Here is a 117,368-nt window from a genome sequence, read left to right on the forward strand (position 1 = left end):
TGCTCAATGCCTGGCTTACACAATTCACAGGCCCAGAGGGGAATCCAGTTACACCCCAAAATGTTATTATAGCTGCAAATAAGCTGGTTGGAATGCTAAATACCTTTCAAAGGGTGGGTGTGCTCCCCACACATCTCTAGGCAAAGCAGAGCCCTCTCCCCACCTGATTAAAGCAGGTCCCTCCCAGTTGAAATAGTCTATTTTATCTCTTTCTTATGCTGGGAAGAAAGCAACCATACACTGAGCAAATTACACATCCAACACCTCCCAGTGCTCGCTGCTGTTCCCTAGGAAAATACAGAAGCCTTGCGGCAAATACAACCATCAACACCTTTACAGAAAAAGTACAAATCCTCCCTCTTGAGTGCCTGAGATCCTGAGCCCTTGGGCAGCCACCCACTGCAGGATATTCTGAAAAAAAGGGGAGAATTTACTTCAGAGAGGAACAAACAGCTAATTGATTAGCCCAAAAGCTTTATCATTTAAGAGACCAGACTGACAAAAGTAGTAGCAAAAATCAGCTTCACATTTGTTCCTTTCTCACAGTCAAGCTGAATTTTTGTTCCCATTCCTGCTGGCACATTCAGGTCATTAGGCCTCAGTAATAAATGCTTATTTCTTGCCAAGTATCTCCTATTGCCAGGACTTAGGACATCTCTTGGACAGCGATGCTGCTGGCTGTCACCTCTCCCTTTGCAGTTGAATCTGCTGCTTCAATTTTTGCTACTATGGCTGCACCATGAAAAGTCTTCCACTGTTGCTCAAGTGTTTCAAAAACCAGCATGAAAACTCATTATTTCTTCATATGTCTGCATCTGCCCTCATCCTGGGATAAGAGTCCTAACCACATAAGATATTAATTAAATATGTGGAAATAAGAGAAACCAGCTACAACCAGGATAGCTTCCCACGGAAGCCTCACTCTGCAGCCAAATCCAAAATTACAAACAAAAGTACAGAGATTCAGGTGCTCACCAGCCTCATGTAAACAATCTTTTTTGTTTCCATCTGAACTGGAGAAGGATTAAGGCTTAACAGCAGGAAGTAAAGAAGGTGAGCATGGCAAGATATAACTACTGCTGGTCTATACTGCCTCACTCAAAAAACCTTGCTGTCTCCTGCTCAGAATGACAAATGGAATTTGCATTTTTCTTCTGAGGAGAGCTTGGTTAAGACTGTCTGTATTATTTGGTTCAACTGATAACAAAATGGGGGCAGGGCAAAGAGAAAAACTCACATTTATTAGTAATGCCAAGTACGATCACTAATATATGATGAATAACAGCCAAAAAAAGACTCAGTTTTTTTGGAGTACTCTGCCAGCAGGCTTAGAAGCCATTCAGATAACAAACACAAGCAGAGTGGAAATATACAACTAGAAAAAGGAATATTGCAAGGTTACAACATGCTATCACAGCACCAAATGAAAATACATAGGTCCCTTGACCAGTCTGCACTTAGCTAAGTGCAAGTTTATATTCCAGATACAGGAAATTAAAATATAGAAACTATTAATTTTTCCATCAATTCACTTATAGGTGATGAAAACACACTGGCTCTGACTTTGGAAAGCATCTGATTCACAGTGTTTGAATTGGCAGATGTGTGGGCAGCCGTGTTTGGTAACAGAGCAAGGGGGTCATGTTCTGTGGAAAAGCAGGCTGTGTTTTGCCTCAATTGGAAACTTTTTAGCAAATATGCAAACAGGGGGAGAAAGCACATTTCTACACCCTAAAAGCAGCATGACAAAGGTACTGATCATGTGAACATCTCCAAACACTGAAGTGAGGAGCCCCAGGGACTGAAAAACAGCAAGACATTGGGCAATGGCCTCATGTATGTGAGTCAGCTTAAGGATTTCTGTTGGCTTGGTAGCTTGTCTCAACAAAGTTTTGTTCTGTGCTTGCTTCATTGCAATGTGTAGGAAGCAAAAAGAGAAAAAAAAAATACCAAGAGGTCTGCATGGATGAACAAGGAGGTCATGGCAAAACTCAGGCACAAAGGAAAGCATGCAGAGGGTGGAGCAGGGCTGGGTAACATGAAAGGAACAGAGGCACTGTCTGAGCACACAGAAACACAGTTAGTAAAGCCCAAATCCACCTGGAATTTGATCCATCCAAGTTTTTGATGGGATGCACCAATCAGTGCTGGCAGATATCATTGCAAACCCACTCTTGATAATCCTTGGTGGATGATGGCAATTGTGAGCAGTGCCAGAGAAGCAGAGGAGGACAAACATCACCCCTGTCTTCAAGAAGAGAAAGAAAAAGGATCCATGTTGAACACAAGTCAGCATTGTACCCTTGTGGCAAGGAAGGTTAAAGGTATCCTGAGCTGCACAAGGCAGAATATTGGCTGCAGGTTGAGGGAGGTGATCCCTTCCCTCTCCTCAGCACTAATGAGGCCACTTCTGGAGTTCTGGGCTCCCCCTTACAATAAATAGATTAATCTAAAGGAGGGAGAGTGAAGGGCCACAAAGATAATGAAGAGACAAGTATATCTTCTGTGAGGAAAGGCTGAGAGAGCTGGGGCTGTCCTGCCAGGGGCAGAGAAGGCTCAGGTGGGATTTCAGCTGGGTATGGAAATACCTGCAGGGAAGGTGCAAAGAGGACAGAGCCAGGCTCTCTTCAGGAGTGCCCAGTGGCAGGACCAGATGAAATGGGCACACACTCTTCCTGAAGATCAAGTAGGTGGCCTGGCTTGAGCAGGGCAGCAGAACCAGATCACTTCCAGAGGTCCCTTCCAAGATCAAGCACTCTGGGACTGTGGAAAAGTTATGACTGGATTTTGAAAGCACATAGCCATAACAGCACTCTCCTTCAGGTCACTCAACCCAAGCTAAATTTAATAGGACGATGTTGAAAGAACAGGAAGGATGGGACAAAAAAAAATTTCTTTCAGTCTTTTCTTTCTGTCAAGATAAACAATTAAAAACCAGTATTGCACTGCTGCCAGTTCTTAATTTTCTTTCAGGTTTGACTACACTCAGGGTAGCACAGTGGAACACTGAGCAATCACAGCACCTCACTTGTGCCACACTGAGCCATTGATGAGCCTGGGAAAAAAAATCATCACCAACAAAAACCAACTCCAAACCAAAGCTCAACCACACACAGGAAAGGTTTATCCTGGTGAGCAGTCACCACAGATCAGTATGACTCCTTTGCATTTACCACTGAAAATCAAATTGAGTAAAAACTGTATGGCCATGCCCACCAGACCCACAGCCTTCACTCCAGACCATTAAATGACCACAGGTGTCTGTGGCTCCTGTATTTTTGTACCCTGAGAGGTTTTGGAAGAATTCTTTAGTAATCCATATCTGCCACCTCCTCCTGCAAGATGGGAGGACAGCAACAACATGAGAAAAGAATGGAAGACACAGAGGGTATCCAAGCACAAAGCTGGAGCAGCCTTTCCATCCTCATGATTTTTTTTTGCTAGGTGGTACTTAATCACCAAGCCACAGCACTTGGAAGACAAAACACAAGAAAAACTTGTATTTAAAAACATAGAACCTCAAAGGGATGTAGTGGGAAAGGCTGTTGAAATCACTGGACACATAGGGGAATTGCTTCAGTTGATAGTTTAAATTTAGGCTTGTTCAAAGAAGGAATTATCCTATGCAGCATTAAGGAAATATTGTCACATCCTTAAGTTTTGTAATGGTGTGATTTCCTTTTATCTGGAGCAGGACATGGCACCTCTGAGTCAGATTCCAGCAGCTGAGTTAACTTGGACAGTTCTTGTGCTGTTGTGACAGGAGCTCTCAGAGTAGCATTAGGATCTTCCAGAAGAGTAGCTCTCAGAAGAGGGGGAAAAACCACCAACACAACTTTCCCTTGATATTAGTGCAGCCATAGATGGTTTTGGTACTTCATCAGGAATTCTAGTCTTGGATACCTTCCACTTCTGTGTTTCAGTGCTAGAGAGAAAATAACTTCTACAAACTCAGAAGTTTATTCCTCTGCTCTGTTTTCCACCCGTTTAAATGAGTTGCATCAGGCATTCAAAGCTTTCCAAAAGTGAAGTGCCTCTGGAAATACTCTGGATTATCACTGCCACGGGAGAGAATGAGCAACTCCTTTATGGCCCTATTTGAATGAGAAATTACATATTGCTGAAATACCACCATGAAGCTGACTGATTTATCAAGTCTTACTTTTAAAACAATTAAGTAGAGTCTGGGTGGCTTTGTTTGTTTTCTAGTATAATGAAAGATGACTTTCTAGACTTTTTTCAATTATTTCACTTCTAGCTTAATTTTAAAAAACCCCAAGAAAAACCCAGACCTATTCTAAAGTTTAGGTATTTTTTTTTTGTATGAGTGTTACACATTAATATGTAAATTCATCCAGCATGACTAAATAGCAAGCTCTCTACTTAGTCCAAGTAGAGGAGAAGGTAAGATAAATGAGAACAGTGGTTGTATTACAATTATTTAATACTCTTTAATAATAATTCAAATCAATGGGTATGCCTTTTATGGCATGTTCATATAATGTAAGTTCAACACTAACAGTGCATTAAGAAGTTTGTGTATACATCTGTAAAGTAAACAAAGGGAGATGTCAGGAGGATTCAATGCAAGAGAGACGACCCAGAAACTGGCAGTTTGAATAAGTGTTGAGCAGAATCCACCAAATATATTTTTCCACAATTACTGAATTGTGAAATTATGAAACTATTTCCAAAATACCCACTCTAGTGAAGAAATGCCCTTGGCAGCAAATGCCCATTGAAAGAAAAACGAATTTCTTTATGAAATGCCAGAGCAGATGATGCCAGACCCACAGCTGAGCCCACAGTTCAGTGAGATGCAGGAACTCTCAAGGAGAAAAGGAAAAGCTTCTGCCATGGCTGGCTGAAAACATAAGGGGTGAATATTGCTCAGTACCTGCACATCAAAAGCAGAGAGCCAGGGAAAAAAAAAACAGTGCTTGATTGCAGAGCAAATAAAAGGGGTGGTTTTTTTTGACGCTGTATGGTTTGGAAAAGCATCCTTAGAAACTGCCAGGGGTAGCCTCTGTGCTCGGCTGTACAGGAAACCAAATACAGGAACATCAGTCCAAACTAAAATAAGAGTTTCTTAATTATTTTCTTTTCTCAATAGAAAGAACAAAGCAAAGTCTCAAGTGCCTGCTTAAACTGAGAGACAGGAGAAACACTGGCAAAATCCTTGTTCTGAACATTTTCAAGTTGCACATTCGTGCAAAGAAATAACTTTTAACTATAGGACAAAAGATAGGCAATCGTCCTAGAAAGAACTGCAATACCTGAAGGTAGCATAATCATAAATAGCTATGATTTCCTGGAATAGCTAATTCTGGGAAAAGATTAAAGGTGGATGTTCCTGAGCTTTTTCCTGTTGGTAAAGAGGTAGCCTGCATGCCCTTACATCAGGGAAACATGTTACACTGAGCTGACAGTAATTCCATTTATTCCTCAGCTTGGCTGGAGAGCCGGCCCCCAAATTCTGAGTCACTGCTCACATCCTCTGCTCCAGCACTTCCTCGTTCACAGCAGAAGCTCCTTGCAGCAGCTCGTTTGGGTCCCAGCACGTGCAGAGGGAACACAGAGATTCCACAGAGGTAAGCAAGAGATCAAATTTTCTGTCTTGGACGAGAAAGTGCCAAAATTGCAGTATATGGGCTATGGGTTTTGACTAAGGTCTTTTACACTTGTTTCAGATGATGTAGCCGTAGAAAAAATGAAAAAGAAACTGTGTGGATTTAGCTTGGGGTTTGTTTTTTTTTCTTTGTCATAAGCGACAGTTTGCCAGAGAGAAAAAGCCACAGATTGAGGGGGTTCCCAGTTGTGTAACTGCTCTCCCCTGTGCTGGCTCCCAGCTGGGGCGTGCAAAATGGAAAGTGAGGCCACCACGAAAACAAAAGGCATTCCCAACTAAGTTTCTCGCTGAGTACCCCTTTGCCTTTATTTCTGATCTCATCTTTCTGCTCTTCCTTAGTCATTAAAGTGACAGAGTCACAGAAGTGGCCGAACAGGGAGCCTTAGTTTAGCCAAATTCAGAGGACCAACACTAGGCTGAAAACAATCAAATCACACTTGCTGCCTCAAAATGTCACCTGAGCGAAAGCAAAGGCTCAAGGCACTCAGCATCCTGGCAAAAAGGGAGCTCTAGGTAATCTCTCAGGTTCTGAATGGTGGCTGTTCACAAACTGGCAGAGAAAAGGAAGGCAAGAGGTGCCAGGGTGCTGAGCAGCTCACACAGAGCCCAAGGTCCAGGCTGCAGGTGGTGAAGAAGTCAAGTGTAAGTGTGGCAAGACAAGAAAGGGTAAACACCTTCATGGAGGGATTTCCCAAACTGAGTCACTGTGGTTGCTATAATAAGCAGTGGTGGACTTCGGGGGAAAAAAAAAAAAACCAAACAAACCAACTTCTGTTGCACAAGTAGGCTTCAAGCAAATTTGGTGCCTTGGTTTTGACAGATTTATATTAGATTAATTAAAGAACAAACCACAAAAACTACACAGCAATAAATGTACCTGCCAGTCCCTATAACAGGGCATTTAAAACAACTGTCTTATCTTAAAATCTAATTTTATTCTTGGTAGCTCGTTGCTGCCTTTAGAGGGGGCTGTACCCACCAAATTAATGCAGGGACAGAGGAAGGCAGGAAAAAGACACCTGGGAAAAGTGCAGAGCAACAGATACCACAAAGTCCAGTTTCTCACACCTCTTACATGTGAGCCTGCAACTCAGACCCCCTCGAGAGCCAGCTCAGATAATTTCACCTTTTTTAAAGCTAAATAGAAGTGTTTCACCATTTGACTAAAAGTGAATCCTGAGGAAGAAGTGAAATGACAGAGCTATAGATTTCAGTTCTCATTAAATAAAAAAACTTGCCATTATTTGGAGTTTATCTATAACACAAGTGTAAGTAGTGCAAAGGTGGAGATCAACACAGATTTTTCATTCCAGAGAAATTATTTATCTATTTCTGTAAAGGGAAAGGAGATTATAGGAAATTTTTAGCTCCAAGCGCTCTTCTGGTAATACAGACCAGGTTATTGAAATATTTGGCAAGATGAGCATTACAAAAAATCTCTGATATATTTTTTCCCATTTGGGAAAGCCCTAAAAAAAGATTGCATGGATGTATACTACATTCAGGAGACTGATCTTTTGGTAGAACAGTCACCAGTTTTGGACATTGTTTTCTCCAGAGAAGCCACTTAGTGGTTGGGGGTGTGTGAGGGATGGATGGGAGAAGAACATTTCACTCCATAAAAGAAAAAGCATATTTATTCCTTTTATAAAAAAAAATTCAATAAACACCACCACCATCCACAGAGGTGCAGCCAACTTTTTAGAGGGGTTCTTGGATTTTCCCACCTTATCATGGTAAATGGCATCTACAGTTTTCTGCTAACATAAAACAGAGACCTGTCAGAGCAGATTCAGAAGAAGTCCACAAAAACAGTCAGTGTTGGAACACCTCTCCTCTGAACAGAGGCTGACAGAGTTGAGGTTGTTCAGCCTGGAAAAGGCTCCACGGAAATCTCAGAGGAGCCTTTCAGGGGCTGGTAAGAAAGAGACTTTTTACCAGGGCCCATAGTGACCAGCCAAAGGACAACGATTTTAAACTGAAAAAGGGTAGATGAAGGTTGCACATTAGGAATTTAGGCACTAAACTGGGTTGCCTAGAGAAGCTGTGGATGTGCCATCCTTGGAAGCATCCAGGCCAGGCTGGATGTGTCTCTCAGCAGCCTGGTCTGGTAGGAGATGTCCTTGCCCGTGGAACAAGATGAGCTTTCAGGGTCACTTCCAACTTGTTCTATGCTTCTGTGATGAGTACTTGAGAATCCTTTGAAAGAGTTTAGCTGGTTTGTCTTTTACACCCTTCTCACTTCCCTTTTCTGAACTGTGTTACAGCCTTCCCTCCCTCTCAGGACAAGGAGCCTATTACAGAACAACTGCCTCCTATGGAAGCTGAGCATTCCTGAACAGCCACCAAAGGGGACATGTCTGTGACTGAGCTCTGGTTCAACAGGTGAGGGGAATAAGGGGAGGAGAGGAAAATGCATATAAACTGTCCTCTGAGCAATGAGATAATTTTCTGCTACAGTCCATTAAATATATTCACACACAGTGAACATGAACATACTTCAGTGAGTGTATCTCAGTGACACTGGCAATTTTCAGGGGCATTTGGGGATATGTATACATTGAAAAATATGACTGCAGGTACATTCACAAAGACTTCCATTCACTGATTTTAGCTCACATCTGCTCATATGTTTTTAAAACAACACTTCAACATCTTGAGGCAAATCCTAACCCCAGAGCAAGATGTGGTGCAGAGGTGCCTGTGCTAAGAGGAGGTGGAGAAGTGCCACTGTCTTAGAGCAGCATTGCATGGGCATGAATTCCATGTGCTGAAGGGGAAGTAATTAATTCATTACCTGCATCACTTAATTAATTGCATCACTCCAACACCCAAAATTTCACTCCAAATTCACTTCTGGTCTAAAAAAAACCACTGGTGAGTGGTGTAATCCAGCCTTTTGCATGGTGTAGTTGAAGAATACAACTTTATTACAGGATGGGAAGTATGGAGAAAACAGGCAAATTATTCATCTAGATAATTGTGATGGGTTATAATCTATAAGGTTCTAATTTTAAAATTTATTTTATCTAGATAACTATGATGGGTTATCATCTATAGGGTTCTAATTTTAGAAATCATTTCTACAATTTAGTTTTGCATGTATTTTCCTCTCACACCACCTCGTGCATATCTTACCATGCCATTTTCCATATTATTTTATTCCACCTACAATTTCCTTGCAAGGCTGCTGAAAAGAGCAGGCTATATGAGATGAAGGAGACTGCTGTTTGCTCGATTTTTTTTTTTTTGCCTCCCATCAGTTTTTGATTATAGTTAATTAATTTTGCAGTCCAAACACATTTCTCAATTAAGTGCATTTAAGTGTAATCTCCTACTCTGGCTTCTCTTCTAATATCTGAGCACCCCACGTTCTACATTAGCATGTGCTTAAGTTCTGAACCAGAATTTTTTTGTAAAAGCAAAATCGCGTCCAGCTCCTTTATCAATAGTTTTGCCAGGCCAATGATTGCTGTCACTACAGAGTGAGATCAGAGCTGGAGCCAAGCAGATCCTTCCCATTGTATTTCCAAAGTGGACAGATTGATTTTGACATCAGGAAAAGGAAGAGCATACAGAACTCCATATACTACCTCCTTGAGGTAGACAAGCTTAAACTTAGTTGTTCCTCTCACTCAAATGCAATTTACTATCCAGAGGATGATATTTTCTTCAAAAAGCAATAGCAATGATGAAGGGAATAAAAAGAGATGCCAGAAGCATTTGAGAAACCCACAAGGTGAGAGAAATGGAGGCAGGAGTGTCACCATTTTTCCATCTCTGCCACAGATCCAGCAAGGGCCATTCCATGGTTAATTCACTCCCATACACTCCTCACTCAGTCACCCGTAGTGATGCTCCTGAAGACTCAGGCTGCAAGCTAAGTTTTCCTGGCAGCTGGCAGGACTATAGATAGCACTGAACTTACACTTCTCAGAGATTTTTGAAAGCAAAGCATGACCCTGTGTGAATCTAAAGACCCACAGTGCTAGGATCTATAGAGCAGAATCCATCAGAGCTTCTACTGCCTCCTATAACAATCAATATTCTTCTACAGAATGATTTGTTTAAGATGAGGAAGGATTTTGTCTTGACAAGAAAGTCTACAACAACGTGTGAGGATGGGAGTAAAAGCTCCCTGGGGTCCCCATGTTGTGTTGCATCTCTTGTACTTCTTAAATCCTCTGCTGGGAAAGAGAGCAGGGGCAGGAAGTCAAAAGCTTTAGGGCTAAAAGGTTTTCATGAAAAGATCCCCTCTACAAGACAGCTGTGTCATGCTCAAGAGTCAGGGGTAAGAATTTAATTTCATTTCATCCCTAAGACCCATATAAGTCCCTGTGCTACAACACATTTTACTACATCCTCCCCCATTTCTTCACTCACCACAGAGGAATGGAGCAGAAAAGAGTGTGTTTATTTCTACTAGAGTGTTGTCATCCATGCAGTAAGTGGACTCTGGGGAAGCCTTGTTCCATAGACATTGCTTGGGCCCACACTTGTGATCTATTAATACCAAGAAAAGCAGCAGTTCCTTGCTCAGCACAAATTCCTTTTATGACACCAGGATAGAGCTGCACAAGTGCCTGGATTAAATCTTCAGAGTCTCAAACCAAAAAGCAAAACACCTAACTGAAGAGCTAGCAAGGTTGTGTGGCAGGTCTGTCTAGGGGATCTTTGAATTTCCTCATGGGAAACTTCTGTCCTCAAAGATTATCCACCACACAGTTAATTTCACCTTTTGAGAACCTTCACCTTTTGAGAACCTCACCGTGGCTACAGTTTTCATGGTGGTCATGGAATGAAGCCATTTTATTGCTGGTGTTTTTCAAACACTGCTTTCACTGAAGCTGAACAACTCATTTCAGATGCAGAGTGACCTGCAGGAGCTGATCTAAGCTCAGCTTTACTGGCCTGGCATGGTTGGCAGTGTCCCTGCCCCAGCCCAACTACAGATGTGCTCCACACCTCAGAAGGGAGAGAAAGATCTAAGTTAGCATATCCTCTGTTAAAATCCAGTTTTATTAGCTTGGTTCTCATTTTCTCTTACTCTTCTGTGTTGAGATGCAAGAACAAGTTCCCACTCAGACATAATCCTCATGCCAAGGTTATCTCCAGCAGGTGTAAATGGAAACTTCAGCTCCAATGTACCTTGCATTTTCAGGCCATAATGCAGGGATTTGGGGATGAAGCAGCTGTAAGAGACAGAACTCAGGGAGGTAACACAAATCAAGACAAGGCCACCACTGACTCCTTCCAGCAAGGTGGGATCAGAGACACCCTATGTCTTGCTCTGGTTAGGCCAGGGCAGGTATTTCATCTTGGGTGGTTCCAGAATGGAGCTGCAGGGCTCAGACATTTTGCCATTCCTGAACAACTGCAAAGAAATAGGATTGCTTCAATTTCTGAAACCTGTGTTCTGTTTCAGAGCTGCTCTGAGGTGTTCACTGTCCCTCAGCTGCCAATTCAACCTCTTAAATTATGGTTTAAAGCTCGAGTGACCATAAAAAAAGCCAACATAAAACACTCCTAGTTCAGCCCTCTAAATAAACAGTCCTAAAAGCACTGAGGTCAGCTTTGGATTCCTCACAATCTGTGGCATTGAAAGATAGAAACTTTACAAGGCTCTTCAAATCCATCTGGTAGCAGGACAGGAATGTAAGGGCTTTAAACTACAAATGTAAGATCAGCATGTTAAGATCTAGAGAAGATTTCCATGAGTGCTCTGAGGAAGTGCTCAAAACCAGGTCATGCAAACTTCACATACCTTGAATCTTCCTACAAATCATTTCTCCCTTGGGTTGAACCCAGAAGCTTCTAGTTTGTTTAACTGCTGCCAGTTAAAGCACAGGACAAATCAAACAAATAACTACAACTTAACTCTCCACAAATGTGTCAGCAAGGGGAAGGAAAAAAAAAAAACAGCTTGTTCATGACATATTCTCACAAATGGACATTTCTATCTGCAGAAAAGGCAGCTGTAATGTTTAGTTTTTAATGCCATTCCATAGTGCTTAAACACCCAAACTCAATGCTTTGTTTGCCTGCGTTATTGCCTCAAGATGTTTGGCAGCCGCCTGTAAATTACGCACAATGCCGTACCTAATCAATTAGCACTTGGTGCTTTCCCATCTGAGGACGTGACATCCCTTTTCCTTTGAGAGTTAGGGTTGCACTAGGTTGCACAGAAGTCCCAGCCAACACTCCTCCCTTGGGTAAGGAGGTGATTGTCACATTCTTATCGAGGCTCAATCAACTCAGGTTCCCATTGGATGCATCAGCTCTTTTTTACCAATAACCAAAGACAATTTGGAGAAGGAGTCCTGCCTTTCCAAATCAAACTTTCTGTGCCGTTTTCACCTCAAGTTTAGTCGTTTCTGAAGCCCCAGGTCTGGCCATCTCTTACCACAAATACTCAGAACTCAGGCTTTGGGCAAATCGAAAAGATGGGTTTTCATGAAGGGCTTGTGGCAAGACAGGATGTGAATTCAGACAGTCCAGCTGTGGGAACAGGACTGGTTCAGAGAAAACATTTCTTCCCACCCACAAGAAGACCCACTCAGTTGCTACATCTGTCTAAAGTAGCACATTGCAATGACAAAAATCCTCCTGATCCAGCTTTGTTGGACATCTCCCTGGAAGTGTCTACTTCCTTAGAATCTGATGGCAAAGCAGAAAAATCATCTGTTTACTTTAGCAGCAACAGCTGTACACCAAATAATACTATGTTTTAGGAGAGTTTGACTGTAGTGGAAACACACTGATAAGTACTTTGAGACATGCAAATAAGGACATCCCTTCCATCCAAACAAAATATCCACAGCATACTATGAGATGCCAAAAGAGCCCAGTCAGATATGATCCTGCCCCTACCCTGCACATGGATAAATAATAAGCTATTTGGCCTATGATTTTAAACATTTTGTGCAAGAACAGAAAAAAGGAAGGTAGGGTTTTCTAAGGAAAGTGCAGTAGGCATTCTTTATTAGAGAAACCCAGAGAAAATAATGATCTTTCACATATATAGGAACACAGTTCCTTCAGCTGATAGTTTACATGTCTTGCTCTCACAGAAAACAGGGCTATCCCACTGGTGTTTACAGTTCTCAGTGTGTGATATGAGAGAAAGCTCAGATCCTCTCTCTGATTTGGGTCTATTTATACCTTAAGAGATCACTAAAACAGAGACTATCAGAGGAGCTTGAGAGTAACCAGTTTTAATAAAAGTTATCACAGCTTGGATGCTCAGTGTTTATGTCATGACTCTAAGAAATGTGAACAGAGAAACATTTGGGAAGGCTGGTCCTGACACTGCATAGCCATACCCATCTCTCAGTTATGGATGGCTTTATAAGTTACATTGGTTCTCTGATATCCCAGGAGAAGATATCCAAGGATTCAGAGTTCTTAGGTGATATTAGGGATTTCCACTCACATATACCCTTGATTTTTCACAAGGCTGGAACAACCAGTGCATCTTTCTGCCCTTTATGTTCCAAGGCACATCATGCACCCAACCAGCAATTAGCTACCATATAATACACATATATAACAGTGTTAACAAAATCACTGTAGTGCCCCAACCCACTTTTTCCTGGATTTCCAAAGAACAGTTGTTATCTAAGAGATGCCTCATCACTTGTGCACAGCTCCAGCCAAGAGCCCAGAGGGTGCCAAAGCAGACACGCCACAGGCACTTGCTACTGTGCAGAGGAGCTTTGTGTCTGTGCCACTGCAGGGACTGAAACAGCTCCTGCAGCTACCCAGAGATACCAGATCACAGCTGTGGAGCTGCAGCCTGTTCCTGCCCTTGCAGAAGCAGGTACTGGATCGCCCTAGGGAAAAAAAAAAAAAAAAAAAAAATCTGTGTGAGATGGCATCCGAAGATATTTCAGCGGGTGTTAATCAATGGAAAGGCAAGAGCACAAGTTCAAGAGAATTAAGGATGAGTGTTGGGAGCAGGGAGATGTCACACAAGTAGTGCTTCAGCCAGAGCACTGCCAAGACCTTTCAACAGCACTGGTGAAGGTAAATGTTGATGTTTTGGAAAGGAAAGGGCTCAGTCATTTGAGGGAAGTCAAGTTCTAAAGACCCAGCTGTAGGTCATTGCAATGCTCTGCTGAATTTTCAAGCCTTATCTAGTCTATGCATTTCACACCCTCAATTTCCACCTCAGGGCTTGTTGAAAATAGGCTGCAAAACTGAAGTTCACCTAAAACTTTCACAGGGGGATTTCCTACATTGAAAGCATAGAACCACAAAGAGGTCAGGCTGATTTTTCATAGCATGAAGCCTTGCGGTTCTGCACAAACTGCTGCTCTTTCTTTTCAAATCATTGCTTGCCAACATGCTCCAAACACCATAAGCATCTAAAAGAGATGCTGTTTGGTATCTCTGACACTGAGAAAGACTTAGTTTGGTGCACTCTAGACTACAAAAAAGACAAGACAGCAGCGACCCATGTGCTGCTCCCCTGCTGTAGATGCAGCTGCCTACAAAGCCGGCAAGTTTCCTTTATGAAAGAATCTCACACACTTGATCCAGTGACTCATTGCTAAGGTACTTTGTTTGGACCCAGGGCCATATCTAAAGGGACCTCCACCACAGCCCACAGGATGACCCTCCTGTCCACTACCAAGTGACCACCAGATGTGATTGCAACACAAGACATCTGGGCAGAATTCATTAGCCTGATACCATCTGGCTGCTTTCAGATATTCATTCTGCAGCCTAGTTTCAGCTGTGTCCTACTTTCAGATGAAAAGCATTGTGCTCTCTGGTATTAAACATACTCACTGGTGAAAAAATTATGTGGCTACAACCAAAATAAGCATCTTCTGAAGTAATGAGACACTTCACTACCAGAGCTCCCTTCTCACTGGACCATTTCACCTTAGAAGAGCAAACTCAAGACTATTATAAAAGTCAGTAACTTTTAGGACTTCTATCCCCCTCCCTAGTTCTTGGAAGCTACAATAAATTTATCTATTAGGTTGTCATCTTTAGTTGATAAGTTCATGGACTGGCTTAACTTTTCACATTATATCACGACTCAGAGATCAGCACCAGCCAATTGCACAAAGATCTATTAACAGTTCACAACCTGGTTTCTTAAGAAAAGCAAGGCTTGTGGTATCAAGTGAAACACCTGCTTAATTCCTCCCTCTTCTCCCCAACATCCCTTATAGCCCTTTGACAAATCTTGCAAAAATAAGAGAATAAAAAAATCTCCAAATGGATTCTCTTCTCAAGGCAAGAGAAAAGACAAAACTGAGACAGTCCTGTAAAGTTAGCTCTTTAATCCAGGGAATTTGTGTTAGAGAGTAAAAGCCTATTTTAATATTAATAAGGAGATACTAATCAGGAGACATTAGGGAGCCCATGTCAGAGTTCATTTGCCCTTTCTATGCACTTCTGTGCACTTTTCTCACAGCAGTTATGGAACAAGTTTGCCTTCCCTTGACACAGCCAGTCTATTAGGGAATGCAACATCCAATGCAAACATTTCCATGTCAGCTGCTGCTATCTCTCAGTTCTAAATTCATCCTTTGTAAAACCATCTGTAATGCTGCTGTAGCTGGATTTTCTATTCTCTGGCCTAGTTATCCCAGATAAGGGCTTGCAAGGCTTCCAGTGCTAATTTGCAACAGGAAAGGGAAATTACAGAAAGAAATTGCAATAAGAAATGCAACAGCATAACAAATTGTGTTTTTCATCTTACTCTGCTCCTTCACTTTCTTCTGGGGGAAGAGACCTTTTAGTGTCCACTGGGGAAAGGAGAGAGAAGGAATGGGAGCTGCTGGGTTTAGATTTTTTTAAACCAGAGCTGTTAGTCTTCTTCCAATTCTAGACAAACAACACTTCAAGTACAGCTTTCTCCAACAGGAAAGCCAAGGCACTGAACTACCATAGAAAAGCAAAATACCCCTTCCCCACCAAGACATATGCACAATGATGAAAGAAGTTGCAGTAGGTCCTCACATAGATCTAAAGGAGAGAGCAGGCAACATGAAAATTAATTTACATGCATACAGCCATGGGAAGTACAGGGTAGGAGGGAAGATGCCACCTCTTTTTTGAGCCATGGTTCTGAGCAGAAACCTGTAAGTAGGAAGGAAACACAAGTGGTCTCTCAGAGAGGTTCAAAAAAAAGGAGGAGTTCCTTGCTTGGCTTCCAAACTTGAAGCCTTTTACTTTGAAAAGGAGGCAGCACCTCCCTATGTGACTGTGATTACAGTCAGGGATAAAAAAATGCTATTAGTGCTATTGCACTAATAACAGAAATTGCTCTCTTGCTGGTGGGACAAGAATGAGACAAGATCTGATCATGCTTGCACAATGCTTGAGAGATGAGTGCTCCAGATAGAAAATCATTTGGCTGAACTAAATCTGAACCAGGCATCAAAAAGATCTGAAAGCTTTAAGAACATTGAGAAGCATTCCAGAGCATGGGGCCTGCAGAAAGTGCTTATGAGCCCCACTCTTCCTTCTCCTGTTTACACAAATTGACTGTTACATTTTCTTCAGACAAAAAAATACATCTGCCTCAACTATGATGCCAAAAAGTCCTTCAGCACTTGGGCAAAACATCTCTATATGACAGTTCTGCACTTGGAACAATTATTTATAGATTAGCAAAAGAAGCATGAAGTACTTAGAGGCATTTTTAAAGTCCTGTGCTTAAGATCCTGTTCCTATCTATCTCTAACAAATAGAAGTTAATTGCACATTCATATTCCCATGGTTGTAACACAGCCACACAACTGGAAGCTTTCTGCTCCAAAACCAGAGCAACTAGGTTTAAAAGACTGTGTAGGCTTCAGCTTCATCAATATTTTCAAAAAGTAGGGGTTGGGAAAGCAATTCCTTGGGGAAGAGAGGGTCAGGTTTAAGCCTGCAATATTTGGCAACTCTCAGTCTTATTTTTGTCACTGGTTCAAGATTCCTTGAACACTAGGACTCCATCTTTTCACTAGTACAAAGTATTCCATGAGTACTTTATGCTTTACAATGGGCATCCATGGAAAAAAGCCAAGTTGGGCCCCTGGAGAACAGCTTTTCCATGTCTTATTTACTCATCTGATTTTTTTTTTTCCCTTGCATAAAAAAGGTGTCATCAGAAACCTGCAGAAATACCAGAGGTAATTCATCAGCACACCAGTGGTACTGGGTGCATGCTATGAATCACTCGGGAAAAGTTATTCTATAAACAGCTCCCCTCTATCCTTAAAAAGCTCTCACAAACTGCACTTGGCGAGTCTGTTTACAGGAATTGTTCTAACACAAACCTCAAATAAAACCCAGACACCTTCACTTTTGCTTTAAGAGAGCAATGCTCCTTTAGACATCACCTCAGGCAGAGAGCAGCTGCTTTTGGTTCAGTAGCTCTGACATCACAGAACTAATTGATACCATTGACAGGATTTGTTCCAAGCCTATGAAAACTTTATGAGGAACAGTTGCTTATAAACATGTCCAAACAACTGAATTTTATAGCTGGGTAGAAGAGCACTGGATGTGACTCAGATGATTTCTCATGCTCAGAGGTGTTGTCAGGGTTTATCTTCCAGGTGTACAAACCCTCAGCAAAGGACTCTGTCAGTTCAGTCCCAAATAAACATTCTCCAGGGAAGAGCCAAGCAAAGTTACCCCAGCCTCGATTAATCTCAGTTTCTTTCTCTCCTCTCACCCTGAACTTCCATTTTCAGACCCACCATTCACAGCATTTCCACAACCAATGGAGCAGCTCCAACAGCATAGGCTGCTAATTAGCCTCATTTACCTGTCAGGCTCATCAGTTTGTTGATTAATACTTAGAACAAATACATTTTCTGAGCTTGGTCCAAGTTTCTTCCTCTTCTAACAGGAAATATAAATAGAATTATTTAGGCATTACAAGTCAGGATGTCCTAAGAGGTCTGATAGAGGAAAATACAAACCAACTTTGAGCCTTGGTGGGGTTGTTTTATATATATATATATATATATATATATATATATATATATATATATATATATATATATATATATATATATATATGTATCACTAACAACTGCATCTTGTAGAAAGAACCTCCTTTTGTGACATTCTGCAAATAAAAATAGCTAAGGGAAGAGAGGAATCACAATAAGGAAAAGAAACTGGTAATCCTGGAGCTTGTTGCTAGCAAAACTAAACATCTGCAAGTCAGGATTTTCCCTGCTCTCACAGTATTGGGCTGGAAAGTAATTTTGGACAAGAGAAATTCTCCGGTATTAGTGTGTTACACTTCCTCCTAGAAAAGGCATCAAACAAAAATAAAGGCATTTTATTGACTATTCTGTCAGGTCAAAGCAGTCTCTTGAGCCTGAAATAGTTTCCCTTCTGCTTCCTGAAAAAATTCCCCTTTCTCCCTCTCCCTTGTGATTAGGCTATATCCACTACCTGAATTCAAAACTTCCAAGGGGAAGGGCAGTATTCTTCTTTCCTTCCTTGGGCTGATAACATTTACCAAAGGGATTTTATAACCCTGGCTCAGTGTGAAAGGTAACTGCATACTGGACACACTTTAAAAATGGATTATTTTGGAGCTTTACAATCTTTACAGCTCAATACTGTTCATGGGATGGTCTGGGTTTTAATGGATCTTGAAGATCATCTCGTTCCAACTCCTCTCCACGGGCAGGAACATCTTCCACTCGACTGGGTTGCTCAGAGCCCCATCCATCTTGACTTCTTTTTTGGTGTTCAGTAACTCAATAATTGCCAAGTTACATCCCCTATAAATTTTATGGTGCTTCAGCTGCACTCTGTCAAGACAATGGACAGTCAGGATATAGAGCAAAGACAAAAGGAATCACATTTATGAGCTTTCAGACACTTAGCAGCTCGAAGCAGTGGAAGAAATTGAGGCTGTTGAGACATGCCAGGTGTGGGGCAGAGAGCTGAGGTCAGACAACAGCCTTCTTCCAGCATTTCCAGGCCCCAGCTGGAAATCTCTTAAATCACAGAGCCTGGCTGGACTTGGGGAGCAAGAGGCAGCTGCTGCTCCTGGGATGCTCATCCCTCCTTAGCAAGAGGGAGATCCTGTGTCACATCTCTGGCAGTCACTAGCTCTGCCATTTCCATCATTTCAGGCAGCAATATCCTCTTTACTCAGTTTTTCCAAGAAGCCTGAACCAGCCTTGTACATGTATAGCTGTGCATGTACCAGGGACTCTTTTACCTCGACCTTCCTTGAGGAAGAGCTCAAATAATCATGATATTTCCAATGCAAGCAGAGCAGCTCAGACCATTGAACAATGGAGCTGCAAACTACTTGCAGAAATTTCAACTAAGTGGAGACATTTCAGTGTAGGGAGGTTTCTGCAAGTAACAGACTGACAACAGGATTAGGCTTCCATCCTCGTCTTCAATAAAAGAATTATTTCACATATTTCTCTAATCCAGGTGACACAGAGTGCCTTAAGGCAAGTAATGACTAAAACTGCATGGAAAGTCCATGAGACAGAGCAAGAAGAAATACCCGCAACCACACCCATACTATGCAAGAACTTCCCACATATTTCAATCCAGTTTGTGCCTTCTTGCCTGTATCTGTCTTATGAGGACCTGTGTTCAGGAATTCCTATCACTTGACATAATTCATGTGTAGAGGGCCAGAGGAAGGGTGGTGAGGTATTTTTATTTCACCCATCTTCTCTCCTACTCCAGTAAGTTTCTCCCCAGTTTGTATCCAGCAAGAAACTCACACATATCCCAGTCAGTAAGAATGCTAAGTAATCATTTCAGAGATTATGGCACACTTGCACACAAGCTGAGTTCTCTGCTCCAAAGAGGTGCTACCAGCCCAAACTGGATCATCACTCTTCAAAACCAGGTCTCATTTTTGCATCTCCAGATTATCCACTTTAGAAGTATTGGTCAGTGTTGTATCAATCCAAACATTTTCACTGATATCAGTTAAATTAATATCGCCTCCAGGACTCTTTGCATAATTTAATCTAAGAATCAGCTCAGTTGCTTGGTTGTTGAGTACTCCAGGCAATACCACTGATTTAAGGGTTAATTTGAGCAGATGCCAGAGGAAAAAAGCCCCCAGTGAAGAAAAAAATTAAATCCTATTAATTTAATAAAAAATTAAATCTTATTTCCATGTTAACACTCTAGACTACAATACCTCTGTAGGTTAAACAGTAAAACAAACCATTATACAGAGAGTACTAGAAGCAGATATTCAGGCAGGAACTGCCTCCAACATAAGAAAAAAAATTCATAGCACAGATTGAACTAAATCAATCCTTGTTTCTTTCTGCATTGTCATTTGGGAGCTACATCTTCAAGGCTGCAGTTTCCTAAAAGGTGAAGCCTCACACACCTATGCCTTTTTCACATAACTAATCTCTTGAAAGAGATCTTTAATCATGAGAAGAATAATTTATTCACCAAAAGAGGAAAAATCATTTTGTTGGAACTGGAAGATAAAGAGCAGTGGAAACTCTCAGAAAAGGAAAAAGGAATTGAGAAAAAGAAGAACTTTACAAAAAGGAACAATGGGTTTTTTGGTCTCATTCCAGAAGTTTCATCAAAGGGCATGGGACCACCACACACCAGTAGTCACAAGGAATAAGTCTCAGCCATGAGCACAAGGTCTGGAGAAGGAGGAGCTGCACCTCAGGCTGCTTAGGTTGTGCTTCCTGAGGTGTCACAGAGTGTCAGAACTCAATCCCAGGAGGGCTTAGGACATGCAAGACAGGGATAGATGGGGCTGGGAACACCTGCTAGGGATTTAGAGGAATGAAATTCCTCCCTATGCCAAGAGTCTTTCCAACAGGAAGAAAGCAAATGAAAGGCACTGCCCTGCCATACAGCAGCAGCATTCTCTCGAAAAGCTAAATGCTCAATGTGGCACAAAAGTTAGCTCACACAGAGAATAAAGCATGTTTTAAGAGAATGGGATGAGGGCCCACTACTGAAAATTACAGATGTCATGCCAAAACTTCCTAATGCTGGCGTCACAGGCAGCAGTGACATGATGTCCCTCTGGAATCTGAGTACAAACATTCTTCTCTTTCTTGGAGTTGCCTTCACACAAGGGGATTGAGCAGAGGCAGACACAGAATTTCTCGGAAATAACAGCTGGAAATGTGGATGCCATGAATCTTGACCGTCTGAGAATTCAATCAGACCAGACTTAACATGAAACCACCAAGTACCCACAAGACTCCAGCACCACTTGCTCAGGGTTGAATTCTGTTCACTTGCATACCAAGAGCGTGCTTCCTTCCCCCTGAAACTTGAAACGAAACGTGCCACTTTTAGCATCAGTCCCCTGGGCCACCAAACCCTTCCCATTTTACAAAGCCACAGACTGCTGCAGTTTCATCAGAGCTATTCAGAATGGCTGTTCTGAAATCAAGAACACAGTCTAGTTTCTTGAGGCTTCCAGTCTGCTAAGTGTGGGAGGTCATACACTGTCCATTTTTGGCCAGACACCTCTGGAGTTTTGCTATTTTCTTTCAAACTCTTGGGAAGATTTGCATTCTGATTTGAAACTGATCCATTAATCAACTGAAATGCCTGTTTTCCCTACAATTTAATTTCCATATACAGAGATGAATTCTTCCTTAACAAAAGCTATTTATTTAAAAGCCAGGGGGGCTCCAAGTTCCTGCTGCAGTATCTGTATGTGGTACAGTAGAGCAAACAAGGGGCAATAAGAGTGGGAAAGGGCCTGGAGTCACAAGTCTGGTGAGGAGCAGCTGAAGATGAAGAAAAGAAGGCTCAGAGAAAACCTTATCACTCCCTACAATTATTTGAAAGAGGCTGTAACCAGGTGGGGGTCTGCCTCTTTTCCCAGACAGCAAGTGACAGGACCAGAAGTGGCCTCAAGCTGCACCAGGGGAGGTTTAGATTGGATATCAGGAAAAGATTTAAGGGTTGTAAAGAACTGGAACAGGCTGCCCAAGGAAATGGTGGAGTAATTATCTGTGGAAGTGTTCAGAAAACATGTAGAGGTGGCACCTGAGGACATGGTTTAGTGGTGAATACAGCAGTGGTGCTGGATTGACATTTGGATTATCTTAAAGGTCTTTTCCAACTTTAATGATTCTTTGAATCTGCAGCTTTCCAGGAGCAAACCATGCACCATCACTCATTCATTGTCCCCCAGAAGGAAAATTTTTTTCAGATCAGAAATGCTTTTGATAATCTTTCAGTCCCTAGAGCCTGTCTGTGGCTCACAACAAGCCTTAAACAGGCGATGGGAAATTCCAGCAGCATGGGGAAACACAGGAAAGCCCAAAGGCAGCACCCACCCACCACCTCCACAGCTGGGCTGGTGTGACTGGAGCACAGGGAGGCAGCATGGACAGAGTACACAGAACCCAGTGCTCAGTAGACAAAGGCAAATTCAGAGAATTACAACCATATAAAGTTGGCTAAAACAAATGTGAAAGCCAGGCCAGCCATCCACAGCAGAGCATCTGAGGAAAAGGATCCCAACCCAAGACTCAGCTGTCACCACAGCAATTTTGCAGCCTGAAGCCCCAGGCAGTCCCCCAAGGAAGCAGAGGACACAAGGGTGGCTGCACAAACACTCACTGCCACCACTCACAACCTTCCAGAAGATTGCTTTCAAATTAGGGTAATTTCAAAACCTAGAACCATTGAAGAGGAAGCCACTGTTGTTTTTGACTGCATATCAGCATGTGTGCCTCTCCAAGATGTCTTAAATCTCTCTCCTTGAACTAATTACAGGGCAAGCCTATAAATGATGCCTCATGTTGTTTATAGGTTGCTTTCAGATAAGACCAGAAGTAATCACCCAGTTTCGGTACAGGCTGTTACATCATAAAACTTTCTCTAAGAAACCAGACTGTAATTTCCACTTGCAAACTCACTCATTAGCTTTCTATTAACTAATGGCTTTTACCTAAAGGTAAAAGGACTGTTGCTGTGGTTACATGAGAGGAGAGCATTCAAAGAAATGACAGAAAATTGCCTTCACATGGGTAAGGACTAGCAAGGTGGCATTTTTCAGTTCAGGGTACACTCAGGATTTCACAGAGTCATGGAGAAAGGTGCCTCCTCCACTCTCCTGCATGCACCAGTATCAACAATCACTTTTGATAAATCTGCTTTCTAAAGCCAAAGGCATGCGAGGCAGAGAGGGAAATAAAAAACATACTTGAAAACATTACCAATGACTAAGATATCAAGCTTTGCCAGGTGCACAATGAGAAGATTCCACCTTGGCAGCAGCCTCTGCCAGACGATACTGACTAATCCTTTCAGAATAACTGCTGCCTTCTCCAGCTGGTGTCTGCTCCTCCTTGTATGACCATTCATTCAGTGCCCAGTGCTGGATGCTGCCAGATGAAGTGGAAAAGCTAAAAAAGCAAACCAGTTCCTCCAGTTTGTCTTGCCCACTTAGTTCACAACAACTTTGATATCATTGTCACACTCTGTGGTCACCAGGGAGAGTTTTAGTGCTCCAAGATCATTAAGCCTTTGACAGCAGCATTTAGACCCTTTCTCACCCTCTCCCTCCTGCACTGGAAAGGGACAATTGGAACCCATTTGCTTTGGGACTCAAAGCCCTGCTGTTCTGCTGGGAACATTTGGTTACTTCACTACTTGATTAATTTAATTTTATTGCAGGCTGAGCTAGTGTGCTCAATAAATGGCCCTGCACATGTGACCCAAGTTGGATGGCAAAGATAGTCAAGATCATGATTTTGAAATTTAATCATATGCTTTACAATTTAATCACACATTTTATAATTTAATAATATATTTTAATTGCACCCAATGCCTTAGTTATTTCAGGTAGATTAGCATGTTAAAGGGTTATTAATTAGCATTTGAATTCTTCAGGAAGTGATTTTTCATTGCAAAGCCTTACTCAGTTAATTATTTTAATGTCTGGGGGAAAAAAATAAAAGTCCTAAGTAATTCCTCCAGTTGATTTAAATGAACAATAAATGGGTTAAAATTCATTTTTTTAAAAAAAATAAAAAGAAAAAACTGTTAGTTTCCAAACTTCTATTTCATTTAAACCAGAAATGGAAAATAAATGAAATATCAAATAGAAACTGTTTTAAGTGCTTATCCACACGGTGCATGAAACATCTTGCACCAGCTCAAGTGCACAGACAAGAACAGATCTCTCCTTTAGGGTACTAGGAGCATCAAGTTAAGTCAGCTCAAACTAGAAAGAAATGTTATTTCAACTAATCAGCACTGAATAAAGCTAAATTAAGGGTCAGGTGCTCCAGCTAGACCCATCTGAAGCATTGCTGTGGTTTGATTCTGCTTCCTTAAAAAAGACCTGCACTGCTCTCTCCTTTTGCACAAATTTAACTTCAGTAGGGAAGCACCACCAGCACGTGGATGGCAAGAGAGCTCAATATTCACACACAATTCAGATGCAATTTGGTTCTCAGCGACACCCCAGTCCAAAACTTCCGAGGAGGCATTTCTGAGAACCAGACACTCCACAGGGACTCCGTGGGAGTGAGCCAGCCAAAGGCAGGGACACAAACAAACCAGCTGTGCTGGAACCACCCTCCTGTTTTCCTGAGTCAGAATCAGATCTGTGGGAATATGACTGATCCTCCAGGACAATGACACAACTTTGAGGAGCTCTGACTGCTGGGTCATTCCAGTCTGCTGCTACTGCACCTGTGAAAAGGCCTGTTAGCTGGCCACACATGCCAAAATTTTTAGCTGTTTCTGAATAAGGAGATTATCATAAGGACCGCCTGTATGTACAGAGGGAGTGGGCACAGCCACAGCATCACAGAGCATCAGCTGCTAGGGCAGACTCCTTCAGCATGGCCAGACCTGCTGCTGCCTAAAGGACAGGGTGCTGTGGAGCCCTGGTCCAGCAGAACAAGTTTGCTCCTGGTATTTTTGCAGCCTTATGTGGGGTGGAACATCTGCACAAAGCTGAGAGGGCAGATAAACTCTTCACAGGCAGCCACGGTGAGAGGACACAGCCTCACACTGCACCTGGGGAGGTTCAGGCTGGACATCAGAAAGAATTTCTGATGTTTCTGAATTTCTGAAATTTCAACAGAAAAGGTTGTTAAGCATTAGAGTGGGCTGCACAGGGAGGTGGCAGAGTCAGCAGCTCTGGAGGTGTTCAAGAAACAGCTGGACACAGCCCTCTGGTCTGGCTGACAAAGTGGTGATCAGACAAAGGCTGGAATAGCTCAGAGGTCTTTTCCAACCTAAATGATTCTGTGATAGGAGTGACCATCAGTGCCTCAGTTTAATTGACAACAGATAGGCAGGAAGGACACAAATATGGAATAAGCTTCCAAAAATGTACACCCTTGCCTGAAACATTGACCTCCTCCAGTGGGGAGGGAGGCAAGCACAGGATTCCAGCAGAGACAGGCAGGACACACTGTTAATGTCAAAGAAACCAGGCAAATGGTTTGCACTGAGCAAAGGGAAGGGGCTGCTGAACAATTCACAAGCAGGGCTTGGCCATGAGGAGAGAGGGAAGAACAGAGAAATCCAGGTCTTGCTCACCCCAGGAAGCCAATTGTGGCAGGAGCAGGAGAGCAGCACCAGCACCTTCCCACACAGAGCCTCCTCAGTGGGAAGAGAGCCTTGGCCAGGCCACTGCTTCCACCACCAGCATCACCTCAGGAGCACACAGAGAGGAACAACCACTCAGATATTTGTACTCTTTATCATCCCACGAGGATGGCAAAAGAAAGCCCAAACTCCACATTTGTTCCCATCACCACTCCTGCTCCATTTTGGATGTTTTTGCCTAAGAAAGTACCTAATTTAAAAGTATCCTCAAAGAAACTCTTTTCAGTTTCCTTACAGGATTATTTCGTTGGTAGATGTGCAGCTTTGGCAGTATTTAGCAGTTTATAAGATGGTGCCTACACCTCCTGATAAATACAACACCCATCAGGTTTCTCCACCTTCTTTGCTCCCAGCTGGCTGCAGAATAAAAATGCCTTCACTGGGCCGAGAGCTGAGGGCTAGTCAGTGCAGGGCTTGTGACTCACATCCGCCCTACCCAGGAAAATACGTTCTTGGTATTGCAAGATTGTATGCAGAATGTAAGCATACAGTGAATTTACATACCCAGAAATTATATAGCAACACACCGTGTTTTACATACACAAAGTAAAAGAAAACAGCAACAAAGCACCAGTAAATAACCTATTCTCTCTTATAAGGAACACTTCTAACAACAAAAATTAAGGGCCTTGCACTCTTTTGCAGAGACACAAGCAGCAGCTGAAGTGTCTGGTGAAGCTCCTGACAGAGACTGATTCCCAAGGGCTGGGAGGCACAAAAATGAAACGGTAAGCTATGCTTTTCCTTGGACTATGGAGGAGCTGAAGGAATTTCATTTAATTACCAACAGAAAATAATCTCAAAATCAAACCAATGGCTATATAGATGCAATTAACATTGTCTATATGTGAAGGCAAGAAGGAAGTACAGGTTTGGTGATGGCAAATGAAGCCTTGTCCCATCATGAACACTGAGAAACCTCAGTTCTACAGGCAGGAGATAAAACCCTCAACCAAGACTAGATGTCAAAACAAGCCAGGGTTTCTAACCCATCCAGCTTCATATCCAAATTACCCTCACAGATGAAGGATCTGGTAAAGATGGCATAAATTACACCAGAGAAAAGGTCTTTGATCTCTGCTCTAGCATTCTAACAAAGCATTTGACCTTTCTCTTTTCTCTCTCCTCTTTAGGGAGACTGCTCTCTGGATGGTTGCCTGCTTACTGCTTTCCTCTCTGCCCACAGGTAAATATTCCATAGTGCACAGCTAGGAATTTGCAGAGGCATCTACAGGCTGCAAGCAGAATCTTGGAGCAAAACAGAACAAATGAATGCATTGCTTTGCATATACTTGCATACATTTCATCACAGTCCAAGGTTTGCAAATACAGGTCGTAACCCTCAGATAAATCTCTGTATCCAAAAGAAGTGGTTTTCAAATTTAAGGTGCTTCAGACCCATAAACCTTTACCTATAATGTTTATCCTGCCACACCCTTAAAAATACCCCACCATTTCCATAATATTAAAGATGACTTGGAATCTCATCCTTTACAAGCCTCAACCATCTTGCATCTGCTTAGTTCTAGCAGAGTTGACTTTCTGACATTATATAAATGAGATACCATTTTCCTTACAAAAAGGATAAACTAGAACATGTTGTTAAGAGAACTTGATACAAGGTGCAGTTTCCTCATTGACATCAAAGTCAGCAGTAGTGAGACCTCTGTGTGTGGTCAGGACTCCTCTGTTTGCCCAGAAATGCCTCACATTTACCAGACACTGTCGTGGTTAAGGATGCTACACCTCACCTGGAAAGCAAGGGGGAACAAAAAAGCCCAATCTCCATGAAGTTTCCCTGCACCACACTTTGACTGCTAAAGCAGGAGTGTTTTCTCATTACAGGAATCTTACAGATTGATTAAATTGTCACATCCAACTTCATCTTAACACGCTTAAACATTTCAGCAATATTTAAAACACATAATTAAAAAAAAAAAATCCACAAAATAAACTCATCCCACTTCCCATTCAAGCCTCCCAACTGCAAGTGAAAGCTGTGTGGCAACACTCATCTTCTCCAAGATGGAGAACTGCCCTTTCCACGTGCAAGCCTTAGTTGGTGGGTAAGATAAGCACTGTTAATCCTGGTTTACACACCTCAGCAGCAGCTGCCAGCACAAGGCAGCTTTGGTTTTCTGGCCAGGGATCCACAGATGCTTCCACACCTGCTGCAGCAACAACCTCAGTGGGAATCTGCCCAGCATCACCAACTGTAAGAGCCAAAAATGAGGGATGTGGGGCTCCAGGCAGCTCTTTAAAATGCTGTTTATTCTGTCCAAATGATACAGCAGTTCACAGGTCGTGGGAGACAAGAGCCCAGCCCACAGCCTGTCAGCCACAGCTCAGGGCTCTTCTGAAGCTTTCTCTAGTTCTGGCTACAATGCAGTATATACTTGTCATTACAGAGCGTCTTAAAACATGACAACCAATCGATACTTTTACTATTACCTATAGCCACTTTACTATGTTCCAATCACCAAAGGTTAGTGTATTACAGTTTAAACTAGAAATTGTTTTTCAGTTTTCTTGCAGTGAAAAATTCTGATCTTTCCTCTACTTGCAACATTGGCTTTCTTGTTTGCCTGTGAAAAGCCTTTTGTTTGGTAAAAACATCTTTTGTTTGAGGTGAATTTAGCCTTTGCTCTAAGTCATAAAAACCCCTTCCAACTCACCTGCTCTTTGCCTTCTAGTTACCCAGTAAGACTGGCTCAGCAGTTCTTTTCTCCTCTATCAAAACTTGCTATCCTTTCTATTCCTTCTTCAGATTCTACATTCAAAGATCCTTCTGTTATACATACGTGTCTGTGAGACCTTCTTATCAAATCCTTATCCTTCCCAATAACCAACCTTCAGCAGGACTTTACTCTTCTCCTCAAGACTGCCTTCTATAAAGACACATACTTGCCCCCAGAAATCTCTTCTCCCCATCCACAAAATATCTCGTGCAGCTGTGGGCTGATTAAACAATTAATGACACAGATTTCAGTCACCTGCTCTTATCCCAGCTTCAGCAGTGCCTCTGCTTTTGTCTCCTCCTGCCCTGGTTTTCCCAGCTGGAAGCCCTGAGGGCAGGGTGGGCTGGACCCTGTGGGTGTTTGTAGGGTCCTCACCAGTGTCACAAAGTTTGTGCACAGTGGCCTGGGAGAGAGGGAATGGGTACCTCAGCTCAGGTATGCTAAATACTGCTGTCCCCCATCTTCAGAAAATGAATCAATAGCAAATAGGTGCACTCCCAATGCCAGTATCAAATGCACAGGTGTCCACAGCCAGGAGATAGGATCCACACCCTTTCTCCCTCTTTTGCTCATTAAGAAAATCCTTATTGTCCATTTTTCTGACTAGAGCTACAAGCTCCGTTTATCATCTTTTCTTCATCCAAGTGCAACATCATGCACCGCAAGCACTCTCTCCTAATAGCACCCTGCAGACAGGACTTTTCCCACCAGAAAAGTTTCACTCCCTCCTCTTCTGGAGGCTCCTTTCCTCCCCTGCCTACCAAACCCCTGCAGCAGCCTCAGGCACACTCATCTCCCACTGTGGTTTCCTGACCACGGTCAGCCAGAACCACAATCTGCTTTCACACATGGCTTTGCCTCTGCTGAGCATAGCCCTTCCCCAGACCCACAGAGCTCAGGGAAGGGGCTCAGGCTGCTCCCTGCCCTCCTTCAGCCCCTGGTGGCCCCTCCAGGTGTGCTGCTGGCCCTGCCTGGGCATGTCACTGAGTGCAGGGTGAGATGCTGGGGCAGTAAGGGCACAGCACAGTGGAGGCTGAGCTTTGCTGTAATTCAAGCGCCCTTTGAGAAGCAAAACCTGGTCAGCAACTGATACATTCCGAAAATTACAGAGCCACAGAATCAATTAGGTTGGAAAAGACCTCTGAGGTCATCAAGTCCAACCTGTGCCCAAACACCACCTTGTCACCCAGATCTCAGCACTAAGTGTCTTGTCCAGTCTTTCCTTAAACACCTCCAGGGGTGGTGATTCCACCTCCCTGGGCAGCCTGTTCCTAGCTCTAAGCACCCTGTGAAGAATTTTTTGTCATGGCCAAAGCATAATGACCAAATAGTTCAGCTCTCCACACAGCAAGGGGATTGTCCTTCCACCACAAACCAGAAAAAACTCTTGACATATGTGCATTTTTTCAGCTAGAAGTTGATATTGTTGGGCAAATTGGGCCAGGATTTTCAGCTGAAAACTGTGAAAACCAAAGAAAAGCAGATGTGCAGTGATAATTATAACCGAAGACATTTACTTGGCTCGGAGATTCATCTGTCTGGATCATGCTTTCCCTTCTGCTTTCATGTGTGGATAAACTCAGTGTGACACCAAAGAAGGCTGATTGACATGGAAACAGAGCCCTGAGCATGTGACAAGCTGATGTCACTGACTTCAAGGGGAAATTGGGACTCTCTGTGGTCTTTAGCCTGACATATGCAGAGAGCTGATGCAAGCCAGGGACACAGGAACGACCCCACTGCAGCCAAGAATATTTATTTCAATACTGAGTCTAATTACTTGCCCCTTATGCTTCACAGAACTTTGGCCATGGAAGCAGATTGAATTGTTTCACAGTGAATTTTAGCTTTTGTTTTTGGTGCAATCACAGACTCATGCTGTTTTTGTTCTGCTCCATGCTGGGAATAACTTTTTGCTTCCAAATTAATTAATCTGCATTTTAATTTATAATATTATTTCATGCAACAGATTTGGTCAGAGTGCTAATTTAAACCCACATTCTGTGATGGAAACACCTAGTTATGAATACTTTATAATACATAAAAACCTTCTTCCATAACCCGATTTTCCCCTAGAAAATGCCCTACAATCTGATAGGAATTGTCCTACATGATAGTGGCAAACTCACCCATTTTTGCAAGTTTTAGTATGCCTTCAGCTAACTTGGAAGGATTTATGGAAATAATTGGCATCAAAGTTATGAAATGGACAGTGTGTGTACGTGGGGTGCAGCTGGCCCTGTTTGCCCACCTGCAGGATCCCTTCATCCTGGCTCTTGCATGTGCTGGATTTGGTTGGGAAGGTTGGGAAGGTTGGTAACACCTCTGCCTCATGTCAGGGACACCCACCAAATCTCCCCAAGGACTTGGAAAAGCCATTTATCAAAAGTGGGAATGACAGACTCTTCTTTCTGGCTTTCTGGGATGGGAGCCCCCAGCACGTTGTTTACAAGTTGGGAATCATGATCTGGTCCCCAAATAATGGGAGTTGTGGGAGACCAGACTCATCCAGGATTTTTCTCTCCTGGTCTAGCACTGTTTTCACACTTCTCCTTTTTTTTTCAGCCAGACTTCCTACAAAACCAGAACTTGTTTAATCATATCAGCCCACCCCCACTTCCCTGCATCCCCTTTTCCACTTGTGAACTGCCCTATTAATTGAAGTCAAATCAGACACTTAATTCCAAAGACTGAGATCCCCAAAAGCTGGAAAAAAAATCACCAGCTAAGGGGACAAGAGGAAATAAGCTCAAGCAAAAGCCACGCTTACAAAGTGGAGGCAGCTTGCACATATCAACATCTGTCCTGCTGCACAGCTGGCTGGGCTCTGAGCACACATGGCCCTCCTGGCTGGGAACAGGAGGATTTGGGAGGGAGAGTGGCAATAATGATGTGGTGAAGTAAAATTATAAGAAACCTGGAGCCCCTGTCTCTGCTGCACGCTGAGGGAACTGTCTGGGTTTTATTCCAGGTCAGCTGCACAGCACATGCCATGCATTTGTTGGAGAAACTGTGGTTTTGCCTTGCTCCACCAGCCCTCCTGGAGAGCTGACCCTTACCAAGTCACTGCTCTACTGGCAGATTGGCACCACGGAGCTGGTGCACTTCTTTCAGAATGGGCAGGATTCACTGAAGGACCAGGACAAAAAATTCCTGGGCAGAACCAGTCTTTTCCTAGACCAGATGAAGTATGGCAACCTTTCCTTAAAGATCTCCAATGTCCAGTTAGGGGATGATGCTGAATATTCCTGCATCTACAGAGAGGCTGAGAGCCACCAAACAAAGAAATCGACAATTAAACTGAAAGTATCAGGTAAGATTTTTTTTTATAATTTTTTTTTTATTTTGTACAGAGGGGTGAGTCCAGGGCACCATTGCTTGTTGATAAGCCATATGAGGCCATTGAGAGGGATTAGTTCAATTTTTAAAGCAATTTTTCACTCAGTTTCATTCTGTTCCTTGTTTTTGTTGGAAGAACGTGTGAGAAAGAAAAGATAAATCCTCTTTGTTAAGCTTTAGCACTTCAGGACTCCTAAAGGCAAGGCACCTGCCTCTTCATCCTCCCTTTGAGGAAACATCAAGGAATAATATCCCCAAATGTAAGCATTTGGTGATTCAAGGGTTTGTACTGTCCTTGATCCACTTTGCCCCAGAGGGACAGGAGAGTTAATTTCTCTGTTTGCAGGTGGGTCTGTGAGGCAGAAGTTTAATCTCTGGCAATCCAAAGTCCAGCTCACAGACCCTTTCAGAGGAACGGCATCCAGTTGTTATTTTCCTTTTCCCTTGCAAATGGACGATGTGGTTCTGGTGACATGGTTGGACAGATGCAACAAGAATTTTTATTTTTCCTCCTTAGCAAAATGAGTGACACCATAAAACATGTTTGAATAATACCAGACAACTGAGATAACATTTTTGAACTAGCTACAAGCATAGCCACCAGAAGGATGAGGCATTGAGTTTGACCAGCCAACCAACTGAAAAAGAAAATAAAAAAATAAGGAATACACATCAAAACAAATTATACATTTTTAAGGTGTCTTGCTTGAACCAGCTGGAAATTTTCATAATGCTCAACCACATAGGTTTACTTCTGCTTAAAATAGAAAAAATAGTTTTAAAATAATATAAACCCTTTAATATCTTTATTTTAATGCACATAATTCTCAAGAGAAAAATGTTTTCAAAATGTAAAGTGAAATAACAATTGTTCAAAAAATTTCAGTTAAATGTTTCGCAATTTTCAAAATGAAAGAAAAAGATGTTCTGAAAATACAGAATTAAAATATTTCCATCATCTAAATTTTGGGAGCAGTAGGGTGTCTTTTATATAATTCTGTGATCATACTTAAACTTCTAGTTTGTTTGACAAATGTAGAAAAAAAATAACATTAACTCTTAGATCAATTATCAGAAAAACAGAAAAAGTTTTAGGCTCAACCAATTAACTTTGATTATTGTGGGGTTTTTTTTCCCAGCTCCACCTATGATTGAGGAGCCACCTTCCCCTTCTGGTAAGGCAACACTGCTGAACTTGCTAAGTGTCTGAGTGATTATCCTGTGCTTTATTTTGTATTTGCAAGATTGGCAAAATGTGCTGAATAGAGAGAGTCCAACAAACTTGGGGTGCTTGTTCTCTGTCACTAAGTCTGGCAAAATGCAGCTGTCCCAGACTGGGAAAAACATCTCCAGCACTGAGACAGACCCAGAGTGCAGAGAGGAGAATGCTGAGGTGCCAGCAGTCTCCAGTCCATAAAGACACTCACTAGTGTGGGCATCATAAAAATCACTAAAAAACAAGTAAGGCAGAAGCCACTCGATTCTGGGAGTTAAGGCCTTTGTAAATTACAAATTAAAAAATAAATCAAATTAATAAATCAAATTAATAAATCAGAGAATTATCGAGGCTGGGAGACACCTACAAGATCATCCAGCCCCACCATCATCAACCCTAAACCACATCCCCAAGTTCCACATCCAGATGATTCTTGAGCACTTCCAGGGATAATGGCTCCCCCAACTCCCTGGGCAACTTATTCCAATGCCTAGAACCACTCTTTCAGTGATTATTTTCTTTTCTAATATCTGATCTGAATGTCCCCTGACATAATTTAAGGTCATTTCCCCTCATCCTTTCATTTGAGATAAGGCAGAAGAGACCAGCCCCCACCTACCTGCAACTTCTTATCAGGTAGCTCTAAAGTTAAACAACCAGATCAAGAGATCTGTGGGGTCCTTTTGCTAATAAATATTTTTTTTAAAATACATGATCGATTACTCCACATAAGCTCTTCTGGGAAATTAAGTTAGATTTCATCCAAAGGCAATATTGCAGATATAGTGCAGATGTTTTTATCTAGGTTTATTAATTCCAGAGAAGTTACTACACTAAGGTCATTTGTAAAGACTTCTGGAGTGACTTCAATGCAGAAGGGGTGTCCAGCTTCTAGATACCATTGTCAGTAAGTTCTTCCCTAAAAATCCTCCTTGCAATCCAAATGATTCTTATTAGTGCTACAAAATCTTAAATTGGCATTAAACATATAACACTTTGTCATATAAAATCAACAGCTGCAATTTTTATTTTACTCAGTGGGGCTGGAAGATATGATCTTTTACATAGCAATTATTATATTACATTTAACAGGGTAAGTTCAGCCACACTAGGATGTTACAGACAGATTAGGCTGCAATAAACTCAAATAGAAACTAAGAAAGAGAAATATTCCAGTGTTTTATCTCATGATCACACAGAAGGAAAAGACAAAACAAAACAAAACAAAACAAAACCAACAGTTCTTGTGCTTGATGAGCAAAAACCATTTGAAAAAATATAGGAAATATCCATTTTTAGACCCAAGATAGGTAGTCTAGCTGGCCTAAAGGTCTTTAAAAAACATGAAGTTAAATTCAAGATGGTATTGTGTGCATTCATATTACTTTATAAGAGCAAATAGAACAGGAATTAGAATATCTCCAGCTGTTACCTTCCACAGGATATCAGAAATTATTGAGGGTCAAACTTTTTAATGCAGAAGCAGTGGAAGATTCTCAAAACCAAATGTGAGTGGGTTGCATTTAAATGAGATAGTTGTATGTATGTTTGACTCAACCAAAACCTTCCTGCAACTACCCCTGAATAAAAACTATTTCTTATAATGAAAAGGCATTTTCATTGAGGAAGAAACAAATCAATTATTGGGACAAAAGGGGGGTGTTTCCCTTTGCTCTAGGAGTACAAACTGAATCACACCTTTGACACCTGATGGTTCTTGTTCTGCAGGATTTTGAGGGACTTGGGGATGAGGAAAGAACAAAATCCTAACTTTTAAAGTGTCATATTTTGCAAAAAGGAAAAATATATTCCCGGTTGTCAACATCTTTTAAAGAAAATCATCAGTCACAGCTCTCCCCATCTCTTTTTTTTTTTTTTCAGCAATTTCTTAAGAAAGAGAGAAAGGGAATCTGTATTATATTAGCTGTTATTTCAGAAGGGACTTAGGAAAATTAAAAAATGGCCTGCTGAGAATGAAGGCATAATATACAGAAACAGTTCTCACATTTCACAGTCAACCAGATCAACAAATACTCTTTTAATGTAAAACAGAAACAATTTTCATCTGTCTCACTATGGCTACATATCTGTTTGTTTGCTGCATGGATTAATTTTCCAAACTACTTTAAAGAGCAGAATTTTACTTTCAATGTGAGTGTTTTGCAAGACTTCTTCTAGGTCAATAAAACTAGTTTAATACTTTTTCTGGGAAAAATGAAAGGGCCTGGGCCTGGAAGAAGACACAAAAGGCCAGGGGATTGTTGTTACAACCCTACATTTATTTCAAAGCATTACTGAGGGATTACCTGATGTTTACTTGCTCTCTACACATTAATATCACAAACTCCTTCCAGGAACAGGGGGGAAGCACCCTGGCTAGAGATAAATTAATTACAGTGAGATACTGGCAGCTGATACCACAGCAATAGGAGCAGCCCTCAGGTATATAAAAATCAATGTACAGCCTGTTCTTCACAGAGAAGGACTTGGAACAATTACAGGAAAAAAAATCTTCTTTTTAAGTCAGGGGTCAAAAATCTCTTTTAACTTGTGTTCTACATCCAGCACAGGTTGAAGGTACCACCTGTGCTAAGGGTGATTTGTGCCCTGTGTCCACACTGTGGGTTTTGTACCAAGAGTGGCACACAGTGCTGCTACCACCTAAAGTATGTGTGACCCAGATATTTTTTATATTTATTACCATTATTTATGGACTCTTAATCAAAACATCTGTCTCAGGCCCTGAGTAGGAAGAATGAAAATGTATTTTTATCCTAACATCCTAGAATGGCTTAGGTTGGAAGGCATCCCAAGATCACCCAGGTCCTACCCCCTGCCATGGGGCAGCTCCCACTAAACAGCTGGCTGGTTGCTGCTTTTCTGTCAGGATTTTAAACAAGGATTCTCAGCCATCCAGAAAAGCTGCAGACATTGTTGCTGAGTTTCTGCACCTTTTCTATGAAAAAGAAAAAAATTATTTGTCCCAGTACCTTGAGACTGTTTTGTCTGGACTCTGTACAGACACACAAAAGGAGAAGTTTGAAAATGAGCCTGAATCCATTGTTTTAAAAAAGCATTCATGTAAAATGTGTCACGCAAACTTGTAATACGCATTTTTGTCAAGCCGTCACGTCGTGCTGACTTTCTCTCTTTTAATTTTTCAGAGCAGAATCAGATTCCCTCTGGAAGCCCCACGAATGTGCCATGTCTGGCTATGCTTCTCCTCTCTTTCCTCCTCCTGGTCCCCCTGGGGCTTTGGCACTTGTAAGAGGGGAAGCCAACCTTGAATTTGGGAAGTTCTCCTGCCCAGAGGACCTTTGTGGGCAGGACAGGTCTGTGGGGTCAGTGTGACACCTGCTCCAGAGCCACAGGAGAGAAGCACCAAGAGCTGAGAACAGAACAAGCATTGGGTGTTTACATCCCACATCCCGGTGTTCCAAAAAACCGAGGGCAGCAAAACTCTGAGGTGGCAAATCTGCTTTTGCATTTGTTTCTTGGAGCCCACTTTTAGTGCTGCCAGGATACACAGTTTATTTTGGATTGTGTGGGTTTGCTCTCATGACAGGATCAAAGGCTCACAAATCTCCAGGATCAGGTTGTAGCTGATCCTGGTGGGATTTTTGCCTCTCATCTGCTCTCCCTCAAGACAACTGAAAGGAGGAGTGGGGGCAGCTACCCTCTGCGTCAGACAAAAACTAGAAGTAGGAAGATACTCCCATTTAGTGAAATGTAAGGATGGAAACTTTGTGAAACTTCATTCTGTGGAACTTCAGCTTCTTTTTTCACTCCTAAGCGTCATGGGCTATCAGTAAGAACCCTTTTTTTCCACAAGAAATGTAGTATTTCTTCAGCAGAAGAGTGAGGCTGGCTGAGAAAGTGGGTAGAAGTTCAAAAAATATCCACATAGAGGAAGGAAGTGATGTATTACTACAGAATCCACTGCTAAATAAGCCAAAAAATTCAGAAGGCTGAATTCAGTGTTATCTTTTTTTGTCATTACATATGGCAAAGCTGGATTCTTAAGCTAGAACTGTGCAATGAGAAATCGTTACTGTGACAATGTTACTCCTTTAAAAACAGTACTCTTGGAGGGGAAAAAAATATTTAAAAACTCACCAGAATCATTGTAACTGATACCTATACAAACTAAATGGGTTTATTTCTGGAAATGTTCGATTCAGTAGCAGAGGTGTCCTGTGCAAAACCTGGGTCGAAAGGATCCTGTGTACAAACAATGTGGAGGAAGTGCAGAAGCTTTTTTCAGGCCAGAATTGCCACTACCTTGTTTCACAACCAAAAAGCATCCAGAGAGCAGAACTGGTCGTCAGCAGTGACTGAACACATCCCTCCTGCTGAAGGAGGGGCAGGAGGAATGATTCACGAGGATGCACACAAAGTCATTCCACCTGGAACAGTTGCACCTTGTTTTTTTTTTTTTTTTGTCCAATGGAGAGACAAGATTGTTTCTGCAAGGAAGGGACAGAATAAATCAGAGCTTAAAGTGGACATAAAGGAGACAGTAACCTTTGAATTTCTTAACTAAAGGCCCTTTCTCCATGGTGGGGAACAGAAACAAAATCCCACACACGGCCTGTGCTGGTGCTGATGGAAGCTCAGCTGATATTTGGCTACCCTGCATACAGAGCAGCTCAGTGGAACAGAGGGGCTCCAACTGCACAGAGAAATTTGACTATAAGAATTGTACACACTGTGGCTGTCTTTTTGTGTCCTCTCCTTCAAATGTCTGTCTCAGATTTTGTGTATTTTTCAAGACACAATTTGATTACAAATAAAAACTTGAAATAAAACCAAAAACCCTGATGGGAGCAATTGCTCGGTCTATAAAATTCTTTATTTGTATTCCAGTTTTTCCTACAGTTAAAGAGGCTCCTCTGCAATCAGAAGGTTTAAAAGGTGACATCTGTGTAGTTTTGTTGGCCCTAAAAGTCCAGACTGCCTGCCCTTATCTCAAGGACTCTATGAGTTCTAAAAATTTAATAGCCACTTAAGCAGCCCAGCATTTCTCAGGAAATGTGGAATCCCAGAATAGTTGAGGCTGGAAAAGTTCATCGAATCCAACACTTAACTCAGCCCTGCCAAGTCCACCATTAACAACCGTGTCCCTCAGAGCCACACCTACATCTTTACATCCCCCCAGGGTGGCAGCTCAGTTAAAGAATCTCAGCATTTTGGAGCCAGCTGTGTATGAGGATACGGGCCCTTGCACGTACCCAGACACGGCTCTGAAGGATCAGCAGGCAGAGAGAGACTGGAGACAAATTCCCTTGCCAGCAGTGCCCCGGTCCAGACAGCTGCCAGGGAAAAAACAATCTGTCAGGAGCAAGAACTTCAAACCATATCCAGTTTGTAAGCTAAAGTCTATGCTTTACGTCACAGCTGAAAACAAAGCAGGAGCCAGTGCGTTTTTGGAGCAAACTTCCCTTTTTGCAAAGGGTGCCACAAAGGCAAAGGGATGTGGAAACAGCACATCCTGAAATAATTTGCTCTAGCTTTGCTAATTGCATTCCCACATAGTGCATGTATGTAGCAAAAATGCAGACTGGAATTATAAAATTCCTTAATCATAGCACTGACAGCCACATCAAAAAAGACAAAGTCGCATCCTTTAGCCAATGGAGATGGATTTCTTTTTGGAGGTGCAGGTGTAACTTGGCTGTCTTCTTCCTTTAACAACATCCTCCCCTCCTTTCTCTTCTCCTTTTCCTTTTGCCTTTTCCTTTTCCTTTTGCCTTTTCCTTTTCCTTAAACTTTTTCCTTTAGCCTTTCTTTTCTAAACTATGGCCAGATTTTGGGTTTTTATTTCATCCCAGGTACCTTCCAGTTACACTGTACATAAAACATCTAAAACTTCTCCCTCTGCCCAAATTTCTCCCTTTTCCCTCCCCACATCAGTCACACAGCTCTTCCTATCATCCCTTCTAGATCAACAGGCACTGTATGAATGCTGATTTAGCCTATACTAATTACATACTAAGAACAGCATTTTTCTCCACTTTTATGGAATTAAAAAGGTGTTTCCATACTTTTTGAGTACGGAAAGAAATTTGACAAGAGTCACAAAAGAAAGTTGAAATAGCAAAAAACAAACAAACAAACAAAAACCCAACCAAAACAAAAATATTCCCACACCTAGTTTATAATTACTTTTTCTCTTCTTTTTTTTTCCTAAATTATTTTTCTGTCTCATCCTTTGAGAAGAAAGGACTATCAGAAATGTATTACTACACACAATACACTTAGCTTATGGCATAAGAACACAGGCCAGGCAGTTCCTGTTTCCTTAAAAGCAAGAATTTTAAGAATGAGGATCTGGAGCAAACAAATGAAGATGGAGGAGGAATTTCATGGCATTTTCCAAATTATTGCACTTAGTGATGCCAATCTCTTTTGCCTGCCAAAAATTGCTGTGCTGGGTTTCTTGGCCAGAGATGGGGAGAAGAGGCTGAGCCAGGGCATGAGTGGTGCAAGGGCAGGAGCAAGAGCTGAGCTGCAAGGACCCAGAGGAGCCCTGGCAGGGCTGTGCTCAGTGCTAAAGGACAGAACCAACCCCAAGAGCCACCTGCAGCAGCCTCCAGTCCTCCTCGAAGTGATTCCCCCAGGACACTGCAGGATGCTGCTTTCCACCTGCCCTGCTCCACTGGCATCCCTGCCCACCAGGTACTGAGAGGTCACTGAAGATGTAACGTAAATAGGTTTGTGATGTAAACTGTTGTGTAAATAGGTTATGTTAATTGCAAAACCAAATATGCAAATAGTCTTAAAATTGCATTTAAGGAATCCAGAGTGGTAGCACAGGGTCCTTCTGCAGAGCCCAGATGCACCTTTATTGCTGGAATAGAGAGAGAATTTCTGCTGCCTTTTTTTTCCCAGTAACCTCCAACAAAGTAGAAGAAAACTAAAACACAAGGAAATCCATTTCAGTAACATCTGCATGGCTAAAGCAACCTTGCAATTTCAGCCCCAAACCAGAGTCTTTTACAGGAATCCCTTTACAGCACAGCTGGAAAAGGGTCATTCCTGCTTTAGGGGGAGAAAGCTGAAGCAGTGCAATTTTTTCCAGCTGGCATTGTTGACAGATCAAAACCTGAGTCAAGATTCCTCACTTTGTTTTGTGCCAACAGCAGGAGAAACTTCCTAGCTACTGCTTGACACAGTCTTGGGCATTTATTCTATCAGCATCATAATTTCTGGGTCCTAAACTGAAAAATATTAGAAGTTCAATCATGTAAATGGACTAATGTATTCATTCTCAGAGTGTATTTTGAAATAAAAACCCTTGCAATAACTGCACAAGAACACAGACAAATCCAGTGTATTGTGTATGGAGCTAAAAGGTTTTTGTAATAGGCCCAGTATAAACATATAGGCTAGACTATATATTATTTAATTTCTACCAACTTTACCCCAAAAAAAAATTGTAGGACTCAGTGTTGTGAAAAGTTACTGAAAAAATTGGTGTTAATAGATTATCACCTGTAAATCAAGCACATTAAAATTGGTTTGTAAAGCCATGATATGAATAAGACTCTGATGCTTTCATGTTTTTTAAAATGCTTCACATGGCATAAAAGTTTTATACTTGAGTCCACATACTGTGCTGTTGTTGGGAAAATAACATTTATTTCCTTGTTGTATCATCCATCTGTTCTTAAATTTAATTATTGCTGTGATTTCTGTGTGCTGCTCTGTGCTGTGTGAGCACCTCCACTGACAAGTGTGAGCTGTGTGGCTACAGAAGGGCCTGGGTGACCTCTAAATGTTGTTTACAACTCTCCTTTTTTATGACTCAGATTTGCAGCAGCACTTGAGATCTTTAAACATCCCTGTTTATTATTTACCCAGAGCTGTACTTCATGCCATTCCCAGTGGTTATCTACAACCACCATTCCAATTCCCTGCAAGAGAAGGTTTCAGTGACCAGCAGACCTTGAGCTGTCCTTCCTTGGCTGGGTGATGACACAGGAAGTGTCTGTCTTGAAAGTTCCCTCACTGTGCAGAACGTGAGGAGCACACAGTCTGGACTGTGCCCAGTTCTTGTGTCTTCCAGAGTTTCCTTGGAAGCGAGAGGGATTGCTTTGAAAACTCAGGAGCACAAAAACTATGCACACATTTAAGGAGTAATCTCCACTTCTCTCACTTGCAGTACCTTGGTGGCCCACACCTACATATTCCATATGGCAGAAGCATATGGCTGATTATATGTTATATTAAAGAAATTTTTAAGAGGTCTTTGGACATCATTATTGCCAAAGAATGGCTGTAAAAATGATTTTTTTTTTCAATATTGGCAGTGACACTAGTAAGAGATAACAAGGAGTTAGTTTGAGCATGTTTTTCTAAGTTTACAGTGAGGCCAGGTTAACTGGTTAATGCTTTCCTCTGTCAGCTCCCTTTAGTTTCATGTGATGCAGGAGAAATGGCCCATAGAGAACATCAGCAGGAAATTAATGTGGACACATTTGATGCAGAATCATAAAATCTTACAATGGTTTGGGTTGGAAAGGGCCTTAAAAATCATCCAGTTCAACCTCCTGCCATGGGCAGGGACACCTTCCACTAGACTGGAATTCTCACCTTTAAATCAGCTTAGCCTGAGGGCAGTCATTCCATAGCCTGACACTCAAAAGTGGAACAAAGTACTGAAAAATACTGAAAACAAGCAAGAAAGGTGATTATTTTTAAATACACAGCAGGAAATCACGTTGCTATTGGTGCTGCAATCTTCACTGCAACTTCTGTTTCACCCTTTGAGATAGTCCCAGTTTAGCCCCTTCTCTTCCCCTCTCTCTCTTTTTCTGCAGAGATGTTGGCCACCACTGGAATCACCCTGGAGAAAATAACCAAAAATCAGCTCCTTAATTCTCCTGAGGGCTAAGGCTCACCCATTCCATAAGCAAACTTCCCCTCGGGCATTTGAAGCCACAGCAAGAAGAAAACCAGGTCAAACAAAAGACTCCAGCCCCGGAATGCAGGCAACTCTTAACTATTTGCAGGTGGAGGATTATCTAAGTTCCCACCCTGAAAATAATTAAAAGTGCATATTCACGTATGAAATACTGCTAGCTTGCAAAGCCACAGACACTTCAATAAACAGTGTGTTTTCTTCCAGGGATATTTCTAGGCCTGATAAAAGTCCTTCCCTATAAACCTTCATTTTCGGTCACATTGGTCATAACACCACTAGTGTTTAAATAAAACCCAAACAAGAAAATAAAACAAAAAAACCCATCTCTATCAAAAAAACCCAAACCTCACTGTTTACCTTTATGACTTTATATGACACTTCATTTTTTCCCAAGATATCTATATCACAGGAAGGAGCTAGAGCTTAAATGGTGTGCATTTGCTACTATATTTTCAGGGGGATAAATAACTGTGCTGAAGAAATGAATCTTAACAACACAGCAGAACAAATGCATTTATAGCAATGGAATTGGATGTCCTATCTATTATTGTGAAGCTGGGAGGAAGAAATATTTGTTTTATTCTCCGTATGGGTCCAAAATATCAAAAAAACCTGCCCTACAGAACTGTCCCACGTTCCAGCTGTCACACATTGTCCCTGGGTAAGTGGAACCGTGCACAGAACGTTGTTCTCCAAGTGCCATCTGCTGGCTTTCTATTCCCCAAAAAAGTGCCTGTTGTAGCCACAAACCAAAGGGTAAAAAACAAAAACGGGCTTCTCAAACCCCGACTCCTGTTTCTCCTTTTAGAAGAGAAAAGCACCACTGCCAAATCTGTGAACAAAGCAACAACCAGCAGAGAAACCTTTCATAAAACGGGGTTTGTGTGTAAACATCAACGAGGCAAAAAGGGACAGGCAGAATCACAGCTGAAAGGCAGCAGCTCCTTCCACCCCTGCAAGCACTAGAAAAGCAACTCGAGCAGGATAAACAATTATTACAATTTCCTTACAGCAGCACAAAGCTCTTAAATGCTTCCCAAAAGATAAGAAACGTCAGGAATCCATAAGCCAGGTATTGCATGACTCCTGGTGGAGGCTTCAAGAAGCCTGTTTCACTTCTTATTTCTGGTAGCATTTAGCAAAACATATTAATCATAAATTCCTGCCCAGTTGGCTCAAAGTAGCAAACCCCTCACCAGTTCCAATCCGCCCCATGGAAGGAAAGGAAAATCCCAGCTTTGCAGATAAATCTCTAATAATAATCTCTAAATGCATGTGGAATTTCCCTCCAAATTTACACTGGCTGAAAGCCAAGATGACAATCCTACATCTTCCATCAGAGTTAAAACAAGTTTCTTCTGATAACCAAAAATGAAAACCAAAACAAAAAAACACTTAACAAAGACAACCAAAAAAACCCGCACCACCAAATGCTTGAAAAATATGTTATCAGAGGTTTCTATTCAACACATTACTGGGAAATTAGAGAGAATTTTATAAATGAAAGGCAATTCTCCCTTAAAAAAACCCCATTCTCTGTCAGAGAAATTAAAAAAGAAGGGTAAAAAGAGTTGAGAACTGTAAAGACGCACCATCTGGATGATCCAACCACCAACTTCCCACAGCTGCTCACTGATGGCAACAGCAATTTCTTCAAATGATCATCTTTTTTCTCAAGGCACCTGAATCTGAAGATTGAGCATCTAAGGAAGCTTTGTGCCACACCACAGCTCCACTGACTAGGAACTGTAGATTTGAGAAACCTTAAATTCCAGCCCTCAGCCCTGCTGTGGTGAGGGAGTTCATGGGAAGGTTTAACCCAGAGGTGAGCTCTTGCAGCAGAGGAAGGCGCTGTTAACACAGGCACAGCTGCCCTTCTACCCTGGGGATTTCAATGCCATTTCTGTTGCGTGATATTCTCTTAGCACATTTCTTTTAAACCTCCTGCAGATGTGGGAAACACATGCACTTTAAAATGTTATTACATTTTATATGAACAATGACCTCCCATCCTCTGCTAAGCCTCTGTGTATAAAATTGATCCTAAAAATAACCACTTTGTACAAGTGAAGGTCATGAAGGGGTGTTTTTGCACTGTATTATAGAGTGGCAGTGTTTTAAATTCTGGTTCTTACCAACTTGATACTGAAAATTTCCTTATGAATTTCATGTATAAGCAAAAAAGTTTTCACAGAAATGTCCAAAATGCACGTTATGAACCATACCAACTTTCACAATGACTTAGTGTCTGTGTGATTCCTTTGTAACCTCACTGGAGTCGGTGATCTGCACAGGGAATCTAAAATCCACCAAGAAAACAGTGCCAGCACTGAAGTACAAATGCAAACCTTCTAAATCCAAATGTGATTTTTTTCTTTTGGTGACCAAAAATTAATCATTAGGAGGCTCCAGAAGCAAAAATGCTTATTCCCTGAACCCTAAGCATGCCCAACACTCACACTCAAGCTTCTCTTTGCTTGCCCCAATGTCACCCCACGCCCCTGGCAAGTATTCAGCCAGAAATGGCATTTGCCATACACCAACTCAATCTAAGGCTTGGAGATTCATTTATGAAGCACACAATTCTCCCTTGAAAATATGGGTCCACTTTAGGAAGTAAGTCATGGAAGAGAAACTTTAATCCAAGGTAAGGGGTGTCATTTTGCTTGTTTGTTTGAGAAATGTTGTGTCTTGCTCGATAGAAAGGTGCAAAAAACTTGGAAGAGGTGAAGAAGATTCTGCTGGATTCTATATAGAAAAAATATAGAAAATTGGTGAACTGAAAAGCAGAAAAACTACTAAAATGTACTAATGTAAGTACTAGTGTAAGTTATCAAAGGCAGCTCCCAAACAAAAATGAAAGGACAAGGTTAAGATAAAGGCAGAAATTTATTTATTTATACATCATTATTCCAGACATTCAATAATGCTTCTCAGAGAAAGCTTTATTGCCCTAAAGCAGAGGAAGTTATGATAATTCGAGATTGTTTATTCCATTCACTACTTGTCATACAAACAGCTTTAACAGGGGTGTTGTCCTTAAGAGTTGTGCGTCATGTCAGCAGATATTATTTTCTTCTTCATTTCAAGACCTTTTAAAACTATAATGGGCCAATGGATGGGTTTTTCAAAGTGCTACTGTTGTGGCAGCTGTGTCCTGCTGCTGACTGGTGTTTCTCTGTGAGAGCAGAATTCAAAATGGAACCAAAATTTTTTCTTTAATACTGAGTTAAATTAAGATGTAGAAGATGTGTTTTCCCTCAACAGATGACCCTGGCTGTTAGTTCCCAGACACAGGCCTGAGCTTAGGCACCTTGAACCATGCATTCAATCCTCTCTGCTCCCATTCTTCATCCACTAGGCATGTTGCCACGTGCCAAATCCCTACAACACATTTACCCTCAGCTTCTGAAAGCGCCTTGAGTCTCTTTTCGCCCTCAGAATTGGTTTGACATTGGTGTGTTGGGAAGACTTTGTTTTTGAACACATCCAGTCAGCTCTCTCCAGATGGAAAAGCTCAAGAAAATGCTCTCTGTCTCAGGCCAGGCTCCTTGTCCTCTGCAATCCTTCTCTCTCAAAAAGGCACAGAAAATCCTGCAGCTGGGAATCAATCAGCTTCATATCAGCATTCACTAGACTGTGAACTGGACAAGCAGGTGCAAATGTCTCCATTGGTCCATGATATGTTTGATACTATGTCCTAAATTTAAACATTTCTGATTTTATTTGCCAGTTAGTTTTAGCACATTCTTTACCATTGCCCCAATGCCATCAAAGATATGGTGTAATGCTGTTTCACACATAAACGCTGGGGTGGTCACCACCTTATTTTTTGTATCCACATGAGCTTCGTAAAAAGGAGTTAAGGAGAACACAGCACTTGCAGTTGCTGCCTGCAAAATGAAGCAGCACTGACAAAACCTCACAGCTCCACTAACCTATAAAAACTTCCTCCAAATATGTAATACTATCCAAGCTATGACAAGGTATTTTTGCCAGAAATACAAATGCTGTGTGAGAAACCTGTGGAAACACCAGAAACAGAAAAAAAACTACAAAATTCACTGATGGTAGTAAAATGTCTCTGAGTACAGTCTGCAGCATTAGACTTCTGGAAAATAAGAAAAATCTCAAAGAGAAATGACCAGCTGTAACTCACACCAGTTTTATGTGCAAATTCATCCAGCACTTAAGAGTATTACTGGGTGTCCAAGGCAGCTGATTGAGTACAACTTCTAACTCCCAGTGTGTAGTTACAGAGCAGTAGTTACACAGCTGTGTACAGGAGATTTTCTAACCCTGCACTGCACCACTGCTATCTGTTACCCACTGCACATTCCCATGAAAATCTATGTGGAAAAGCACAGATCCTACATGTGTTCATTCCTTTAATGACACATTTCTAAACTGTCTCCCAACATGGAAATTACCAGGAAAGGATATGGTTACTTCTTTCACACAGTGCTTTGCTCCCAGCTCTTTGATGGCTCCTGCAGTCCCAGCATAAGGCCACTTGCCCCCTTCCTCTTCTTCGTGGCCCACAGTTACCTCAGCACCAGAAAGCACCTTTGCTGCCAGCACTGGAGAAATGCAGCACAGGCTGCAACAGAAAGAATTGTAAGAGCAATTCTACAATGGCATTATTCCAGAACTTGCTCACAACTGACAAGATTCAAATGGACACAGCCTTGAAAATCTGAGATACACCACAAGGCAACTTCCCCTCAGCATTTCCTCAGCCCCTCCTTTGACAAACATCAACACACACACATCTTGAAAAAAGCATTTTAAAAACAGGCTACAAATGATAAAAACACAAGATACTTTTTCCAGTTCCAACAACAACAGCTGCACATTTCAACAAAACACAGGTTGTCTCCAAGCTCACACTTTCAAACAAATGCCATCCAACTCACATACGTACCCAATAGGTTTGCCTGCTTTGTGGAAGTCTTTCAGGACTCGCTCAACTTCTCTGTTCACCTTGCAATCCTTCCCATCAACAGCAAAGGTAGATCTGTCATAACAAGAAACTTACACAAAGCTCAGCATAAACCTACAAACGGAGATATTTGCCTATCTGCTGTGAAACTGGCTCCACAGGATCAACCCTAACTTAACAGATACGAAAAAATTGGTTAAAAACACTCTGTAGATGACCATCAATGCTTTAGCCAAAATGTCTTTCTTCTAAGGCTTTGGTCTGCCAGAAAGTCCCTTATTTAATAAAAGCATCTCAAAATGAGAATTATCAAATCAGCTTTCTAGGATTACTAAGAAGTTGAACAGCAATCTTTTCAAAGAAGAAAAGTATGAAAGAAGAAAAGGGAAGTAACATTCAGATTTCTCCAAGCCAACAAAAAAGCATCTCAATAGCAAGATAATCAGTATTCCACATGGCTAACACTTTTTGTTTCCTTTTTTTGAGCCAGCTGTTGTTTTATAATTATAAAGCAACAGGGGATTTTTTGATAGGCAGAGAGGAAGAAATAGAATAGTAACACTACAAGCACCTGAAATCATTCAAGTTTCACCTTCACTTCCCTCTGACCCAAAAAGAAACACCGCTAGGGGGAGGTAAAAGGACTTCTTATGCATTATGTAAACTCTTGAAATCTCATCAACATTGCTCAGAGAATTTAAAACAAGACAATGACAAGACTTGGAAAGGAGTTATCCTTATTAATTAGGAGTTACATATGTAGTAAATAAGGCCATTTAGGGATTTCATTGTGTGAATCTTGGTTCACAGAATGACAGAATGGTTTGTGCTGGAAGGGACCTTAAGGATCATCTCATTCCAACCCCTCTGCCATAAGCAGGGACAACTCCCTCTTGACCAGGTTGCTCCGAGCTCCATCCAGCCTGGCTTTGAACACTGCCAGGGATGGGGCATCCACAGCTTCTCTGGACAACCTGTTCCAGTGCCTCACCATCCTTACAGCACGCAGCTGCTTCTTAATATCTCATCTAAACCTACTCTCTTTCAGTTTGAAGCCATTCCCCCTTGTACTGTCACACCAGACCCTTGTAAAAAGTCTCTTTCCATCTTTTCTGCACATTTCCTTCAGGTACTGAACGGCTGCAATTAGATCATCCCAAAGCCTTCTCTCTGCCAGGCTGATTATGCACATTTAATTGTGACTATTTAGTTGCGGAATGTGATGCTTAGGTGGCACTCACAAGTTTTTGGCAGCTCCGAATCCACCGGGGAATATCACAGCGTCATGGTCTGCTGTAGTGAGCTTAGCCAGGCTTGTGATTTTTCCACGAGCAATTCTTGCAGATTCCACTAAAACATTCCTTGAAGAACCAGAAACAAAACAATGTGATTAATTAAACATTTGCACACAGAACAGTGTAAATAAAGTTTTGCAGAGGAAGAGGAGGGTGAGGAAGGGAGGAAGCAAGAACACTGGTATTTAGTAACTGAAGCTATTGATGGTTCTGAAGTGCTACTGCTGGGAAACACAGGCACTGACAGACTGTATATAATCAAGCCCAGAAAACTCATGTAAAATCTTCTCTCCAAGAAAACCACCACAGCAGGCATAAAGCCACTAAAGGCATTCAGCCAAGTGCTACAAGAGCCATTGCAGGCTGCTATATGTGAAGAATGCCTAACACATCACAGACTTACCTTGACTCAGCTTCAGCTGGCTGCCCTTTACTGTGGTCAATGACATGCATCTGAGGCACATCTGGAGCATACATCTGCACCTCAGCTCCCCCACGGCTCAGGTGTACCAGTACACTACAAAAATGGGGATACAACATGAAGAAAACTTTAAGGGAGAGGCTTATCTGACTGCTAAATCTGCTACAAATACTCCACAAACTGACTGAAAGATGAGGAAAAACACATATCCTACCAAAGCAGGCAACCAGGAACAAAAGCTTCCTTTCTCCAAGTCCCCAGGTGTTATGGAAGAATCCCACAATTAACATAGCCATTAACATTTAATCTAGGTCTAGGTGACACATCTCTTATTAATTCACAGCAAGAGTTAATTCCACTTAAGTATTAACAATTCTACTGTTAGATTTAGCCCCAGGAAAACTCAAGTGGTTCTGAAATTAAGTCTGTATTTAACTCTCCTGAGACTGAATCTGGAACTCTGAATTTCTACTTCTGAAGAGAGTCTCTCTCAGACTCATTGTTCTGGTATCACATGCACGGTGCTGCATCTTTGGAAAATCACTGAGTTCTACAAGAATGCAGCCTGAGCTCACAATTATGCTGTGAGAAAACTTCATCATTCATCTCTCAGGGTAATTCTGATGGCCAGAGACAGCAAAAATAAATTAAACAAACTGCTGCAATGTAATGGAGACTTTTTTGGAGCCCACAGTCCCACAAAGCAACTTACGCTGATGCCTCGTGGATTTCTGTGCCATCGTAGACCCCACAGCCAGACAGGACCTGCAGTGAGAAAACAACAGAGTACTGCAGCTGACACAAAACTCCCCACAGGATCTTGCACAAGATTTAAAAAAAATAGTTAACAAACAACAATTTAAAAGCAAGCTCTTACTACGCCAGTGAACACTATACTATTAGAACTGGTGTCACCACTTGACACACTGCAGAACAGGCATTTCCTATTTATAGCAACCCATCACAGGGCTCAGAAATAACCACTATTTATTTCCTGGCTTATACATTTATAGCACAGTTAATAAACTGGCATGTTACCCTTAGGAATGTTTTTATTGTGCACAGTGGATTGTTCTGAGTGTCATTCATCTTTCTTATGAAGTGTCCACATCCATGTGAAACACCTTCTCATCCAGCTGCACATCAATCAGAAGAGGGACAAAAATGCACTTTGAAGTGGCACTTAAAATAAACTGCTTTACCTGCTGCTGTATTTTACCTGAGCATCAGAGATCAACAGCTAAATAACTTTCAATGCTGTAATACAATTCTACTGTATTAGCCATGCTTTTCTTTAACAATGTGGAAATACTACTTTTGTTTATACACACCAGAGAATAAAAGGCACAAAGCAGTCAGCTACCCTTGCATAGGTGGAGAATCTGACAAAATAGGAGGAGAAAAAAATATTTTTAAAGCTATTTTAAGAATGACAAAAAAGCAAAAAAATCCAAAGATTTTCAAGTTCCTGAAAGTATACAGATGAACTCCTTCGGGGCTTTTTGTCTGGCTCTTTGTTCTGAAAGAAAAAATCCAGTAAGGAAGTAAATTTTCTTTTATCTTTTTATTAATTTTTGTTTTACTTTAATCTCTTCCTTCCTGGTTTTCCCTCAGTTTTTTTTTTTTTTTGAAGCTTGAGAGCTTTTAAACGTAGACACATGAACAGAAACTCACAATTGAAAAGAAACTCACAACTGAAAAAAGCTAGTAATGTCAGACTTGAAGGGACTTTCAGATCACAATATCCAGCTGTCTGCTAGCATGGGCATCACTTCACCAAATATCACCATCACTTCACCAAATGAGCAAGATACATGAATGCTCTTCTGTCCATGTTACTCCTGTTCTGATATTTAAGAGCTGTCTTTTACTTCATAACTTTTTATTTTTCATTTAGTTTAGACTGAATAAGCAAACAATAAACTGAGTTTAGACTGAATAAACAAGCAACTGTGCTAAGGTTATGCTCTGTGAGTAACACTTTTAATATTTTTTTGAAACCCAGTGAAACCAAAATACTGTAACATTATTTTTGTAAACTCTTCTATATAAAAACTCCCCTGTTATTTCAGTACCTGCTTGATAACAAAACTATTACCAAAGACAAAAATTTACATCACTAGTATATAAAATTACATTTATTTTCCCAGCTCTATTTAAAAAGCTGACTTGCTAAAATGACAGCATTCCTGTTGGGTTACTTTTTAGCCTTTTGGACCAGCATTCTGCCCCAAACAGATTTCTTCATGCAGGTAATGCCTGCTTATTCCTTTATGTTTAATGCTGTCTAGATTATGAAAAGTTCAAGCTCCAAAAACTGTCCACTGAGTTCCAGAGCTGTGTGTCCATTTGGGACACCATCTACAGCCTGTGTTTTCCTTTGACAATCTGTAGCTCTTCCATCTTCTTGCTTTCTTCTGTATTTGTAACACGTTTTATGCCCTTCCTGCCAAAAAGCATAACTCAGTTTAAATATATTCACAGCCAGTACCTCACCCAGAAACACTATAAACTAAAGTTAAATCCTCCTGGGCTCCTCAGCACAAAGGACACATGGAACTCCTGGAGTGGGTTCAGTGGAGAGCAGTGAGGATGAGTGAGGGACTGAGGAATCTCTCACAGGGAAAGGCTGAGGCAGCCTTTCAGCTTCAAGAAGAGATGACTGAGAGGAGATGAGAGAACTCATTAATGTGTACAAATATCTAAACGGGGGGTTTCAGAGGATGGACCAGGCTCTGCTTGGAGGTGCCCAGCAATGGGACAAGAGGAATGGGCATAAACTAATGCAAAGGAAGTTCCACCTGAACTGTTATAAACACATATTACAGTACTGGCTTTTCACAAATATTAGGGTGGATACTATATATGTGGTGCTGAAATGGTTTTTTAGATATAGTTTTCTTTAGGAGTAACATAAACTGATAAAGTGTCTCTGTAGTAAGTGAACACCTGCTTGGTTAGATAATATCCAATGAAGACACCTGCTACAGATATACCAGCTACCAACACCAACCATCTGCGGAAATTGAAGACCACAGCCCAAATTAAGACTATTAAGAAAAATAAATTAAAATTACAGCCAAGAAACACACATGCTCTAAAACGGCCGACTCAAGGAGTGGCCATGTAAAACAGTTCCTGGAATATGGAAAATAGTTTACAGAAAAGTTTGAAAATGTATGATGGGTCTGTGAATATGCACGGGGCTGATGAATTTAAGGGGTGTCTCCAAAACAGCAGGTGTGCTCTTGGCTGAATGCCAAGCACCCGGCCATTTATAACCTTTTACTTTATTGTTTGTCTCTTATTTTCTTTTATTAAACCTTTTAAAATCTATCAGGGAAGTGAACCTAAGAATTTCATATGAACCTAAGAACTTCTCTCCTGGGCAGTGACCGAGCACTGGGACAGATTGTCTAAGGAGGGTATAGAGTGTCCCTCACTGAAGATATTCCAGAACCCGTGCTCTGGGCTGGCCCTGCTTGAGCAGGGGGTTGGACCTGGTTTAACTGTGCTCCCTTCCAGCCTGACCCATCCTGTGGTTCTTCCCAAATCAACTCCAGGCCAACAATAACTACACAGACACCAATTTTTACATGCTTCCCACTCCTGGTCTGGCTTCCTCCGACTTTCTGAACTGCAAGCAGCCCTCTCTTCTCAAACTCAGCGTCTCTCCAGGGTTTCCAGCTGTCGCAGCCACCAGGCGAGGCTTTCCCAGGCCGCAGCCCCGCCGAGCCCTCCCCTGCACCGGCCCCACCGCCGGAGCGACCCCGGCTGCAGGGCCGAGGGTGGCTGTGGAGAGCCAGACAGTCAAACAAACAAACAAACCAAACAAATAAATGCACGCTTCTCCTCAGCGCTGCCCCGGCCCTGCGCTCCTCCATTACTCACCACAGCGACGCGGGCGGCGCGGCAGCGCCGAGCGGAGGAATGGAAGGAAGCGAGGCCGCCGGGAGCTGCTCGCCGCAGCGCGGTGCACAGGGCCGGGGCTCGGGAGGTCAGCATGGCTGAGGGAGGGGGCAGCGGCGGCGGAGGAGCCGGGAAGGAGAGCGGCTGAGGCCCACGGGAACCGCGATGGCCGCGCCCCGAGGCCGCTGCGCCCTTGGCGGCGCCCCCTGGAGGCGGGGAGGCGCCACCTCAGGCCCTCGTTCCCTTCCCGGCCCTCATCGGTCGGGAACGGCAGGAATGAGGGTAAAAAGATAACGGTGCGGGAATTATAGGGGAAAATAAGCAAGTTGGCAGACGGTGCAAAACTCAGAGGAGTTGTTGGGTCCTTCCAGGGCAAGGAGGGCCTGAAGAGTGAGCTTAATAAATCAGATGGACAATCACCCTCTGTACGAAGTTTAATATTGGGAAGTGCTGGATTCTGCTCCTGGGATGGGAAAATCCCAGATGCAGTGACAGACTGGGGAGTGAAAGGCTGAAAAGAAAGGTATTAAACTATCAGAGTGTCTGACTGGGGAATGAAAGGCTGAAAAGTATTAAACTATCAGAGATTGTCCAGAGGAGGGCAGTGAAGATGGTGAAGGCCTTGAGGAGAAGGCGTGTGGAGAGCACCTGGATTGTTCAGCCTGGAGGGGACTGAGGAGACCTCATCACAGTGAATTTTAATAGTTATACCTCTCCTCTATTCCAACAATAAAAAGTGGCCAGAAGATAAATCCAGAAGAGGAGAATATGCTGAAAACAATCAATTCTGGATCAGTGGTAATATTTGTAGTATCTTCATTAACAAAGCTCTTTCAGCATATGGCTTGAAAGTATTGCAAGGACAGACACAATTCTTTGTATTCAGGTCCCCCCCTCTTGTCAGCCAGTTCTCCCATCAATTCACAAAAACAGAGAACCAAAAGTTTCAGGTTTTAATGTGTTAATAAACAATATTACAAAAAAGACAAGAAAGGGCTTTCATATAAAAAAACCAAGACAACAAAAAAAACCACAACAAGCCATGATATTTGTAACATCTTCTCTTACAAGTTACATTATTGAGTTGGTAATGTCCAAACAAATTTTCATTACAGTATCTCAAGGCTGTCAATCAAACCTCAACACAAGTTGTAAAGCCCCATATATTTTCTCCAATAATTGCTGCTATGGGTCCTCATTTCTCCTCGTTATTGAAATCTCATCAGGTTTGGAGGTTACAGAAATAAGAAAACAGTGTTCCAGAAATATGTACATATTAAATCCAAGTAAAAAAACATTTCAAACAAGTTGAGACCAGTACATTTCCAATTAAGAAATTTTTTTTATCCTTTTTAAAATTCAGAGTCCAGTGCAGGAAAAGCCTGCACTATAAAATTTACAATACTTAATATGCAAGGCATTTTTAATAAAGAACAAACTTCTTCCAGTTGTACTTCTAACTTCACTAAGAACACTTTTATTTTCTTACTTGAAATCAGGAATTATTAAAAAAAAAACGAAATCAGTCAATCAAGAAATCAATGCTGTCAAGTTTACAGCCAAATGATACAGGAAATAGGCAAAGTGCCATCCATGGCATATCCCACATTTCCATCACTGCCTCCCATGGAACTCCACCACACTGTTAGGAACTGATGCCACTATGAGGGCCACTCATTCTCAGTGAATACCACTGCATAAAATAGTGTCTGAGGTTTTCCCCCTCTCACAAAGAGTAATTAGGAACTCAAGGTATCCTTATGAGCTTCTTGCATAAGATAATCACTGTCAGAATCCAATTCTTCTTCATCCTCTGGTGTTTCCTCTGCTGGACGTTTCATGCCCCGCTGCTGTGAAATGGCCAACGCGTATTTGATGTTGTAGATGTTCCACTCACAGCTGTAAAAATGAAAAAGGAAAACGTTGTTTTCCTCCTAAAATAAAAACAACTCTGAAAGAAAACTGTCTCAAAAGTTTTAACACAGCACACTGTCACCCCCCAAATCACTCCACGTTTTTGATTTGAACTCTGAAATGTAACAATACATACAGTTTTGAAACATCTTCAAAGTGACGCTGGATGCTCTTCTGAAGGAACTGAATCACAGGGAGCAGCTTCACTGACCTTGGATGGAGCAAATATGCAATTTACAGTGCAGTTAATATTTACATATGGAAATCTAGGACTTTTCTATACTCTGAACATTTTAACAAGCATACAACTTCAATACCAACTTTTTAAGATAATCCTAAAAAACCAAAAGCTCTGCTTTTGACTCTGCCCACAATGATTACACTCAATACAAGTAATATATTGTGAGAAATATTTTTTCTAATGTCCAACTGCATCTTGAAGAGCTAATTCTGCTTGCTGCAGCAATGACAGCTCCTTTCAGGTACTACAAGACTTCCTAAACAAGGAGGAGTTTGTTTTAAATTGTCCTTTTTTACTCTAGCAGGAACAAAAGGAGAGGTTTTGTTCCAGTCATTTCAGTCACTAAAACATTAATACCCATGTGGAAGAAAGGGAAGAGTTACACAATGCACTGCTTTTTAAATTGAAGGACTCCTTCTCAGATTACCTCTCACTTAGCCCATTTTAAATTTGTAAATTTGCCTGGTTGTGTTCCTAGAAGTCCAAAAATTCCGTATTACGGGTGGACTGAATATAATCCACAGACCAAGCCCATGTAGTCTGAAGTACTCTGTAGGAAGGCAGAGCACTATCAGCTATAATCACAAGCTAAGCCTGTAAAAATATAATCAATACCTGCACATCACCTTTCAGTTACATTTAAGATGCATAACTGTGTAAAAACACAATTGCCAAAATCTTATAATCACTCTTGAAATCGTTATGCAGTTACTGTCCAAGCAACTCAAGCAAAGTTTTTATCTGTTGTATTTGAAAAAAATGTTTCTGCAATATATCTTCACAAATCCAGTAATGTATTTAAATTCTATTATACACACGTTTTAGAATCTCTTTAGACCTTTAAAATTAAGTCCAAACTGTAACTTTTATTATTGGTACTGAAGCTGTAAAACTGAAGTGTTCTAATTGTAGTGCATGCATTATCTAGAATGTCAGTAAAAGTTAAGAAAAGCCTTAAACTAACAGGTTTTTAATTTTAATATCCTTGTCAGCATTTTGACTTTCATGGGATCTCACCTCGTTTTCAGTTTCTGTCCATGCAGCATAAGCAATTTATGAGCCCAAATAAGATAAAACTCCAAGTGACAAGAGGTCTCAAATGCAGAGGCCAGGAACTCCAGTAACTTCTCCACATACAGGTCTGGCAGTGATGAGCAGACAACATCAACTGTGCAAAAAGGAAAAACGCCCATAAACATTGAATAGAGGTGAGTTACTATTTGGAATAACATAAAGAGACCACAGGAAAGCCTAAGGGGAAGGAAAACAAAGTGCCTTTTTGGCAAGTGGTGGGTATATAGTGCTGTATTTCAGGGTAGAATACCACAATCTCTCAGGGGACAAATGTTCCTTCTTTGAACCTTCCAAACACTACTGTATTTAAAAGTGAGAAATTAACTCCTCCCTGTCCAAGTTCTTCCTCCTAGTAAAGTACTCTCCCCAGCAGTTCTCCTTCAGAATTTTTACTGCCACCCTTTCTTCCTCTTAAGTAACAGACTTTATTGTTGCTTCTCCTGACTTCACCCAAATTTCTGTATTCAGTGGAACTAGTTATGCACAACAATCAAAGGCATGAAGTGATACTTGAAAAGACAGCAAAGTCACCTGCCCACACAGGAAGTGTCTGAATGCTGTTAGCAACTGCACAGCACAAAGAAACACAATTTAGAAGCATCCTAAATAATCTCACATACAACTGAATGACCTCATTATAATAAAACACTCACAAAAATAGCTTTTGCTTAAGAAACAGGCACACAATCATCCTGTTAACTGTGGATCACAACAGCCTCTCCTCAGCTGTACTCTGGCCTTCCCATCATTTTGTAAGCTCTCCACCAGATGTTCTGGAGTATCTTTTCTTGTGAAAAACGTCTTTTCTTGTGCTCAGTCCCAGAACTAGGCACAGTACTCCTGATGTGGTGCCACAAGTGCTCAACAGACAATATTCATCACTTTCCTCAAACTGCTGATGACATCCTTGTTACTGGTTAATGGTTTCCATCACACAGGCACAGTGCTAACTCAAGTTGAACTCGATGTGCCCCTCCAACAACAGCTGCTTATAAAAACATCCAAAAACTCTGCCTGCACATCTAGGCCTGATCAAATTCCATGCTGAAAAGTCACTAAATGATCAGGAAGTAGACTGATACAATTAAAATATAAATTAACACCAGAAAGTCTACCTTTACACCTCACCTTATTTTGGCTTGCACATCTGTTTACAGCTAGCTCAGCCCAGTTTCATGGCAGATCCACTCACCTTCACTGCTAGGGACAGCCTCTATGACCTCCTGAATTAACTTCTTTTCATTCAGCTTGAAGGCCATGACGATAGCTATAGTGTATTCCTTCTGATTCAGTGTTTTGCGTATATTGCTGGGTGTGACATCAATATCCAGCTCAAAAGGATCAAAAATTAGCCCAGAGTCCAGTGAATACAGCAGGAGACCCTCTGTGGTTGTGGCTGCCCAGCTTCGTCCTAGAAGAGAAATAACAACAACAGAGAGAGGGGTTCTAAATGGAAACAAAAGAGTAATGATAATCCTTCAGAACTTTATTCTTTCTCGTGTTTTATATGGAGTAAAAACAAATCCCAAATGAACTGTTGATACTAACCTGTAGGACAGAATCGCACACAAGTCACCCTTATTTCTGGTTTAAAGTGTCGATAGCTCATGTCACCTAAAAGAGAAATTTAAAAGTGATTTTACATATTCACCACAAGTTCATAGTCTAGTTATCAACTTTATGATGTTACCATTAAATAATGTGCAGCATGGTAAAACCTGGCAGAATTAAAGACTGTGTAAGGAAGGCACAGTCCATGTCCAAGACATCCTACAGCTTAAGTGGTGGAACCAAATTTTGTAATCCTGATGTTAAAACTGAGCTCAACCCTTCTTATCTGTGTCAAAGGTTCTGATGCACATAAAAGTAGAAACAAGAGAGCAAAGCCATACCTCTTTTTACTCCAGGAAGAGGGATGGCAACACCTTCATCACCTCCACCCCCTTCATCAATCAGAGCCATGCTGCCAAATTCGGTCATTTTTCTCCGATCTAAGTACTCCTGGAAAAACATGCAAGTTCCATTCACTGCACTGAATCTCTTCTCTAACAGCAGAGCTCAGTTTAGACGGTGGTTTAAAATTATTATAACTTTGTTCTACTCCAGAGATGCACTGTTTGCTTCCTCACTGCACCCTACCCTTTCTGTCCTGCAGGTTCCATAACTGCACCGTGCTAACGCAAGGGCTGTGTAGCCAGAACACTGCAAATGAGATTTTAGGGACCTCACAATAAAAGTGAGATTTTAGGGACCTCCCTGGCCCCCATTTCTAAGTATCTATCCCCTCCAGGATTCTGTTTCAGCTGGTTTACTTTCTTTCAAGCCAGATGTTGAGCTACACCAGCTCATAAACCACTGCTAACAAAGGATACTTGGAAGCACAGTCAGATACAGCCTGACATGAACAATGGAACTATAATCATTCTTCCTGGTAAGGGGATGGCGAAAAAGGTTACTGGATTTTTTTTTCCTTCTGATGTTTTTCATCATTCACTTTACTTTTGAAGGAATTTAATTTGGCATTTGGCAATATTCAGAAAGAGAATTTATAAAGGTCAGTGATGTTGTTCTGTGTCCACAAAAAAAAACCCCTTCATTTCTTTGCTAACACAAACTGACACCCGGGGACTTAGCTTAGTACACAATGATGTAATCTAAATTTTCACATCCATTTTAAGTCTAGTGCCAACTAACTTAGTATGCTTGAGAGTTCTGCCCATTCAACACAAGCACACTACAAATCTGGCAAGAGTTTCAGGAATTAATTCTGTTCCAAGAGGAATATTTCCTTCCCCCTCTCTTGCACAAAAATAAATTCTTAAAAAAAACATTCATGAATCACTCTTAATGAGATGTTATATCAAAACTGAAGTCTTGTGGGGGTGAGGAAATAAAAAAAACACTCCTGTGCTCACATACCTCCATTGCATCTAAAGAATAGTTGCATGAAATTTCAAATTTTTTCATAAGAATCTGTTCCTTGACATTATATATACAGACAAATTTTGACAATCCACCTGCCAGAATAGATTGACCATCTGCTGAGTAGCACAGAGTTGTAAAAGATCTGGTAAAGAAAAAGAGAAAGCAGTTTAATTTCACTGTTACATCTGAGCTAAAAGACATGAGTACAATGTGAAGACTCAGAAAAGAACCACTCCATGAAAAAAGTGGAGATCTTCATTCACATGGTATGTACTTCACACACAAATTTACTACAAAGCATTTGATGCTTTACTATGAATCACAGACAATTTAGAACTTCAACAGCTTTTTGAAATACTTCCATGCTTTGAATCTGAGTCACACCTCAGTCAATGAGCTCTCAACTACACCATGTACAACACTAAATAAGTCAGAAGAGCTACAGAAAAAACAATGCCATGGCATATCTGAAAGACAGGGTTGAGAGCTCACCAGCAAAAAATACTGCTTCTTTCCAAAACTTTTTTCCAAAAAGTTATTGTTTTTTTTTTTTTTTGTTTTGACTTTTTGACTGAAAGCAATATGGGGAAAAAAAGGAGGGAAAAGAGAAGAATAAAACATTTCTCTGATATACTTTCTGAGAGCACACACATTCAACTTGCTTTTAAACATTTCTTCACATGCATAGCAACAGGTAATAAAACTCATACTTTAAATACCTTCTTTAAAAAACATAATAGTTTCTACATACTAATGGTTGTATACTAGTATTTCTGTAGGAAGATATCTACTTAAAAACCTAACCCATAACAAATTAAGCACTTGGCCTGAGAAGTTAATATTATGTTGGCAACCCCAGTTAATAACTGATGAGAAAGAGGACGTGCTCAGAATGATGCTGAGCAGTGAAAGAACACAGGCAACTACAAAAGGGAGGCATCTCGATGTCAGGCAGTCTTAAAATCCAGCATCAGAAATATCTGAACAGCAGATGCACCCTGAAATCTTCATGCAGAAAACAAATAGAAAAACAATTCAGAAATAACCCAGCGTGGCACCCTGTTGTCACTGCAGCCCCCTGGACGTACTTGCCCTTGGCTGCCTGCTTGGCTGTTATTTTATCCAGCTCCTTCCTCCCCATCTGGAGATCGTGCCTGCCCTCAATGGAGCCAGTCTGCACTGCATTTTCATGATCCCAGAACGTTATCTGGCCATTCAAAGCAGCAACTGCGAGCTCCTTGCCATCAGGACGGAAGGCAACAACAAGAACTGTGAAGAATTTAATAACAGTTAAAAATGCAGTCAGATGCTTTTCTAAGAAAATACCCTCATTTTTTCTAGGATCTCAGCTATTACAAAACGTTTAACAGTAAAAAGTATGACTGTACTTTTTCCCATACAAATGTTTAGCTAATTATAGAGCTGGGCTAGAATTAAAATATTTATTGCACTGTTAACCAAGTACAAGAATGAAGTATCTGAACTTTTGATTTCCATTTCCATGAATGAGTCTCTGTTATTATGTTAATAATGTTATTAATGTTAATATGTTAATATGTTAATGTTATTATGTTAATATGTTATTATTAACATATCTTACATAGTATTTTTATATTTGATAAAAGATAAGAAATGAAACAAATTACCATCTGAGTTCATTATTAATGTCTCCTTAGTTCTCCAGCTGTCCAACATATCCCATAATTTGACAGTCTTATCCCAAGAGGCACTGGCTAGAACACACTTCATTGGATTAAAGGACAAGCTGCTGATGGGACCCTCATGACCTGCTAAGACCTAAGAAAAGAAGAAAAAATAACCTGGAATTAGGTAAAAGAAACTGAAACCTGTGTAGTCTGCATTCAGTAAACTCCAGGTACAGCAAATAAACCATGCCTGACTTGCCCACACATGCTTGAGATCACTTTTGGACACAGGGCATGATACACAACAGTGATTCTCAACTTTTTATTTTCACAAGTTTAAAAAAAATTCCCTGATGTGCTACCACTATATAGGCATCTACAACCACTCCTATGCACACACTTGAGGAATGCAGTGTGCCATTTTCCTCCCTCCTTTCAAAACAATCGGACCAACTGTGAAAAAACAAGTCATTGCTCTGAGAATTCAGTATCTTCTGTAGCTGATAACACTTCAGAATAAAAACAAAAATAAAAACTGAGAATAAGAGTAACAGAGATTTTCATTTCAAGGAGTACCTACTCCTAAAAAAAAAACCAACAATATCAAGGAAAAAAACTAAACTCAAAACTCTGGAGATCCAGTCAATTATATCCTGAGTTACTGAAGTGATGATCTGTATTCCATGGCTCAGCCAAATTAAATACGTGAATCACTGAGCTTTTCTACTTGTACAAGACGTACAGGAATGTTTAAGAATAAAAATAATTGAAAAATCATGACCCTGCTCTGCTCCAGCAAAACCCTTCATGAAATCCGTAACAGTCTTAATACAGCAACTACAATTTCTTCATCACCTGCAAAAAATGTATTGAAAAGAACATCTCTGAACAAGGAGGGAAAGACTCTTGTGCCCGTGTGTCAGCTCATCAATACTGGTGTTACTTCATCACTAGAAAGAGCTCATTACTTAAAAAATTTTAATAACTATTTCCCATACAAATTCAGGGTGATCTCCATGAAATTAAAAAAAAAATTAAAATGCTGAGAGCAACATAGTGTAGCTCCAGTTTTTGAATATAAATGTAACAAAACACTTCATGCTGTCCTGAAACCCCCTGACTAATCCCAAAGCTGCTGAGTACCACCACACTCCACAGTGTCAAATTCAAGCCCTAACACTGTGAGTCCTTACATCCAGCAGCCTCCCACTCTGCATCGACCAGATGAATATTTCAAAGGAATCCTGGGATCCAGCTGCCACAATCTCACCACTGGAATCCACAGCTAAACAGGAGAACTGACTTGGCCGTGGAGATGTAAAGGTACGGAAATTCCGGTACCTGTTGAAGAGGTGAAAAGAAATTATGAGAACAATTTAGGTAGAATTAAATGTGTTTTAACATATTTATTTACAAAAGGAGTTCATTTGTTTTGTAAAGACTTCTAAGCTATGTACAGAAAAAATATTTTTTGTAAAAATTAGATGGGATGCCTCAGCATGATTACAAGATTGAAAAGAAGGATGAAAAATTCTGCAGAAATAAGACAGAAATACTCTGAGGAGCTTTTTTCTATTATATAACATGTGTCAATATTTTAGAAACATGGGCTTGTTTACACACCCAGTTCTGTGCACAGCTGTATTATACTGTGGAAAGGGTTTTTAGGCAAGTGCCTTCTCCCCATTTGAGTAAAGCCAGACAATGATCGTCCTGGATTTCCAGCTTCTCTGAGGAAAAGTTCTTCCAGAATTTTCTGCACAGAAACTGGATGGAGTAAAGAATTTCTAATTACTACCTAAATTTAAATCAAAGGCTGAACCAAAAGTCAGTAAGGCAGTGCTGCTCTCTTTATGAGACTTCAAACAAGCAATCAGCAGTTTGCTCTATTTTGGGGGGAGTGTGAAAGCTGAGGACTAAATGAGAAAAACACAAAAGCTTTCATGCAGAGTTACCTGTGCAGATCAAAGGCACGCACTGTTCCATCGAGGGAAGCACTCAGAACAACATAACCAGTGGAAGTGAAAGTTACAGCAGTTACACCACTGTTGTGTTCTGTAAAGGTGACAAAACAAAAGCTGCTCGAAGTGTTCCACACTTTCACCTGCAGGACAGACAAAAAAAGACTTCTTAGAATCTCCACCATCAGTAAAGAGAAAATTAGGGTAAGGCAGCAGTAGAGTAAAGAAAACCTAGTTCTAGGATTCTGAAAAAGCTTCAAAGACTTTCAGAAACATCAATCAAGGGCCCACAGTTTATCAGTAAACCTCAATATACATTTGCAACATAAAAATCTAAATGGATATAGACACAAACAAAGTTGAAACAAAGTTAATTTTAAAGAAAATTAACACTTAGTGAGCATCTCGAGCTTCCAAGTTCATACTGGCAAATAAGACAGAAGTCAAATCAAAACCAACTCCAAAGCCATTACAGCAGTTACAATTGAGATGATATTTCAGGTTTTTGTTTTTTGGGGTTTTTTGTTTTTTTTTCCCCTGAACAAAAATGTTACACATTTAACTTTCTGCAGTTTGAGACTTCTGGGTTTTGGCCAATTTTCATCCTGAATGGCAGAAACCATGAAGTGGTAGATCTTTTTCTGACATTTAAAAGTTTTGATAGGAAATCAGCTACTACTGTTGTCCCATTTATGTGCCAAGATATTTAGCAAAACATCTTTTAAAATAAAAGTACCTGCATACACAGCCTATCATTTCAATGCAAGTCATCCATGAGAAGTTAATTTTTCTTTTAAATAACAAACTTCTGGAATGGTACCATTAACAAAAAAAATGCACTTTTATAAATAATTTGAAATTGATCTCATATCAAAAAAAACAAATATTAAAAGAGCAAGAAGTTGGGTGGCTGAAGTTCGTTCATCCCAAAATATAATGGAACCATAAATAAATTAACACTTAATGAATTAGGTATTTCTGTGTTTATGGCAACTGGACCTGTAATAATTAAAAAACTATCTGCTTGAAAGCATAAGTGATGCAATTTGCAGCCACAAGTAATTACAAAGCAAAATATACATGCTCTAAAGAGAAAAATCAAAACATTTAAGGAAAGAGAGGATAAAAATACGACTTTACAATAAGAAAAATATGTACTAGTTACAGTAACAGAGCTTTCTACATAAAATGGAAAGTCAAGCTGTTTAGTACATTATTAAAAGTTGATATTCCAGCAATATTGCCTCACTTACTTTGCCATCCTCCCCTCCAGTTACTATGTACTGTCCATCTGGAGAATATGCCAAGGAAACCATGCTGTTGAAGTGGCCCTGCTGCTTCAGCACGTAGGACTCACTCTGCCATTCCCACACCAGGAGCTGACCCAGACCTGTAAGCACAGCAGGATTAACCACAGTTATCAGCACAATGACCTTGCTGATGCAAGCCACAAAACACACAGTGGCAAGCAGTGCTAAAAAATCCCCAAAGGTTAATTTCTGCAACAAACAGGATGAATTCTGCATCTTTCAGTCCTAATAGGAGCTTTTTCCTTTGACAACTTTAAGGCAATTTCCCCAATATTTTCCTCCACGAGCTGCTACTTGGAATAATGTTTTCAATACTACAACAGCAGTGCTGTCAACCAGTTGATAAATGAGCTGGAAAGAAAAGCAGGGCTGCATATAAGAGTAAAATGTTGGATTTCATGCAAACCATTATGGACAGGGTGGGAATGCTGGAACATCCAGGCAGGTTTGTAAAATGCCACGGGCAACATGTGGCAAAGGAGGAGAGAACAGCCCAGAATGAAAGAAGAAATTAACTACAAGGGATCTGGGCTCTCCCTAACTCTGTTAGAGCTTTCCTAGATAAAATATGTATTTTTTCCTGTATCAGCAAAATAGTTTCCTGAATCATCAGAATTCTGTGAGAGATTCATTAGTGATATTTGCTTTACTATACCTAGACACCACAGATATGAGATTATTGATTATTTAACATTTGGAGTCAAAACTAGCAAGAGGAATCTGGGCCTCATGCCCACCACATTCCTTATTTTTCCCATGATACAGACTAAAAAAACCTGACAAACCTGAACATCCAAAAGCAATCCAGTCACCAGTGCAGTTGATGGAAATAGAAGCTATCCTTTGGTCTGAAATACTGAAGTAAGAGAATTAACCAATAAACAAAGTTGTGTGATAAAAGTTCAAGTCTAATATTTATTAATGCTGCTCAAGCAAGTTGTTTGATTGTTTTACTGAACTTCTATATCACCGTAGCATCAAAACCCACAAAGCTAATTCCTTTATTCCACTCCAAACCATCAAACATTCCTTATTCAGAATGAAGGCAGAGCATCTGCATCCCAAAGATGTGCTTGCCAACAGAGAGTAGAACTCCCCAAGTTTAAGAAAATAAAGTAAGGTTTTTTTGTACATGGAAATTGTTTAGCTGGCATCCTGATTTGATTTCTTGACCTAGACAGAATTTACAGATAATTTTACATATGCAGAACTTTTCAGCTAATATCTTCTACAAAGAAACTGAGAATACTAAATGGACAGAGTTAAAGAAATCTACAGCCAGTAACCAGGAACTCCTGAGTAGTTTCCTTATTCAGATCTCACTTTTTCAAAATAAGGAGTGCGATTATATGATACTTACTACATAAATTTATTATTTTGCCTTTCCAGAAATTACAGCATTAAAGATAGTCATGCTTTAAGATTTTTGTGCCCTTTTTATTCATCCTTCACGGCCTAACAGGATGTGTTCTCAATCAAACAAACACGAAAACCCTGCAAAAAAAACCTCTTCCCTTCCCCCACAAAAACCAAACCCAAATATAGTGACAACCCCATACCTCACCTCAAGGAGTGGATCAGATTGAAATCTGGAAGCTCGTGGAGGTGAAAGACTCCCGAGGCAAAACCAGTGACTAAAAGGTGTGTTTTCTTGTGATAGGCTGCAGCTGTCAGGTTATTAAAATCTCCCTCTTTATTGAAAAAATACCTGGCACCAAAGAACCAAGAAAAAAGGTGAATGTTAAAGAACAGTATGCTGTTAAAGCTGCATCTGCAAGCAGCTCACCAAAGAGGCTGATGAGCCACCTTTATGTCATCTCTTGAAGTCAACCCCATCTGGCAAGAAATCAAAGCCTCAAGACTTAGAGAGGATACTGTAATAAAGATCCCATTTACACTGTCTGAGTTCCAAACAACAGCACACCACGAGCCAGTATTTCTTACATTGTTAAAATTACAGCTATTATTCTGAAGGTGAAAGGTAGTGCCCATCATATAAGCAAGGTAAGACAGATAGGAGTTCTACAAGAACTACTTAAAATGAGATCTGCAGTAAATTTCTAAATCCTGGACAGTTTTCTATTGCTTTGAGTAAGTTATAACAGATGAAAAAAAGAGCCCACTACAATAAATCCCCATTACAACTTTGATTTTTGATAACTGAAAACCACTTACTTTGCAACACGTGAATATTTAACTTTAGTTCTAGTCTCTTGTTCAGTTGGATCAGCTTTCCCATGAATTTCTTCACCCTTTGGCTCTTCAAGTAGCTCTTCATCATCTTCTGCTGCCTTCTTTTCCTTTGCTGCACCTTTAGGGGGCATAGGCTTCAAACCATCCAGCTCAGTGTCACACTGCCACACACACAGAGCTGCGTCCTGGCTAATTGTGTACAGCTAGAATACAAACACAAATTATTATTGTCCAATGCCCATGCTCTGTGCTCTGCAGAAACATGAATATGGACTTGCAGAAGGGTTAGCAAGTGTGCATTCTATTCTCAGAATAGAATCCAAGGTGCTTTGAACTGGAAGTTTTACTTGTCCTGAGGGCTGGTGAATTATGTTGCCTGCCCTCAGAAAAATTTTGCAAGGTCCGAAGACAACTTGATTACCACTCAGCATTACAAGTAAACAATGTTTTCATATTTAAAGCTATAATATTTTGGGGGATCAAATTTAAACACACAATTATGGCAGAGCAATCAAGAGACACTTCTGTAATTTCTAAATTCTGAGATACTGTCAAAACAGTCACTTACAGATAAGATTCTGCTTCAGTTACTTTAATATTAAAACTCAAGCATGTTGTGTGATGATACATACATCCAGGCTGTTCTCTTCAAAAAAGCAGGCTACTATGACATCCTTATGGCCTCCAAGAGAGTAGTAGATCAAGTTTGCCCATCGTTCTGCTCCAAACACCCATGTAGACATGTCCTTGCTCCCCACTGCAAAGCACCTGGCAAAAGAAAAGGCAATTCCAGTTGGAACACTAGACTGCAAAACACTTCACTGGCTGGAGAATGTTCTGAGCTCAAATGCACCAGTCACCACTTTATTTTACAAACAACAGAGTTGTAAACTGAAGGTGGTGACTGTAGCAGAGGAAGGGGTTAAATACATTAAAAAGGTCAACCACACTCACATTCTTAAGATATGTTCCTTTTATGAATTACTATGCATTTTCAAGCAAGAATCCACTGTTGATCCCCAATACATACATTTTTTATACTTTCTGTTCTGCCTAATTATATTTTTTAATTAAAGACAGAATTTTTAAAGCTAGTACAATAGTTCAAAGGAAAGAAAATGGACTGCAACTTGCATTCAAATATCAAAATGTGCAGCCAGACAGTGCTTCAGTTTAACAACTCACTTGGAATCATCAGTCCAGTCAATACAAGTTGTTTCATCATATGGGCCATAGTAGGTTTTGTCCAGCACAAAGGCATTAAATTCTCTTTTCTTCCCAGGAGCATGGTAGAGGTAAGCAAGATTGTCTTTTGTAACCACAAATTTCCTGGCATAAAGGGGGAAAAAAGACATAATTGCACACAAAGCTGATAAAGCAAACAGCTGTTCAGTGCAGACTGTGATACAATGATACAATACAATAATAAAAAGGATCCTGCACTACTGAAACAATAAAAACGGATTGCTTTTGAACAAAAAACAAAGTATCTGCAGATTGATATTATCCCCCACTTCAGCATTATAAAAGAGAAAACCTTTAGTAAAAATCACTGAAGTTGAATAATGAAATTCTTATTCTCCAACTCTCAAAATAGAAGGAAAAGTCTGAACACTCAAACTGGGATATTCTATTTCCAAGGCTTTGCTTTTCTTTTCTACCCTTCTCAGCTTTACAGATAAAGTGACCCTGATTAGCTCAAAATCTCCCCTACACTCATGCATAGGAAACATTCACAGACTGATTAGGATGTCTTCCTAATTACAACTAGTTTATTCTAGGGGCAATTCCTGCTGTTTTGTTCTAAAGCATGCACTCTTTACTTACTTGCCATCAGGGGAAAAGCTGACACTGTGAACTGGCTTGTGAAAATAAAACTGATGTATCACACATTTCCCAATCAAACTCACAAGCAAGGCAGCTCCCTCTGTAAGGGCAGAAAAAAAGGATCATGAGAATAACTGAGTTCCCAAAGAAATCACAACCCTAACAAACCTTATTTTCTTAAAGAGGAGGGGGGAAAACTTTTCAAGACAGTGTGCTTAATATAATTAAAATAAAAAAATACCGTCCAAATTATGAGACACTATCCAAATTCCATAAACAAGTTATTTTTAAATTCTGTAAATAAAGATAACTTCCCAAAAAATTCTAACGTAATTTTTAAAGCAGACCACTTTTAATCTTGTGTTAAGGTTGAACACCTAACAATACAGATTTCCTCCTCTCAAAGCTGTATTTTTACTGAATTCTTTTACAAAACAGATGTCTCTGTGCAAGTACCTTCATCAATTAGAATGGCAAGGTTTCCATCTGGAGAGAGCCCCACGCACACAATATTGAGCCGTGTGGCCAAGGGCAATGTCTCACACTTGTTACTGCAACAAAAACACAGAACAGTAAAATGGGAACAGGAATGCAGGAAGAACATCTTCGGTCTCAGTGAAAAATGGTTTGATACCTTTGTTAAGACAACAGATATAATTTGGATGTAAAACTCTCACAACTTTATTTAGCTGTCACAATCCCATGAACAACTACGTGGGTTGCTCTGTGCAGGGGCAGGAGCTGGACTCGATAATCCTTCCAGCCCAGGATGGCAATTCTGCTTTAGAGACAGGCTCCTGGCTGGAATGCAGGCACGGGGAGCATCGATCACAACTCCGGCACACAGCAAAGGCTGATGATGCTCTACGTTTTGTTATATACAAGACAGAAGCACGCAAAGAAACCATACAACTAAATCAAGCACAAATGTATTTCTTCCCTTTTTTTTTTTCCTCTGAAATACTGCTTTACGTAATTCTCCACACGGGTGTACCCGCAACACCGTGACAGCTATTCCACTAGGCAGGCCTCCACCTTTTAATGCTAAAGCAGACTTTTTCCAGGATATTTTGGCAGGCCGAGCATCCCGGGGAGCCCCATGGGTCGGGCTCCAGAACCTCCTGAGAGCTTTATTCCCCCCGAAACCCCCGCGCTGGCAGCGCCAGGCCCTTCCCCGCTCTCACTTCTTGAGGTCGAAGAGGGAGATCCTGTTGCCGACGGGGCTGAGCAGCGAGTTGCCATCGCGGGTGAAGCTGAGGTTGCCGCGGCGGTACACGGTGCCCAGCAGGCCGGAGAACTGCGGGGACAGGAAGGAGCAGGGTTAGAGGGGCTGGAGAGCCGGGGATCGGGGGAGATGATGAGGAGATGATGGGGAGATGATGAAGGGATCGGGGGCTGCCCCCCGGCCCGCGCTCACCCGGTACGCGAAGCGCATGGCGGCGGCCACACGTGGGGAGCGCGGCCGCGGGGCTGCGGCGCTGAGGGGCGGGCGCTGGGCCGGGAGCCGCACATGCGCCGGGGACCGGGCCAGGAGCGAGGGGAAGGCAGGAAGGAAGGGAGGGACCGAGTGACAAAGTGACAGTGAGGGGAGGGTGGCGGAGCTGCTGTCACAGTGGAGCTGATCCGTGTCCCCTTCCCCGTTCGCGGGCCCTTCGCCACCGTCGGCCGCTCCCGGCCCTCCCCAGCACCCGTCGCGAGCCAGGGGAACTGTGGTTCTTTTTAGTAAATATATAACGATATTTATACTTTTTAGTAAATGCCTTGGGGTGATTGCGGGAGCTGGGCCTGTTTAGTCTGAATTAGAGAAGGCTGAGAGCTCTCATCAATCCATATAAATATATCCCAGGCGGGTGTTAGATGATGGTGCCGGACACTTCAGTGGGCCCAGCATCAGGATGAGGAGCAATGGCTGTAAAATAAAACACAAGAAGTTCCACCTCAACATGGGGAAGAATTTCTTTATGTTGAGGCTGGCAGAGCTCTGGAGCAGCTGCCCAGGGAGGACACAAAGTTCCCTCTCTGGAGACATTCCAGACCCACCTGGATGTGTTCTGTGTCACTGCTCTGGGTGACCCTGCCTTGGCAGGGGGTTGGACTGGGTCATCTCCAGAGGTCCCTCCAACCCTGACTATTCTGTCATTCTGTAATTAGAGTGGAACAACACAGAATGGCCAGTGTATGGATGTGGGAGGTTTGTTTTAAAGCAGTTTAATTGCAGTGGAAAGGATGCTGGTGGCCTGTTTGATTCTTTTCAATAAAAGTGTAAAAATATCACGAAGAAAATACGTAAGGAAAAGAAAGAAAAGAAAGGAACTGATAAGGGTAGATAGTGGAAATGTAGCACCACCCATGGATCTGGTGATGAGACTTGAGTGTTGTCATTTCCATGTCCCTTGGTCAGAGAGATGGTCACAACCTCGATCCTTTGGGGATGGGGGCCCACAGAACAAAAAGTTCCTCGGGTTATGTACATCCACATTAGACTTGGAACACCCAGAACCCTCCCCAGGAAGGGAATTCTTCATGTCTCGTGCAAGACTGGGGCATGCACCACCTGCTGAAGGAGAGTTCCAAAAGGTGTCACAGGCTGCTTTGGGGTCCTTGGTGGTCTCAATCCCCCTCTCTTGGTCTTGCCTGCTCCATGACCCCGTTTCTGCACCTGCACTGGGGGTTGTGGACCTGAACAGCAAAACTGGCACCAGAAAGATGCTGCCCTACCTTCCCATTTGAATGGTTATTGGTGTTTGAGGCGTAGCAATCCATTATATCCAGCTCCTTCGACTAGGTCCTTGGATAATCACTCACAGATGTTAAAGCAACGTTGCAAAATATGGAATACATCAAAATTAACTTAAGTCAGAATGTTCTTTGATGGTTGATCTTTGTATACCTTCAAGTCTAATCAGCAAGGAAGGAGAATTAATTGGTAGTAAAGAGAGCAGTGTGCCTTAGTTATGGATATCCTGGAACTAACGAGCTTTAAGGATGCAGTAAATCAAGATATGAATGTATGCCTTGTGTATATGTTGCTAACTTGGCAAAAGACTCAGGTCCAGGTACCCTGTAACTGAACTATCTCCATTGTAATACTTAAAGTCAGAGCTACAGGGCAAAAAGACCCTGCCCAGGTGAAGACCCTTCCCTGGAGGATGCACAGCAATCAGCTGGGATTCCACAACTTGTGTGGAAATTATTAACCATTCATTATAGAGGGGCTGTACCTGGGTTTGCCAACACTGAATTTCTGTGTATAAATAACAGCAAGAAAAGTCTGGAGGGGTGTGCTGAATTTGTGGAATATTGTGGAGCCTCCAGGCCTGTGCAACTCTGAAATAAATAATCAATGTCTCCCTCAAGTGTATAATTGCACACCAGGTAACAAATCTGATTTTTGCAGACAAAAGCAGCTTTGGTTAAAACAGATGAAGCAATCGCTCCTCCAGACCAAAGAGAACTCACAGCAGCAGAGAAGCTGATTTCTTTTTAAAACATGTATATTTAGAACTGTAACGCTTACAATTTCATTAAACAATCTTAGTACAATGTGTTTAATCTAACAGTATATTACAGAACAATGTGAAAAATGATTTAATAGCAAACCATGAAAATGGAATTAATAATACCTGCAGTGTCAAAGTCACTAACTTGTTACCTTTTCCAGTCAAAGAATCCCAGCAGTCATTCGCACTAAATGATGCTTTGGGTTTTATCCAGAATAAAATGGTATGATTTCCACAGAGAAAGGGCATTCCTTCACAGAAAGAAGATGCATAATAAGAACATTTTCAGCTAGCAGGTCTACTTTATACATCTATTTAGAATTTTTAAATAAAAAATAAAGTTAAATGTTTAGGCCAGTGCAGGGTGCCTATTCATTTTTCAACTTGTGGTTCTTCTTGGAAAGAGGGTTGAGTTTTTATTTCCCCTTTGTAATTTAGCAGAAGAAAAGAAAATAATAACAATGAATTTGTCTAATGAGCAGCTCCTCACTTTTTAAGTATTTGACGTGGGACTGTTTCCTCTGTGGAGTCTGTTGACAACGCACCATTATAGATCTGCAAGTAGAAAAGGTCATTCTCACATTAAATGCACAAGTTTCAATATCAGAAGCAGGACATCAGAAGAAGTTGTAATTTTTCCAGTCACAGGTGAATTTGCAACATTCACAAAAATTACACTTTTTTTTTTACATTTTTTGTATTTACATTTCAGATATAAATAATGAAATTCTTTAAGTTACATGTTTTAACTTTGCTTCACGATTATTCTACATCTGCAAGCTTTCCTGTATCAAACCAACCTCCTTCTTTCATCATGAATGCACAAATCTGGCCTCTAATCAGTAATAATTACATTAAGCCTTTATGATGAAAGGTTGACTGTTCAAGTATCACATCATACTGAAATTTTTGCCCCAACTTAAAAATTGGGGCAGCAAACCAAGCCACTTGGAAATGGTAACAAAAGAAATTAATCTGGGAACTAAATAAGCCAAATAATTTATTATTAAATTCTATCAGTATCTTTCTTTGGTAAGAAATATGCAAGAGGATAACCCAAAGCCCATCCCAAAAAAAAAAATCATATAATATGTGACATCACAGTGTCTACTCTGTGAAGGAGAAAGCCTCAGAAAATTAAGGAATTTTGTTCAGTTAAGATTGTTTATAGCAGTAGCTCTTCCATGCATCTAAGTATGCAAATGATGGAAGTTTAAAATAAAATTGCAATGGCAGGAATTAACAATGATCAAACAAACAAACAAAATAAAACCAAACCAGAAAAGCAACTGTTACACCAGTGAATGTCTTGTTGTATGCTCTGTTATGTTTCTGGCACATGTGTGGAAAAGCCTGTAAATTATTACATTAAAAATTCAAGATTTGGATAATTACATCATCCAACTCTACATTCTAAAATATGTAGGAAGCATGAAACAAATCTTTCAGCTGCCCAACAAAAATAAAGAAGTGGTCCAAAGATTTGGATTTTTTGCTTTTTGTTGCCCTGTGTTGGTTGTTGTGATGCAGGGATGTGACTGCAGGGAGAAAACCCAATAGCTGACACAAAACATACTAAAGTGGCAATATAAACTAGCTGACACAAGCCTCACTGTACACTGAAATTGATACAATTGTCTGGTGCTTCCATGGCCAGTACGCGCCGAGTGCCACAGGGCTCCTTGGAGTTAATGTTGCAACGAAGACTGAGCAGGTCATTATCCCATAAAGTGCTTTCATATCCAGTTCCTAACGGGCTCCTGGTCTCCACTCCGAGCTGTCACGTAACATTGACCTCCAGAACGTGGTCGTCCTTGCTGGGAATGACAAGGATTTGCATCCCCGTGCTGCTGTTGAAGACCTGGCCCGGGGAGAAGGGCTGGAGCCGGGGCATGGGCAGACCCTTGTGCTCCCCGCTGGCTGTGGAATGCAGGCTCCCCCTGCTCCTGATGCTGCTGCTGTCAGCCTGCTCATCCACGTTCTTGTCCACAGACAGGTTATCGTTTTCAATCCAGCTATCTGTTTGGAAACAAAAGCAACCAGAGTTTTATTCTGCCAATTAACTCTAAAAGGTCATTTCAGAGCTCTGACAGTCAGCTTAACACATGTCCACAGTTATTGATCATCTCTGCTGAGTTGCACACTTTTGGCCAGCACCAGATGTAACAGAGTGAATTATATTGGTTTCAAAGGAAAACTTCAATAGCATGAACTCACATCTGTCACAAGCTAGAAGGATGCACACTGGCAGCTCCATTGACAAAAGCTATGTTGCTTCTATGAGTGAATCCTCACTGCAGCTCTGGGACTACTCATCAGTACAGATACTCTACATGGCTGTGGTAATTTAAACTCTGCATGTTATCTAATGCCCCAAATTTTCAGCAGTTCTTTAATTTCACTTTCAACCCCTTGAAAACTGTGAAAAAATTTCTAAGCAAATGAAGAGAAACACAATTTAGAGAAAATAGAACTGCAGGATTAGAGGGTTATCAGACAGTTTTTACTTAATTATAAATCCAGTGACAACTGATTTGCATACTAATCTTTAAAGGACATGTAAGGGAACAATGCATTTATTATTCCTTCTCAGAGCTTTAGTGGCAACCCAAATTCAAAGTTCCCATTAGAGCAAGTTTCAATTTAGGACTGTGAGTGAAGGTAGCAAAGACACCTGTGAGTACCTGGTCCATACAGTGACAGTGTATTTCTTGCTTTGCTTTTCTCTCTATTCAAGAGCACAGGAAAAGCAGAGTAATTTCTGTAAGTAGCCACGTGGTCAAAATGTTCTTACCAGCATCAAGCTGCATGGAGTGAGCAGAATGGTGAGGGAGGTATTTAAACAATCTGACATCAGGGAAAGGCAGATACCCAGCAAACAGTGGCATCACTTCCATGTGGACTTTGTGAATTGCTCGAGGTGCTACAGGCATAGAAATCACTCCAGAGCTTTTTCCACACACTGCCCAGTTACTACTGTTGTCAACAACTGCAAGAATAAAGAGAAAACACTATAAAGATCTTCTGTGGAAAAAATGGATAACCATCAGGATAGTTTTAGAGCACTCTGAAAATCTGCATTTAGCAATATCTAAAATCCCACCAGCTTTTATGTGTGAAGAGCTGTGCAAGGGAAGAAAACTGCCCTACACAGAAGGGACCATAGTTGGGCGTCAAGCATGTATCCATCCAGTCTAAAGAACATTTCTATTCCACTTCAAGGCAGATTAATGAAGAGAAAATAAAATATTCCCAGTCTAGCAAAATGAAAACTGCTTTACTAAGCAGCTGTACCCACAATAAAGGAATTTATGACATAGCAAGTCTGGTAGATGTCGTCAAGAAAAAATTAGGGGAAAATTTATCGAAATGCTTAAGAAAAATACTCTTACCTTCATACATAAGTTTTGTTGTGCAATATCCATCTGATTCTGTTAATGCTTCATCTCTGTCAATCTCAGAGAGCTCAACAAGCCGGGTGATGGACACCTCTAAGGAGCAGAGTGAGCCTGTTTTACAGTACTCTGCATCCAAGGGTGGGAAGATTTCAGTTTTCACATGGTACAATGTCTGTCAGGAAGAAAACAGTGCTCTTATCAAGAAACATGGGGTGTTTTATTTGTGTTTAAATTGAACTGGACAATGGGTACAATACCAACTTTACATGTAACAGACACATCCTGTTAAATATTCTTAATGGAAGAATCACTTAATAAGCAATGTTCACTTCATTATCTTGCTCAGTTCAAGAACATCATAGAACATGGAATCCTGGAATACTGTGCAATAGTAGGGACCTTAAAGATCATCTGGTTCCAACCCACCTGCCATGGGCAATGATACCTTCCACTAGATCAAATCAAATTTGAGTCAATCTATTTTTGATAGAACAGTGAAAATATAATTTTTTCATTCACTTCTGTACTTTAACACAGCCTTTCAATGCTCCTAAATGGACACCAATCTTACTATTTAAACAATTTTTATCCGTTTCTTAGCTCCTCCCTTTACAGACCCATCCCTCAGGTTCTGAGTAATACAGAACTACTTCATCCCTCTTCCTTTCATAGTCCCTGGAAAAACAGTGCCCACATCAAAGAACTGATTTTTAATTCCTACAAAATTAAATTTCTACCAGAAAACCCCCATTGTTTCACACAGGTAGCTGTCTTTTAAAACTCCAGAAAGATGCTGATAGAGGTGCCAAAAATGCCAGTAGGCAAACACCTGAAATGTTGCTCAATGCCAATTTGTAACATGCAGGTAGAAAACACTGAAAACAGACAAAAAGGTTTAAAAACCAAGAGTCTTCTCATGATACTGCTTTTTACCCAAGCATCACAAAGGGTAACACTGAGTTTAGAAATGAGATTAAATAATGTTGATAAAACTTCCTATTAAATGAATTCTACCTAGCCAATGAGCTTCCTAGCTGATCAAAGGAATAAAAAGTTTGTCCATAAAGGGAAAGAAGAAACATTTCAGATAATGGCCTAGGAAACCCTAAATATTTCATTAGAGGAACTCATCTCAAGCACTGCAAAAAACTACTCAGATGCTTTCAATAGCAGAGATATTTTGGAAATTGCAATTTGCTTTGGAGAGCACAATCTTAAGCCAGCAGGGAAAAAGCAGCTCAGTAAGCTGCAGACAATCCCCATGGCACCAACCCAGGAAGGTGAAAACAGTAAAAAAAATAGAACATGATTAAGCACAAGTGTTTCGGCCCTCACACATTTCTGTGGCAAGGATATGATTCCACTACATCCCATCAGGCTGCAGTTCTGTTACTCACAATCTGACTTTCCAATGATTCTAAGCAAGTATCAGCCTCATGATATAAACAGAATTTTTCCAATATATTTCTTGATTTTCCCTTTTCACTTATTAGGAAACCATATTCAGTTAAGATATGCTACCCTATACTTAGAAGAGTACTTACAAAAAAATTTTCCACTTGGAATTTGTAAGTGAACGGCTTCAAGGTAAGAGACTGTTCTTCAGAGGTAGCTGGACAAAAGCTGACTGAAAACAGGCACTGCAAGGAGAGAGGAAGCTCTTTTGTCCACTTCAATTCCCATACAAAGAATATTGATTGCTTACTGTACACGACCTGAAAGAGAATGTTTAGAGTGTTAGCTGCTTCCTTCCTCTGAGAAAGAAGGGGAAATGCACATGTGCATATGTTTGTCTGTTCTGACACTGGTACAGTTTATAGAAGCAAACTCAATAAATCACCAGGGAAATATGCAACAAAATGACTAACAGTGAATCTTTTTCACAACACACATCTTTTTAAAAGGAAGGATCCATTTCACTGTCAGAATCAAATGTTTCAAGAGGAAACACCTCACATTCAGTGAAGCAAACTTCAATTTCATATTTGAAAATATTTTAATCAAAAGTGAAATGTAATAGAATTATTAATATGTTCTTATATACTTTTTCTAGGCACCAAGAATGAACAATTTAGTATGTTCAGACAAGGCTGAAAGAAACTTCAGGGTTGCCCAGGAAACTTGTGGATGCCCCATCCCTGGTTGTGTTCAAGGCCAGGTTGGATGGGGCTCTGAGCATCCTGGTCTAGTGGAAGATCTCCCTGCCCAGGGCAGGGGACTGGAACTTGATCATCTTTGAATCTTCTTCCAACCCAAACCATTCTGTGATTCGATGGCAAGAAACTGTTCTGCAACTGAACTGGTTTACAGCTGTATTTAATTGAAAAAATTGTCTCTACCTGATTTTTTTTTCTTAAATCCCAATGACAAACTGCAACCATAAGATGAATAAACTGAATAAACCAGCAAGTGAATTTTACCTGTTGAGATGCAGGGTTGAGAGGTACCAGCTGCAAATCTGTACACTCAGCAGAATTTTTTAGGCTGTAGTCTGAAAGCTGGAAACAGAGTTCTGACAAATTCTGTACACAGACTTGCACATATTTCCTGAAAAACACCACACAGTTTTCTCAATGAAAACTGAAGAGTTACATTGGAAAAGTGCATGTCCATAAAACAAGGCTGTAAAACATCCTCTTTGACATTAAACAAAACCAAAGAACTACACAGAAACAGGATATCTGGGTTCATCCTGTGGTCTTATTTCCAAAACCACACATTTGTTTTATTGCCATGAAAGAACACGAGAGGAAATGCACAAGCTTCCAGGGGGAAGACAGTAAAAGCCCAACTTATATATTAAAAAAAAAGGCTGCTATAAATATGAGTTATGAAACCTCAGCTCCATACTATGTAAGAAGAAAGAAGCAATTAATAAATAATGAGTACATTACCGTTTGCCAGCTGACAACAAGGAATGCTTGGCATTAAAGGGTATGCAGAATGTTAATGCAATAATAGTGGAGTAAATCGACCAAGGACAATCAATGGTCACCTAAAGGAAAAAGGGAACACAGTTCTTATTTGCAATGGTCTTCGGCACAATGATTTTGCTTTTCTTCTCCTTTCTAAGTGAAACTTTTCTCATCAAGTGTCTGTATCTAATGCATCCGGGAGGGGAAAAAATAAATTTTTTTTTAAAATCAAGTGTGTAAAAACTAATGTGAAAAAACACAGGTTTTTGTTTGCCTGTGAGTGGGATATGAAATCTCAAAGCAGCTTTTCCTCTAATAACTGACACACCCCATTCTAAAGACTATAAATTAAGGAAGAGGAATAGAAGAAAGAAAAGATAAGAGCACACCAATGGTATCTTAGTACAAAAACCTGGTAAAGGTCAGTATCAAATAAACTGCTATAAGATCTATTATTTAAATGTCTTTATCATAATTTAATATATTAAATACAGGCTCAAAACATTTAAAAAATGCATTTAATGTGAATTTATTTTAATTTGAAGCAGCACACTTGACTTCATCTTTCCCATTAATCAGAAGCTGGAATTAAAAGTCCACCATGCTACCTTTTACAAAGATACAGGTACCCTCCATACTATATAAACTGTGTTAAAACACCAGAAATTAGATTACTAGCCAAGGGAACAGTTGACAATTTATTAACCACAGTATATATTTCTGCTTATACTTACAATTTCTTTACATTTTAACATTTGGTATGATTTTTGCATATACGTCTTTTGAAGGAAAATAAGTTCCAAACAATCAAGCTCCCCCTCACCACCACTTCCATTTTGTGTTTACCCCTGTGATCAAATACATTTCACAATAGAAAAGTTAAGCTACATCTTACTTTTTGGTCAACAGTAGCCATGCAGTTGTCCTGTTTCTGCTTCTCTTTGTTTTTTCTGTGATTTTCTTTATTTGTAGTATTTTCCTTCTCCACTGCAGATTCTGTGGCTGATGGCAAATACATGACTTCTAGTTCAAATTCAATCACATGATAAGCAGGAGCCACTGGCAAGCTGATGCTTGTGATCTTCTCAGAAGACTGAATCCTTAATGATGACTCTGAGATCCTTTCTACAGATGAGCAGAATGGGAAAAAAAGAAAAGCATGAAAAATATGTGGTGCCATAACCCTTCCCAGAAATGTTTGCAAAAACAGCAATGAGAAACCATGTCAAAAAATTCCACAGTAACCTCTCCAAACCAGCTACAATCTGCACATGGTGAATATTTAACTTCCCAGGAGTAATGCTCTATCCTTCTTTAACTGCAGGAGGGTAACCACCACATTCCATGTAATAAAAGGCTCCTTCTAATGTTCAGGAAAGAACTGAGAGGGCAATCTAGCAATCAAACCAGCTAAAGAACAACTTTATCCCATCATATGACACTTACTCAAGTTTTTACAAAGTGAAAGCACGTTATTAAGTCTCATAATTTTACTTCAAGCAGCCTTGGACACACACACACACAACCATTTTCATATGCCTTCTGAATTTCATCAATGGAAATAAAATTGTCCAGCTGTTTGCCAAAGTTCATACTGCTACTTTGAGGGTAAAAATTTAAGACCTTTCTTGCACTGATGTACTCAGCTGCAAACCCCTGAAATTATTCTTAATGATGACTATTATTATTATTATTATTTAAGAACACTGACAAAGTGTCAGTGTTCTTAATACTGTAAGTACAGGTTGCTTCAGGATGACTGAACTTGTCAGGCTTTTAAAGAGTATGAATTTTCAGTTCCTGGCTTACCCCTGGTGTTGGAGTAGATGACAGCCTTGCTCTCGGGGTGGTACAGGATGGGCATGGCATCCGCGTTGCTGAGCTGCAGAGTGTCCCCGCTCTTCATGGTGTAGTGACCAGTGGTCACTGTGAACTTCACCTTCTGGGGAATGCCAGCCAGAAGGCTTTCTGAAGGACAGAGCAGGAATTGTTAACAGGTTCCAGTACATGGTTACAATGCACTAAAGCTTGTTAGCAGACAGTTGGTCACACACTGGAGTAACCCCTACAAGTGCGGGGTTTTGATGTTATGGGACACACCAAACCCAACTCAGACACAACTTGTGGGGAAACCACTTATTTCAACCTGAGAGCCCAAACCCACTGCATCTTGGATGGCTTAGATAAGCTGTGTCTCTAGCACAGATTTCAGTGAACTCTAACAACCCCAAAGAATTTACTAAGCTTTTAAAGTTCTCCAGGTTGCAGACAGCTCTGTATTTTCACATCTGTGATTCCAATCATACCCACGTGGGGTATTTACATGATCAGCACAACAAGAATGCCAGTGTGCACACAGAATCACAGCTATCATTTTCACAGGGGTCCCTAATTTGGTTTATGCCCAATATGCCTGTCCTTCCTTTGCCACACACTGCAGCCTGGAATGCCAGCACAAAATTCATATTAACTCCTCAGCTCCCATACTCAATAGCCTGAAAACAAATCACTATTAACTTCCATTTAAACCCAAAAAACACTACAACAACGAGTGCTCAGCTGTCCCTGAAACCAATGGATGCATCCAGTATTCATTTTTAATAAGTTTATACTATCTTCTCTAGTAGAGAATCCCCTTTCTTACTTATTTTTCGTAAATATCAAAGGGACTCTAGCATTAAGTTAGGAGGAATTTCTTCACAGAAAGGGAGAATCCATAGGCTGCCCAGGGAGGTGGTCACTGTCCCTGGAGGTGTTTAAAGGCAAGACTGGACATGGCACTCATAGCCATGGTCTGGGTGATAAGGTGGTGTTTGGCCACAGGTTGGACTCAGTCCCAGAGGTCTTTTCCAGCCTAATTGATCCTGTGATCACAACCAATAAGGAGCTCAGTCAATTACAAATGTAAATATTCACTTCTAATCAGTGTGGCAGCTCAAATCACACCTGATATTTCAGTGACACTACATGTTCAAATCAATGTTCAAAAGTGACATTATGTCCAGAGCCACGCACTGGAATCAGTTGTTCAAAACCAGCCATCAACGGCAGGGCATTATGATGGATAATTTAAAAAGCAAGGCTGTATTTTAGACTCACAGTGCAGAATAAGACAAGCTGAGTAATACTGAATGAAACACTTTAGTCCCACAGGAGCACAAGAGGAATCACCAAAGCAGCTTCAGCACAGCCTCTATACCTACCAGTCATGGGCTCCACTTTGAGCTGGGGCTCCTGGGAGTACACGTCGTACTGCACGATGGGGTAGATGTGCAGAAGGACAAACTGCACCTTTCCCACTGAAGTGCACAGCTGCCTCAGCGTGTATGTCCCAGGTTCTTTGGCCTTGGAAGAAAAACATTTGATTTTTTTTTTTAAGTTTAAGGAAATACTTCTAGAACAAGCCCTCTACTAAAGAACAGTGTGTTTCCATCTCATTTTTTATCAGGTACTTGGAATTGGAAATTGAAACTGGAGATTTCAGAAAAGTCAGTCTTCTGAATAAATAACAAGATTTGCACGAAGGTGCACCCTTTGCCTCATTAAGATTGAAGCTCTAGAGTGCTGTCTGATTCAAGAGAAAACATCATAATTAACAAGTACTAATAATCAGGATAAATAATGTAGTAGCTATGCCATAAGTTTGTTACTTTGGGGCGTGTTTTGCCTTGTTTGTTGGTTGGTTACCTCCCCTAAAGTGCAACATACATGAAAAAAAGATTATTAAGTACCCAAACAATATCTGTGCTTATTTGTCTAATTCATTAAAACAACTATAAAATCCTACAGCATTTCTATAAGGCACAGCTTTCAACTCCAGCTGTTGATTTCACACACTCCTCACCACACACCCTGAGCCAATGTTTACAAGAAAATAACACATACATATTTAATTTCCAACTCTTCCCATACCCTGAGTAATGGGGTTCTGGATGTTTCTCAATAAGATTAAAAACAAAAGCAAATCTGTAGCACCTTCTAGTATGTTTATTCTTGATTGTATTTGCTCTTAGGGACTGCTGTGGAATGGGAAGTGTTGTTGTACATTTTCCAAGTGTAATACATAAATACCAATGCTGGGTATCATTAAATAAGTCTACAAGTTATGGAGAAAAGTTGTACCAACTCAGCAGTCAAACCTCATGCAGTTACTTACATGGCAAATCCAGACTGAAATTCAATATTATGCATTCTGACATTAAAGTCACTACATTTTAGCCCTAAAACCCAGAAAAGCATGAGGAAAGTAATACATAAAATACACATACTTTAAATCTTAACATGGAATGGGAATATTGGTCTAAACAATTTATACAATGCTTTCTGATCTCTTTTAAGGCTTGGAAAAACTGGAAGATTGCTGTCAGCATAAATAATGCTAATCATGAGTCTAAGGTCTAAGAAAGGATCAAACTCCCTCTGGGTCATAGAAGTAGAGACATTCCTCTTCCTGCAGAAGTGGTGCAATTAAGCATTACTTTAAGAAAATTCAGAAAACAAGCTGTCAGCAGTTTGTATCCTCTGGCCAGCTGTGTAATCCAGTAGAAGTGACATAGTGAATAAATAAAAATAATGGATTTTTAGTAAATATTTTGTAAATACTGCACCTCAAATCTAGAGAAGTTTTATTGTTTTATCTAATAATACACTGTTAAAATTATAATGTGCTCAGATTTTCCCTTTATGGACAGGTAAATCATGCCTTAAACGACTATATTGTGGGATTCACAGTGAGCAATCTTCCCATGCAAAGTTCTTTTCTTGAAAGGAAGGTTGGGAAAATAGCAAAGTTATAAAAGTAAGGCTGTCCATCCTTCAGTAGCCACAAGATTCACAGAAGAACCAGGCAAATTCAAAGCAGAGCTCTAGCTTTTCATCCATCACTTCTCCTGGTGTTTCCAATTGCATCCTGATCCCACTAACCCCAAATGCCAGCTCAGTACAGTCCCTAAAAGCTTTCTTCTAGTAATGCTCCTTCATCTGAAATCCAGTTTTACATACATATGAATTCATTTTACAGAATATGGCATTTCCAGCCACCAAGGCCTCAAAGGTCCAAATCCCATTAATCTGTCCCCATCCTTCGAAAGGATGAAAAACCTCAGAAGTTAGGTCAGTAGGTAGTTCAAATGACTGTATTGCCATTCCAAAGATAGTAACATAACTAGTAATTAATAAATTAGTTAACTTAGTTAGATGATGACTAATGGGGACAATTTTAATTCTAGCATCTTCCAAATTCAAATACTTGTAGCTGATCTCAAATTCTTGCATGTAGGTTTACTACATTCCCTAAGTGAAAAGTTATTCTACCACCCTCTACAGAGAAGAAAAGGCTGTCAACCAAGTTTAAGCACACAATCACTTACTGAAGAGCTAGAAGTAGAATTCACATCAAAGTTTTTAGATGTTATTCTGTATGACCTCAACAGTGCAGGCAGACTTCATGAGCAGTACATTATATTGCATGTGAATTTATTGGTTTAATTTTTAGTAGCAAGTCAAGATGTTTAAAATAAGTTTAGGAAGGCTGCCTCAAATGATTTCAAGTACAAGAGTCATCTGTATGTTTTAGCATAAACACAACAGCATCCTTGCAAAGGAAATGATGGCACAGAACAACAAAAAGCTGCAAGGGGAATGGATGACCCAAGTGTAACAGGAAGCAATGCAGCCACCACTCACCAGCACAACACTCTTCCTCAGCCAGCACTCCCAGTTTTTCTGAGAGTGCTATAATCACATACCTGAATATTGAAGGTTATTTTATTGTCCCCTGGTTGCAGGGTCAAGTCGTTGCACTTCAACACGTGAGCCCCATCTTCCAAAGTGAGCCCCGAGGGCACGTCCAGGGAGCTGCTGCTCTCCTGCCGGCGCAGCAGCATGTGCGCGTTTTTGCAGATGATCCCGGCTGTGTTCAACGAGTTGTCCGAGGGGCTCCGCTCGTACATTTCAGACAGCTCCAGGGCTGGCAGGCTGTTTCTAGACAAAGGCAAGCCTGTAATTTCACTTGGGAAGTTGATGACACCGTTGGAAGTTTTGTGCTTGGTGAGCCACTCGGCTGTTTTCCTGTAGCTGTTCTTCTCAATGCTGAAGTGAACGTGGATGGCAACCTGGTCCACCTGGACAGGGATGGGCATTTGGCTCAGCAAAGTCAACTCGATGGACAACTTTCCACCCACGTGGACAACAGCATTTGGAGGGTCAAAATGCAGAGTTTTCAGCTGGGCAAAGGAGTGCATAGGCAATATAACCTTTTGACCTGGGAAGACAAAATCAGGGATTTTATTATTCTCCAGTGCTGCTGGAGATGTGCAAAACTTTTCTCTTAAAAATTCAATCCCTAGAATTAAAGGGATCAACAACTTTTCAACAATGAATCATTTCACAAAAAATCGATGCTTTCCAATTTTTTATCTTGCATGAGAGTTAAATGATGCTGAGATTTGTTTTCCAACAATTACTTAGACTACAATTTCTATTTCCAGGCTATTAAAAACAAGTGAATTAAGAGAGATTGTCCAAGCAGAAGTTGAATATTTCACTACTACAGAACACAGAAGCCTTAAGTGACCAACTTCCCAGAGCCTGTACAAGTTTAAGAAACTAATAATCAGGCTGGTGCCTTGCATAGCAGCTCTGCTATGCAAGGGATTTTCATTCTCTTTTCTACATTCCAAAAACAACCCTAAGGCAGTACCTAAAATTAATTAAGAATCAAATCTAAAGGAACATATTACTTATGGTACATCTAATCATTAAGAAAAAAAATTCTGCATAAAAATAAGCAGTCTTCAGATCTACAGGAAGTATTCCATATGAATTTGAATTATGATTAATATTTGACAAGAAGATATTACTGAAGCAGCATGAAGAATAAAGAGAGGAAATGGAATGGACACAATAATAAGCTGCAAGTGGATGAGCACAGATCTAACATCAAAATCCAGGAAGTACCATCACAGAGCTGCCACTTGCATGCCAGCAGTGAGAGACAAAGGTTAGGAACTGAAAAAACTCAACACAATAAATTATGGGCTGTTAAAGCAGAGAAACATAACTGAAGGAAAACAAAGATGTTGCAGTACTCAGGATGAAAATGTTCAGTACCCTTTCATCTTTGACTATTCTTAATTAGAGTAGATTTATAAATGTTTTGGAAAACATTTATAAACAAGTTCAGAGATTATACACAAAATAATGAACCCAGTCAGAAAAAGCCTTCCCATCTACCTTTAGGGGACAACCAGATCAAAGTGGCTTAAGTTTTAAGACTCAGGCTTACCTTGGTTCTCTGCTTGTGGACTGGTAAAATCTAGTATTTCTTGGCAAAATCTTTTTCGTTCCTCTTCTGTTAGGTGATTATCACCAGCTAAAAGGCTGCTTGTTTGGAGATAACTAATGTGGTTAAGGAAACAGGAGGTAGAAACCCACAACAATTAGAAATTTGACTGAAAACAAGACATTCAAGTACTGCTCTTCTGATCTTTTGAGACAAGATCTGCTGTTATCATCACTGCACTTTTCCAGTAGAAAAGAAACAATGGAAGATTTAACACTATCTGAGAGTACTGCAGAATCTCAATACTTCTGTAGCAGACCGACTAAAAATACGATCCATTATTAACTAGTGCAATCTTGCCTCATCTAAAAAGATTCATGAGCATAGAAAATTCATTATTTGACAATAATCCATGCAGTGTGCAAATTAAAGACAGTGTCTTGCATCATACTGGCCAACATTTAGCACTAAATAATTTTGAGTATTCTATTTTATTCCAATTTACCTGGCTGAGAATCTGCCAGCTGTTCCAGCAGCACTTACCACAACTGTCATAAGACATCCTTTAAAATTTTAAGTACTGAGGATATAAATGATCACTTGAATATTTAGCTAAGAATGCAATATTACTGGCTCAGATTCTTTATAAGCATTTGCACTGAAGCAGAAAAGCTTAAAAGTGTTTAAAAGTGACGTGAGAATTTGCAAAGGAGGTTGAGATGTATAACCTGTGTCTTGTTGTAAAAGCACATAAATCAACAAAAAAATCAGCACAACAGAACAACCTCCAAAATACACTCAATGGTATCAAATAACTCAGCTGTCTCAGCTCAGACTCAGAATGCCTGGCAGTCTCTACTGTTAAATAAAAGTTAGAGATGTGTCAGAAAAATAACCCCAAGCATTATTTTCTCCCGTCTGGATTGTTCTGGTTCTGCCTGTTAGAGGATACTTTTCTATCTGCCCAAGCTGCTTCTGGCACTCAGCCAGCTGCTTCCTCGTGTGTGTGACCAGCAGTGCCCAGCCCTCAGCAAGGTAGGTTTTCAGTGCTCCTTGAAGATACACCTCTGCCTTCTGGGGACCTTTCTTCCTCCTTGGAAAATGAAAAGAATGAGCACAGAACAATGTAAGAACCTTTGAACATAGGCCTTCCTTTATTGCAATTCACTTAAGAAAGTAGAACTGCAATTAATATTATTATTCCATGTCAGTGAAAGGTTCCATATGCAGATCTATCCCAAGTCAGAGCAAATGAGGTGAAGGAACCTCCCACAAATGAAACAAAAGCCAACCAAAGCTTCTGACAGTTAGCTAAAAATTTGCTTACTCAAAAATTTTAAAGCAGAAGAATAGTTCAATGAAAATTTTATCACCACACAGCAGTTCCATGGCAGTCTTTAAACCTAACATTCCTCTCTCTGGTGAAAATTTAAGTTAATTTAGCAGTTCCATGGCAGTCTTTAAACCTAACATTCCTCTCTCTGGTGAAAATTTAAGTTAATTTAGGAGAATCTGTTGCAATATGGAGATCAGACTGCTTAAGTGAATATCAGAAGTGTGCCCCAATATATTTTCAAAAATAACCCACTTATGGCTCCCAAATTCTTCTAAATAAGAAAAACAAAATGACTGCAAAACACAGGTTTTCTCTGTGGATTTGAACAGCAGAGATAAAACCAAAAAATGTATTTGGAAATCAGGAATAAAATAACTGTTTTACAGGAGGGGAAACAAACAGTTTGCAATGATAACCTCAAATAGGAAATGTCCAAAGACTTTTCCTGGCTTTTTTTAGATAGATGCAGTTCATATATGTAGTTAAGGTAACAACTGCATTTACTATAGCCTACTTCCCAAGGAGGCTTCTGATTTGTTTCCAAGTTTACAGTTACATTTCCCAACCTTTCCTCCTCAGAAGAAAGGATCAAGCTAAAGATCATAGGACAGTTAAAGGTAAGAGTACAAAATCATGAGGTGAGAATAAAGGTTTGATAAAAGAGATTGCTAGTTTTCTTTTCTTTTTTTTGTAAATATAGCCTGAAATAGAGTTTGTTTACATTTTAAAAAATACTTTTTAAAATTCGTGTTTAATTACGGTGTATCTTCCTCAGGGATAATATTCAAACTTTTCAAAGGCAATGCATTTAAGACATTTTAAAGAGTCATTTACATATAAAACTCTGCCAAGTCCTTTCCCACAAGCTTAGCTGAGCGAATTCTTCCAATATTTGTGTACATTTCAATGGTGGCATGGGACAGATCCTGTTTAAAAGAAAAGAAACCATTATAAGCTTTATGTATTTTTGGCAGCTGTATGGCTATTTCACACAAACTCATAGCCAGTGACTAAGCTGAGCACAAAATACACAGCAGTTTGTAACAGGTCACCTTCACTCCTCCTGCAGCTGGTCATATCCATATCCATATCTGTGAAAGCTAAGTTATAATCAGAGTAATTATTTTCACAAGAGTGCCTTAAAGGAATTTTGCTTGCATTCCCAAATTGAAGTTTATCTCTCATCTTTAACCTTATTCTCCAATGCAGCCACAGTGTCCAAGTGTCACTTTCTTCTCCTTGCTCACCTTCCTCCCCTTGCCTTAAGCTTTAATAACAGCAGCAAACTTTTCTCACAAAATTAGCAGTTCCAACACACACATAGTGTTCAACCACCCACCTTCTTTCCAAAGTCCATAATCATCTATGGTCAGATATGTAAAAATATAAAAAATACATCATATTGTGACAGGATAAAGGGAAATGGCTTCAAACTGTTAAGATTTTTCTTTTTAATGCAAATAAATGATCTTAGGTGTGTCTGGAAGTTTTAACTAATTCTGAGTTCTTGTCCACTGAATGCAGGACAAGAGTATACATAAAATGTATATATTTACATGACAACTACACAGAAAACCATCTTTAGAGTGTATCTGATATCTGAATTTCTGCTGCATAAAAATGCAGTCATAAATATAAACAGAAATGGCAATTCCTCTGGCAAACAACACAGATGCCACTCAGTTTCTTAAATTTAGGAAGTTACTGCTGAGCTTAGCCGAGATCTTTAGGTGCAAGTTGGAACTGGATAGGTAAGAGAAGCTGGCAAATCTGAAGAATTTAACTCTGATCCAGCTACACAACTAGTCCTATAAATAAATGAAGAACAAAAGTGAAACCCAGTATCTTCAGACAAAATGTCTTGAGATTTTTCTTTTGATAAAACTTTGTAAAATTGAGTATCACATAGTTTTAATGTTTCAAAAGAACTATTCCATTTTCCTTCAAGTTTTCTCCAGAAAACCTTATTGGCCATATGCAAATGTGAGAAATTTTAAAGGAAAATTATTCAAGGAAGACAAAAAGCAAAACAACCCAACAAAAACTGTCAAACCAAGCCCTCAAAAAATCAAACACACTCTTGTGAGAGTCAAGAGTTTTTTGTTTTATTTGACAATCTTCTATTTGAAAAACAAAACCATCAAAGCAAAAAAACCTGAAATCGTTTCAATGGCTCCTCAACAAAGGAGCTGTCAGGAAATAAAGATGCACAATATTAGAATCCCCATTGTGCATCAATCTATACCAAGTACAACCCTATTATCCACAGATGTCCCACAGTTTATATATATATATATATATATATATATATATATATATATATATATATAATCAACATATATATATATATATAAAAAAATCAACATATATATATATATATATATATATATATATAAAAAAAAATCAACAGTATAACTTTAATCATCTAATACTCACTGCAAAATACAAGCCCAAACCATTTAAAAGGAAGGAAATTCACCATCAATATTCTTCTGGCAAAGAGTCAGTTAATTCTGAATTTGGGATAGCAGAATATGATAGCCATGACATTGGCTTTTTTAATATCTAAGTATACATACCCAGAGATAATAACCTCCAGCTCATAACTGTAAATATTAAAGTTAATGCAAATATTTGAAACTTGGGGCCCCGACAGGGTTCCAGCTGTTAAACAAATCAGCCTTGCTGTGCTCAGTGTGCAAGAAATATACCAAAACATGGAAATACAGATTTATGTTTTTAATGTATCTTCTCAGGTTTGAAAACTTTGGCTCTATTTAATCTACAGTGTAAACTCACAAAACTAATATAAATAAGCAAAACTCATACTTACTAAGTAGTGTTTTTCAAAAGCTTCTACAGATGATAAGGCCTCTTTGAGTTTCTTGTAAGGGCTCTGTGATGCATTGGCTTTGGAAAAAAGCAGGACAAGAGGTGTCACTTACAAACACATTCTGAGAATAGCATCCCCCCACACCCCATCCCTGGTTTTTCTCCAGTAGAAAGTGGAGAGGAAACTAAAGACTAATATCACTTTGCAGCTCCAGCTGCAGGTTATCTATTTGCACGCAATCAAAGATGCCCCATTTGATTTTCCAATAATTTTATTTTAAATACTTGTCTGAAAGAATTAAGAACTTAATTCAAATCCTGTGCTGTTCAAGATCATTCACCTAAATGCTGATACATGGAGCATTGATGGAAAAACTTATACTTGCAGCAGCAAGGAGATGCACTGGTAATTTGAAATATTAAACAGACATCAAAAGAACTTGTAAGGGATAAAGTTCTATCAATGTGTGTGTACGTAGGGATGCTTGAAAATACTTATTACTGATGTACTTCTATGCTATGCATTTCAGACAATGTCAGCTATTGGAAGGAATGCCACCATTGCTGGCAGTACCTGTTTCAGGGCGTTCTGCTCCCAGCCCTGCTAACAGATCCACAGTCCTGTTAAGGTCTTCTGAATTGGGTCCCTTCTCTGACACAAGTCCACACAGGTAACCCAGAGATTTTAACTATAAGAGAAGCCAGATGCTTGCTTTCAATAGGCTATAAAATCAATATAAAACCCTCTTGCTCTATTACATCATTCCATTTTAATTGCTTTCATATTATGCTGCTCATAGGATCTCAAAATTAACTGTTATTCTCACAGTATAAAGTAACTAATTTAATTAAGGAATTAAATTGCATATAAGTTACTGACTCAAATATTGGAACATGTGCATACACACACAGATCCCTACATGCACAACACCTAATCTGAGTAAATCCTTCTTGTTTTCAACACAAACACAAACAAAGCTTCAGATGTTCAGCAGTTATGACCAAAGATTATTTCTAACAGCTGTGTCTCTATTTTTAAAGACTGAACAATCAAGAAAAGCAGGCAAGTCTGCAGTACAGGGATTAGGCAGCCTACAAATTCACCTGAAGTACTGCATTCAAGTGAAAACCTTCCTGAAAAAGACATTAGCACAGTTAAGAGTGTTAATACAGTTAACTACCATAAAACCCCTTCTAGACAGCAGCTGGTGACTCAGCACCCAGAATGTTGTCTTAAAGCTCTTATCTATTGGCCGTTTGGTTAATTTACTTAGAGAACTTCACCAGCTATAAAGGTAAGCCCACAAAAGAATAAAGGTCACAGCTTGTCACATTACTCCACACCATAAAAAATGGGGAGGGACATTAACCTTTTTTTGAAAATTTATTTTAAACTCCACTTAATTTTGTCAGTAGTTGCTAAATTTCTTCATTCAGGCAGTTCCACCTTACTGCTACTCATTATCCTATTCTAATTCTTCATTTTACCCTTTGTGTTGGAATAATGATGGAAGGGAAGAACATTTCCAGCTCACTTTGGAACTTATCTCCCATAGAAACATCTAAGGAGCATGGGAAGAATCTGATGCACCAAAGAATTTTAAACAATTCTTTGCTTCCTTTATCCTGATCTCCACCCCCCTCTTTTTTTTAGCAATAACTCTTCAAGGTGAAATTTCATTTCCCTGCTTTTGTAATAAAACAAGGACCTCAAAGGCTCAATTAGAGGATTTTTAAGTCTACTGAAACATGACCAAACTCTGATTAAAATAAATAGCAAATATTCTACAGGCTATAAAACAAGAGGGTGAGTCTTCAAAAGATGTTAGTCTTCAAAAACATCCACAAATACCACAGAAGACTATTTCAGTAGTTTCTGGAGTTCACCTTCTTTCTAAAATGTTTTTCAACAGTGGAAAGCAGTAGCAACCTCAAACATCACCTCTTTCATAGGAACAGAGTAAGTGGAACTTGAAAGTTAGGGAAGCAGTTTAACCAAACTGAAAAGGTAACTTCAGAACATTTATGGTAAAGGCTGGTAACTGAAAAAATGGAAATTATTTGCCTCTTTCACAAGCCACCAAGGGTAACACCTACAATGAAGGCAGGGGTCTATTACTTTTGTTCTACTATGCTATTTTTAATGGTAAATGTATTTTTAATGGCAAATGCATCCAAATCTGGGCATTTTTTCTGCTGTATCTGAAATTCACATGCTCTCCCTCTCAGTCAACATAGACTGAGCTCATTCTGGAGTTGAATCAAACTAGTAATTAATTATTAATTTAGTGATGAGGAAAGGAGGGAATAGAAAAAAAGGAGGATAAACCCTTGTAGTTCCCAGACTTCAAATGACAGAGGGAAAAGTGAATATAAACATGGATGTCACATCTAGACTAGACTCAAGACAATGTGCAGAACCCAGTAATAAATTCCACAATAAAAAGGACAAAATCTGTTCCAAGGAAACAAATATTTTATTTGAACATTGTTATACCACCACCCCTCATCATTCACTCACCTTTTCTGTGGCATAGCTCCACAGGCCAACTGTGTGGGAAACGTTTGCATCTATTTGAGCCCTATCACAGCAGCCTTCTATTCTCTGTAAGACTTCCAAGCAACTCAAAAACACCCAGCAATCCAAAGCTCCAGGAGGAACTGAGACCTGGAGATGAACAGATAAAATTAACTGGGAAATAAACTATCACCAGATGAGAAAATACTTCAGCAAAAGTACTTTTCTTGATACAACACAGCAAAACCTCTTGGAAGAGTTTACTCTCAGAATACACAAAGCACAGCCCAACTCCTGCTGCCTCCTGAATAATTTATATATATATTAGCTCACAAAACATATTAACTAGATTTGATATATTCATCAAGATGCAAGAGAAGGAAAGGAAGACTAATAGGCCTTGGAAAAATTCCAAAAGTCTGAAAATTCAGCTTAAGGAAAACAGAGTTAGGAAAATTTTCTGTAAATAGACTACTGCTTTTCTGAGGAGACATCGGTTCTAACTGAGACTGAAATGAAATGTATAAAGAAGTGTTAAAAACCTGGAAAAAACAAATTAGTCTCTAAGATTCCTTCACAAAAATAAGCTTATTCATCGAAGGATAAGACATATGCCATGGACAACTGATTAAAAAATGGAGATGAAAACAAACAAAGAAACACAAAAAGAGAAAAACAGAGAAAGAGAAGAGAGTCTGATACTAGAATTTTGTCAAGAATTAAGACAAAGATGAGCATAACTAAAGTCATGGAATATAGTCACATTAAAGGTGTTTCAAAATCCTGTTCATAACCCATGTAAAAATGTTCCTTTTAGAAAGACTATAAAAGTCCTAAAACCCATAATAAACTAGGTGACTAATGGGACAGGAAAGTCCAAAGTATGAGCACAATGAACTTGAAGAAATAATAAAGATCTGAATTCTGAAAGAATTTTCAGGAATACAAAGACCCTAAGAACAGAGTAGCTTAGATTTCAGCTGTGTGTTCAGAGGTGCCAAGCCACTTTAAGAGGTTTGCCTGCATTAAGAAAAAGGATCACAACAGGGCTAAGCACAAGCTGTGCACAATTAAGTGTCACTGTCTCACAGGGCACTGCATTCAGTTTGGATCACCACAGCAAGACACGAACAGCAGAAATAAAAAACAGTGCAGAGGAAAACTCCAAACATTGGGGGCACAGGACAGACCTGGGGTGCAGCAAAAGGGGAACTGTAGGAAGTGCCTTCAGAGATCTAGAAGGCTACATTTTGGAAATTAAAAAAAAAAAAACAAACCACAGAATACACACACAAATCATGCTATCTGTGGGAATTACACATTAGTTTGAGAACACATGAAGGTGCCAGCAAAGCATCTGAAGCAGATTTGCAGTTCTTAAATGCAGATGAACAGATGGAACTTACTACCACAATGTCAGACAAGCAAAAGTTAGCAGCTGCTGTTATAATGGCATAGATAAAACTAACAGAGCACCCATGGGATGAGGACATGAGTAAGCACAAACTGATATTCAGAAATATTTTTTTTTGTTACAGAGGATTAGCCTGCATAACAGTATAATAACCACGCTGCCTTATTTCCTTCAATACAACACTGCTATAGATTTAAATTATGGGAACTACAGCTCAACAGATTGGTAATAAATCCATGAAAGAAGCAAGCAAATGACTACCAGTTTAGAGAATAACTTTCCAGGTGAAGACTAAAACACTTTAACTAAACAGATTTGGTTCCCAGATGTGATGTCTCCAAATTTCTTGCCAAAGACATCCTCGTGATGACACAATCAACTGCAGCACAGTTGTTATTACAGCATCATTTTGATAACTCCCAGCCAGTGCTTACTGAATGCTGGTCACCTACAGCTAAACTTGAAACATCTCATTAGATCTCACTGGATGAAATGGTTCACATCATGGAATAGATGACATCGACTCACTTCCAGTAGCTTGAGTTCCTGCACACAGTTGTGAAGAAGCTCCAGTGCTCGCTGGGAAACTTCCCATGGCCTCTGCAGGAAGATGAGCAGCGTGCACTGCCGGGAGAACAGGTAACTGCGCAGGTCCAGCAGCGTCGCCTCCTGGTTCTGAATCAGCTCTCTCTTCTCCATGTCTATTGGCTTCCGCAGAATTAAACCATTCCAGCTCCTCACCGGCTGGCAAAAAAACGTCAGCCAGTTTGCACCATCTAAGTAAACAAAGATAATATCCAAGAATCAACCACTGCTTGCTAGGAAAGCCTCTTCATCCTCCCTCCAGAGGCTGTGAGCTGCTTTAGTCTTTCCCAAGTCTATCACATGGATAAAATTACTTCATGTCTTAACTTCCAAAAGCAAACCAAAAAACCCACCAGAACTTCCACAGCGAGGTAAGATAATTGAATTCCACATTCAATTCCCATAGGCATTTTGTCTTAATTGTATGTTTGTTATCAGTATAGTGACAACCAGTCTGTAATTTATTTATTAGCAATTAAGCCTACCTGAAGTTCAAAACAAACAAGCTTTATCTGCTGAAGTATTTCTTACTCAGCCATCATGGATGGATGTGCCCCCACTTCCAGGTATTGCATTGGGTTCAGTCAGCACAAATCTGTTTCACTGCAATTACTCCTGCACTATATTTTCACAGTTTCATAAAACATATCTGATTAAAGCTGTTATATAACAGCATGTACTTTAGCTCATTAAAACAGTTTAAAGCTATTTGATACTTCTTGCACAGTAATTTTTCTTGAAAATGAAGTTAAATCTTCTGTACTGCAGATTAAGCACCTATTTCTATTAAGTTTTGCAGTGATTACCAAACATCTTGTGTAATTTGAGGCAACATTGAATGCTCTTTTCCAGGAAGCTCTTTACTGAAAAACCTAGCAGTGAGCTGTAAAAACAGCAGCTGTGTCTCAGCCAGATCAATACTTGTGTCATTTCATAGTTCAGGGCTCTGGTTGTAACAATCATCCCATTAGAGCAAAACACAGGTTTTCATTAAAAATTGCTTCTAAGCCTCAGAGACAAGAAACAAAATTTTGTTAAGACTGTAACTGATGGACACTTGTGTTTGCACACAGCATAAAACAAGAGCACAGACTGCCTGATGCAGCCTCCCTGTGACTGCCCAAAGCACAGGGCTGCTCAGCACAGTGAAGGAATTCAGGCACTCAACATTTCTTTCACATTTTCAGACACTTACCACCAGCCCCAAAGTTGACAACGTACTGAGAGAACAAGGCATCCAGCTCATCATACTGCACCAGGGCATCCTCAAACTGCTGCAGCATCTCAAAGACAAAGGCCAGCTCTTCCTTTTGGCACACAAGGAATACAGGGAACATGTTATTGACATTATTGATGTCTGATATTACAGCCTGTCCCCATCCATCCACAGAGCTCCAGGAACTCCTTTTTCTGTTTTTCATTTCACATGTATAGAAAACCCTGCCATTGGAGCAAATTTCTTCCCAACCCAGGGAGGTTCATGAAAGGTGATTAAATCATACAGCTCTGCCAGTAAATTCTGATGTGTATCCAGATCCTGATTCACTACGAGATATTGCTCATAGATCTATTAAAAGTTTAAATTTAAATAAATAAATGAATAAATGCTGAAGACTCATCTTCCATAATAGTACTGATGATTTCCCCTCAGTTTACACCATGAAGCCACCAATTGCAGTGCATCATATAAGGGGTTTTTGTACACAAAGCCAAACTGCTAAGTAGAAAAGGCCTCAAAATTAGATCTATCCTATGCAAAAGATAGCACATGCAGTCAAAGGAGACATGAGGATGTGGTAGAGGAGAGATCAGCACTGTACAGGGACCAAATTCCAAAGGAATCAAGATCTTTAATTTTATCAAACCAAAGGTTCTTGCTTTTCTCTAAATCAGCTAAAACAAAATTGTATTTATAACTACATAAAAAATAGAATTCACAGCACTCTCTATATGGATTGCTTCAAAATAGACACTTTTCTAAACATCACCTCCATAAATACTGATAAGAGTTTGAACAAAGAGAAGAGCAGCATTCATATTAAATACCAATTGCAAGTTTGAGTGTATGCACAGTAACGGGACATTCACCCCAAATTCAAGATCAACTACTAAAACACTTTTTAGATGCAATTCGTTTGCTTCAATTGAGGTTCATAAAACACTGACAAGCCTGAAGAGATTCTACTTTTTTAACAGCAGGAAACTGTATTACTGCATTAATTGTATTAAAAGGCAACTTAAACCTGCTGCAAACAGGATCCAAAACCACTGCTGTTAAACTAGTCTCCATAATTCCTGCTTCAGCCCTCAAAGAATGATCAAAACATTGGAAGTACCAGAAATCCAACCACAAGAAAACAGCACCATTTTTAAAACCAGGACTCAAGTATTTTCTTCAGTATCAAGGGACTCTTACCTGGACCATGAAATACTCGCAGAAGCTCCACCCTGGCTCGGTCCTTTTCTCTCTGAGAGTTCTCATGTCATCTTCAAACTTGCCTAAGTTTTTGGTAAAGGACATGAGAAGCAATGTCCTGAGTTTGGTCAGGAAGGCATTCCAAGATTCCTGAGAACGGGAAGAGTCTTTCAAAGGGTCAGAAAGTACCACACATCTGTAAAGAGATTGATAAAACTGTATTTGAGGAGGAAAACACATAATTCACATGTAAATGCCCATCTGAATACTGTGCATACCTGACAAAGAGAGTCAATAACATTTAGTTTTCATTCTACATTAATCAGAGGGAAAAAAACAAGGTTGAGAGTTATGTTTGTTTGTTTGAAGGCAGCTATGTTGGGGTTTTGGGTTGGTTTGTTTTTGGTTTGTTTTTTTTTTTGGTTCAGGCTTGTTAGCTTTTAACAAATCCTTTCACGTGATACAGTTTATGAGAAGAGTTTTATGAGAAGTTTATGAGAAGTGTTTTACCCCGAACGAGTACTCTAAAGCTTTTTTTTTAAGCAAATAATGGATACATTATTCTAACTACTTAAATATATGTAATGCTGTAGCTATCCTAGAAAAGTCTGCCTAGCAATACAAATCCGCAGAACAGCAAATATAAAGATCGTACAAAATACAAATCAGGATCTATTAGTTCACATATATTCAGCCTTTCCTAATTCACTTGAAATAATCAGCCACAATAGATTCTTGAAATACCTCAATCTGGTTTTACACATCCTATGTGCTAAAATGTCCTCTGCTGTTCTCAGAAAATAAACAGATCCCATTAATTCACAAATAAATCAACTTTTTCAGAGCATCTTCCTTCCTCAGTGTTTCTTTCACAATTTATTAACATTCAAGAAACAAATGATATCTCTAATGACAGGAAAATCTCTCATCCCAGTAAAACACTATTTCTGGTTAGAAAATCCTATTTTTTTGGCTTTAATGAAAGCAAAAACAGTTTCATGCATTCATTACTATTTCCTTAGAATAAAAACATCTGAAGAAACTGGCCTTATGTCAATTATCTCAGAGTGAAAAGGTGATTAAGTGAACAGAAGTAGAAGTAAGAAGCAGAAAATACAATGGCAAAAAATAAGCTCTATTGGCTTTATATTCCCTACTCACCTCACTCCCACTACCTGTAACTCTGGTAAGATTTTTACAAGCACCTAAAGAAACAAAAAACCCTGAAGGTCTAAAAGCTGATTATAATCACACTGTTCCCCTTAAACCTCTCTTAGCCAGAAGGAGATACTTGAAATCTATTTGAAACACATTTCAAAGCTGCCACAAACCCAGGAAAATTGAAAATAGAACTTCTCCCTTTATTCTTTGTGCCAGTTTCCTTCAAAGCACAGATCTTACACAGCCACTGGTCTGAATGCTGGACATCAAGGGAAGTCTTTAAATGAGCAAGGAATGTCTTGCATATGGAGCTGAGTTTATAAATCAGCACACTGGTCAAAAGATGAAAATGTTTGCAAGCCCAAGAACGCTCACCTGTCACTTTGCTTGTTACAGAAGTCATTCCTTATTTTATCTACTATAGAGGTTCGGGGAAGGATATTGGTTTTGTTCTTTTTCTTGGCATCACTCTCAACCACCACAATCAGCCAGTCCACTGAGCTGTGAGCTTTGAGAACGTTCTGCCACTTGGTGATGTCATCCTTGACTGTGGTTTTGTACACTTCTGTGTCCTGGGATGAGAAGTGGTGAATCATCAAATCAAACAGACATTCTGAACAATTTCAAAAGGCAAGTTTTGTTCCAAAGGAAGGCAAACAGAAAGACATATCAAATTGAATTAGTGACAGTAGGTTCACTTACTGAAAAAAATCAAATTAGGTAAAGCATAGTAAAATTCTAGAATTTTAATTTAATTCATTTCCAGTATTTTGGTTAACAGCAAATATAGTATTTGGTACATTATCATTCTTTAGATGACAGAAATTAAGACCTTTAAACATCATTTAAGCTCTTTATTTTACACCTTCTGGAGCTTTACAATAAAAACATGTTTGAAAGTACAAATCTGAACTGTTTTATTCTCACATAGCAACAGAAGTGTGATATTTGCACCTTCTGCACTGTTCAATTATCAACCTGTTTGAAAGCTTTTTCATAAAAGTATTTTTCTTAAAAAGCAGAAGCATTGTTTTGAATTATTTTGCTTCTGGGTTGGTGCTACACAGATAAATTCAGATAATTCTTAAGGCTGTTCTGGATACTTTTTGACTAGTCACAGATCAGATGTCACCTGTGTCCTTCAAGTGGATAATTAATTCACAACAGAGGCAAACCAAAAGGCAGTGAACTGGAGATAAATAGGATTAAGACATTCCAAATCTTGCCCAGTTAAATTGGTGACATCCACCAGTACCTGATATACACAGAAGATGGAACTAAAGAAAAAGAAGCCTATCTTTAGATTTCAGCATATCAGCAGATCATAACTGAATTACCCTGACCACATTTCTCTGCTGTGAAGAAAGTGCAGTGTGCCACTGCAGGATCTCTGTAAGATCCCGGGGGTTTTGTGCCAAAGCACTGAAAACAGGTTATTCAAATGCCTGTCCTCTTAGTGTCAAGTAACATTACAAACAGATACTGCTTATGGCAAGAAGTGCTCAAGCTAAGTTTTATTTCCAGCAATGTATCAGGTATGCATGGTTATGCAACCCAGGCTTAATTGTTTTGACTTTCTGCGTGTGCTGTTATTTTCATTTGCTTTTCATGCTTATGTGAACAATTTAACTTTCAAATTTTAGTGCTTCCGAGTACTTACACAACATTCTGTCCAATAAATATGAAGAAAGGGAAAAGTCAAAAGGGCCTTATTCCCCTCTTTGGGTAGTAGCTCCTCTTTAAACTGAACAAAGTTGGATTCCAGGTGAATCATCTTCGGAGCACGGCCATAGGACCTACAGAGTTTAAAAACTGATATTAGTGGACAGAATAGAAAAATGAACATGTGCTGTGGGGAAGAGAAATAAACTGAAATACTCTGGCACTGGAAACCCACAAACTACACACACTGCAGTTTATATTACTAAAATTTGGTATTGCTTGAAATGAGATAAAAGCTCATTTTTGAAGAAAAGGAACTAGAAGCCCTTCAGCTTTCAGTAAAAGATTTTCTGTATCTCTAAGACAAGAAAATACCAAATAAAAGAATTCGTCAAATATTTTTTCCAATCATAAGACAGTGCCATACCAAACTTTCTGAAGGGAAGTACATCTAATTCCATGTGAATTCTACCTATATTCTCTTTGAGAAGAAAGTATATCACTTTCAGAACACAGCTGCCAAAGTACATCAAAGCACACCAAGACAAACCCACAAACCACAACATCAAGAAGAGAAACACAGCATTACTATCATTTTTCTTTAGGCCAAGTTGAAGGGTTAAAGAGATCATCCTGAAGTGCACAGCATTCACTTTGATTATCCAATTTCTCCAATTTCTTTGAGTCAGTTGTTCTGTTCAAATCAATTTATGGTAAGAGCTCCTCAGAACACAACAAATACACATTTACCCAGTCAAAACCAGACACTGAAACAGAATCACAGAATAAAATGTAAGTTTACCTTCTCCATTCCATGGGTTCTCTAGGAAGCTGCTGAGAAAGTGTAGGATACAAGGAAGTAAATAAAGTCTGATCTCCAGCACCTAAAAGTGAAAGGCATTTATATATTAGCATGTGCAAATTATAGAATATATATTAACGTGCTATTCTACTAATGGTCTGCTCTTATTAAGAACATTTAATTTTGTCTGCTATGTGGAAATTGAAGTCCAGCACTGAACTAGATTTTTTTAAATGACTCTCAAGACCTAATACAACACTTTTAAGCAGGCATTTAATACATACACAGTTACAAACTTCCTATTAAGATTTTCCACAGAGCTACATAATTCATATACCAAAGAGAGTATCATAAAGCTGGTTCAACTCCAAAAAAAAAAAAAAATAAGCAACTCCTTAACTGGAGTCATTGGTTAAAAAAAACATATACTCCAGACTTCTAAAAGAGGAAGACTGAGTAGAGAGAGGTTCCCATCCTTCTGTAGCTGGGCCTACGCTGACAAAATTTGGTTTAGCACATGTTCCATGTTTTACTGGATCTGATTCCTCTCTCCTCATTTTCTGAGGCTGTTGTTAATACAAAATACCTCCCTGTCTACCACACTGAAGTCTTCAGAAACATGAGGTCTGTTAAAACAGTGCAGGTCGCAAACAACTACATTAAATACACCACCACTGCAGGAGCTACCTCTATATAAGTCAGGACAAAATGTAATGTCTACCACAAGAAGAAAAATATATTACCAGTAACCTTTCAACAACAATTCTTAAATTCTCTTAGGTACAGGGAGGATATGACAAGGACAAGACATTACAATTTTAAATGCCTTATAGGCAATTTTGCTATTTCCTGGTGGTTTTCCTTTTCACAATCATTCTGCACACCAGAAGAGGAAGATCTTCTGACCTTCCTGTAGAAGTGGAAGCTGCAGTTGAAGAAGTACCTGACATTCTTTCTTCTCCCTCCCACCCCTCAATCTCACATACACACAAAGCCAGGCATTGCCTCCACCTTTAGCATTCTTCAGTTCATCTTAGAAATCCTTTTCTAGTCCATTCTCCTTCCCTCCATTTTCTCATATATATTTTTATTCTCACATATAGTATTTTGATTACCAGCACTAACACAATTCTATCACCACACAATAAAGTGTATTAAAAAATTAAAGTTTAAAAGTCTGATTAAGTGCAACACAAACAAAAATAGTTCTTCTGATGCCTCACCATATTAGCTATTATTCAACAATGCAATTTTATCAAATAACTAAAACACTAAACATAAACAATTAGTACTTTAGCTCTGTTTCTCCAGGAAAGTACTTCATGCTTGATCCTTCACCTTCATCCCGACTGAATTAAGTGTACCATACCAAATGCTATTTAAGACCACAAACAAATGCCCTGAATGAATACTGAAACAAGCGTTAGTCATATTGTTAATGCTGGTTTATACCAAGTTACACCTCTGTGAGCCAAGCCCAGAACACTCTATTGATTTGCAACTCATTACTGCCCACAGAGAGTGAAACATGGCTTAGTGACTTAGCAGCAGCAGCACGATGACCACATCAAAATGAGAGTCTGTGAGCTTGAAGTCCGTTGGAAAGCCACATATTTTATCTCCGAAGCAGAGCAAAGTATTTTTTCTACACTGCACCTAAAAGTTAAATGTATGCCACAAAAATATTCCAGAATTCAACATCTTAAGTAAAAAAGACTACTACTGAATACAGAGGAACTAAAGGATAATGTGTAAGCACCCTGCTATTCCAGACAGCCACATCACAACACCAGCTTAAAACAGGTATATTAATTTTAAACCAGTCAGCTTTTCCTCCTGCATTGGTTTTGAGGGCATATCAAATACACATAAGAACGTGTTTTATGATCAAGGAAACGCAGCCCTCTAGGATTAGAAGAAAAGTGAGAAGAGACCTGCAATGTGAAATACACTGGCTGTCTTTGAACACAGACCAAAGCTGCTACCACGTATTTCCAACACCCAAAGGGCTGCAACATTTCATGTTCTGCTCAACTGGACCCTGGACCTACTGTAATCAGCACGTGTGAGCTGATCAAGCCAAGAACACTAAAAGTGAAGCTACCAGCAGGCAACACCAGCACAGCACTGACACGGGACCAACACTGAGAGCAGTAAGTACAGCAAGGAATGGTAAGGGCTGTCAAGACTGCAAGATGCACAATAAATTGTGAACTGGATGCTGCTGGGCTGCAGGGAGGGAGGGGAGCACCTCACAGCAAGTAGACAAGAGCACGACCTGCACAAATAACAGAACAGAAAGTCCCAGCAGATCACTATTTCTGGAGTGGTGTTGAGCAAGATTCCTACGATTCAAGAGACCTCAAGCACGGCAGAAGTCTGATTTTCTTCTCTATATATATTCCTCTGATGCCTCAGTAGTTGGGATATCTATGATCTACTTTCCAAAATATTTAAAAAGGAAAAATAAAGAAGAAATAACAGAGAAAATACAAACAACACCACTACAGGAATTTTTGTCTGTATCTAACTGAATTCTATGAATTCAGAATGAAACATTCCAAAATCCCAAGTAGCCCTGGAATTCAAACTTAGAGCAAACCCAAAAACTCTGCACAAATCTCTAAGAATTGCTTCAAAGATTTTTTTGTGGAATTTTTTGTCATTTTTTTGCGAGTTGGTGAGGAGCTTGTTTAAAAAAAAAAAACAAAACAAAAAAAAATAAAGTTGATGACTCAACCGTATCACAGCAAATTCATTTCAGTGGATTGGTCTCAGCACTAAGACCCAACCCAAACCATTCTGTGGCTGTCAGTACCATTCTGTGGCTGTCAGTAATGGGGCCAGAATGTAAATGATTATCAGACACAACTGAAAAGGCCAAGGAAGGATGTGCATATATGGGAAGGAAAAGTAATTCTGGAACCCTATCATAATTAAAATCAAGAAGCCTTCTAGAGAAGGGTTTTTATCTTCCAGAACCAACAGGCAAATAAGACCAAAATATCCCATAGAGATGATAACTAGGGAGTAACATTACAGTCTGATAACCTCTTGGAGCACCTACCTCAGCTTTTAAACCATGCTAAAGAATGGTTTAAACCATGTATGTCTAAATTAATCTATTCCCTATCTGGATGTCAACAGAAACCCCATAAATACAGAAAACACAGCAACTCTTTTAGTGATACCACACCAAGTACAGGGTGCTTCTGTACATGAAGTGGTAACACACAACAACTGAAAGCAGTAATGTTCAAGTGATATAGTAAAAAAAAATGCCCCAGGAGAAAGAGAAGAACAAAGCACCTGTTTCCTTTCTTTCCACATGACAAAGTTCAAAAGGTAGGGCCTTTGGCACTTATCTAAACACTTCAAGTGCTGTGGGTGGAGAATGGATCGAGAGCAGCCCTGAGGAGAAGGAACTGGGGGTGTTGGTTGAGGAGGAGCTCAGCACGGCCAGGCCATGTGCACGGACAGCCCAGAAAGCCAAAAGTGTCCTGGGCTGCATCCAAAACACCGTGGGCAGCAGGGGAGGGGGGATTCTACCCCTGTGCCCTGCTCAGGTGAGACCCCACCTGCAGAGCTGCCTCCAGCCCTGGGGTCCCCAACATGAGAACGACATAAACCAGCTGGAATGGGACCAGAAGAGGGACACGAAGGTGCTCAGTGTGCTGGGGCACCTCTGCTACGGACAGAGGCTGAGAGCTGGGATTGTTCAGCCTGGAGAAGAGACCTTAGAGCCCCTTCCAGTACCTAAAGGAGCTCCAAGAGAGCTGGAGAGGGGCTTTGTGCAGGGAAATGTAGTGACAGGGCAAGGGGAAGTGGCCTTAAGCTGAAAGAAGGCAGATTTATATATCAGGAAAAAATTCTTCCCTGTGGGGATGGTGGGGCCCTGGCACAGGTTGCCCAGAGCAGCTGTGGCTGCCCCTTCCCTGGAAGTGTCCAAGGCCAGGCTGGATCAGGCTTGGAGCAGCCTGGGAGAGTGGAAGATGTCCCTGTCCATGGCAGGGCTTTGGAACTGGATGATCTTTAAATTCTTTTCCAATCCCGAGAGTTCTGTGATTCTTTTTTCCCTTTCTTCCTGACATTCTGGTAGATCAAATCAGTGCAGCCTTCCTCCCTTCCCTCTTCCCCTATCTAGGACATTTGTTCTACTCTAAATTTGTACAGGAACAATGAATACCAGAATGACCACCTAACTATGAGTTCCAAAGGGAACATGTACTTTTTGTAGCAGCTGTCTAATAAATACCAAAGAACAACCAAAAAATATTGACATTCTTTAGGTTCATGCCAGCCTAAAAGCACCAAAATTCCCAATAATCTATATTTTTCGTAACAGTTTCCAAACTTCTTAGATGCTTAGAGGCTTTGTCACTATATTATCTAAATATATCACAGTGATTTTTTTTTCCTCTAGAGGAAATTATCCTAACCTACTAACTACACAGGCAGTTTAAAACAAAAACTCCTGAGGTCAGATGACTAAAGAAGACAAATATTTTCCTTTGATACCAATGACAAGCCCAGTCAACTAAGATAAAAGGCTTTGAATACCTTTAAAAGAATACAGGGCCAAGACTACACTGGTGTAGTTTTGTTTGGATTTTATTCTCAAGTATCACTCACAGCTAACCTTTCTGACCCTGCTTATTTTTCCATCAGTAAAAATTTCTACTATGAATCTTTTTTCTTAAATCACTATCCTGTAAGAAGTGGATCTACCTGAAGTTTTGGTGAGGTTTTTATAGTTATATCTTTTAAAGGTCCTCCTCTATCCGAACTCAAATTCATATTCAAAAGACGTCTAAAATCCAAAACACAACACAGCTAAATTGCTATATAAAAACCGTACCTAATTTATTAGAAGAAAATCCTTTCAGCAAAACTTTACTACTGCACTTCTAAATCTGTAAAACAGGTTAAAACTAACAAGTATATGCCACTTTTTTCATGACATATGTAATCAAATATTTAAGCACAGAATAATGTATCAACTACGCAACAGTGATGACTTACAATGCAGGCAGGAGTTCTGGTTGAGAAGAGGGAAAATGCATTTATAGGATATAGTTGTTAAATGGTCTCACTAGCAGCAAATCATTCTAATCACTTGGGCTACATCCCGCTTCTTGCTGGCATATTTTTTTATAATATCTATCTACTAGTAACAGAATAACTTTTGAATCAAGCTCCCCTAGTCCCAGAACAATATTCTTAACTGCAAGTATTTCTTTTCACTACAAAAAGATGCAAAATTCTTCACTTTCCCAACCCTTACTTTTATTAGCCTTTCTGTTCCTGCAGTAGATAATTGCAAACATTTTCTATTCTTTTATTCTTTCTATTTTCTATTCTTTCTATTCTAAGCTTTTGCTGATGGTTCTTCTTTTGCTGTATCACAGCACATTCTGAACAAGGACCAGATAAAAATTCTGCATGCCATTCTCTTCAAAGATTATATATAAAGTCCATTGTGCTAAGAGGGATTATTGACAGTGAGAGCAAACATGCAAACATACAATATAAACAGACAGTAGACAATATCCACAACTGCATGAAGACAATTACTAAAGAACAGCTTGTCAGGAAAGCTCTGAAAAACCTATTAATTACTTAATTTAGCAGAATTGTCTTTAGTCTTCAGCCTTCTCTTCATATTAATAGGGCTAATAATTTAAGTGCAAATCAGCTACATAAGGATGAGTTCTTTGGCTGATATATATGTGCAACAACAATATATTGAAGCCCCAGAGACTTCCTCAAAGTTTCAAATAGGATTCTTGAGAAAGAAACAACAATGGGTTTCCTAGGAAAGCAATCTACACTGGCTTAGAGATTTTGTAAAGTCAACATTGTCCAGAAACTACTCAAGTTCAAGATGTTCGATGCAAACACTCAACTTGCCTCTGCAGAAAAACCAAAAAAATTAATGATGCTAAAAATAATCCTTCTACAGCAGTGAGAAAGCTGTAAGATGACTCAAAACACTTTGTAAGTTTACCAGGTCTGGCAGCAACGAGATAAATTGCTACAAACTTGAGTTGAGAGTTCACAAAGTGCCAGAGAGAGCAGAACCACAGCTGGACAGTGAAAATCCCCAGTGGCTTTGCAATCTAGTAAGACTGACAGTGTAAAAAATATGGCTCAAATTAATTTGGAATTGAGTCATCATGGCACTCAGTCCTACCTGACAAGAGTGATTCAACACTCAAGGGTGCTGCCATACTGAGAAAAGAGAAAACACATTAAAGAACAGCAGCTTTCTGTGAATATACTACTTTTCCCACACTTGGAAAATATGGTTGCCTGCATGCCCAGAGAAAAAGTCTCCAGAAGTTTGTCATGCCTTCCCGAATTCTATGAATTTAAAACTTTCAGTTAAAACTACAGGTGCTTCCAGTGATGCAAAGACAATAAAAAACAAGGCTAATTCACCTATGCACAGCTTCTGATGGCAAAATAATCAAGTTACTGCACTAACATCAAAAAAGTACTGATAAAAACTGCATTTGCAACTGGCATCAGATGTCCAAGACAGGTGGAACCTGCCATTTTTTCCATAGGCCTAAGCCTGTACAAAGAGTGCTGAATTCAAGGTTATGCCAATATAGCAAATAACTACTGTTACAATAGAGACTAAGTCATAAATTTGAAAGCATAACTCTCTTTACCAAAGAAGCATTCCTTTCAGAGCACTGTCAAATTTATTTCAGGTAGGTAAAAACATTTGTTTACAAAACAACTCTGGTATGCACAGTGTTGAAAAGAAGTTTCACTAAGAACAAAACTCCCTCTTCAGTTCTCTCTTATTAAGAACAAACCCTAAGAGTTAGCAGGAGTTATTTCATGATACAGGATTTTACCTGACAGAGATTAATCTAAATCTTGTAGCAAAAGCAAATACTTATGCTCTGAAAAGCGCTCTCACTTAACCTTTACTCTTGCTTCATATAATCAGAACCCAGCCATCCCCTCACAGATCTCTTTATCCCCAACCTGCACCTCCTGGGTGGGACACTTATCCCAGACAACTCCAACTGCCTGAAACTGGAACCACAGACAAAAGATAAACTGTGTTTGTTGAGCAGTTTCCAACACCATGGCTTTCAATGTGTTTTGCAACAAACCAACACCAAGTCAATTCTTTCCCTGGAAGGCCAAGCCTCAGCTCTCTGTAAATCTCTGGCAATATAATGCTTAGAGGAGCTTTCCTTCAAGTAAGTCATTATTGGTGAATGCACTTATTTGAAATACTACAGTCTCTAAGTACTCCATTTCTCTGAACAGAGAGGAAAGGAAACTAAAGCAGTTACAGTAAAATGCATTCCCCATTGAAAGCAAATGTTTTGGTTTAAAAAGTAGCAAGTCATCCTTACTACATTCACCAGAGAGGTAATCTCTGAGCATTTTTGCTGAATTAACTTTAACTCCTGAATTAGGCTGTCTCAGACCAAGCCACTCTAGCCCATACCAGTAAAGATACTACTGCTGTGCTTGTCCAGAGCACTAGAAATTATTCCCTTGGTCCAGGTGTGAGGCATAAAAATGACACGTAACGCCCACCTCTCATCTCATTTGTAAGTCTGCTGCTACCATACTGGATGGGCATAAGAACAAAACATTTTACAACCATAATGTATGCTCACTCACCACACAAAATTAATATTGCTTTCAATATCAGATAACTGGGCTTGATTGAAATCTGGTTAAATTCCGTGTTTGGAATTTTGAAAATTTCCTTGTGCAAAGAGATCAGAGTTCTTTTCAGCGCCTTCTAACAAAAAACCCAAGGTTTTACTCTGAGGTAAAACTTTGTGTACTTCAACAGACTAAAATGTTGCTTTTCAAATAAGACTGACCTGCACCACCAAGTCCCCCTGCCACACACATGGAGATTCTCCAATTCTGAATATACATAAAGCCAGAAAATCTAAAAAGCAAGTCTCCACAGCCTGAACAGTAGCATTAACACCAGCAAACTATATCCTACAGATGTTTCTGATATGCACATTTTTCTGACTTTAAAGTGAAACGGATTTCAAAATTCTTGAAATAGGTGAGTAGAGAAGATTCAGTATAGATCCTGTTCACTTCAGCTCATGAACTGCATTCAAAAACAGGAAAAAAAGTTTAAGACAGAAAAAAAAGAACATTTATAAAACAGTCTAGAGAAAATATATACACACAGAGTTCCACAGTTGCACAGCTACAAGGTTACAGTTGGATACTTTTTCTAAGTAAGGTCTAAGACATTAATCACCAATAAATGCTTACTCCATAAAAAGACAACACAGAACTGTGAAACAAGTTTCTATTTCACAGGCATATAAAGCATTCCCAGTGTTCTAGTGATAATGTGCAAATATGTATTTTGTTACATCATCAGTAGAGATCCTCCTGACTGAGACCAGCCACTGGCTACCTTTTGTTAAAAAAGAAAAAGCAGAATTCTCTACGCTGAGCTCATTCACTTTACCTTTTTATTAACAGCATTTTGGATGTAGTTAGAATAAAGAAACTATTCCAGTTAGAAGGAACCTACCAGGATCATCTGGTCTAACTGCATGACCACTTCAGGGCTGACCAAAAGTTGCAGCACGTTAAGGGCACTGTCCTTAACAACTCTTAGACACTGACAGACTTGGGACAGACTTAGACACCTCTCCAAGGAGCCTCTTCCAGTGCTTGACCCCTCTCCCGTTAAAGAAATGCCTCCTAATGCCCAGCCTAATCCACGTGCTTGTTTTAAGTGAACTTTGAGTGCACCCCTCCATACCTGTAAGAGTTGGGGGGCTCACGTTTTACATCAAGACCACCTGCCTGTCCCTGATACCTGAAAGAACTAATTCACTGCTGGAAGCACGAGATCCCGTTTGGTTTAACTAGACTGTCTCAGGGATGGAACCAAAGCACAGCAGTTAAATTATAATGTCAGTGGGAAGGCATCAGTGGGATCGCCGCAGAGGAAGCCTCCTCGCAACTTCTCTCAGCACCAGCAAAGCCACACAAAGCTCGCTGGCAGGAAGTTTGGGGTTCACTATTTATTCTCATATTTCACCCTCTCCTGAATACCTCTGAGCACCTCGGTTTGTTATTTACTACAGAAACAACCCCAAGTTTGCCCACTGACATTAGAAAGGGGGGGGAAGCAGCGAAGAGGCAAACCCCGCCATCAGATCCCCTTTGCAGGCGCTCTGTTTTGCGGGAGCCCCCCAAAAGCAGCCAACCCCTCCCGCCTCCCCCCGGGCCCTCAGGGGGCACCGGCCGGACCCCGGTCCCGGCAGCAGCGGACACTCACAGGTCACGATGGGCTTGTTCTCCATGGTGTAGATCACGGGGGGCTTCTCCCTGCCCTCCTCCTCCTCGGCGGGGTCCATGAGCGGGCGGGGTCGTCAGCCCCGGCTCCCCCGCCCGCCCGGCGCCATGGAAACACCGCCGGGGGGCTGGGACGGGCCGGGCCGGGCCGGGCCGGACCGGGGGTGGTGCTGCCGCCGCCTCCCCCCCCCCCGCCTCCCCCCACCCCCTTCCCCGCGTCCCCGCAGCGCCGCTCCGGAGGGGAAGGCGGGCGGGAGAGGCTCATCCGCTTCCTGGATCACCGGGCAGGCATTACCGCTTCCGGGGAGCGCCGCCGCCGGGGAACCCGGAAAACGGGGAATGCGGCCGGGAAGGCAGGAAGGGAGGAAGGGGAAGCGCGGCCCGGGTGCGGGGCGGGGGTCCCGGCCTGCGGCCCCCGGCAGCCGCGGGGACCCGGGGCGGGGCTGCCCCTGAGGGAGGGCCTGAGGGTCAGAGCCTCCCGGGCCGCCCTGAGCGGTGACAGCCGGCACGAACGGGGGAGGCACGGAATGGTCGGGGCTGGAGGGAGCTCTGGAGATCGCTCAGTCCATCCCCCTGCCCAGGCAAGGTCACCCAGACACAGGAATACGTCCAGGGGGCTTTGGAATGTCTCCAGACAGGGAGACTCCACACCCTGCCTGGACAGCTGTTCCAGAGCTCTGCCAGCCTCAGAGGAAAGAAGTTCCTCCTTGTATAGGGGTGAAACGTCTCGTGTTTTACTTTATGTCCATTGCTCCTTGTCTGTCGCTGGACACCACTGAAGAGTCTGGCACCATCCTCTTGGCGCTCTCCTGGGAGATATTTATATGGATGGATGAGATCCTTTCTCAGCCTTCTCTAGACTAAACAAGCCCAGCTCCCGCAGGCTCTCCTCATAAAAGAGATGCTCTTTATTAAAATGAATCTGATTTAAATTCGTTGCAGGACATCTGTGAGGCTTTGGTGGACTTCGTGGGCAGCTGCCCGATGTGTCATTCCCGTGGCTGTTCCCGGCTAGTTCAGTGGGAGTAAGTGCATTAGGGATCATATTTTCCACCGGCTTCAAATATATAAGTGAATGCGGCCCTTGAAGTTTAATGGTTTATAATGAAGGGTTTTAAACGCATAGAGATAATAACACCCCATTACACTTCTGTTGTTAATTAGTGGTACTAGATTCATAAAATTGACCCGCGCTTTACTTTAGACTGAGATGCTGTTCCTTTCTTTTAAGTAAAATTACTGTTCACCTTGGTCATCTGCAGTTTCTTCAGGATCAAGAATCCTAAACTTAGAGGGTTTTCACTGACTGTCTCAAATAAAAGTAAGATCTGTAAGAGCATATTGAAAGTAGCCACCGTAAGGGGTAAAAAATGGAAAACACTGCATTTATGTGTAAAACCAAATGTAACCTCAGGTAGGACTATAAGTAATCTGTGAATTAATCATAACTCTTTATTGCAGAGTGACATTGTGCTCAGGTGATTTGGGTGTTCAAATATTTACAGAAGTCAATTTGTTCAGAATATTCTTTCAGTAGAACCTTAACCCTTTTTTTTCTGGACTTAAAATGTTAATTCAAAAATAATTACAGCATCCTTGTAATATATTTCATCCCTTAATACTGCTGAATACTCCCAGTTTTATTTCTGCCATTTTACTGTGGGGATTATTGGTTGTTTCCTATTTGAACATTTTACCAACATCTGCACAGATGCACATCTGCTTTCAGCTTGGTTGTAAAAAAGTTTGTTTCCTTGGCACAGTCAGACTTTAAGAATATAGCACAATAAAATGTGTTACCTGATTTTCAGGTTTAGGTGAGCAGCAGGACATGAACACTTTTTAGGTCTGTGAGAGTCAAGACACATCATGGTACAATTTTATGTTAAAAATGTCAGCACTTGAACAGTGTTTTATAGAATAACTGATGACTGTGTGGCAAAAATTATTTACTGAAACAGAAAAGAAAAAACGCTCTTTATGCACTTATAAAAAATTAGAAATTCCTCCCAATAAGCTCCAAAGTAATTAATTTTGTGCATCTGTCAAATGGTCCTGAACAGCACAGGTAGGGAGACAGGTAAACTCAAGTCAAATTAATTTGTCCCCTTTTCTCAGAGATTAGAGCTAATGCAAATAAATTAATTGGGATTTACATTTTAATCGCTATAAATTTGATAAAGAATTCAATTTCCTCTCTAGTTTTTATGTTGCAATATAGTTGTTTCTATTAAGAACAAGCATAAAAAAAACCCAAAAACAACCAACCAAAAGAAAACCCATCCTAGCCCTGCTTGCTGGTTTTGATGGCAAGTGAAGCAAGTACATCTCCATTTGTGTTTTTTTCCTAAACTATCTTCTCCCAAAAAACAAGACAGACATTATTATAGGCAAGAAGACGAGAGAAAACAACTTTTCGTTGTGTCTCAGGTGTTTAATTGACGAAAATACTTGAAAGTCAGTTTGACAGGGAAGTGAGATCGACTCAAATGGGAAAAGTAGATCTTTTCTAGCAAACTGCACAGAGAAAAAATCGAGCATTTGGAAACTGAGACTTTGACAGTGTTGTGCTTTTACCTGGCATTTTGAAATGAATGGATGAAATTTTCCTTCTGGGGAGAATGTGGGAAATGGAAAAAGGAACCACTTGAAGGGCAACTGGAATTTTGCTTTTCCTCTTGCTTTTACACCAAAATACTCTCTGTCTCTACTAGAAATCAGTACTTGTCTTAAGTGAATATTAATTTTGTATCCACAAAACATAATCATTACAGGCACCAGGCCACTCTGGTGCTGCAGTTCACTCCAATTTTTCAACCTCACATGCATGGCAAGATAAAATTTATTCTTGCCTCCCAATCAGTCTCTAGCCAAGCAAATTCTCTTTATCGTTTCAGATTGCTGGGTATCAGGTGCCTGAAACTTTTCTGTTGCCACATTAGCAGGGCAGAATTATGCATGCACTTTGAATGAGGAGTCAGTAAGAGAAGAGGAGGTGAATTTGAGGTAGTTCATGGCCATGCAGAGCCTGTATAAATGCTTTTACATATCAGCATTATCATTTCTATTCCAGCCACAGGCTTAGTGCCCAAGTAGGTCACCTCTGGGACGGAGCTTGACTTTGAGGCACAGTATAAAGGAGCAGATTAATCTAGGAGGCATCTGTATGACTGGATGGAAAGACTGCATGTATATTATTAAACCAGAAAGAGTTTTCCTGGTTTCCAAGTCTGTGCATATTATTTTCCTGTGGATTTCAGGTTGGTGTGGACAGAGGGGCACAGCAGCCTTTCTTTTGATCCCTACTCCACAGCCTGGCTTCTGCACAGAGCAGAGGTGTGCTGATGGAGCAGGGCCATAGCGCACACCATCAACACTCTGGGGTGGGAGTTTACAGGAACAGGGTTCTAGCAGGAAAAACAACCTCAGAAAAGCAGACTCTCTCCCAAAACGACGCACATAAACTCATTATATTTCCACACCCACATCACACTCACTTGATTTAACTGCACTTCATTAACTGTCTCATTAGCAGGAGCTGGTGTCTCTTCTTCCAACTTTAATTTTGACTGTGCAGCCTTGTCATTTCTCCCTCAGTTCACAGCTTCTCTCTGCAACAGGATTTGTAAGTTACCATACAGAATTCAAAATTTTCTCCTGTCAAAATTTTGCGCAGTTGTTCTTCTCTGATGTTTCTTCTTATTGATGACTTAGAGATTTATGCACCCAAGAGCCACTGCCACCAAGCAGTCCCAGCAGTACTACCTGGCTGAGTTTGGGTTAGGCTAGCTTCATGGGCAGTTTCTGTGGTTTTTGGGAATTTTCCCTCCTCCTAGAGGAGGAATGAAGTCTGACTTGAAAGGTGGGAATTGTTTCAGAGGAAGAAACTGGTTTCAGAGGTGCTGTTTGTGTATATTGCGTGGTGGTTAGTGTAAACCAAGGGTTAAATTTCTCATTGTCCTGTTCTGTCATATTTTATATGCACAACCCAGTGGCACACGTGTCAGGCAAACAGAGGAAGTCAGCATATCCCACACCTTTTTCTGCTCCTGGATTTCCATTTCCTTCTTTTTTTCCTTGCTCCTCTTCTGTTACTGGTTTGTTTAAATGATGTGCTCCGCAAGGCAGGAGAAGAAATTTCATTGAAAAAAAAAAATTGGCACTTTTAACTTGATCAAAATAAAATATAGTTGTACCCTTAAGAACCATATCACAGAGATTAATGAGCTCAGTAACTGCAAGAGAATCAGCAGTGGTTTTCTGAGGAGCTGGATCCTGTGTCTCAGGTCTCCCAAAGAGCAAGAAGGTTAATTAAATCCTGGCTCTTTGTTATAACATTAAATCCTAAAATATGATGTCAGTCTTCAGTTCTCTATTGGGACAACTCTTGGTGAAATTCTCTCAAATATTTAAGCAGCAGGAAATTGAAAGGAAAGCACTTAAAATGTATCCCTAATTGCCCTATGTTTTGATGTAATGTCCATTACAAGGGAAAATCCACATTTGAAAATGTTCCTACTGAGTTTGAAAATTATGACAACCATCCTATTTTGGGGAGGCAGAGAAAAAGATAAACAGAAAGAATGGTGTTGATGAAAGGAAATGATCACTAGCAGGCAAGGGTTTGATAGGAGGAAAGTAAAATTCTTATGCCAGGTCTCAGTCAGGATGAAGATAAAACCAGCAGTGTCTACAGGACAATTTGATTCCCCCTCTCCAGTGTTATCAGACTGTAAGATAACCAGGGCCCAGGGGTATCATGGTAGATCCCAGAATCCTGGGATTTGCTAGCAATAACAGTGATGAATTTCCTGTATCCTCTCATTCATACAAAATCCAACTAAAGATTTGCCATGAAAAGTTTTATCTTTATATTCGCCATATCTGACCATACTCTAACATTTCTGCTGGAAGTAGTGGGTTGAGCCTGGCCAGCAGCCACACAAACACTCCCATCACCAACAGGACAGGGGGAGAAAAGAAGGAAAACAGAAGTGGGAATGTATATGAGTTGAGATAAAAACAGTTCATTAAGTGAAGGAAAGAGACAGAAATGAAGCAAAGGAAATCACTCACCAGCTCCCACATGCAGACCAGCCATTCTCCAAGCAGAAGCCACCTTGGAAGACAGAAATCTCCCTTTCTCTGTCCCAGATTTTACTGGTGACCATGACCTTATGGCATTGTATTGTTTGTAAGGAAAAGCCCTTTGGCCAGTTGGGGTCAGCTGGCCCAGCAAAGTCCCCTCACAATCTCTTGCCTATCCCAGCCTACTTGCTGGAGGAGAAGTGTCCAGTTCTGCTTGTTTTCACAATAATCCCATTTAACAGATTGGGTTGGTTTCCCTGAGATGACTTAGTGTAGGATTATACCAGAGATGTTTATGAAATAATATCCAGACTTCAACATATTGTCACCACTACTTAAAACTGAGCCTGTAGATGGACAGTCCTGGGTGCCATGGTAGGAAAGATCTTATACATTTGCTTTTTTTACTAAAGATTTAAGTTCTGTCTGACCTGAAAAGGATTGCAGAAGAGAAACTTTATGGAGAAAATGAATATTTGAATGTTCAACAGTGGCAAGGTTTGGAATGAAAAACTGAAGGAATTTCTAGAGAAAGCCTCTCTTTTCAGGCTGAGCATCAACTTTCAGCTCTGGGGAAAGTTCAAACACATTTTTCAAATAAGGTTAAAGGATACATCTTTGCTTGTAGGGATTTCTTACATTTTCCTTTGATACTTTTTTGTGATTAATATTTAGGGAGAAATGGATATGGAAGTCCATGGGCTTCCAATGAGATGACCATCACTCTATACATTGTTTGGGATTAAAAATAAAACAACATAATAACTGTAACTAAGTTTTACAGAATTAGTGAAGGAAGCTTTACCCCAAAGGAAGAATTATTCAAGGAGTCAGGAGAGAGGCAAATGCATAGTTTTATGTTTTCACTTTGATTTGTATCAGCAGTCAGTAAACTGTCACCAAAAAGCACAGGAAGTTGAACTGAGGGAATTCTGGTTTTAATTAACTAATTTCATGAAATCACAGCCACCTGCAGAAACAGAAAAAAATGACAAGATTTTTATATTTGGGGGAATAATTTTATAAGATTTTAAATTCCTTTTTTTAAAATTAGTACTTTAAAACCCACCTTATCTTTTTAAATTTGTGTGTCAGCCACAAATCAGTGGTACATAATAATCAGAATTTTGGCTTTTTATTTCATATTATTGGGAATGAATCATTGACAGAAATATATTTAATAGCAACAAAACCAGTGTGGGGAACCTATTTCCATAGAAGCACTTTTCAAGAGCATTTTCATTTTATCCATAGATTTCTGCAGCAGAATCTACTGTGTATTGTGAACTGTTCCCCATCACCAGAGTAGGAAAATATGGGAATGCAGAGAAGGTGACAGTAACTGTGGAAGAGCTGCTGTGGGTCCCTGTTCTGAATCCTGTAAATGACCACAGACAAATCAGAGGGACAAAGTTGAAATGTGGGATCAAAGACCTTCAACAAGGGTCAGGAAAAGTGAGCAGCCTTTAGAAGGGGAGAGAAAAAGAGAGAAATCATAGAAATGCTGAAAATATTTAAGAAAGGAGTTTACAGAAATAGTGGTCAGCAAGCCAGGGCAGAGCAGCTGGAGCAAGGAGGAGGAGATGCTCCCTGGCCCGGAAGGGAGAATCAGGACCTTGCTATTTGTCCAGCATAATCTTCACAATCTTTTCAACATCAGTCTGTCTTTTCTGGGACCCAAGAAATCTCCTTTCCTGGCAGTGCCTCTCTTCTAGCACTCCTTGAGGCAGACCTTCCTCCTCCTCCTCCAAACAGTTTGCTTTGAATAGTTCTCTAAAATCCTGCTTATCCAGGGAGGATGCCACTAAAAGGGAGCATGTTTGAGTTACCAGAGGCAGCTCTACCTTGCAGACACAAGAAAGGCATTTGGACTCAGATCCTAAGTGCTGAGTGTATTACAAGTGTGCCAACCCACCTCAGTAAAGAGGAACAAGTTCAAAGTGTGAAATTTTGAGTAGGAAAGTACAAACATCTCTACCAGGATGTTAATGTTACATGTCTAATGGTGCCAGCAACTGCTCTTGCTCCCCCTGTACCACCTGAACCACATAAAACAAGAGGAAAAAGCAGATGTGACAGCCCTTACTCCAAGCTAATTCTGAAGACCAGATGAATATGTAATTTAGATCCATTTCCCAAGCCACTCAAGCATATTTAGTAACTAACTAGCAATAGTGCAGCGATCTTGGAACCTTTCACAGCTCCCTGAAATCCAAACAACTTTTCAACCAGTATGGGCAGAAACAAGGTCAGGTGCTAGCAGAGAGAGAAGGCCCTCAAGCCCCAGGAGTTCCTGCAGCTCTGGACTATTTTCAGGATAGACCTGAGCTGCAAAACAAACATTTCAGCTGCCAGCAGGGAGGCACAGGGCTAATTAGCAGGTCTTGAACAGCAAGATTCAAACTGGGAGCATGCAGCACTCTCCCTTTGTTTTTCATGGATGCTACCTCTCTGTGTCACCTGCCTCTGCTCCCTGAGCACCCACCTTTTCCCTGCTACCCTGCCCTGCTGAGCATGGAGCTGTAGTAGCTGTCATGAGAATATCAGCTCAAACTGTGTGAAAATGGAAATCAATTCTCCTCGCTCATGAGAGAGGTTTGTGTCAGGAGTTTTTCATTCTCATTTATGCCATGAGTACGAGTGGCAGAGAGCCCGAGGCAGAGCCCTAGGACAATCACACCCCAACATAATTCTGAATTTCCTCTTGAGACTGGAGACCTTAGAAGAAAGGGATTGTTTGTCTGGACAGTTACCCTATCCTGAGAGGAGTTAGAAGCACAGAAACATACACATTTTAACACTGGCTGTTCTTTGGAAAAGGAGGAGGTAAAGGGACACCACCATGGGATGTTTCCATGCACAACTCAAATTCAAGGGCTCTGGTACCACCACCAGCAAGGTGATTTCATCACCAGACACAGGAAACCTGTCATGCCCTGCCATGAGGGCCTGGAGAGAGCACAATGTATTTAACCTGTGCACAGCCAGAGAGCTCCCTGCTCCCAGCTCACAAGGTAATTCACTGTTCTTTTATCAGCTGTACTCTGCAGTCTGCACCTGGACTCTCTCAGCTGGGGACTGACAACCCTTTCCTCTAGAATGTATTAATTTCTATTCATTTTTACTTACTACACGGTTAGAAACATAGATGTATGATCACTTAAAAAAACGTACTACAGGAAACATTATTAAAATACATCTTTACTACGTAATTATGCTTTTGTACAAACATAGTAGTTCTGGATTGTTACTTCATTTATCGTCCTTGTTAAGAGTAGCTTCTGAAGAGTACTGAAGTTGGTAAGAATGAGACCATAAAATTTCTAATTCAATTCTCTAGACAATAAGGATCTATTCTAAGGATTCTGTAAGGATGATTGTTTAATTTCTGTCCATCACACCAGTCTGAGGAAGAGCTCACAAGTGTCCAAGGGATAATGTAAAACTGATGGGAATAAGGAAGGAGGGAATCTTAGAGTGAGTTACACAATTATTTAAATACTCTTCTCTGCATTCGTCAAGGGAAAGCTCAATTCCAAATTAGAATGTAAAATTATTAGTTGTTAAATTAAAATGCATTATTAATTAGAAATTAGATTCCCTTGCAAGCTTATCTTAGGCAGGTCCTCCCTGGGTGGCAAAATTGAAGTACTACAAGGATAATGAAGTCTGAAGAAGAGGCCCAGAAAGCCATTCATAATAAGCGTAGAAGTAAATATCCTGATGAGAATCCTCCCCTTCAGAATCCTTATTTTTATTTTTGTGTCCTGCCATGACAGCAGGACCCTCTCAGAGGGTTAAATTGACAGGGTATGTGTGATTTCATGGAGAAGGAGGAGGACTAAGCAACCAGAGACTCAGCAGTAGCATAAGTTTTGAGATCATAAAGACATTCAGGGCACACAGGCTATTTCCAGAACAAGTTTCTATTCCAGGCTTTGATCCTATTAGACCCTGGTGCTCTTAGTAATAAAGCTACTGAGACAGCTGTAAAACAAAATATATCATTCATGGGAGAGAAAGGACAATGAAATCTCTCATCAAT

General features: G+C 40.4%; 4 protein-coding genes across 4 annotated transcripts; 1 reads left to right on the forward strand and 3 right to left on the reverse strand.

The window, feature by feature from the left end:
- Positions 1 to 5,468: 5,468 nt before the first annotated feature.
- LOC106853528 (myelin-oligodendrocyte glycoprotein-like) lies at positions 5,469 to 37,324 on the forward strand. The gene is made up of 7 exons (XM_014876830.2): positions 5,469 to 5,591; positions 7,897 to 8,014; positions 25,862 to 25,944; positions 26,350 to 26,402; positions 30,926 to 31,267; positions 32,433 to 32,468; positions 35,674 to 37,324. Exons 3-7 carry the CDS (start codon positions 25,937 to 25,939, stop codon positions 35,775 to 35,777), a joined length of 543 nt encoding a protein of 180 aa, XP_014732316.1. The 5' UTR covers positions 5,469 to 5,591; positions 7,897 to 8,014; positions 25,862 to 25,936; the 3' UTR covers positions 35,778 to 37,324.
- Positions 37,325 to 44,305: 6,981 nt separating this feature from the next.
- Positions 44,306 to 52,204, reverse strand: GATD3 (glutamine amidotransferase class 1 domain containing 3). Its single transcript, XM_014876838.2, has 7 exons — positions 51,985 to 52,204; positions 48,806 to 48,858; positions 48,076 to 48,189; positions 47,619 to 47,738; positions 46,360 to 46,452; positions 45,879 to 46,035; positions 44,306 to 45,286 (listed from the first exon to the last, which is right to left on the reverse strand). Exons 1-7 carry the CDS (start codon positions 52,096 to 52,098, stop codon positions 45,158 to 45,160), a joined length of 780 nt encoding a protein of 259 aa, XP_014732324.1. The 5' UTR covers positions 52,099 to 52,204; the 3' UTR covers positions 44,306 to 45,157.
- A 736-nt stretch (positions 52,205 to 52,940) lies between these two features.
- Positions 52,941 to 68,586, reverse strand: PWP2 (PWP2 small subunit processome component). Its single transcript, XM_014876833.2, has 21 exons — positions 68,511 to 68,586; positions 68,278 to 68,390; positions 67,550 to 67,644; positions 67,094 to 67,193; positions 66,452 to 66,595; positions 65,899 to 66,034; positions 65,249 to 65,469; positions 64,638 to 64,781; positions 63,859 to 63,929; positions 63,017 to 63,153; positions 61,758 to 61,906; positions 60,996 to 61,143; positions 59,803 to 59,953; positions 59,245 to 59,425; positions 58,151 to 58,298; positions 57,124 to 57,232; positions 56,780 to 56,845; positions 56,424 to 56,642; positions 55,175 to 55,325; positions 54,053 to 54,127; positions 52,941 to 53,901 (listed from the first exon to the last, which is right to left on the reverse strand). Exons 1-21 carry the CDS (start codon positions 68,526 to 68,528, stop codon positions 53,742 to 53,744), a joined length of 2,736 nt encoding a protein of 911 aa, XP_014732319.2. The 5' UTR covers positions 68,529 to 68,586; the 3' UTR covers positions 52,941 to 53,741.
- A 1,983-nt stretch (positions 68,587 to 70,569) lies between these two features.
- Positions 70,570 to 108,364, reverse strand: TRAPPC10 (trafficking protein particle complex subunit 10). Its single transcript, XM_014876805.2, has 23 exons — positions 108,219 to 108,364; positions 98,915 to 98,996; positions 98,111 to 98,246; positions 96,826 to 97,022; positions 95,290 to 95,485; positions 94,069 to 94,180; positions 92,817 to 93,064; positions 90,878 to 91,024; positions 88,931 to 89,045; positions 88,358 to 88,434; positions 86,359 to 86,450; positions 85,141 to 85,281; positions 84,192 to 84,304; positions 82,654 to 83,168; positions 80,110 to 80,251; positions 78,716 to 78,874; positions 77,802 to 78,031; positions 76,886 to 76,986; positions 76,412 to 76,538; positions 75,536 to 75,706; positions 73,986 to 74,163; positions 73,388 to 73,582; positions 70,570 to 72,612 (listed from the first exon to the last, which is right to left on the reverse strand). The coding sequence occupies exons 1-23, from the start codon at positions 108,295 to 108,297 to the stop codon at positions 72,374 to 72,376; spliced, it is 3,792 nt and encodes a 1,263-aa protein (XP_014732291.1). The 5' UTR covers positions 108,298 to 108,364; the 3' UTR covers positions 70,570 to 72,373.
- Positions 108,365 to 117,368: the final 9,004 nt, after the last annotated feature.

Source organism: Sturnus vulgaris, chromosome 2, assembly GCF_052056855.1.
Source record: "Sturnus vulgaris isolate bStuVul1 chromosome 2, bStuVul1.hap1, whole genome shotgun sequence".
Classification (NCBI taxonomy): Eukaryota; Metazoa; Chordata; class Aves; order Passeriformes; family Sturnidae; genus Sturnus; species Sturnus vulgaris.

Coding starts and splice junctions, on each gene's coding strand:
- LOC106853528 (XM_014876830.2), top strand. Junction 26,403..30,925: donor GCTTTCCTCTCTGCCCACAG/GTAAATATTCCA, acceptor GTTTTATTCCAG/GTCAGCTGCACAGCACATGC. Junction 31,268..32,432: donor AATTAAACTGAAAGTATCAG/GTAAGATTTTTT, acceptor TTTTTTTCCCAG/CTCCACCTATGATTGAGGAG.
- GATD3 (XM_014876838.2), bottom strand. CDS start 52,098: ATGCTGACCTCCCGAGCCCCGGCCCTGTGCACCGCGCTGCGGCGAGCA. Junction 48,859..51,984: donor GCGCCGCCCGCGTCGCTGTG/GTGAGTAATGGA, acceptor TTCTCACTGCAG/GTCCTGTCTGGCTGTGGGGT. Junction 48,190..48,805: donor GAAATCCACGAGGCATCAGC/GTAAGTTGCTTT, acceptor CCATTTTTGTAG/TGTACTGGTACACCTGAGCC.
- PWP2 (XM_014876833.2), bottom strand. Junction 66,035..66,451: donor GACTGGACTGATGATTCCAA/GTGAGTTGTTAA, acceptor TTCTTTTGCCAG/GTGCTTTGCAGTGGGGAGCA. Junction 55,326..56,423: donor GGCTGTCCCTAGCAGTGAAG/GTGAGTGGATCT, acceptor CTTTTTGCACAG/TTGATGTTGTCTGCTCATCA.
- TRAPPC10 (XM_014876805.2), bottom strand. CDS start 108,297: ATGGACCCCGCCGAGGAGGAGGAGGGCAGGGAGAAGCCCCCCGTGATC. Junction 85,282..86,358: donor GACTTGGCAGAGTTTTATAT/GTAAATGACTCT, acceptor TCATTTTCCAAG/GAGGAAGAAAGGTCCCCAGA. Junction 75,707..76,411: donor TCAACCCTGCATCTCAACAG/GTAAAATTCACT, acceptor ATTCTCTTTCAG/GTCGTGTACAGTAAGCAATC.